At 36.0% G+C, this 144,179-nt stretch overlaps 11 protein-coding genes, 1 long non-coding RNA gene and 3 pseudogenes across 14 annotated transcripts in view; 4 read left to right on the forward strand and 11 right to left on the reverse strand.

The window, feature by feature from the left end:
* Positions 1-1,331: 1,331 nt before the first annotated feature.
* Positions 1,332-4,269, reverse strand: LOC145166582 (MDIS1-interacting receptor like kinase 2-like). The gene is made up of 2 exons (XM_079085589.1): positions 1,952-4,269; positions 1,332-1,804 (listed from the first exon to the last, which is right to left on the reverse strand). The coding sequence occupies exons 1-2, from the start codon at positions 3,390-3,392 to the stop codon at positions 1,506-1,508; spliced, it is 1,740 nt and encodes a 579-aa protein (XP_078941715.1). The 5' UTR covers positions 3,393-4,269; the 3' UTR covers positions 1,332-1,505.
* Positions 4,270-30,179: 25,910 nt separating this feature from the next.
* Positions 30,180-86,710, reverse strand: LOC145164068 (THO complex subunit 4D-like). Its single transcript, XM_079082790.1, has 7 exons — positions 86,627-86,710; positions 85,032-85,070; positions 84,125-84,268; positions 83,971-84,039; positions 83,700-83,884; positions 30,831-30,884; positions 30,180-30,454 (listed from the first exon to the last, which is right to left on the reverse strand). Exons 1-7 carry the CDS (start codon positions 86,708-86,710, stop codon positions 30,289-30,291), a joined length of 741 nt encoding a protein of 246 aa, XP_078938916.1. The 3' UTR covers positions 30,180-30,288.
* On the forward strand, positions 34,335-34,849 carry LOC145166584 (uncharacterized). Of its 2 annotated transcripts, none has more exons than XR_013740600.1 (3): positions 34,335-34,393; positions 34,495-34,687; positions 34,776-34,849. It is a non-coding gene; the product is annotated as an uncharacterized LOC145166584 (long non-coding RNA). The 2 variants fall into 2 exon arrangements; XR_013740601.1 differs by lacking the exon at positions 34,335-34,393 and adding an exon at positions 34,406-34,428.
* Positions 66,433-69,647, reverse strand: LOC145162162 (protein FAR1-RELATED SEQUENCE 5-like). Its single transcript, XM_079081392.1, has 7 exons — positions 69,491-69,647; positions 69,311-69,385; positions 68,400-69,198; positions 68,060-68,318; positions 67,485-67,705; positions 67,138-67,216; positions 66,433-67,038 (listed from the first exon to the last, which is right to left on the reverse strand). The coding sequence occupies exons 1-7, from the start codon at positions 69,645-69,647 to the stop codon at positions 66,433-66,435; spliced, it is 2,196 nt and encodes a 731-aa protein (XP_078937518.1).
* Positions 75,428-80,258, reverse strand: LOC145162163 (uncharacterized; annotated as a pseudogene).
* Positions 81,854-83,364, reverse strand: LOC145166583 (uncharacterized). Its single transcript, XM_079085590.1, has 2 exons — positions 82,275-83,364; positions 81,854-81,978 (listed from the first exon to the last, which is right to left on the reverse strand). Exons 1-2 carry the CDS (start codon positions 83,077-83,079, stop codon positions 81,944-81,946), a joined length of 840 nt encoding a protein of 279 aa, XP_078941716.1. The 5' UTR covers positions 83,080-83,364; the 3' UTR covers positions 81,854-81,943.
* A 444-nt stretch (positions 86,711-87,154) lies between the features above and the next one.
* LOC145164069 (uncharacterized) lies at positions 87,155-88,018 on the forward strand. Its single transcript, XM_079082791.1, has one exon. The coding sequence runs from the start codon at positions 87,155-87,157 to the stop codon at positions 88,016-88,018; it is 864 nt and encodes a 287-aa protein (XP_078938917.1).
* Positions 88,019-89,599: 1,581 nt separating this feature from the next.
* On the reverse strand, positions 89,600-90,789 carry LOC145164070 (MDIS1-interacting receptor like kinase 2 pseudogene; annotated as a pseudogene).
* A 2,555-nt stretch (positions 90,790-93,344) lies between these two features.
* On the reverse strand, positions 93,345-96,468 carry LOC145166585 (uncharacterized). The gene is made up of 2 exons (XM_079085592.1): positions 93,972-96,468; positions 93,345-93,824 (listed from the first exon to the last, which is right to left on the reverse strand). Exons 1-2 carry the CDS (start codon positions 96,457-96,459, stop codon positions 93,526-93,528), a joined length of 2,787 nt encoding a protein of 928 aa, XP_078941718.1. The 5' UTR covers positions 96,460-96,468; the 3' UTR covers positions 93,345-93,525.
* Positions 96,469-99,096: 2,628 nt separating this feature from the next.
* On the reverse strand, positions 99,097-102,393 carry LOC145166586 (MDIS1-interacting receptor like kinase 2-like; annotated as a pseudogene). The gene is made up of 2 exons (XR_013740602.1): positions 99,723-102,393; positions 99,097-99,574 (listed from the first exon to the last, which is right to left on the reverse strand). The product of XR_013740602.1 is annotated as an MDIS1-interacting receptor like kinase 2-like (transcript).
* A 1,479-nt stretch (positions 102,394-103,872) lies between these two features.
* LOC145166587 (THO complex subunit 4D-like) lies at positions 103,873-106,895 on the reverse strand. Its single transcript, XM_079085593.1, has 7 exons — positions 106,633-106,895; positions 105,946-106,179; positions 105,028-105,171; positions 104,874-104,942; positions 104,603-104,787; positions 104,460-104,510; positions 103,873-104,277 (listed from the first exon to the last, which is right to left on the reverse strand). Exons 2-7 carry the CDS (start codon positions 106,126-106,128, stop codon positions 104,094-104,096), a joined length of 816 nt encoding a protein of 271 aa, XP_078941719.1. The 5' UTR covers positions 106,129-106,179; positions 106,633-106,895; the 3' UTR covers positions 103,873-104,093.
* A 1,449-nt stretch (positions 106,896-108,344) lies between these two features.
* LOC145162625 (citrate-binding protein-like) lies at positions 108,345-109,165 on the forward strand. The gene is made up of 2 exons (XM_079081714.1): positions 108,345-108,637; positions 108,767-109,165. The coding sequence occupies exons 1-2, from the start codon at positions 108,368-108,370 to the stop codon at positions 109,163-109,165; spliced, it is 669 nt and encodes a 222-aa protein (XP_078937840.1). The 5' UTR covers positions 108,345-108,367.
* Positions 109,166-127,136: 17,971 nt separating this feature from the next.
* On the reverse strand, positions 127,137-127,604 carry LOC145164071 (uncharacterized). The gene has a single exon (XM_079082793.1). The coding sequence runs from the start codon at positions 127,602-127,604 to the stop codon at positions 127,137-127,139; it is 468 nt and encodes a 155-aa protein (XP_078938919.1).
* Positions 127,605-131,329: 3,725 nt separating this feature from the next.
* LOC145162626 (citrate-binding protein-like) lies at positions 131,330-132,136 on the forward strand. The gene is made up of 2 exons (XM_079081715.1): positions 131,330-131,609; positions 131,741-132,136. Exons 1-2 carry the CDS (start codon positions 131,340-131,342, stop codon positions 132,134-132,136), a joined length of 666 nt encoding a protein of 221 aa, XP_078937841.1. The 5' UTR covers positions 131,330-131,339.
* Positions 132,137-143,922: 11,786 nt separating this feature from the next.
* LOC145164072 (uncharacterized) overlaps positions 143,923-144,179 on the reverse strand; it is a 528-nt gene continuing 271 nt past the window's right edge. Inside the window, exon 1 of the mRNA XM_079082794.1 lies at positions 143,923-144,179. This exon is cut by the window's right edge and continues 271 nt beyond it. Within this exon, the coding sequence (XP_078938920.1) occupies positions 143,923-144,179 (257 nt within the window).

Here is a 144,179-nt window from a genome sequence, read left to right on the forward strand (position 1 = left end):
GTTGTAATTATATTTATTGAATAAATTAACTAACAGCTAATAAATTTAAAAAATTAACAATTAACATAGGCAATTTTAACAAATCTCATTCTAGATACCCAATTACGTTTCTATTGTTTAAATACAAATAAAATTAGATAAATTGGCAAAAATGTTTAAATAAGAATAATAATTGATAAATTGGCAAAAATAATTTAAACAACAGGCTTTTAATAGCTTGAATAGGTTAACCTCTTAGCAGCTCTGGTCATTATCATGTCACCTTATTTCAAATCCTAGTGAGAGAAAGAGAGAAAACAAGACAAAATGAGAGAGGGGCTTACCAAATGTTTGAGGCCGGAGAGGAGAGACTGAGACAACCTCCTTAGAGCTTGGTACAAGTCTTTCGGAGAAGAAGCACGGACCACGAAGGTCACTGGAAGAGTAGCAGTTCAACGAATGGCAGATCCGAGAGATAGAGTGGTGAGGTGACCGGTTATTTTTAATGGTGACAAATTCTTTTCCGTCAAACACTCTTTTTCCGGCGACTGTTTTTTTTTTCGATGAGCATTTTTTTGCCGGCAACAGGGTGACTATTCTGTTTAAGGTTTTGTGTTTTCTCAATCTTTGAGTGAAAGAAGTTATACATTAAAATAGATTTTTGGTTCATTTATAAAATCGGTTTTGATCTTTTCATATATTTTCTGATTATTTGTTGGTTAGTTGCCTAATTTATCAGTCAAATGAAATAAGATTAACTTTTTGGTTTTTCGAATTAATTAGTCAATAGTTTTCTACATATATACTCCATCTAGAATAAACTTGGAGGGGCCAAAAGGTTAGTAAAAAAATTAAAAGCATTCCTACATATATGATACAGGCATAAGGAAGAAAAAAAAGCAGGGGGTGGCCCCCTGGCCCCTTAAAGGCTCCGCCTCTGGCATTATCTACGGAGACCAGAAACTTATAGCGACGCACTATCAAAGACGACATGTCGTCTCTAAATGTAACCTATTACGACGATATCCATAGCGATGACAAAAGCAATCTATTGCGACAGGGCTATGGCGACGAGAGTTATAAGGACGACATGTCGTCCCAGACACCTATACACCTATAGACTTTTGAACCTATAGAAATGATAATTGTCATCCCTACAGGTCCCGTTTCTACATGTTGTGCGAGGATAAAATCATATGGCAATACGGACACATATTTTTTTTAAAAAGTATTACATCGTTATAATAATTATTAATTTTAAAACATGTAAATTACTAAATTAATAAAAGTTAAAACCAATATAAAAAACATACAAACAAAATTTTACATAATTTTATGTTTGGTTTCCAGTGGTGTGTTTTTAGAAGTATAGCAATCTTCATTGACTTATTTCTTTACTACCAGAAACATATGTGAAGTTTCTTAACAAAAAGCCATTCAAATGAAGACATATTGGCAGGGTGCATATAGGGAACTTAAAAAACGTAAAGTACACTGAAAGAACACTATATTGATCACATGTCAATTCAAAGCAGATCCTTCATTAATAGATTTGAAACTTGCTGCATTGTTGGTCTTTCATGTGGATTGGAGTTCAAACATGTTCTCGAGAGACTCAGAACCAACTTAACTTGTTTCTCAACTTGGGAAGAGGGAGGAGGTAGCCGACTATCTTCCACATTTACTGGCACCGGATAATCAGAAGACAGTGTTGGTAAAGATGTTACCAGATCTCCCAGATGCTTTCTCATTATAACTTCAAGTGCAACAACTCCAAAACTATACACATCACATTTCTCATTTGCCACCATCCTATAAGCAAGCTCTACATCCAAAGGAACATGAGATAAAAACAAAGAAAGCTATATCAACCCACAAGATTCTAACATAGATACATATATGTGCATTTACATATTTATATATATCATGAAACTTAAGAAGATGTAGAACTACAATCACAAGATTTTGTTACCTGGCGCAATATAACCATAGGTGCCTGCAATTGCGGTCCAGTTGGATGAATCGAGCTTTAAAAGCTTGGATGTGCCAAAATCTGAAATATGTGCTTCATAATCAGAGTCAAGAAGGATGTTGGCTATGGATATGTCTCTATGAATTATAGGAGGTGAGCAGTCGTGATGCATATAAGCCAAACCATTAGCTACACCCTTTACAATATTTACCCTTTTCAACCAATCTAATTCTTTTGCTAAGACATCGCTTCTTAAGATTGATCCAAGGTTTCCATTTTCAAGGTATTCATAAATCAGAAATGAGTGGCAAACGTGGGAACAATATCCATAGAGTTTCACTATGTTTCGATGCCTTATGTTCGTTAATGCTCGTACCTCATTAAGGAATCCATTGTGATCAACATTCTCAAATGATGATTGAAGTTTCTTGACAGCTACCACATTGTCAGGTTGTAGCTCGGCTTTGTACACAGTCCCATATCCTCCGGTCCCAATGCAGTATGCTTCATCGAAATCATTTGTTGCCTTCAAGATATCAACATACACTACTTTTCCATCAAAACTTGTAATAGAGAAATAATCACCACTTTCTTCGTCCGATGGTTTTTGTGGAGACTTTTTCTTTTGTTGTTGATAAGCAATGAGGCCATATGTGAATACACCAAGTAAAAAAGCCCCGATAAGGGGAAGCGTAATTACAAGGATGAGCTTGTGATGAAAGGGATCATTTTTCTTCTTCATAATCTGACTTGGACAAAGTTTCAATCCCGTAATATTCCCACACAAATCTAGATTTCTTTCTAAGGACGCATTCACAAAGTTAGCGCAAGAGGGGATTGGACCTGAGAGCTTATTGAAAGAAAGGTTGATATCAATCCCATTAGGCAAACTTGAAAAAGCTCCAGGAATAGAACCAGATAGTCTATTGTGAGAAAGATCCAATTTTTGCAAACTTTGCAAACTTTGAACTTCAGATGGTATCGCTTTCGTGAGAACATTATGAGATAAATCAAGTTCTGTAAGATGAGCTAATTTACCAATCTCGGATGGAATTTTATCATTGATCTTGTTATTACTAAGATTCAAGTAGTGGATTTGTGCCCACTGATCAATAATTTTTGGAATCGGCCCATTCAATCTATTTTTGGATAGATCAAGTACTTCAAGGAGTTCACAAAATCCAAGCTCAAGAGGTATAACACCAGATAGTTTGTTGCCGGCCAAGGACAACTCCAACATACTTTTCATCTTCCCAAACTCCTTTGGGATCTGACCAACCAAATGATTCGAAGACAGATTAAGTCTTTGTAGTTGAGTTAAATTTCCAAACTCTGGAGGAATAGAGCCACTAATTTGATTGTTGTTCACCTTAAAATCAGTGAGAGACTTCAACTTCCCAAGTTCACTAGGAATAGGACCAGCGAGCTCATTTTGATACATATAAAGGGAAACTAAAGATGTCAAATAACCAAATGATGAAGGAATAAAACCACTAAGATGGTTTCCTCTCACTGAAAGATGAGTGAGACCTCAACTTCCCAAGTTCACTAGGAATGGGACCAAATAATTTATTACCACCAAGGTTCAGCCACTGTATGTTGCTGAGGTTTGCTAGTGATGAAGGAATAGAACCATTAAGTTTGTTGTCGCTCACCCCAAGATCAGTGAGAGACTTCAAATTCCCAAGCTCAATAGGAATGGGACCAGATAGTTGATTTTGGAACAAGTAAAGGACATTTAAAGATGTCAAATTACCCAATGATGAAGGAATAGAACCACTAAGTTGATTGCTACTCGCCTCAAGATCAGTGAGAGACTTCAAATTCCCAAGTTCAATAGGAATGAGACCAGAGAGTTGATTTTTCCACCAAGAAAGGACATTCAAAGATATCAAATTACCCAATGATGAAGGAATAGAACCACTAAGCTCATTGTTGGTCAGCTCAAGATCAGTGAGAGATTTCAAATTCCCAAGTTCAATAGGGATCGGACCAGTGAGTTGATTTTGGAACAAATAAAGGACATTTAAAGATGTCAAATTACCTAATGATGAAGGAATAGAACCACTAAGTTGATTGTTGTACACAGAAAGACCACTGAGAGACTTCAAATTCCCAAGTTCAAAAGGAATGGGACCCGAGAGTTGATTTTTGAACAAAGAAAGGACATTCAAAGATGTCAAATTACTCAGTGATGAAGGAATAGAACCATTAAGTTGATTGTCGTACACCAAAAGATGAGTGAGAGACTTCAAATTGCCAAGTTCAGTAGGAATGGGGCTAGAGAGTTGATTTTGGAACAAATAAAGGACATTTAAAGATGTTAAATTACCCAATGATGGAAGGAATAGAACCGCTAAGTTGATTTTTGTACACCGAAAGCTGAGTGAGAGACTTCAGATTCCCAAGTTCAATAGGAATGAGACCAACGAGTTGATTATGGTACAAATAAAGTCTATTCAAAGATGTCAAATTACCAAATGATGAAGGAATAGAACCACTAAGCTGATTGTTTTCCATCCAAAGATCAGTGAGAGACTTCAAATTCCCAAGTTCAATAGGAATGGGACCAGAGATATTGTTTGAGTATAAGTACAAGATGGTTAGCTGGTGCAGGTTTCCTATTTCAGGTGGGATTACTCCAGAAAATTTATTCTCAGAAAAATCAAGATATATAAGTTTGGACAAAAGTTGGATTTCCGGTGGGATGGGGCCATAGAAGTTGTTCAGACTGAGATTAAAATGCGTAAGATTGTGTAACAAAGAGAATGAAAATCGATGAAGCATACCCTTTAATCCGGATGATGTGAGGTTCAACTTCTGAATGCTCCCATCAGCATTGCAAACTACTCCAAACCAAGAAGTGCATGGAACCGATGCACTGGAATTCAAAGGGAGGGGAATCCATGAAGATAGCAAGGAGTTTTTTGGGATTTCAAGGCTTGCTTTCCATTTAAGAAGAGCATTGGCTTCCTCAAAAGAAGCAGAAGCGAAATTTTGTATGGGGGAGAGTGTGATGATTAGTAGAGCGAGAGAGAAAAATAACAAGTTTGAAGAATACATTATTTGCTTTGCCAAGTTGCTTTTAATAAAAAAGAATGGTTTGCATGTCCTAATTTATACTTGAGCTACCTTTTTCTCTTGTTTTCATTCACGTGCTCGAAAAGAAAATTTGCCTAATGTCATATTTTCCCACAAGGAGTGTCTTTTACATTTGAATTCGGTGTCAAATTTTTCTACAAAGCCGTGTATTACACTTTGAATTGTATATATCTGTCATGACATTAATTTGTTGTAACCCAAAATTTAGCAAGGCACTAGGATTACAAAAAGACAACATGCGGTATTATATGTTATTGTTGGATTGTTGGATTTAACAATGTAATAATAAAACTTAACTTGATTATTTAGACATATTTGTTTTTGTTTTCTGGTTAATGCTAATAGAAGTTTCATTCAAACTGTGTTTTACTGCATAATTAGTTCTGTAAGTGAGACTATTATATAGATGATCCATGTGAAAACTGTGTGAATGGGGTCAATGGAGATAGGGACATAACACAATGGTCCTTTAAAAGAATCTAAAAAACAAATGCACGTGGTGTGTCCATTGAAGGTGTGAATGATGGAAAACCGTAAATTGAAGAATATAAATAAGAAGATAATTAAATAAAAACTGATGGTTCTTATTGTCCCCTGCAATCTATTTCATATGTTAATTCCTTTTAACTCCTGAAGCGTCTAAAACGTCTCATACTTACATAGACTTAAAAAAGAATATAATTAAATAAAAAGTGAAATACAACTGTATTATTGTTTGTTTCTCATATTTCCCCAACTGATTAGTTTACACAAATAACAATCAATTTGCAATTTCTTCCATGATCTATTGAGTATCCATGAAAGAAACTGATAGAGAATGTGCTATGGGTCTTATATAAATATATGGGTAAACATGGGGGACTTAATCGTAATATCTATTATTATCTATTTTGCATCCTATCTAGAATTATCTCATGAATAGTATAAATAGAGTAGTGATAGGAGTAGTGAGGCATCGAATATTTTTGCATTTGTATTTTGAGTCTTCGGCATTAGCTTGGGCAGGAGGTCATCTCTTTGAGATCCTCTCTGATTTAGGTCAGGAAGGACAATCATTTGATTAACTTCTCTGAATTATTATTCTGTTATTTCCACTTGAAGTTCATAGTAATCAAGCATTCAATTTCTGTTTTCCATTATTGTGTTATCGATTCCTATCAGAAACTACTGGTGTCTTTCATTTCGGTGCTCCCAATAGACTTGGAAAGGAGATACAGATGAAGCTTTTTACCTGTTCATTTCATTTGGGAGCACATACAACGCTTGTAGTAAAATAAGATTATATAGTTGGGAGTTGAAGACTAAACCCACTCCACTCCTTAAAAGATGTGAGATAATGTACAGGAGAAAGCACCAGTCCTGTAGTTCAGTGAAGGAATCTCCTTTGCAGAAACACCATGAACTTAGGATAGTAGGATGCATCTTCAACGCCATGAAAATCTCATTATGAGCATGAGAGATTCCAAATATAGCACTAGGATGCATCATCAACTCCCACTCCAGACAACCATTAATCACAAAATTAATTAGTAATGAATAATGATCATTGATCAGTGAAGCCCCCTTTACGTCATAAGCAAGGATAAAACTTCTGGGTATCCAGAGAACGACTCATAATTATCAGAATCCATGAACATCATTAGGTGATAATTCTTTGGTGGTGAATGGTGATGCCAAAATGAACTTCTCCATGAATATTATACAGTGTGTCATATAGTACGCCTTACACTTTGAAATTTGAAAAAGAGAGTTGTAATGAGTAGTTCCTCAATTGCAAGTTTGTGTTTGAAATCAGAGTCTGAATCAAATGCATATATAAGGATAAGATATCCATAATTGCGGAGCTTGCCTTGGCAATGGTGTGAGCTGATGGCCGAGTAGAATTCACCCTGAGGGGGCCATTGCGAGGTGGCCCAGTGGCTGTGGGTCTTCCTTGTCCACGCCCACGGCGGGCCCTACCTCGCCCTCTACCTCTCTCAGTATTGCGCCTGTTTTGAATCATATATCCAAAGATGCCATTACAAACTTGAATTTGCAACCTTGCTTTCTGTCTTCAGAAATAGAAAAATCCTGTCAAAATGGAGAAGGACTAGTCAACAACCAAACTATGTTCTCAATCATATCGTGAAATCTAGGTCTAACAATATGAGAATGAGTACGATCCTTGATCTGACATTTGAACAATCAATTAGGGACGCAGATGTTCGATGGTGTATATGGGCATCATGGGTTGTTACAATTGGCGATTTGGTTGTTGAATCAAGAGTCTGAAACGATTGTGGATTGAGAATGGGTCATGCTACAAGATGATATTTGTGGGTCATTCACTTGGGTCAGGAGTAGCGGCATTGATGACGCTGATAGTGGTGAATCATAGGGATATGCTCGGCGGGATACCAGGGGAGTTGGTGAGGTGTTATGCTCTTGCTCCGGCGAGATTAATTTGGCCCTGATGTTATCTATTCAGGTGTATTTTATGTGTACATATTTTGTTGACAAAATTTTAAAAATGGTCCTATGGTTTCCAAACAATATCAAGTTCAGGATATCTTTTGTCGGCATTACACTGACTGTAATTTCTAAACGCTACGTGGATGGTCCTTCCGTTGTTATATCTAACTATTTATTTGTTAAATTCTTAAAAAGACCGATTTACCCTTGGATCAAATATGAAAAATATAATATACCCTAAGGACCATTTCTGTTATGTACTGCTTTTCCTTTCTAATGAATATACAATCTCGTAAAAAAAATTATCATTTTTATAAAATTAATATTTTATCAAAAAACTATTATTATTATTATTATTATTATTATTATTATTATTATTATACAATTATACAATTATGACTAAAGTTACATGGTAAGCTCATTACCGCATATAACATGATCCCTTCTACAACTATGACTATTATCACATGCTAATATATATATATATATATATATATATATATATATATATATATATATATATATATATATATATATATATATATATATATATATATATATATATATATATATAAGAGAGAGAGAGAGAGAGAGAGAGAAAGAGAGAGAAATGAAGGATCATTTGAGAACCTATACTTTTCCGAGAACCTGAGAACTAGACAAGGGTTATTAAATCAAAATAATAGAAGGTCAAGATGTTTTGTGGCATAATTGTAATTACTTAAAATAACTAAAATACGAGGGTACCTTTTTAAAATAAATTGAGGGACAATTTAGGTATTACATGATTTACATCCCATCTAACTGAATTCACGATTCACATCAAACCTAACCTTATACTCTTTCTTTCCCATTTCTTTCTCTCAATCTCTCATGTTCTTCATTGACATCCTTCCCTCTCCGTCAACCGCCTCCTTCTGCCTTCCAACAATCAACCTTACCTCTTTCAAAGACCACCGCGACGACTTCCCATTCTTTCCTTTGTTGGTTGAGTACCTCTCCGTCAACCGCCTCCCTCTGCTCTCTCTCTATCTCTCAATCACTGATTTCATCCATGATTATCACAACTTAATGCTTCCACCGTAGATCTGGAATCAAAATCCAATTTACCAATCCATTGTATCAGAAGAAAACAAAAAGTAAAACGATCTTCATCGATCTAAATATGGAATCGATTGCTAGTGTGTACACCACAGGGGAAGAAATCGTATAAAGATAAATCGTGTTCTCATCACTCTCCATTGGTTTCTCCCTCCAACGACACACTGATATCGCCACCATGTAATTGATCTAGTATCCTCAACATCAATCTAGTCTTCAGGTTCGATTTTCTTCTTTTATTGCATTTGATCTTTTTCAGGTTTTGATTTCAATATAAATATTGAATTGATTTAGAAGATCTATCTGAATCTTCCACCGACGATACACTCACTGACTCCATCGTTGTTGAATTTGAGATCAATGAAATCTAAATGATGATCGAATGAAACTCCATCGTCGATCTTACTCTATCGATCCAAAATTCCAATCGATTATTGGAACCAATTGTTAGTGAATTAGCTAAAGTTGCCAATGTAGATTTAGTCTTTGGTGTCATAACCGCATATGCTGCTATGAAGTTTGAGAGTGTAACAAACTAACAGTGAACGGTCTCTTTGCTGATCACGTATAGTTGTTCTTAATTTGAAGCATATCTTCAAAATTTGTTCGTGGTAATTGAGATTGTGCCCTAAATCTAATCACAACTAGTAATTTGTATTATTATAAGTCAAATCACATGTATATGCAAAGTAGAATATTTAGCTTGAAATTTGAAAACACTGGGCCACTAGGGTAGTCTTTGGTATGATGGAATTAGGAAATGATGGAATGGAATGAGAAAAACTTGTTTGCTTTGCATTGTGGAATGGAATAGATAAATCTTGTGTAACATCCCAATTCCCAGGTATGAGAATTTTTATTAAAAAAAGGAAATTTTCCTTGGAACTCGTCGAGTTAATGGCCTCAACTCGACGTGTTGAAAGTCTTTGGGTCGCGGATCTTTTTGGACCAACTCGACGAGTTGGAGAGGAAAACTCGACGAGTTGGTGGCTGATTAAGAAACCCTAATTTTTAGGGTGTTGCACCATATTTAAAGGCCTTATACCCTTTGGGTGGCCTCCGTCTCCCCTGTCCACAAACCCTAGTCTCGTGCTTTCTCTCCCATATTTGAGTGTGTGTGAGCTTGAAGAGTGTTTTCTTGGTGTTCTTTTGAAGAGCTTGAAGTTGGTGGTGCATAGCTTGAAGGGGGAAGCTTTAGATCCAGAATCTTCTTGAGATTAGCTACTCTTTTGAGGTAAAAAGTCGAAAACTTGCTCATCTATTGCTTAGATCTCTTCCTTTGATGTTTATTGTCATTTTTGGCTCATTTTGGGATCATTCTTGGGTTTGGGCATTTCATGAAGTTATTACTTCAGATCTGGACGTTTTGTGGCCTCTTTGGGCTTAAAGTTTCAAGCTTTATCAAGTTCTAGGCCCCCTTCATGCTTTAGGTCCCTTATTAAGCCTTCTTTGAGTTTTGAAGCCTCTTGGTGACATGCATGGACGTAAAGTTATCAAATTTACGTGGTTTTCCAACTCCTGGGTATCAGATCTACATTCTTAAGCATTAGAATGGATGAAAAAGGACTGAATAAGTTTAGCTGGGAAAACTCGACAAGTTGTCCTGACAACTCGACGAGTTGTCCTGACAACTCGGCAAGTTAGCTCGGGTTTTCCCTGAGCATTGTAGTAACTCGACGAGTTGGTATGTGCATTCGGCGAGTTGGGTCAACATGGACTGTTGACCTTGACTATTGACTTTGACTTTGACCATGGTTGATCAAGTTTGACTTTGAAGACATTTTGTGTATTTCGGGGTTTTGATAGAAATGGTCACATGGTGGTTGTAGGCTTTTGAGTCCAGAGCTGAGTTTTGGAGTTGGATTTTACCGGTTCAACACTACTTGTGAGGTGAGTTTTCCTCATTGTACTTATGGGGCGAATGCACCAATGTCGGCCCTTTTTGGATGGTTATCCTGGTAGATAGGATGTTGCTATGTTGTTATGATCTGTTATATTTGTATCCTGGTAGATAGGATGATACTATGCTTATTGATCTGAATGATTTGTGCTTGCCTGTTAATTGACTATGTAGTTATGAGTTATGTATATGTCGACATGTGTGTGTGTGGTTGGGCTGAGGCGGTCCTGCTTTGTTTTGTAGGCTAACAGACCCAAGACGGTCTAGATAGACTGAAGGCCTGCGAGGCGGTCCAGTCAGGCCGAAGGCCCGGTGAGCGGTCCGGATAGGCTGTAGGCCCTGCGAGGGGTCCAGTCTTGCCGAAGGCTCGGGAGCGGTCCAGATAGGATGAAGGACCTGTGAGGCGGTCCAGTCAGGCTGAAGGCTCATTTATGTATGATGGTGTCTGTTATGTTACGCGGTGGTATTTTGGGGAAGACTCGCTTAGTTCTGGGCTTATAGTTTTTGGTTATGTTTCAGGTACCTCAGATGATCGTGGAAAGGTGAAGGCTGAATTCATCATGCACCTCCTCGTATTTTGTGTTATGATTTCTGGGGAAAAAAACTCTGATGTGAAACCTATTTTGAAAACAATATGTAATAAATGATGGTTTTTGGATTTATGTAAAAGTTTTAAATTTTTCAAAATTTCATGGATGTTACATCTCGAAGGAATGTGATTCCTTCTATTTGTTAATTTTCACTAATTATCATGGAATAAGCAATTCCTCTATATGAAACAGATAAAGTTGTGCATTGTTTTGGATATGGAGATTTCAGCTCTAGGAAAAGGGTTAACTATTCTTGATTGGAGCTCTTTGCATGAACTTTCCGGTCTATAAAAGGTTTGTTATTTTTATTTAATTTATGATGTTCTTTAAAGCTTCTAATCGCAATGCCAAACACCCCCTTTCATGTTATGTATATGTTCATTCATCTTGAGAAGCACCACTAATCACATGTAATTCACATGTAAATCACAAGTGAATCATTGTAACATCCCGAAATTCAGGTGCGTCTCTTAAATCCTTCTCCTTTTCCAAGATTGTCAAGTTAAGCCCTTAATTGAAATATTAAGGCAAATGAGTATGCTGGGCGTACTGAAGAGTACGTTGCGCGTACTCATGCGCTTAAGTTGGACGCGGACTCGCCTAGGTACGCTGGGCGTACCCAGGGTTACGTTGGGCGTAGCGGGCCCAGATCCAAACCCTAATTTGTGGCTTGTACACTATAAAAGGAATGTTAAGGCCTTATCCTCAGCCACCATTTTAGAGAGTGAAACCCTAATAGAGAGCTACCCTTCGTTTCTAGCTTGTGTGTGTGTGTTCTAAGCTTCAAAGTGCTATTTCAAGGTGGTGAAAGAGAAGAGGAGGCCATTTTAGGAGCTAGAAGTTGGTGGACAAGAGTAGATCCGAGTTCTACAGAGGTTGGAGCTTCTTTCTGAGGTAAAAAGATCAAAGCTTTCCTTGTCATTTGTGATTTGTGCTTCTTGGACCAATTTTTAGGGTTTTTGGTCCCAAGGTGGAGACTTTATGAGCAAATGGTCTCCATTGGCCTAGATCTGCCATATTTCAGGGTAATATGAGTTGTATGTTCATAAAAATTCAATCTTGGACGTGAATATTGAGCCATGCATGAGATCTAGACTTTATGAGGAAGAAGGAAAGGTGTTCGAGTGATTAGGGACCTTTACAGCCATGAAAAGGCTTAAAGGTCTCGACTTTATGGATTAAGTGGTCTTAGAGAAGTCAGATCTGGAGTTTGAGTTTATGTCTTAACCGTTTAAGACCAAAATCCAAGAAAGGCTGAAAATGAGACTTACGCTGGGCGTAACTCTCAGAACGCGTAGCGTAAGGGGTTGAGACCCCAATTATGGATCGCCGGCGTACGCCCCGCGTACAGAGATGGTACGTGCCGCGTACTGTCTCCTGTTGACTTTCGTTGACTTTTAGGGTTTTGGTCAACATTTGGACTTTTGGGTCAAGGAGGGGTAAAATGGTCTTTTACCCTTCTGTTGGATTGTAGGAATGGATTTTAATCTAGCCTTTGAGAGCCATTATTTATTTGAGAGTACTGTTTATGTGATTAGGCGGGGGCTGGATCAGTGTTTTCGTGTGCGAGATTATTCGAGACACCCGAGGTGAGTCTTCTCACTATACTTTACCTTGTGTGGTAATTAGAGTTATGTGACAGAGTATATCGCGTGTTATGTATGTGATGTGGTGCACTGCATTGTTTCTATTTGATTTATGTTGTATGTAGTCCAGAGGTTACAGAGTTAGGACCGGAAGGTCCACAGAGTTAGGACTAGAGGGTCCACAGAGTTAGGGCCAGAGGGCCCACAGAGTTATAGCCTCGAGTGGCTAATATGTGTTATATGTGGTATTTTGGGGAACTCACTAAGCATTTATGCTTACAGTGTTTTGTGTTATGTGTTTCAGGTACCAGTGAGGATCGCGGGAAGGCACCGACATGATCAGTACACACTTGTGGAGTTTTTATGTATTGAGATCTTGGGATCAATTTTATGGATTTGATATGTGATACATGGAGATTGATAATATTTATGAATGAAATTATATTTTTAAAAGTGAAAAATTGTTTTAGAATTTACGACGTTACAAGTTGGTATCAGAGCCTTGGTTTGAGGGATTCGGATGCACCTTCGGGCGCATTTGAACTCAAACTGAGGATTTGAGAAATTTTTCGAAATAAAACAAAATTTTCCTAAAGGAATAAAAGGTTTGAAAAGAGCAGAGCAGAGCAGTGTGTACGATCAGCCAGCACCCGAACGGTGATTTCCCAAAATACCCTTATATTATGCTTTATGAGATATGATATGATATGTTATGCATGCTAGAGTAGGCTAGGTATTCCTATTAGGACTAGAGTGGCCTAATTCGTGATGCCTTAGCCTAGGGGTTTTGCTGTTGGGAGATGCTTGAGAGTGAGTAGATAGCAGCGAGGAGCTTATGAGAGGTCTGCTAGAGAGTAGCCTATGCATAGTGAGAGTAGAGTACTTGGGATTTGGGATCCTAGGAGGAGGACTTGGAGTGAATACTGATGCGGTGTGGACGGTAGTATTGGGCCCGTACTACTGAAGACATCGGATCAGTTCCCAGTCCAAGTAAGAATCCCTAGGGTACTAAGGAACAAGTAGGGCTGAGTTGCCGAGTGTGAGTATGCTCGAGCGAGTCTCTGATATTTCTTATGTTGTATTTTAGAGACATCATGGTTGGGACACGCCACAGACCAGGGACCAGCGGTGTGAGTGACGAGGAGCTTCGTCAGATGATCCACGAGGAGGTGGATGCGGCTATCCGCGCAGAGATTCCAGAGATGTTTGGGTCTATTAAGACCACATTGATTGAGACCTTTGATGAGAGATACGCAGCGGTTACGGAGGCTGCAGCTGCTGCAGCTACCGCAACTGTTGCTGCTGCAAGACCTCAGGGTGGTGATTCGTTGCTGTTCCGGGAGTTCAGCAACACGAAGCCACCAGAGTTTGATGGGACGCAGGATCCGATTGCTGCGATGAGATGGATTTCTAACATTGAGGGATACTTCTATACGTGTTCATGTCCGGAGCATCTGAGAGTTCGGTTCGCGCTGAACCAGCTTCGCTTGGGAGCGAAGGACTGGTGGAAGTTTGTGACAACTCACTATTCTTCTGCAGAGCTTGCCGCGGTGACCTGGGAGAGGTTCACCGCTATGTTTCGTGATGAGTACGTTCCCACGGTGGAAAGGGAACGTTTGGCCCTGAAGTTCTTGACCCTCAAGCAGGGTACCGAGTCTGTTATTGTGATCACCAGGATGTTCCATGAGAGGGCGATGTTCTGCCCTGAGCATGTGTCTTCCGAGCAGGCACGCATGAGTCGATATTTGAGCATTTTGAGGAGAGACATCCGCGAGTTCGTGGCGAACTCGTCGTACCGGACATTTGCCGAGCTTCAGGCGAATGCTCGGAAGAGGGAGATAGAGCTTGAGACTCATGTTAGGGAGGAGGCGGAGTCTCAGGGGAGGGATCAGCGACCGGCACAGTCCCAGCCGGCAGCCAAGCGGGCCAAGCCCGCCGATTCGAGATCAGGGAACCAGAAGGGCAGCACTTGTGGCAAGTGCGACAAGGGTTATGAGGGGATTTGTAGGGCAGGGTCTTGCTACAAGTGTGGCAAGGAGGGGCACATGGCCAAGGATTGCCCCAAGGGGTTTGCAGTCTGTTTTCACTGTAACCAGACCAGACACCGGAAGGCCGAGTGTCCGCAGCTGCGGGGGTCAGCACATGGAACATCACAGGGATTTGCCCCTGCTACTGTGCGAGCTACCGAGAGTCGGCCGGTGAAGGCCGAGGCACCGAAGGCACGAGGAAGAGCCTTCCAGTTGACAGCGGAGGAGGTCCGTGCAGCGCCCGATGTCGTGGCTGGTATGTATTCTTTCATGTATTTATTTGATGTTTGAGATATTATGCTTATATTATGATATGCGTAGGTACTTTTCTTGTGAGTTCTGTACCTGCCGTGGTGTTATTTGACTCAGGTGCGAGTCGATCTTTTGTATCATTAGCCTTCAGTCAGCACATCAGTATCAGTCGGGAGGCGTTAAGTCGACCTCTGCGAGTTTCCATAGCTGACGAGAGAGCGGTGTATGCCACTGATGTGATTCGAGGATGTGTACTCGAGATCTTCGGCGTTGAGTTTCCGATTGATTTGGTCCCGATTGCGATAGGAGATGTCTGTGTCATCGTGGGCATGGACTGGTTGAGCATGTTTGGAGCGGTTATCGACTGCGAGCGACAGCTGGTGACCATACGAGACCCTAGTGGGGGAGTTCTTGCGGTTTATGGCGAGGGTACCCGTTCTGGGTCAACATTTTGTTCGGCCGCTACAGCGAGGCAGAGCCTACAGCAGGGCTGTAGTGGGTTTGTGGCTTATGTGGTGGATACGAGAGTAGATGCAGAGAGGCCGAGGTCGGTCGATGAGGTCCCGATAGTGCGTGAGTTCCCGGACATTTTCCCCGAGGAGTTGCCGGGAGTGCCTCCCGAGAGGCAGGTAGAGTTCTGTATCGATTTGGTTCCGGGGGCAGCGCCTATCGCCAAGGCGCCCTATCGCCTTGCGCCACCAGAGATGCAGGAGTTATCCTCACAGCTGTAGGAGCTGCTGGGGAAGGGGTTTATTCGGCCGAGTAGCTCGCCGTGGGGAGCGCCGATCCTTTTTGTCAAGAAAAAGGATGGTTCATATCGGATGTGCATTGATTACCGGGAGTTGAACAAGCTAATGGTCAAGAACCGTTACCCCTTACCGAGGATCGACGATTTGTTCGATCAGTTGCAGGGAGCGTCTTGGTTCTCCAAGATTGATCTGAGGTCTGGATATCATCAGATGAGAGTGCGGGATGAGGATATCCAGAAGACAGCGTTCAGGACTCGTTATGGGCATTACGAGTTCGTGGTGATGCCTTTCGGGCTCACCAATGCACCGGCGGCGTTCATGGACCTCATGAACAGGGTGTGCAAGCTGATGTTGGATCGTTCGGTGATCGTTTTCATTGATGATATATTGGTGTATTCGAGATCCAGAGAGCAGCATGAGGAGCATTTGAGGGAGATCCTCGGAGTTTTGAGATCGGAGAGGCTTTACGCCAAATTCTCCAAGTACGATTTCTGGTTACGAGAGGTCCAGTTTCTAGGACACCTCGTCAAGCAGAATGGGATATTGGTCGATCCGGCCAAGATTGAGGCTGTGATGAGTTGGGAGGTGCCGAGATCCCCTTCTGAGATCAGGAGTTTTCTGGGGTTGGCCGGCTATTATCGGAGATTTATCAAGGATTTCTCCAGGATTGTTGTTCCTCTCACCAGGTTGACCCGGAAGGGCGTGGCTTTCAGTTGGGGCCCGGAGCAGCAGGCCTCATTCGAGACACTTCGCCAGAGATTATGCGAAGCCCCAGTGTTAGCCCTTCCGGAGGGGATGGAGGATTTTGTGGTGTATTGTGACACGTCGATATCGGGATTGGGTGCGGTGCTGATGCAGAGAGGGCACGTGATAGCATACGCATCGAGGCAGCTGAAGCATCATGAGACGAGGTATCCTACTCACGATCTGGAGTTGGGTGCTGTGGTGTTCGCCCTCAAGATCTGGCGTCACGATTTGTATGGGGTTCGGTGTATAATATACACGGACCACAAGAGCTTGAAGTATCTGATGGATCAACCCAACCTGAATATGCGCCAGAGGAGATGGTTGGATGTGGTAAAGGATTATGAGTGCGAGATCCTGTACCACCCGGGCAAGGCTAACGTTGTAGCCGATGCCTTGATTCGTAGGGCGGAGAGTGCCCCGATACGAGATGTTTGTATGAGGTTGACGGTGATGACTCCGGTGTTGGACACCATTCGGGAGGCCCAGGTAGAGGCCATAAGACCGGAGAACCGCAAGAGAGAACGGGTGATCGGGCAGGTATCTGAGTTCATTGTCGATAGCCGAGGGCTTATGACCTTTCAGGGTCGGATTTGGGTGCCATTTGTGGGCGGGGCACGTACCATATTGATGGAGGAGGCGCACAGATCGAGGTTTTCGATCCATCCCGGGGCCACTAAGATGTATTTGGACCTGAAGAGAGACTATTGGTGGCCCTGTATGAAGAGGGATGTTGCGTGGTTGTGGAGAAGTGCTTGACCTATCGCAGGGTTAAGGCCGAGCACCAGCGACCGCATCGCAAGTTGTAGCCACTTGAAATTCCCCAGTTGAAGTGGGAACAGATTTCCATGGATTTTATCACCAAATTGCCGAGGACTGCGAGAGGTGTCGATGCAATTTGGGTGATCATTGACCGGCTGACGAAGAGCGCTCATTTTCTTGCTATCAGTGAGAGCTCTTCTGCTGAGAGGCTGGCAGAGTTGTATGTGAGAGAGGTGGTATCGCGGCATGGAGTACCGATCTCGATCGTGTCGGACCGAGATGTGCGTTTCACTTCCAGGTTCTGGAAGAAATTCCATGAGGAGTTGGGTACGAGGCTGCATTTCAGTACCGCATACCACCCACAGACAGACGGTCAGAGCGAGCGGACGATTCAGACGCTCGAGGACATGCTTAGGGCATGTGTGTTGGACTTCGGAGGAAGTTGGGACACGTATTTGCCGTTGGCTGAGTTTTCTTATAACAACAGCCACCATTCGAGTATCGGTATGCCTCCCTTTGAGTTGTTGTATGGGAGGAGGTGTCGGACTCCCATCTGCTGGGGAGAGGTCGGGCAGCGAGTGTTGGGTAGCACTGAGTTAGTGCTTCAGACGACAGAGCAGATACAGCAGGTCAGGCAGAGGTTGTTGACAGCTCAGAGTCGCCAGAAGAGTTATGCGGATAGGCGACGGTCCGAGCTTTAGTTCTAGGTGGGAGACTTCGTACTCCTGAAGGTATCTCCTTGGAAAGGAGTGATCCGATTCAGGAAGAGAGGCAAGCTGGGGCCCCGGTACATTGGTCCGTTCAGGGTGACCGCGAGGGTGGGTAGGGTACCATATCATTTGGAGCTACATGCGGAGTTGAGCCAGATTCATGATACCTTCCACGTGTCTCAGCTGAGGAAGTGTATAGCCGACGAGTCGGCAGTGGTGCCGCTGGAGGATATTCTGGTGGATGCGAGTCTGAATTATGTTGAGAGACCGATCGCGATCTTGGACCGGAAGATCAAGGTTCTGAGGAACAAGGAGGTGCCTCTGGTTCAGGTCCAGTGGCAACATCGGAGAGGGTCCGAGCTGACTTGGGAGCCGGAGTCAGAGATGTCGGAGCAGCATCCGGAGTTATTTGCGGCATGAGACTTCGAGGGCGAAGTCTGGTTCTAGTGGGGGAGAATTGTAACATCCCGAAATTTAGGTGCGTCTCTTAAATCCTTCTCCTTTTCCAAGATTGTCAAGTTAAGCCCTTAATTGAAATATTAAGGCAAATACGCTGGGCGTACTAAAGAGTACGCTGCGCGTACTCATGCGCTTAAGTTGGACGCGGACTCGCCTAGGTACGCTGGGCGTACCCAGGGTTACGCTGGGCGTAGCGGGCCCAGATGCAAACCCTAATTTGTGGCTTGTACACTATAAAAGGAATGTTAAGGCCTTATCCTCAGCCACCATTTCAGAGAGTGAAACACTAATAGAGAGCTACCCTTCGTTCCTAGCTTGTGTGTGTGTTTAAAGCTTCAAAGTGCTATTTCAAGGTGGTTAAAGAGAAGAGGAGGCCATTTTAGGAGCTAGAAGTTGGTGGACAAGAGTAGATCTGAGTTCTACAGAGGTTGGAGCTTCTTTCTGAGGTAAAAAGCTCAAAGCTTTCCTTGTCATTTGTGATTTGTGCTTCTTGGACCAATTTTTAGGGTTTTTGGTCCCAGGGTGGAGACTTTATGAGCAAATGGTCTCCATTGGCCTAGATCTGCCATATTTTAGGGTAATATGAGTTGTATGTGTTGGATAAGATGTCTAATTCCATAACTTATTTGGTATATACTTGACCCGACCCGGCATGGTCCATTTGGGTTGCACTTCACCCAAACTGTTTATGGATAATTTTATGAGAATTGTATACTTACGATTTATTAATATATTATAAGTTATAATATATTAATATAAAGTCATGTTATTTAATTAGTTTTAATCTTGAATTAATTATGAATTGATTTAGTGATTAAAAGGAAGACTAATTAAATCATGGGCTATTGTATTTATATGGTGTGGGCTAATGCTCATTTGTTAATGGGCTAAGCTTATATGGAAGTCCATGGATGATCCATGGAGCTTTTAACCCATGGATCCTTGGAAGAGGAAAAGACATGGGTTATTAGGGTTTCACCCTAACCATGCACACTATATAAACAAGCTTATGTTGCATGAAAAACACTAATGTGTGTGTAAGTGTGGTGGCCAAAATCAAGAGTTAGTATACTCTCTCATACATTTTCCAAGTTTGTGGTGATTTGTGATTTCCATTTGAGGCATTCACATTATTGGTGCTTGGCTCTCAAACTCCAAGGAATCAACAATCAACAAAAGGTATGTAACTCATCTAGTTCTTTTATGTTTAAAAGTACCACATGCCATGCTAGATAGGTTATAAACCTTGGAAATTAATATTTTGCATGTACCTTAGACAAACATAGATCCAAGGTCTATTAGGGTTGCATGTACACTTAGGAAGTGTTAGAATGCTCAAAACCCAACAGTGGTATCAGAGCCTAGGCTTGTTTGTTTGATACTTGATGCAAAATGGTGATAAAAAGTTGATTTTTTGCTATCTGACTGATGAACTCGCCGAGTCCATGGGGGGACTCGCCGAGTTCATGTGTAAACTCATCCTACTCGCCGAGTAGGTTCGTGCACTCGGCGAGTAGGAGCCTCAGAATGCAGATTTTCGACTTTTGCTGCTGGAAATGGACTAGAAACATTACCCTAAACTGTTTTGGTGTTTTAAAACTTGTTTTAGTTGGTGTAATGGTAGTTCTAATCCATTTACAATAGCTTATATCAAAATTTCATGCTTTGTATGTGTTCATATAATTCTTGAAACTTTGATGATCATGTTCATGTTCTTATGAATTTAGAAGATGATAGGAATTATTTGCTGAATTGTTTAGGATTAATTCTTGATCATTTATGTGTTTTAATGGAGTCCATAATTTGTCCTCAAGTTATGGATATCCAAAGGTCACTTCTTTTAAACACACACTTAAAACACATAAGTTACATAAAATGAAGAGTCTTCATTTTTATGAACCTTTAATTCATAAGTTATGAAATGAAAAGTTTTGGATAGTTACAAAACTTGCCCTCAAGTTTTGGAATTTGTAAAGTTTCACACACTTTAATAAACTTTAATTCCAAACCCTTAGAGTTTTAAAAGTTAAAATTCAACCCTTATACTATTTATAACATTAATGGTTAATTATTATATATATGTATAAGATCAAGTCGTTTTACCGTTAGTAGGCCTCATTCACGAAGCCGGTCTATAAGGGGGGTATAAGGTTGTTGCCTATAAAATGGCAACTTAATGGGTGTCCATTCTCACCCACCGCTTCCTTGATCGGTGGAGGGTCGTTAGCCGAACGGGTAGGACAATGACTTTAAATCCTCATTAAAAGTATAATGATTATTATAAAGTAACTAAATATTTTAATTCCCAATCTTAGTTACTTTAGGAAAAATGTGAACATGATGCTAACCCATGAAATTCACGCTTTGTACCTTACCAAGTCGTTGGTGGAGCGTGTGTGGTTAACCGGCACACTAACTTGGACTAGTAAGGATCACGAAGGGTGACTTAATGTTTATCATAGATCGGTGGAGCGTGTGTGGTTAACCGGCACATCGATTAGGTGATAATATTAAGGGTACCAAGTGAGTTTGCATGGTTATTCACACCTTGTTTTGTGATCCTCGGCATCCCAGTCACAAAACCTGAAGGGCACAATCGAGATTGAAACATGCCATTGAAAAGTTCAATGAATCTCAAAAGATCTAGGAGTTTCAAATCCAATTAAAACCTAATAAATTATTTCGTTTTTCATGGTGGAAATTGGTGAATCGTCATTCACCTACCTTCAAATATTTTATAGCTTGGATTACGGCATCCCTCTTCCAAGTTATAAAAATATTGTGTTGGGTCCTAGCCTTAATATTTCATATTGGGTGTTATATTAAGGACTTGAATCAACTAACTTGATTTTCTCCCATTGTAGATGTCTGGTTCAGACAACTATGATCTTCCCAAATCGCTTGAAACAAGCTTTCCGCCTGAAGATGATGTCCCTCAACATCATGCTTCACTCCCGCCACCTCCTCCATTTATTCTCCCTGACCCACAAGCCTGAAGACTTGAAAGGTTCAAGATCACTCAAGCTCTACTAGAAATGAAACATAAAGATGGAAGACATGTGTGCACTCATGTCTTAGGAATGAAGTCACACATAGACAGGTTGAGAATGTTGGGTGCTGTTATTTCAAGGAAGTTCGCTGTTGACTGGGTTCTTCAGTCACTTCCTGAGTCATATAGTGAGTTTATTAAAGACTACCATATGACAGATCCCGACATAACCCTAATAGATCTTTCTTATTTGCTTGTTGCTGCTGAATCAACAATGATTTGGCGCAATGGTCAAGCAAATATTGATGGAAGGTCTAATTCTCAAACTTCCATGGACATGGACAATGGTAACATTGGAAGTCCAGAAAAGCTTTCTCTTCCCAATGAAAAAGGATCAGCCTTGGTCAACCCGGTTGACCAAAAGGTAAAGGGAAAGGCTAAGTCTGTGATTGTCTCATGTACCATTCCCAAAGAGTCTATATGTTTTTATTGTCATGAGAGGGGACATTGGAAGCGAAGCTGCCCTGAATACCTGAAATGTTTGAAAGCAAGTAGAGACAAAATGTTTGACTCGGCTTCAAGTAAGTCCACTATCTAACTTTGTTAAAGTTCCTAATTGTTGATTCTTATTACATGATGTGACTAGGTTGCATCTTGATGTTTGGCAGGATCGAGCAAAAGGAAGGTTAAAAGAAGAGTGTGTTGAATCTGATCACGAAGATGGATTTCTATCGCATGGTTCGAGGATCGGATTTTGAGCCACTACTTAAAAGTTATGATAGATTGCTAAGAAATATGTAATAGCATAGTTTTCATTTGAAGATGCATTGTAAGGAATATTTTTCCGCATTTTATAAAGAAATAAAAGTTTTGTTTAGTTTATTTTATATTATATCCCCTTACAATGGCATTTATGAAAAATTGATGTTTGTATGTTTCTAGCAATATTGGAAATATGAGTTTGATTCTCTCATATGTGGTAGTGTCTGAATTTACCAAATGAGGAAAGGTTCTCATCACCCAAGCTTCAGTTAGACAGAAACTTGGAATCATACAAGTTGTATTGTATGATGAATGAGAATTTTCATCTTTGTAAAATTGAGACTAATTCATTGATCACATGCATATGTGAGTCAATTGAAGGACTAAGGAATTAGGTACACTGGGTGTGTGCTGGTCAAGGTCCACCACAAAGATCAATTCGTCATGATTTACTAAAGATTAGTAAATATGGTTATACTTATAAGGTTAAGTATAATTCTGTAACATTGGAAAAGTTTCAATGTATGGCAGAACGGATGAGAAGAATCAAATTTGGCAGAAAGATAAAAGTTTCTCAAATCTGAAAAGATGGGAGAGTACTTTAGTATCATGTTTTATGATCATCTTAATGATTATGAAACCATATCACAAATTCATACTCTAAGGACATCTTAGTGCATTGTTATGACTAAGATGAGGGGTCATGAATTGTTGGAATGGTTAAAATCAAGAAGATGGATCATACATGTTTTTATGATCATCTTAATGATTATGAAACCATATCACAAATTCATACTCTAAGGACATCTTAGTGCATTGTTATGACTAAGATGAGGGGTCATGAATTGTTGGAATGGTTAAAATCAAGAAGATGGATCATACTTCGTTCCAAAACAACTCTTAGAGTCATACTCCAAGATTGTAACATTGAGTGACATAAAGTAAGGTTTAAAACACTTATCAAATGTAGTGTAAAATGTTTTCTACTCCTGTACATTTGAAATTGGTAAGTTGTGATGTCTTGGATAAGACAAAGACCAACTAAGACCAATTGTGTGAAGTGTTTATCTTAATAAGAATCTGCACTATCCCTTGAGTATTTGTTTTGTCAAGGAATGGTTCTTGACTAGGGAAACTTATATGTCAAGAGGACAGTGGGAGTCTTTAAGATCCTGAAAGGATTTCAAGATATCAAGAGTAAAACCTGAGTTTTATCACTAGCACATGACTTAAGGTTTGCAACCTATTAAGTTGACATAATTCTTGTTTCTGTGTCTGTTCCTATTAAGTTGACTATGCATATGAGTTCTGTTAGTTCTAAACTGTGTGCATAACAGCTTGGAAGCATTGGTGGGCCTTGTGCTACCAGATGACAAGAAATTAAGATTGAACAAGTTCAATCCATGTAAGGCTGAATTTGTTACTAACCTAGTCTTGTGATTATGGTTTTGACAAATTCACATGGATAGGAACTCATACACCATAAAATCTAAGTGTCATAAGGTTTCTCTCCGATTCATGAAAATGATGGTGAGGAAATGCTTTCACTAAGAAGATTTTAAGTAGATAGCAATTGTGATGTTTGCATTCTCAAAGTCGTTAGTGGAGCGTGTGTGGTTAACCGGCACACTAACATGGACTTGTGAGAAATGGCAAAGGTCTAAACAATTAAGACTATGATTACGGCATCCCTTTTCATAGTTCTGGAAATTGTTTAGACACACATGTGAGCTATCTAAGAAAGGGTGTACGAATCTAAATTTCAGAAGTCCAGCTGATTTCTGGAAATATGTCAGAGCTAGTGGGAGCATAAGTGTTATGCTGATAATCATCATGTTAGTGGGAGCATGATTATTATGTTTAGTGTTGCAAGTTAGCAATGTTAATTATAGAAAAACAAAAGTTTCAATTCGTAATGTTGTAGGGGTTGAAAAAGTTGTTTTGCTATAATTAAGGGAGAGGAAATTATACTTCATTTCAATTCTAAAAGCTTAGATTGAGTTTTAATCATCTTTAGTCAAGGATATATATATATATCAATTTTATGTTGGAATGGTTCAACATAAGGAAATTCTATATATATTGCGTTCTCAAATTCGATTATGATTACAACATCCCTCTTCATAGTCGATTTTTGAAAACATGGCAAATAAAAAAATATTGTAGCAAAAGACTGATCTAGTATCAGGTCTTTATGTGAGACATCATGAATCGTGTCCCATATGCTTCGGATATAGGATCGGTCACATGTGCTATAATATTTATCCTTTCTAAATTTTCCAAATGCTTAGGGCATTAAGAAGGGAAAAGTCTAGAATTGGATATGACTAAAGTGATTAAGCAATTGTCGAGGACAATCTAAGGTTCTCCAAAGATTGGTTGCTCAGGGACAGTTGGAAGTATAGTGTTAAATTTTGGAAGGACCATATGGATATATTCTGAAAAGAGGTAGCTCTTGTTCAGATATGATAATCAAAATAGGAATATGGAAATTTTCCATATTGGGAGTTGGATATTAAGAATCTATGAGAAAGTTAGAAACTTTTATGCAAGAAGGATGTTCAAAGCAATGTACTTTGAATATGAGAGTTCGTTTCCATAGAGTTGATCTCCTTTGGAATCCTCTGTAATGACTGATGACAAGGTTTTGGTGACCTTGTGCATAATCATTACGAGAGAATCAGTGCATATAAGTTTAAAATCTAACAGTTTTTTTGGTAAATGGTAGGAATTAGGAATTCTTACATTTACAATAAGGATTTGGGATTGTGAAATGAGCATCATTGGAATCATGTTCAATTGATCTATTTCACAAAGTAAAGATCATAGACAAACATAGTGTGCATACTTGGAGTATGGCATAACTATTGTTTAGAAAAACAAAGTGTACATGCTAGGAGCATGGGACGACTGTTGTTTTTGTTCAAGTATTAAGTTGATTATTTGAAACATTATACAATGAATAATGTGTAATCAATATGGTGATAAATAAAAGGTGGTTTTATTTATATTCAAAAGGGTTCTGGGACCATATTGGATTCGATTATTATTGTGTTTCACTTTGCATGTTTTGACTTCCATAATAACTAGGTTATTCTTTCCGAATGATTAAGTTATTCAAACCATCCACAGTCGGTCATATGTTGGAAGTAGATATGAATCAAGATTGTCATGAGTTGGTTGTAGAGGTCTAAGATGTTGGACATGGCTACAACACTCATGAGTGCTCATAAGTTATGAGTATTGGATTCAACCCACGCTCACTTGCATCACTTCATGGAATTTATCTCGAGTGATCGTGAGACGGTAATATCATATAAGTCTTCAAACCTAGAGATATGAGTTGTTACCTATGAGTTGGTTGTGCATTGATTGCACGTAAATGCATCAGTAACTTGATGTTATAAAACGTGCCTTTGTGTATAATTCAACAAGTAGTAGAAACAAGTATATGAGTCGAAGTTTATCTGTTCCTTCTAGTCCTTGGAGGATTAGAAGCGATATCTGGGCCCCTCGATGATTTTGTTTTGACCTATGTACCGGGCCCGGTCAGAACCTAATTGATGTGTTCAATTTAGTTCTTTGTCAAACAAATCGGAAATCGGGAAACAAACTGCTGGACAATAAGTACGACGTTGTTCCATGTATTTGTCCGGCTGATATCATGAGAACAGAGGATTATATGATCACTTATCTAAAATGGCGCTTCATAGTTCAACAGAGTTTTCGAGAGCTACGATTGCTGGTTGGTTCCTGAAGTAACATACGCAAATACAGTTATTAGACTTATCCAAGTGGGAGTCTGTTGGATAAGATGTCTAAGTCCATAACTTATTTGGTATATACTTGACCCGACCCGGCATGGTCCATTTGGGTTGCACTTCACCCAAACTGTTTATGGATAATTTTATGAGAATTGTATACTTACGATTTATTAATATATTATAAGTTATAATATATTAATATAAAGTCATGTTATTTAATTAGTTTTAATCTTGAATTAATTATGAATTGATTTAGTGATTAAAAGGAAGACTAATTAAATCATGGGCTATTGTATTTATATGGTGTGGGCTAATGCTCATTTGTTAATGGGCTAAGCTTATATGGAAGTCCATGGATGATCCATGGAGCTTTTAACCCATGGATCCTTGGAAGAGGAAAAGACATGGGTTATTAGGGTTTCACCCTAACCATGCACACTATATAAACAAGCTTATGTTGCATGAAAAACACTAATGTGTGTGTAAGTGTGGTGGCCAAAATCAAGAGTTAGTATACTCTCTCATACATTTTCCAAGTTTGTGGTGATTTGTGATTTCCATTTGAGGCATTCACATTATTGGTGCTTGGCTCTCAAACTCCAAGGAATCAACAATCAACAAAAGGTATGTAACTCATCTAGTTCTTTTATGTTTAAAAGTACCCCATGCCATGCTAGATAGGTTATAAACCTTGGAAATTAATATTTTGCATGTACCTTAGACAAACATAGATCCAAGGTCTATTAGGGTTGCATGTACACTTAGGAAGTGTTAGAATGCTCAAAACCCAACAGTATGTTCATAAAAATCCAATCTTGGACGTGAATATTGAGCCATGCATGAGATCTAGACTTTATGAGGAAGAAGGAAAGGTGTTAGAGTGATTAGGGACCTTTACAGCCATGAAAAGGCTTAAAGGTCTCGACATTATGGATTAAGTGGTCTTAGAGAAGTCAGATCTGGAGTTTGAGTTTATGTCTTAACCGTTTAAGACCAAAATCCAAGAAAGGCTGAAACTGAGACTTACGCTGGGCGTAACTCTCAGAACGCGCAGCGTAAGGGGTTGAGACCCCGATTATGGATCACCGGCGTACGCCCCGCGTACAGATATGGTACGCGCCGCGTACTGCCTCCTGTTGACTTTCGTTGACTTTTAGGGTTTTGGTCAACATTTGGACTTTTGGGCCAGGGAGGGGTAAAATGGTCTTTTACCCTTACGTGGGATTGTAGGAATGGATTTTAATCTAGCCTTTGAGAGCCATTATTTATTTGAGAGTACTGTTTATGTGATTAGGCGGGGGCTAGATCAGTGTTTTCGTGTGCGAGATTATTCGAGACACCCGAGGTGAGTCTTCTCACTATACTTTACCTTGAGTGGTAATTAGAGTTATGTGACAGAGTATATCGTGTGTTATGTATGTGATGTGTTGCACTGCATTGTTTCTATTTGATTTATGCTGTATATACTCCAGAGGTTACAGAGTTAGGACCGGAAGGTCCACAGAGTTAGGACCAGAGGGTCCACAGAGTTAGGGCCAGAGGGCCTACAGAGTTATAGCCTCGAGTGGCTAATATGTGTTATATGTGGTATTTTGGGGAACTCACTAAGCATTTATGCTTACAGTGTTTTGTGTTATGTGTTTCAGGTACCAGTGAGGATCGCGGGAAGGCGCCGACATGATCAGTACACATTTTTAGAGTTTTTATGTATTGAGATATTGGGATGAATTTTATGGATTTGATATGTGATACATGGAGATTGATAATATTTATGAATGAAATTATATTTTTAAAAGTGAAAAATTGTTTTAGAATTTACGACGTTACAATCATATATGAATTACATGTGATTCACATGTAATTCACATATGAATCACATGTAAATCACAAGTGAATCATATATGAATTACATGTGATTCACATGTAAATCATATGTGAATCACATGTAATTCACATGTAAATCACAAGTGAATCACATATGTATTTACGAACTTCGTTATGATATTAGTCAATTAATCATATTAACCTATTTTATTGAGACCCAATCTTTTCTTTTTAAGGCAAAGTGTGTATCAAGAATAAAGTACATGTATTGTCACTTCATATCTGTTTTATAGAGTGTACGATAATTATAAAAAATAGATTTATGAAAATGGTATTGGAGTTTATAGTATACTAATGTTAAGAAAATGGGTTCGTGGTGTTAAGAAAAGGAATAATTGGCTTAGTTGACTCCCAAAAATGCAAGTTTCTCGGTTCTTCCTACTTGAAGGGTCAGGCAAAGGTAGTTAATGCTCAAATGTAATTATAGTTAAGAAAACCTATGTTTCGTCGTGCAACATTCTTATAAAACATAAAGCAAATTACTGCAAGAAAGAAAGGAAGATACAGGAAAACATAACGAAGAATGATTCAATTTTATAAGATATTTTTAATAATTCTTTCAAGGGAAATTGACACATATAGCCCACAAATTGTTTAGGGTTGACCCTTTTAGTCACTTAAGTTTTTTTGTGGCTTTATGAGGGAACCAGGTTGTGGGCAACCTGTCCTTTTAGTCTCATTTATTTGTTTTAGCCGGTTTAGGGGACACATAGACAAAACTTGGGGCCCACCTCTCTCTCTCTCTTTCTCTCTCTCTCTCTCTCTCTCTCTCTATATATATATATATATATATATATATATATATATATATATATATCCACGTCATTTAATTGGTACCTTACCCTCCCCCGGGTCACACTCCATCTCCTTCATCATCTGTTTTAGGTAACGAACGAAAGGAAAAAAAATCTGCAAACCAAGAAGTGCACGGAACTAATGCACTCGAATTCAAAGGGAGGGGAATCCATGAAGAGAGGAAGGAGTTTTTGGGGATTTCAAGGCTTGATTTCCATTTAAGAAGAGCATTGTCTTCCTCCAAAGAAGCAAAAGTGAAATTTGGTATGGAGAAGAGTGTGATGATTAGTAGAGCCAGAGAGAAAAATAATAAGTTTGAAGAAGACATTATTTTCTTTGACATGTTGCTTATAATAAAAAATGAATGGTTTGCATGTCCTAATTTATACTTGAGCTACCTTTTTCTCTTGTTTTCTTTTTCACGTACTTGAGAAGGCAATGTCATATTTTTCCACAAGGAGTTTTTTTACGTTTGAAGTCAGTGTCTAATTTTTCCACAAAGCCGTGTATTACACTTTGAATTGTATCTATCTATCATGGCATTAATTCATTGTAACCCAAAATTTAGCAAGGCGGTAGGATTACAAAAAGACAAGATGCGGTATTATATGTTATTGTTGGATTTAACAATGTAATAACAAAACCTAACTCGATTATTTAGACATATTTGTTTTTGTTTTTTGGTTAATGCTAATAGAAGTTTCACTCAAACTGTCTTTTACTGCATAATTAGTTTTGTAACTGAGGCTATTATATAGATGATCCATGTGAAAACTGTGTGAATGGGGTCAATGGAGATAGGGACATAACATAATGGTCCTTTAAAAGAATCTTAAAAAACAAATGCACATGGTGCGTTCATTGAAGGTGTGAATGATGGAAAACCGTAAATTGAAGAATATAAACAGGAAGTTAATTAAATAAAAACTGATGGTTCTTATTGTTCCCTGCAATCTATTTCATATGTTAATTCCTTTTAACTCCTGAAGCGTCTAAAATGTCTCATACTTACATAGACTTAAAAATGAAGATAATTAAATTAAAAGTGAAATACAACTGTATTATTGTTTGTTTCTCATATTTCCACAGCTGATTAGTTTACACAAAAGACAATAAGATAGGAATTTCTTCCACTATTGAGAATCCATGAAAGAAACTACCGGTGTCATTTCATTTCGGTGCTCCCAATAGACTTGGAAGGGAGATTCAGATGAAGCTTTTTAATTTATACCTGTTCATTTCATTTGGGAGCACATACAACACCTGTAGTAAAATAAGATAACGTCTTGATAGTTTTCAAGTAATTGTGTTACATAAAAAATAGACATTGATTAGCAACCTTCATGGACATCTTGCATACAAATATTGGTAGTTGTATATTGCATTATCCATAAATAAGTCCAAACCTTGCACATTGCATTAATGGCCATGATAATAAGTTGTATATTAGAAACTATAGTGTTGATAGCGAGGCTTTGGTGAAGTTTTTTCAAAAAATTAAATAAAGGTAAAAAAAAACATAAATTACGACTTAATAATAATAATACCCACATTTTAAGGTGTCACATGAAGCAACAAAACACCCACAACTTACAAGCATAAAACACAATCTCCACTCTTGCAAAAACCAAATACGCTTTTTGTACACAACTAATCAAATATTAAATCTACTTGTATTTTTCAGTACTTGTGTTTCCGAAAGCCTTATTATTAGGTCTGCATGGCATGATACTTCTCCAGTTCCTTATCAAGTTCATCAACCGACTTGTCACCCCCCGCCACCTTCCTCCCTCTCCCCTGCCCACGACCACCACTGCCACGCTTACGTACAGGACCACCACCATGGCTATTCTTTATGCCACCACGGGTTCTCTGACTACAACACATAATTAAAAATAAAAAAATAAAAATAAATAAAATAAATAAATAAATAAATAACAGAGATTAATTGCTACACCAGAACAATTTTATGATTAGAAAATATGCCTAAAATCAAGAAATAGCAACCTAATTCCATTTATTTGTGTTTTTATTATATCACCCTACATTCTATTACAACATATCATATTTTTGTACTTATTTTTTTCAAATTAAGGAATCATACTATGAAATATCTTATCCCAATTATAGCATTGTACTTTCAAACTGTTTCTTATTAGGACATTGCTATAATTGTGTAGATTCTTCAAAGTATGATATGCTGTAATAGGAATAAATAATACTAATATTGACAAAAATATAGTAAACCCTACCCAGATGTACGATTAAATGCAGCCCCTCTTCCTCTTCCACGAGCTACTCCAGGCCTGGAATGCAAATGTACCCGATGCGAGCATGGCAATGGCTTCCAACAAGTCATGCTGCCATGGCAATGGCTTGGGTCTGCCAAAAGACTGATGCGAGCATGCCACGTGTCAGCATTATAATACCATAATACAAAAAAAAGTTTCACCATTCTTCATGACCTAATCAATTATCATGATTCATGCCGTCAAGAGCTAATCCGGATCATTTTTTTTTAAATGAAGATCGGATCATGAGATTTCATTATTAAAAACAGATGATGGCGAGTTGAAGACTAAACCCACTCCTTAAAACATGTGAGATAATGTACAGGAGAAAGCTCCAGTCCTGTAGTTCAGTGAAGCAGTCTCCTTTGAAGAAACGCCATGAAAATCTCACTATGAGTATGAGAGATTCCAAATATAGCAGTAGGATGCATCATGAACTCGCTTTCTAGATATAAACAAAATTAAAGACATCATGAGTACTTAGTAATGATCATTGATCAGTGAAGCCCCTTCATATCATAAGCATAGGCTAGGATAGAACTTCTGGGTTCATCAAGTAACTCGGGTAAAGATCCAGAGAACAATCGATGAACAACATTAGGTGATAATTCTTTGGTGGTGAATGGTGATGCCAAAATAAACTTCTTCATAAACATTATACACTGTGTCATATAGTACCCTTACACATTGAAATTTGAAAAAAAGAGATGTAATGAGTTGCTGAAGTTTCACTACAAGAAAAATCCTAAATAGCTACGGAAAGTTGCTATGGAATCAAAATCCGTAGTTATTCTACTACGGAATATGCTACGGAATGACTTATTGTAGCTATTTTGCTACGAAATTAGCTACAGAATTGCAATCCGTAGCTAAATCCTGAATAGCTACGGAGAGTTACTATGGAATCAAAATTTGTAGCTATTCTACAACGGAATATGCTACAGAATGGCTACCCGTAGCTATTTTGCTACGGAAATGGCTACGAAGTTGCATTTTTGTAGCTAAATCTTGAATCGTTACCGAAAGTTGCTACGAAATCAAAATTTATAGCTATTTTATTACGAAATATGCTACGGAGTTATTGGTCGTAGCTAGTCCGCTACGGAACTTGTTACAGAGTCTATATATGTAGCTAGTTGGCTACTAATCGGCTACAAAATCAAAATATGTAGCTAGTTGGCTACGAAGTTGAAATTCATAACTATTTTTTGCTACAAAAATTTGCTACACAATAAAATTTTGTAGCTAATCTACTATGGAACTTGTTACCAAAAGCTTGATCGTATGTATTTTTGAATAAAATTTGTTTTTGAATTTGCAAAACAGTTACGGAATCAAAATTCGTTGATGTTTGACAACGGAATATTCCATAGTTAAGTAGTTACGGAATATTTATCCGTAGCACAATATAGAAATTTCTATAACCTACTATTATAAAAATACACCATCATTCTTAAAAACTCAATAGTAAAAATAAATTATTATTTTTCGTTAAGTTATTATTTTAATTATAATTATTATCATTCTTAAAAACTCAATAGTAACAATTTTTAGATATAACTAATTACTAAACCACGTAAGAATTTATATATGCATATATATCTCGAACAATAACTTAATCGTCTAATTTTTTTTCAATAATTTTTAAATGTCGACAAAAAATAAAAAGAAAATTCAAACTAATCGTCGACGTCCAAAGCCGATAAAACTATGTTAATAACATAAACTAAGAACTTTACTTATAAAAAAAATAAAAAATATATAAAAAATAAAAATAAATAAAACTTGGAGATAACATACATCACGTATTCAAGTGTATTCTGTATATACTTTGACGGAATTTAAGAAAACCAACATAAAATTACCCTCAGTTCACAGTTTCCCCAAATTCATCGTTCATTCCCCCTCCCCACTTCATTACGCCATTAGCGATCGGAAATTACTCTGCGTGCTCCGCCCCCAAATTATCGATAAGATTTTACTCTGTGTCCTCTTCTATGTAGGAGCATCTCTGATCAGTCTTCTTATCTGCTATGTCGTGTGCGCCTGATCGATCAATCGCTAGGTATGCTCCTCGATTTTTCTCTATTCTGGTAACAATATCATAAGTTTAGTTGATTATAGTTGATTCTAGTCTCGTCTTTCTCTATCTTACATAATCAAAACTTTGGATATAAAAGTTAATGTGCTATAGGAAAAGTTATATTGAAGTTCATGTTTAGTGATTCCAATATTATATGTGTAGTTGATTACAGTTGATTCGGGCGACTTCTGTGATTATATAAGCTTAGTTAGATGTTTCTAGGGTTGAATTTCATTCGTACATACACAAAGCATGTTGTGCTTTGACAATAAAATCCAAACGGAAACGCCAACATATAGGTCTTCTTCAACTCTTTCCATGAATCATCAAAAAAAAATTGCACTATTGACAACAAATTCACTTCTTCTTCTTCTTCTTCTTCTTCTTCTTCTTCTTCTTCTTCTTCTTCTTCTTCTTCTCTTTGATTTTGTTACCTTTATCCTTGTGAGATTGTATCTTGCCCTAATTTATTTTCATCAAAAAAAATCTTGCATCAATTGTTTGTTAAACCTGTAAAAGAAACAAAAAAATGTGCTTCTTTAATTTCAACATTCATGGTTCTCTGTTTGTACTCATGTTTTATGAGTTTGGCTGTTAATCAGTGGCTAGTATTTTATTCACTCTTCTTTTAGTTTGATTTTTGAGATAAAAGGAAAACCTTTTATGAGAAATCAAAATGATTTTACACCAAACTTAATTTAGGCATCATATTTTTCCAAAATTTAAATTTAATTTCAGCTTTAGTCTGATTTACCATACATAGTGACTAGTATTTGACTATATAGCTTTTGAACCCATACATTCATAACAACCCCACAATAAAGACAACTAGATTTACTAGTGATGCTATATTCTTATTTTCTCGTATGCATACTGAGGGATCATTTGGAGTGCTCTGATGTAACCTGATGAAGATAAAAAAATATAACATAACTTTTTGTTTCCAAAACTAACAAACCATTAATAAACTAGTTTACTTATGCACATATTTATTTAGTTTTTTCTTAACTTACTTAGCCAAAAAAAAGATTATGACAGGTAGTTTGTATTTTTAATAAATGTTTCACTTTTTACTATATGTTTCATTTTTGTAGGTTGGGGCTTTATTCGAACTAATAAAAGGGCTCATTAAAGATTTGGATGACGATGATAATGACAAGGTTAAATAAGCCAATTCATGTTTTCACTTATATCAATATGTGTATTATCAGATGTTTTGTATGATGACATTTTTAATGGTTTATATTTTAAATCATATTCCTTTTTTTTTTCTTTTTGGCTTGTGTAGATGGATGAGGTAGACTTTAAGGAAAAGCAAAATGCTATTAATGGATGACCTAGTTTTGATGTTGGAAGGAGTGTTTAGCAGAATCTGTAGCATGGGATACCCTCAAATGGTTTGCAACTCTTATAGCCATGGCAGGATACCTTAACAAATATGGTCTCATCTCCAGCTTCAATCAAACTGTTGTCAAGGTATGATGTTTGCTTTAATTATAACAAATATGGTCTCATGTCATTGGGTTAATATATTTGTTGCAGGTTGTTGGTGGGCTAGGTCTTGTAAAGGGTATGATGTACCCAAAGACTCTTTATGCCAACTAAACGTGGAAGTGAATGTGGGTTTACCCCCTGATGCAATATACACCATTGTCATTGATATAGACAATAAGAGAGTCTTCAAGAACATTCAAGAAGTTTTATCCATAAAGGTTTTGTTTGATGAAGGTTCAAGGCAAGTTGTTAAACTTGACAAGCTGCTATATGCTGTTATTATCTATACAATATACACTATGCTTATACTTTTTTTTGGTGATTCTTAGATGAAATTCAAGCAAGCGAGACCATGATTTATGAAAAGATTTGAAGGAAACAGAAGGATTGCATCAAAGGCGACTTTACAGCAACTTACTGAACCTGCAATTTATATCAAAGAAAGATGGGCGTTAAAAAGACAAAGAACATGCAAATCAATGTAAAGAAAGATTGTTTTTTGAGGTATGCCACTCCAAGAAAATTTCAATTTAGCTACGGAAAAATTCCATAGCAAAAAGTTGAAATTCCGTAGCTAAAGCTAAATAACTACGGAATTTGCTACACAACTTATCAATTAGACTCCATATCTTTATTTCTCGTAGCAAACTGTTTAGCTATGGAATTATATTTCCGTAGCAATTTCGCTATGACAGTTTCTACGACATCTATTTCGTTGCAATTTGAGTTCCGTAGCAAATTGTGTAGTTATCTGTTCCGTAGCAAATTTTGTAGCCGTCTGTTGCGTAGCAAATTCCGTAGCCGTCTGCTCCGTAGCAAATTCCGTAGCCCTCTGCTCCGTAGCAAATTTCGTAGCCGTCTGTTCCGTAGCAAATTCCGTAGCCGTCTGTTCCGTAGCAAATTCCGTAGCCGTCTATTCCGTAGCAAGTTTCGTAGCCGTACGTTACGTAGCAACTTCCGTAGCCGTCTGTTGCGTAGCAAATTCTGTAGCCATTTGTTCAACAACAATTTGTTCCGTGGCAATATGTTTCAAAGCAAATTCAGATTGATAAAAATATTCAACAAAATCCAATTTTCCAATTATAATATTCATAAAAATAAATAAAAATATGGTAAATATAAATTTAATAGTTACATTAATTATATAAATATATATATTATATCATCAAAAATTATTCTATACAGTTGTCTATTCATCAAAACTGATACTAACTACAAATACAACCAAACAATTTAGATTTAAACCGCCACGTACACACAAACAGCCACATATGCTCAACCAAAATGGCAAAACCTGCAAAATCAAATTTACAATCAACTTGATTAAAATTCAATTTGTTGTATAAAATCCCATTTTGTTTTGCTTTGAGGCTTTCCCTAGTTTTTGACCAACTAGAAATATAAAATCTGAAAATAAACACAAAATAAAAACAACAATCTAATTAACTCTTTTATTTGACATACTATTAGCATGTACACAAGAAACAAAATGAATCACCTTTTGAGAACCATCAAATCGAATGTTAGTGTGGTTTTTTTCTCTTTCCAAGCTGTTACATGATGCTAAAAGGATTTGAAATAAAGATGAAAACAACTGAATAGTGATTATATACTTATATTTATAACACTTGATTTTCTATTATAAGAGGTATTAAAAAAACTGAACCTGCATAATGATCTTATTATTGATATTGCGCCATAATGTTAGGTATCCTTGTTTTCGATCCCAAAGGTGTGCATTCTTTGAAGTGTCCTTATAATCAAATATAGCGCTCTTGAATCCTGTTAAAACCAATACAAATAGTAAAAATAAGATATAAGATAACAAGGCTTAAGACATAGCACCTAATTTCATTTATTTCTTTATTATATCATCCTATTTTATTTCATCTTACTACAACATGTAAAAATCTACCCAATTGTATACAAATTAATTTTCATTGATATTATTTGGTAGCTTTTTCAAAGTAGAATGTTCTAATAAGAAAAACTTGAAAGTGCAATGCTATATCAAGCAAATAAATGGAACTGCATTGACACCAAAAATCTTGAGTATGATAAAATTTCAAATTTACCAAAATTTATTCTTCGTATAATATTTATGCTTGTGTGAAAAGAACAGTCATTTACAGCCTATAACGGTAGTGCAGATTAGACAATATAAAATAACAACAACAATAAAAATAATAATACCAAAGTCAAAAAATACTGAAATTTACATCACATACCTTTATGCAAGATCGGGTACTAGAGCCATTGACAAAACCTCAATTGTCTGATGCAAGAAACCATCTTGTGTTATAAAAAAAAACTTATAGTGATGTCATACAATTACAAAATAGTTTTTCCTACTATAATCTACTATAATTAGGTAGATTTTCCAAAGTGCAATGTCTCAATAAGAAAAAAATTGAATGTAAAATCAAAGTATGATAATATAATACACATATATAAATGGAAAATGGTCAAATACGTTTAAATGCAAGAAATAGCAATGTACTTTCAAAGTACATTATCCTGAAAAGAAAAAAAAATGGAATTACAATAGTATCAAAATTTTAAAGTATAATGTTTTAATAAGAAATTAAATTTTGAAATAGGATGTTGTAGTAGATAGAAGTGAGAGTATGATGAAATAAATTATAATACACGAAATAAATTAAAGTACATTGCTATTTTTTGCAAGTTAGTCATGACTATACGTTAAGATTTTTGAGCACGTGATCAGATAACTATAAGTTAAATATTAACATCAACTAGCATATGCAGATGGTGCATTAAAAAATAATGTCATAAGTAACAATAACCATAAGACAAGATTGCACACTACAAGAAAATTTCAATTTAGCTACGGAAAAATTCCGTAGGAAAAAGCTGAAATTTCATAGCTAAAGTTGGATAACTACGGAATTTGCTACGCAATTTATCAATTAAACTTCGTAGCTTTATTTCTTGTAGCAAAGTGTTTAGCTACGGAATTATAATTCCGTAGCAACTTTGCTATGACAGTTTCTACGACATCTATTTCGTTGCAATTTGAGTTCCATAGCATTTTTGTAGCATATTCCATAACAATTTTTCCGTAACCATTTCTGTAGCAATTTTTCCGTAGCAAATTCCATAATGATTTTTCCGTAGCCAACTCCGTAGCAATTTTTTTGTAGCAACTTTCATAGCAAATTTTCTGTAGCCAATTCGGTAGCAATTCTTTCGTAACCAATTCCGTAGCATTTTTTCTATAGCCAATTCCGTAGAAATTCTTCCGTAGCCAATTCTGTAGCAATTATTTCATAGCAAGTTCCATAGCAATTCTTCCGTAGCTAATTCTGTAGCAATTCTTCCATAGCAAGTTATGTAGCACTTATTCCATAGCAAGTTCCATATCAATTGTTGCATTATATTATTCGATAAAATTCGATTATTCAATTCGATTATTTGTATCAATTTATAAAAATACAATTAATATAAAACCAAAAGTAATAAAGTATTTCTATAAAAACTAAAAGAACTATCCAACACATCAAAAAATATATATTTCGAAATCAAAAGTTGGTACAAATTAAACAAAAAACACCATTCGATACATAATATTCTATCACCATATTTGTATGTTGCTTTCATTGCAATGTTGGAGCACCTTTCTTTTCCTTTGATTATCACCATATGTTCCTCTTAATATTGAATTGTGACATCTTTCCTGAAATAAATGGATGGAAAATTACAAAAAATACCAATGTATTTATGTATTTATAACAATCAATACAATGTACTAATATTTTTACCCATAATAGCAACAAACTATCATTTCTTACTGATATAGGCAACTATTTTCACATTAATGATGACATGGCACCCTAATTTTTAGGGTTTGCACCCTATTTAAAGGACCTTAAGACCTCCCTCCAGCCTCCTTACCACCTTTCATGTCCAGAAACAAACCCTAATCGAGCTAACCTCCTATTTTGAGTGTGTGTGAGACTAAAGTGTGTGTGTGTGTGTGTGTGTTTGGTGCATTTCTTGAAGAGGCTTGAAGATTGAGAAGCTTGGAACGAGAAGGAGCTTGTAGATCCAGCATCTACTTCGTTTTGGCTTTCACTTGAAGGTAAAAATTCATTACCTTGATCATTTTCTTGTTAGATCTCTTCATTCAAGAGTTTAGGGCCATTTCTAGCTTATTCTTGAGGTATTTTTGGTATTGAGCACGATTTGAAGTTCTAACTTCAGATCTGGACTCCTTTAGGCCCCCATGAGCATAAAGTCTTCGACGTTACCAAGCTTTGGCCCTTCTCCATGCCCTAAATGTAACAACCCGAAATATTTGGATCAAGCAAGATCTAAATTGTAACTCTATTACAATGAGAACCTTGAAAACCATGAGAGCATAAGTGCATGTATAAGGAAGTATACACTTTGAAAGTCGCATATAAGGTAATCTCTTAGAAAAATAAACAAGTTAAGCAAGACAAAGTGGCACAAATAAATTGGGATTCAAGTTACAATGCAATCAAACAAGGATCACATGGTGTAGACACAAGATCTTGTAATTGTGTCACAATCTTGAGTAACTAAATTATAAGGACAACATATTTGAGTTTACTATTAACTAAGACCATAAACACTTCCCTAGGATCCATCTAAGACCATGAACTACCCCAAGAACCAAAGCTAGGCTGTGAACACTATCCTAGGGAACATTTGGCCGTAAACCACCTTGGTGGACTTTCATTTGGCCGTAAACACTATAAGTACTCCAAAACTTGGCCATGAACATTTCCCTAGAAAGTATCTAGACCGTGAACACTTCTCTAGGAAGTAACTTGGTCGTAAACTCAAATGGGAAAGCATCTTGGGGCGTAAACACAATCCTAGGCAACATCTAGGCCGTAAACTCCATAAAGACTCCAAAACTTGACCATGAACACTTCCCTAGGAAGCATACTAGGCTATGAACACTTAGATATTTTAAGTGTTTACGGATTATGAGTTGTATTTGGCCATTTTTCCATGCAATCTCGAATCTTTATGAATTATCCAACAGTCCTCCAAGCAAGCATCATATCAACCCCACACTCTTATCAAGGAACGTAAACCTTTCCCTCTTCTTCCTTTAGGGGCGTAAACCACTCCTCATTGTATCCCATTTATCATATTCACATTCTGTGAACTCAAAAATTTCTCTCAAACGTATTCAAGTTCCAAGTTTTAATTCTTCAAAGCAATTCTTGAATCCTAGTAAGTATTTCAAGTTTTGGGTTAGTGATTCTACATATTATCTTGTTTAATTTATCATATTTACACATAAAGATATGTGTTAATATTCTTAGGATGTTCCAAGTTTCAAAGAGTTATCAAACTCTTCAAGTGTTAGGATTTGAACTCCTCATCATCTCTCCAAATCATCCACCAAACCAAATCAAGGCGAGCTTCGTACCCCACTTTTGAGTTTTTCATTGTTTTTGGGGGAGGATACATGTCAAGGGTCTTGTGAAATCTTAGTATAATTGCTTGTTTATGCATGCATGTTATGATTTATGTGTGTTCATAGTTATGAAACTCCATATGAATAGCCCAAAAACTCAAGATTTTGAGCAAGTCTCAAGAGTTTGAACCATATATCACAAATTATGTGTTAGAAACCAAAACTAGTATGTTTATGAAATATAATTCATAAATTGTTATGTCAAGAATCATAAGGTTTTGCTTCAAAAATTTGCTTAAACAAAGTTATTGGCTTAAAATTTTGGGAAGATGTAAATTATGGAAATTATACTATTTTGGACTATTTTCGGCTAAAAATGTACATAAAAGTCATTTATGAAATATTGGATAAATTTGAGTTGTTATCGAACATTTTGATTAAAATGGGCCAAAAGTGGAATTATTTAATAAACAAGGGCCATTTTGGACATTTTCTTAAATACGAGCCTAAAATGAGTATTCTAGAAGGAATGGGCTATTTTCAGCAATACTTGTATTTTTGGATCACTCATAATACTTTTTGACAAATGTGGGTCTCAATTGAGAATTTATAAAAAGAAGGGCCACTTTTGCCAAGATCGATAGTGTTGAGTCATTTTTGATTTATATGATTTAAAGTGTCGTATTTTCAATAAACGAAACGAAACGAAACACCTAGTCAACGAGCATAACTAAGGTTATGAAACGAAACAAAACACCTAGTCAACGAGCATAACTAAGGTTATGAAACGAAACGAAACACCTAGTCAACGAGTACAACTAAGGTTATGAAACGAAACGAAACACCTAGTCAACGAGCACGACTAAACTTATAAAACGGAACAAAACACATAGTCAACGAGCACAACTAAAGCTATGAAACAAAACGAAACATCTAGTCAACAAGTACAACTATTGTTATTTATTTAATAAATAACGGATTTCAACTATTGCGTAAATATCTGTTAGTATTCTAGTCAGACGCATCTTCATTGTACCTATATATATTAGTGTACATTTAAAGTCCTGTAAGAGTTATAACCAGAGTCTCCTGGAGGGAGAGCGGGAATTTGTGTATAGATCTATACGGGGTTGACACCCCGCACCTTCGTTGTTCGCTACAGCTAGACCGGCCAGTCTAGGGTGAAAAATGTCTTAAACAAAACCAACGCCTGAAGAACGTTTAGACAGGCACTCCGTCATATTAGTATGGTATAATGACTCACTAGAATATAACAGTAATATTTTTGAGGTTTACGTAGGAACACCTTACGAACAGTATTATTTTAAGATTTACGGGGAAACAGCTTACTAGCAGTAGTGCATTGTGTTGATCGCCCCCATGCATGGTATTGATTGTCCGCATTCGTTGTGTTGATTGTCCACATGCATCGTGCGGATTGTCCACAAACACCCGTTGATTTCTCACACAACTCCGATTTTAGAGTTTTAAGCTCACAAACGATTACACAATTTACACTGACCACTTTGTATTCTTTTGTTTATAATCAATTATGATTTTAAATATCTTGAATGAAACTTTATCACACAATTATCAGGTTTATAAAACTGTTATTTTTGTATATCAGAAAATATAGGATTTTCTGGGGAGAAAGCGATTTTATACGATTTCGAAATTGATAAACTAAAACACACATGCAACTATACTTGATTGGAAACAAGACTCACAACTATTTTGACAAAGAAAATATTGGATTTTCTGGGTTTCTAAACTGTCACAAATTTTTATACAAAAATGCTTATGAACTCACCAACATATTTTATCTTGACGCTTTTCAAACGACTTGTATTCTCAGGAAATCAGTAAGAAGGTTATGGATCGCAGAATCTGGACTATTTTGTTGTAGTTTGGAAGTTACTTACTAATGTCTCTTTGATGTAATTTGAGAACAAATACAATACGTAAACAATGTAAGTTTGTTATCTCAATGTATGATGTTTGGATTTGCTATGTTTCATTTATATTCAATTGTTATGATATTGCACAATGACGTCATCCGCCCCCGGACGTTTCCGCCGTTCCGGTTCGGGGTGTGACACTAAACCTCTTCCTAAGCTTAGTTTTAGTGTTTTACTCCCTTTGAAGCCTTGCATGTACGTCAAGTTAGCAACTTTGCGTGGTAACTACACCCTAGGAGGCTAGATCTTTAATTTGGAGCCTTGGTTTCGCTTAAAAACGTCTGAATGAGAAAAGGGTTGAAGGAACTCGACGAGTTGCATAGTCAACTCGACGAGTTGGATGAGGGTTTCCCGTTTTCTGGATGCTGAGTGAACTCAACGAGTTAGAGAGATAACTCGACGAGTTGGTTAGGGTTTTCCCGATCTTCTGGACACTGCGTGGACTCGACGAGTTGTGTGGCAACTCAGTGAGTTGACTAGGGTTTTCGCGATTTTCTGAATTCTGAAGGAACTCGACGAGTCTGTAAGCTGCACTCGACGAGTTGGGTCAACGTGGACTGTTGACCTTGACCGATGACTTTGAATTTGACCAAGGGTTGATCCAGTTTGACTTCTGAGGGTACTTTGGTAATTTGGGTCTTGATTGGATTTGTCCTATGATGATTATAGGTGGTTGAGTTTGGAGTTGTGTTTGGGAGTTTGACATTATCATCCAGGGCTACTTGTGAGGTAAGTTTTCCTCACTATACTTATGGGTCGAAGGCACGAAGGCCGACCCTTTGGATTGTTATCCTGCTTTATTGTTAGTGTGGTATGTTAGATCGGTATCCTGGTAGATAGGATGTTTCTATGTGGTTATGATCGGTTAGATCGGTATCCTGGTAGATAGGATGTTTCTATGTTTAGTGATCTGCATATTGGTTTGACCGTTTGTAGACTATTATGTGATTATCTGATATATGTGCACATGATTGATTGGTGGTTGAGGCTTATCTGCTTTGTGCGAGAGCCAATAGACTGGGGTATTCCAACTCGATGGTTGTGGGCCGAGAGTATTCCATCCTGAGGATGATTGGACTCATAGTATATGAGCATTCCAACCTGATGGTTGTGGGCCAAGGGTATACCATCCCGATGATGATTGGACCCATAGTATGTTGTCATTCCAACCCGACGGTTGAGGGCCTGGGGCATTCCAACCCGATGGTTGATTGGGCCCATAGTATGATGTTATTATATGTGTGATATTTTGTTGTGCGGGTATTTTGGGGGAACTCACTAAACTTCGGGCTTATAGTTTTGGTTTTGGTTTCAGGTACTTCGGATGATCGCGGGATGGCGAAGGCTTGATCGTGCACCTCCTCACATTTTATGATTTTTAATACCGGGATACTCTAATATCAAACTATTTTGGAAACATTTTGTAATAATCAATGCCTTTTGAATGCTTGAAAAAGTTTTAAATTTTCATGAATTTTATGGCTATTGCACGAAGTCATACACATACACATACACAAATAATACACATCCAAATTCCAAGAACACATACAAAAACCAACATATTATCCATATATTCTATAAAAACAGAAAAAAAAACATGTAGAGAAGGGTGGTGGTGGCGGTATTCCAGCAAAATTCCGGCCAACAGTAACTTTTCTGGTCAAATTCCGTCAGAAATCAATCAAACCCGGCCAACCTCAGAATTTCAAGTAGAAAAAAGCAAAATTAGTGGGAATCGACAAAAAGAAAGTGAAATCGAGCAAAAAGGAGAAGGAATTATACCTATGGTCGTCGATTGCTGCTTCTTGTCGCCAGTATTACACTTCCCATCGCCGGCAAAGGTGGCCCTCAATGGAATAGAGGGAATGGGAGTAAAATTCAACGAAGTAGACAGAAGGAAATTCACAATCGGTGGTGGGAATCACTGAGAATCGACACAGAAGAAGTGAAGGCAGAATAGGAAAAACGTTCGGTGGGTTTCAGTGTCTATATCGCGACAAGTCATTAGCAGCGATGGGTATTGGTGGAGACACAAAGGACTTAGCAGCGACACAAAGCAATTAGCAGCGACACCTTGTAGAGGGAAAATCCCGCGGTCTTTTTTTTCGAGCATTAGCGGCGACAGGCGTCGCCGCTAAAGGTGTCACCGCTATTGCGATGAACGAATTCTATTATCAGCCATTGGATTCGGGATAAAATCGACGGTGGGGGTTTAATATGGCGCATTAAAAATCATTAACGGTGACGCCTTTAGTAGCGACAACCAACTTTAGCGGGGATATACAACGCGAAAGATGTATGTTGTCGCTAAAGGCGTCACCGCTAAAGATAGTTATTCTTGTAGTGCGTTATTTGCTGTAATAAATGATGCTCTTCATTGTTAATAAAAAGCCTTTATTTTTAGAGTTCAAGAATAATCTTCTCTCTCCTCCTTCTTAGTGTGATTGCAGAATCATATTTCTGCACGTTACATGTTTGTTTTGATGTGTTTTCTCCAGCATTATTTACCCAGTTTCAGGATAGCAATTGAATCTCATCAAACACTTTATCTTGATGATTATAACACCGATTAAAATCTTTGGAATTGCGTGTTTTCCAAAGAGACCTTATAACTGTATAGCAAAAGCCAAAAGGCACCCAACAATTCTATTTTCAGACCCGAGTTTGGAGAAGTGTACAACATCCTTGCCTCAGGTGCAGAAACTGCAACCAGATCATCTGAAAATGCAAATTCATATTGAATCCTTAGAAACTGCTGCCAAATCATTTGAATCCAACCAAATGTGACTTTAATGAATAATAACTATTTAGGATCATATGTACATGCTAGTTGCAAAAAAGTGAGTTTAATGAATATTAACTGGTTGATGAAATGCCTAAATGGTTTTTTTTTTTGAATTTAATGTCATCTCAGCCGGCTATAATACCATGTGTTTGATAAAATTCTCCAATGACATATCTCACCAATAGTTTTGATTGCTCATCATATAATCTAAAATAGAAATATATTTTGTACATTTAAATGGCTTAAGTAGGGTTCAAGGTATATAACATGATGTACATCCCAAGTTATGGCTCATATATCATATTAACAAGACGTGTGGCTCATATATCATATTAACAAGATGTATAACCAAATGTTGTGCGAGAATAAAATTGTATGGTAATACTGCCAGATATATTTTTTGAAAGGATGAAGTCATTATAATAATTATTCATTTTAAAACATGTAACTTATTAAATAAATAAAAACTAAAGCAAATATAAAAAGTATACAAACAAAATTTTACATCATTTCTTGTTTGGGGGATGTGTGTATGGTTGTCGTTGGTTTCTAGTAGTGTGTTTTTAGAAGTATATATTTATTTGTTGACTTATTTCTTTACTACCACAAACATATGTGAAGTTTCTTAACAAAAAGTCGTTCAAATAAATATAGATTGAAATGATGCATATAGGAAAATTGAGAAAAGTAATGAACACTAAAAATAGACTATATCAAGCAAGATATGTCAATTCAAAGCAAATCCTTCATTAAACAAATTTGAAACTTGCTTCATTGTTGGTCTTTCATGTGGATGGTAGTTCAAACATGATCTTGAGAGACTCAGAACCAACTCAACTTGTTTCTCAACTTGTGGTGAGGGAGGTCGTATCCGACTATCTCCCACATTTGTTGGCACCATATAAGACAATTTGGGTAAAGATATTATGAGTTCTCCAGGATTCTTTCCCATTCTCACTTCTAGTCCAACAACTCCAAAGCTATATACATTGCATTTCTCATTTGCCACCATTGTATAAGCAAGCTCTACATCCAAAGGAACATGAGACAAAAACAAAAAAAGCTATTTCAATCCTCAAGATTCTAACATAGATACATATATATGAATATGTTTTCCATCTTTAGCAATCTTTATATGGCCTTAAACAGGCCCCACGGGCCTGATATCATTGGTTTGCTTAACATGCTTTACACATGGGGTTTTGTCACAGTGTCACTGACTCGTCTCTATTCATTTATCATCATGGTTCTGACATTGACTACTTGTTATATGTTGATGACATTATGTTGACTGCATCCTCCGTGACTCTTCTTCAGTTTATTATTGCTCAGCTTAGTCGAGAGTTTGCCATGTCTGATCTTGGGGCTCTCAACTACTCTGATCTTGGGATTTCTGCTACTCGCTCGCCTCATCGCCTTTTTTTTCTCAGAGAAAGTAGCTTCCGAGATCCTTGAGCGAGCCCACATGCTTCAGTGCAGTCCATCACATGTTTGTTTATGCATGGCCCTCATGAGCCTCACCTACACGCTCTCAAACTTGTTCTGCGCTACATCCGAGGGACTCTGGACCATGGTCTTCAGCCTCACATATCCCCTACGTCGGATCTTCATGCATACTCTGATGCTAACTGGGGCAGCTGTCCAGTCTCTCGTTGTTCCACCTCTGCATATTGTGTTTTTCTCGGTGACAACCTCATCTCTTGGTCGTCTAAACGCCAAGGGGTCATTTCATGGTCTAGTGCATTGGCGGAGTATCGCGGCGTTGCTAATGTCGTTGCCTGCCAAGACATGTTGTGTTCGAAATTTATTTAGAGAGCTTCATTGTTCGCCTACCAAATCCACTATTATCTACCGTGATAACATTAGCTCCGTATACATGACATCGAACCCTGTTCAGCACCAGCGCAGAGAAACACATTGAGATTAATATTCATTTTGTTTGTGATCTGGTTGCCAGAGGCGACGTTCGAGTTTTTCACGTTCCCTCATCCGTTCAGTATGCCGACGTTTTCATCAAAGGCCTTCCAACACAGCTCTTCAACGATTTCAAGACCAGTTTGAACGTTCGGAATTCTTGGGGGTGGGGGGGATGTTAGCAGATATGTTTTGTATATACATTTGTGTTCCTGTTAGTTAGCCCATTAGAATTAGGGCTTTGTGTATTTGGCCTTTACGGCCTGTTTGTATTGTGTACATATACCGACTGTTTAATGAGAATTGTTTTTCATGGGAACATAACTATTATCAGTTATTGTTGGCTTTAACAATGTAATAATTCAACTTAACTTGATTATTTAGACATATTTATTTTTGTTTTCTGATAAATGCTAATTTATAGAAATTTCACTCCAACTGTGTTTTACTTCATAATCAGTTGTGTAATTAAGACTATTATATAGATGATCCACGTTGAAAACTATGTGAATGGGTCAATGGAGATAAGGACAAAACATAACTGTCCTTTAAAAGACTAAAAAAACAAATGAACATGGTGTGTTCATTGAAGGTGTGAATGAGGGAAAGTCGTAAATTAAAGAATATAAATATGTAGATAATTAAATAAAAACTGATGGTTTTTATTGTTCCCTGCATCTATTTCATCTGTTAATTCCTTTCATCTCCTGAAGCATCTAAAACGTCTTATGCTTGCCTAGATTTAAATAAGAAGATAATTAAATAAATAGTGAAATACAATTTTATTATTGTTTGTTTCTCATATTTCCACAACTGATTAGTATACACATATCTTTAGGGTCCTTATCTTCATACATTAGTGACACTATTCCCCGCAGATTTTTTGTTGGAATAAAAAGTGCAATATACCTTCGATTAAATTGTTAGACATATTTATTTTTTGTTTTCCAAGTAATGCTGATAAAAAATTCATTCAAAAAGCAAACATACCTATCAAATTGATGAATGCTCCCAATTCGGCAGGTAGATGAAAGAAGGAATTAAGTCTTGAAACGAAGCAACACCAAAAAAAATTTGATGACCCCGCATCTTAAGAAAGAATTTCGCAGATGAAGCTTTGAGATGAAAGTAAGGGCAGCACAAAAAAAAACGGTTGAATTTTGCCAAAGCTACACCAGGGGCAAAATGGTCAAAAGTTGAACCAAAAAGGAGAAAGCCATCTCACAGCATGTAAGTAGCAGCGCCATAAATGTTTAATTTCACCAAAGCAACACCAGGGGCAAAATAGTCAAAAGTTGAATCGAAAGGGAGGAAGCCATCTCATAGCATGTATGTACGTTACGTTCCACAACACCATAAAGCTCAGCAAATTTTTGTCAGCACCAATGGACCTGGTGAAAATAAACATCTAAGACTTTATTGATCAACATCAACATGAATTTTAAGCACCAGACAACCCCCCTCCCCAGGATCAATTGCACCAGTTTGCCATTGCAGGTTTGAATCTACTGCCTCTGTTATTTACCCAGTTCAAGAGTAGAAATTGAATCTCGACAAACACTTTATCTTGATGATTAAAAACTCTGGAATTGCGAGTTTTCCAAAGAGACCATATAATGTTATAGAACAAGGCTCCCAACAATTCTACTTTCATACCCCTGTTTGGAGAAGTACACAACATCCCTGAAGAAGACCAGGGTTTCGACACCATTGACAAAACTAATTCCAGATTCCCAAGTGCAGAAACCACAACCAAATCATGCTGAATATGCAAATTCATATTTGTTTTATTTGTTTCCAGATTGCAGTAACAATGCTCCAGATAACAGTTTTCAAGTAATCGTGTAACATAAGAAATAAACACTGATTCCCTACCAATCTTTATGGACATTAGGCCAATGGCAATCATAGTGGGTGGTGACATGATATCTTCAGATACAAGATGGATGTCACATTTTTGAGGTATTTACGTTGCCAAAGCTTGACATATTTTGTGATACATAAAATCATTTAACATTACATCCATCTTCATGCCATATAATGTTAAAATTAAATGAAGGGGAGATCAGACATAAACCAGTAAGAAGTTGAATTCACATGAACTCCTATTCTGGTCGTATTTCAAAGAGAAGTGAAATGCATACCAATAACTAGAATTAGTCATGTATGTTTTAGTTGAACTATTTATTTAGTTCTCTTGTGTAAATGTTTTAGCCTGTCAAATTTGGAATTCAATAGCTAAAAAGCATGCTAGGAATGGAGTGTGAGTCAAAAATGTTCAAGAATGTTTAAAATGCATTGATATATGATTTTTTTTTGTTAATGTTTAAAATTTTCCATCTTTGTAAAGACACATCTCATCTATAAAGCCATGTGTTTGATAAAATTCTCCAATGACATATCCCAACATTATTTTTGATTGCTCCTCATATAATCTAGAATAGAAATATATATTGTATATTTGAAGGACTTAGGTGGGGTACGGGTTATATAACGTGATGTACGACCCAAGTTATGGCCCAATATCATATTAACCATGTGTGTACCCACATGTTGTGCGAGGATAAAACCGTAAGACAGATATTTTTTTAAAAAGTATGACATCGTTATAATAATGATTCATTTTTTTTACAAGGTTTAATTTGTCATTCTTGAAAGACATTACAAGGTCTAATTTGTCATTCTTGAAAGATGACAACTGTTTTGATTTATCCGTTGTTGGATAAGTCTGGTAAAACGGCCTATTGAAACACAGAGAAAAACACAGAACGATTTGTTTTCATCTTCTTCAATTGATTCTGATTTAGTGCCTAAAATCTGAATTGTTGCATCAGGAATTATCTCAGTTTGGATTTCGTGATACCCAAGGCATATAGGGTCGAAATATCAAACAAGGAAAGTGTTTACACGATTCCTGTTTGTTATCCAGATTTCCCAGAACCCTATTTCAATTTCCCCAACACATTCTCAGTTGATGGGTGAAGTTTCTTGACAGCTACCACATTGTTAGGTTGTAGCTCGGCTTTGTACACAGTCCCATATCCTCCGGTCCCAATGCAATATGATTCATCAAAATCATTTGTTGCATTCAAGATTTCAGCATACACCAGTTTTCCATCAAAACTTGTAATAGAGAAAGAATCACCACTTTGTTCGTCCAATTGTTTTTGTGGAGACTTTTTCTTTTTTTGTTGATAAGCAATGAGGCAGTACGTGAATACACCAAGTAAAACAGTCCCAATAAGAGGGAGTGTAATTACAAGGACGAGCTTGTGATGAAAGAGATCATTTTTCTTCTTCATAATGTGACTTGGACAAAGTTTCACTCCCGTAACATTCCCACACAAATCCGAATTGCTTTCGATGGACGCATTTACAAAGTTAGCGCAAAGGGGGACCGGACCTGAGAGCTTATTGAAAGAAAGATTGATATCAATCCCGCCAGGCAAACTTGTAAATGCATCAGGAATAGAACCAGATAGTCTATTATGAGAAAGATCCAATTTTTGCAAACTTTGCAAATGTTGAACTTCAGAAGGTATCTCTTTCATAAGAAAATTGTGAGATAAATCAAGTTCCGTAAGATGAACTAATTTCCCAATCTCAGATGGAATTTTCTCACTGGGCTTGTTGTTACTAAGATTCAAGTTGTGGATTTGTGCCCACTGATCAATAATTTTTGGAATCGGCCCATTCAATCTATTTTTTGATAGATCAAGTACTTCAAGGAGTTCACAAAATCCAAGCTCCAGAGGTATAACACCTGAAAGTTGGTTGCCAGCCAAATACAGTTCCAACATACTTTTCATCTTCCCAATCTCCTTTGGGATCTCACCAACCAAATAATTTAAAGACAGATTAAGTCTTTGTAGTTGAGTTAAATTTCCAAGCTCTGGAGGAATAGAACCACTAATTTTATTGTTGTTCACCTTAAAATCAGTGAGAGACTTCAACTTCCCAAGTTCACTAGGAACGGGACCAGCAAGCTCATTGTTATGCATATAAAGGAAATTTAAAGATGTCAAATCACCAAATGATGAAGGAATAAAACCACTAAGTTGATTTCTGGTCACCGAAAGATGAGTGAGAGATTTCAACTTCCCAATTTCACTAGGAATGGGACCAGATAATTTATTACCACCGAGGGTCAGCCACTGTATGTTGCTGAGGTTTGCTAGTGATGAAGGAATAGAACCACTAAGTTTGTTGTCGCTCACCTCAAGATCAGTGAGAGACTTGAAATTCCCAAGTTCAATAGGAATGGGACCAGAGAGTTGATTTTGGAGTGAATAAAGTTTATTCAAAGATGTCAAATCACCCAATGATGAAGGAATAGAGCCATTAAGTTGATTCTCACTCACATCAAGACGAGTGAGAGACTTCAAATTCCCAAGTTCAATAGGAATGGGACCAGAGAGTTGATTTTGGTACAAATAAAGGACATTCAAAGATGTCAAATTACCCAATGATGAAGGAATAGAACCACTAAGCTGATTTCTGCTTACCGAAAGATGAGTGAGAGACTTCAACTTCCCAAGTTCACTAGGAATGGGACCAGATAATTTATTGTTATTGAGGGTCAGCCATTGTACATTGCTCAGATTAGCTAGTGATGAAGGAATATAACCACTAAGTTGATTTTTGTACACCGCAAGATCAGTGAGAGACTTCAAATTCCCAAGTTCAGTAGGAATGGGAACAAAGAGTTGATTTTGGAACAAATAAAGTTTATTCAAAGATGTCAAATCACCCAATGATGAAGGAATAGAGCCACTAATTTGATTAGTGTTCACCTCAAGATCAGTGAGAGACTTTAAATTCACAAGTTCATTAGGAATTGGACCAGAGAGTTGATTGGTGTGCAAATAAAGGACATTCAAAGATGTCAAATTACCCAATGATGAAGGAATAGAGCCATTAAGTTGATTCTCACTGACATCAAGATCTATTAGAGACTTCAAATTCCCAAGTTCAATAGGAATGGGACCAGAGATATTGTTTGAGTATAAGTATAAGATGGTTAGCTGGTGCAGGTTTCCTATTTCAGGTGGGATTACTCCAGAAAACTTGTTCAATGAAAAATCAAGATATGTAAGTTTGGACAAAAGTTGGATTTCTGGTGGGATGGGGCCAAAGAACTTGTTTATATAGAGATCAAAATGTGTAAGATTGTGTAGCAAAGAGAATGGAAATCGATGAAGCATACCCTTTAGTCCAGATGATGTGACGTTCAAATTCTGAATGCTCCCATCAGCATTGCAAACTACTCCAAACCAAGAAGTGCATGGAACTAATGCACTGGAATTCAAAGGGAGAGGAATCCATGAAGAGAGTAAGGATTTTTTTGCGATGTCAAGGCTTGCTTTCCATTTAAGAAGAGCATTGGCTTCCTCCAAAGAAGCAGAAGTGAAATTTGGTATGGAGAAGAGTGTGATGATTAGTAGAGCCCGAGAGAAAAATAATATGTTTGAAGAAGACATTATTTTCTTTGACATGTTGCTTTTAATAAAAAATGAATGGTTTGCATGTCCTAATTTATACTTGAGCTACCTTTTTCTCTTGTTTTCTTTTTCACATACTTGAGAAGGCAATGTCATAATTTTCCACATGGAGTGTCTTTTACGTTTGAAGTCGGTGTCAAATTTTTCCACAAAGCCGTGTATTAGTATTAACCAGAAAACAAAAAGACAATGTAATAATAAAACTTAACTTGATTATTTAGACATTTTGAATTGTATCTATCTGTCATGACTTTAATTCATTGTAACCCAAAATTTAGCTAGGCGCTAGGATTACAAAAAGACAACATGCGGTATTATATGTTATTGTTGGATTTAACAATGTAATAATAAAACTTAACTTGATTATTTAGACATATTTGTTTTTTGTTTTCTGGTTAATACTAATAGAAGTTTCACTCAAACTGTGTTTTACTGCATAATTATTTCTGTAACTGAGACTGTTATATAGATGATCCATGTGAAAACTGTGTGACTAGGACAATGGTGATAGGGACATAAAATAACGGTCCTTTAAAAGACTAAAAAAACAAATGCAGATGGTGTGTTCATTGAAGGTGTGAATGAGGGAAAACCGTAAATTAAAGAACATAAATACGAAGATAGTTATATAAAAACAGATGGTTCTTATTGTTCCCTGCAATCTATTTCATATGTTAATTCCTTTTGACTCCTGAAGCATCTAAAACGTCTCATACTTACATAGACTTAAAAATGAAGATAATTAAATTAAAAGTGAAATACAACTGAATTATTGTTTGTTTCTCATATTTCCACAACTGATTAGTTTACACAAATCATTAGAATTCATCTACACATCCCATTTCGTGATCAATTCTTTCTCTTAGGGTCCTTATCTTCACGTATTAGTGACAGAATTCTCGACAGATTTTTTGTTGGGATAAAAAGTTCAATGCAACTCAGAATACATTTATGTTTGTTTTCCAAGTAATTCTAATAAAACTTTCTTTCCAAAAGAAAACATACCTATCAAATTGATCAATGCTCCCAATTCGGCAGCCAGAAGAAAGGAGGAATTAATAAGTCTTGAAAAGAGAAAACTATAAACTTTGATATCTCTACATTGTATCGTAAGAAAGAATTGTGCACATGAAGGCTTGAGATGAAAGCAAGTGCAGCACCAAAAAAACGGTTGAATTTTGCCAAAGCAACACCAGGGGCAAAATGGTCAAAAATTGAATCCAAAAGGAGAAAGCCATCTCACAGCATCTATGTACAACACCATAAAGCTACTGCCTCTGTTATTTACCCAATTCATCAACATCACCATTTCAACACCTGACCATGGAAAACAGTTGCCGATTCAATCTGCAATGGCTGTGAAAACCTCAACACCAAGACACCAAGTGCAGAAAATGTTATCCATTGCAAGTTTGAATCTACTGCCTCTGATATTTACCGCAGTTGAAGGATAGCAATTGAATCTCATCGAACACTTTATGTTGATGATTAAAAACTCTGGAATTGTGTGTTTTCCAAAGAGACCATATAACTGTATAATAGCACAAGGCTCCCAACAATTCTACTTTCAGAAACCTGTTTGGAGAAGTGCACGGCATCCTCAACATATCAGACATTGAAGACAGGGGTTTCACTAGCTTACACCAAGTCATCTGAATCCTTTATCGATCATGCAATGATGCAAATTCATATTGAATCCATCAGAAACCGCTGCCAAATCATTTGAATTCATCCAAATCTCAGGTAATTTACTAACTTGAAACAGATTGGTGATTATTCTCAAAAGTGTGAATCCATTTCCATAGTAGTCGCAAAGTGGTTGAAATGGATATTAATTAATTAAAAGGTATGTATTGGTGTCTTTCCTCATTTTTTTATGTTATCTTCTTCCAACACTAGCTCCATCTAGGATCATTTGTACAGTGAGTCTTGTGACTGTTAATGCCTAAATGATTTTTTTATTTTTGAATTTAATGCCACATCATTTGTATGCTTTGTTCATAGCACAGTGTTGTGATTTCATAGAGTACTTGAAAACAAATAATATTTACAGAAAATAAGTACCTTAACGATCTCCAAACATTTGTTAATTCTAACCCAAAAAATTGTACAAACCCAATACAGAATGAGATAACTATTAATCAATTATTTTTACAATAAAAATTCATAATTATTAATCAATTATTTTCAGTATATTATTAACCATTAATCATAAATTTACAAACATAGATTATTTATCCATAACAGCAATGCACTTATTCTTTATCCATAATAGAAATGTATATTTATTTATATATGTGTATACGTTACGTAAGGTTTTTAATCTAAATTAATTATCTTCTTTGATTATTAAAAAAAAATACGCAGGTCGATGCACAGTGAAGAAAAGAGAAACATTTTATTTGAATACATCAATTCTCATGGACATTTTATCAAACACTTAGAGTGCAGTATCAAAAACTCATAAACAACTTAATTCAAAGCATATCAATTCTTAAAACAAGACAACCGAAAATTTCACTTGTAGACATCTCGGTCTAGCAACTTCCCATGCATAGGAAAAACCTCCGGTGCACAGTGAAAAAAGAGAGAACAAAATATTTGGGTTAAAATCATAAAGATAAGAGAATTTCCGATTGATGACTTGATTTCACAATAAGCAATTGCTTTAAATACAAGCAGAAGAGTTGTTGAGAGTGAGATATACACTCCTGATTCTATGCTATGACTATTGGCCTTTTGACTATATCAATACACACATTTACAATAAGTGGAATACATATTATACATATTTGCTATTACCCCCCGACAAGCTAAAGACTGGGACGCACTTGAAGCTTGCAACGAAGGAAATTGATCCAATCTTTTCCCAGTGGTTTGGTGAAGACATATGCAAGTTGATCCACACTTGAGACGAGGTTCTTTGTCATGAAAATAGCTTCTACATTGTCACATAACAGCAAAGGAGGAGCTGAAATAGAAACTTGTAAGTCTTGGATTAGCTGTTTGAGCCATAGCAATTCTGCAGTTGTGTGAGTTAATGCGCGATACTCAGCTTCGGTACTTGATCGAGCAACTACTTGTTGTTTCCTGGAAGTCCAACTTATTAGATTAGAACCATGAAAAATGGCAAAACCATATTGGGAACGATTGTCGTCGGGATCGGAGTTCCATCCTGAATCAGAAAAAGCATGTAGACCCTTTGCATTGGTGGATTTGAAGTGAAGTGAGTAATTTTGAGTCCCATTTAAATACCGGGGTATGCGCTTAACGGCTTGCCAATGGCGATTAGTGGGAGAGTGCATGAATTGACAGACACGGTTCACCGAATATGCTATATCAGGTCTAGTGATGGTTGCGTATTGTAGAGACCCAACTATTTGACGATAAAGTTTAGGATCAGAAAATGGGTCTCCTTGTTTGACCAAGCGACTGTAGGGGTCAGATGGTGTTGTCATTGGAGATGAAAGAGACATATTGCTTTTGTTCAATATGTCTATGACATAAGATTCTTGAGATAAAGTGATACCAGATTTGGACTTCTGGACTTGCAAACCCAGAAAATAATGTAAGTCACCCATGTTTTTGTGAGAAAATTTGTTGTTGAGGCTGCAGATGAAATTAGATACTTTGGCATCATCTGAACCTGTGACAATCAGATCATCAACATATATCAAGACATAAATAGTTGTCATCTGTGAAACATGAACAAAGACGGAAGTGTCAGATTGACATGCACGGAATCCATTTGAGACTAGGTAGGTTTTGAGTTTATTAAACCAAGCCTTGGGTGCTTATTTGAGCCCATAAAGTGTTTTGTGTAGTTTACAGACATAAGTAGGATGTGTTGCATTTTCAAAGCCCTTCGGTTGCTTCATGTAAACGATCTCAATTAAGTCACCATTTAGAAAAGCATTGTCGATGTCTAGTTGTCGAATTCTCCAATTTTTTGAAAGCGCAATCGACAAAACTAAACGAATGGTGGTAGGTTTAATTACCGGACTAAACGTGTCAAAATAGTCAACCCATGCCTCTTGACTGAAGCCTTGAGCCACCAATCGTGCTTTATATCATTCAATTTTGCCATCAGCCCCTTTTTTGATCCTGTAAATCCTTTTGCAGCCAACAATGTTAGAGTTAGTGGGACAAGATACGAGAGACCAAGTGTTGTTTTTCATGAGAGCAGCATATTCTGCCCTCATCACATCACGAAGGTGTGTTGGCTTGGCTCGAAATTGGGAGATGAACTATCAGCAAGAAGCGCTTTCGGTTTAAGAGATTTCGTTTGAGCCCTAGTTATCATGGGGTGTTGATTATTTTCAGTCGGTCGAAAAATTGTTGCTCGTTCTCATGAGGATGCAGTAGAATTTTGAGAAGTTGGAGCTAACGATGGAGACGCCTCAAGTGTTAGGGTAGACAAGATGGGCTCATGTGATGGTGGGGTGTTAGATGTAGTTGTCTCATCCATGTGAACTTGAGGAGCTGGACCTGGCATTGGGCCTTGAGACATCGAACCAGGTATTGGGCCTTGAGAAATCGGACTGGGAATGGATTAAGAGTGGCAACACTTGCTGGAGATAAATTATATGGCGATGAAGGTGTGAGATTTGGTGAAGTTGAGCTATCATATGGAAATTTTTCTTCATCAAAAACAACATGGCGTGATATATATATTTTTGAGGTAGGTTGATGATAGCAAATATACCCGTTGTGAGACGCACTGTACCCCAAGAAAATACATGGTTTCGATCGAAAATCGATTTTGTGAGGGTTATAGGGTCGGAGATAGGGGTAACAAAGGCAACCAAAAGTCTTGAGAAATTAATAATCTGGAATTTTTTTGTATAACTTTTGGTAGGGAGATTCATAGTTTAGGACAGGGGTAATGGTGCGATTGTTCAAGTATGATGCAGTTTTGAATGCATGTTCCGAAAAAAATTGGTAATGAAGATTGTGCTAGTAAAGTGAGACCCTTTTCGACAATAACCCGATTTCGCCTTTCGATTGCCCCATTTTGTTCCTGTGTATGTGGACAGGATACACGGTCAATAATGCCATGTGTTTTAAGAAATGAAGAGACATTTCGATATTCTCCCACCCAATCGGTTTGCATACTTTTTATGTCACAGGAAAATTATGTTTTTACCATTGTGAGAAAATTAAGAAAAGTTTGGTAAACTTGTGACTTGTGAGACAGAAAATAAACCCATATAAACTTTGAGCAATCATCCATAAACAACACAAAATATCTATGACAATTTAAAGAGAAAAACAGGAGAAGGCCCCCAAACATCTGAGTAAATCAATTCAAACGGTTTCGAAGAAATAACATGAGACGTAGAAAGATGCATCCTATGACTTTTTCCTAATTGACGTGAGTCACACATATTAGGAAATTTATTATTTGAAATAGGAAGTTGAAAACTTGAAACTAAGCGCCTAAGAATTGATTCATGCGGGTGAGCAAGTCGCATATGCCATCCATGTAAAGAAACTCGACTGGAATTGAATACTTTTGGAGATGAACGAGAAGTGTGATGATGCAACCGATAGAGCCCCTCCTTTTTATCCCCTTGGATTAGAGTTTGGCCCTGAAACGCCTTAATAGAACAAGTTTTAGGCCAAAATTCAACAAAAACAAGATTATCATCGGTGAGTTTTGATACACTAAGAAGAGATTTTGTGAGATCAGGAACATGAAGAACGTTAGATAGTTTAAGATGAGGCAGAGATGAAGATCCAATATGAGAGATAGTCAAGTTATTACCATTTCCCACTTGGAGTTTGTCATCTCTAGTGTAGGGATCAGCAATGTTGAGTTTGTTGAGGTCTGGTGTGACATGATCAGTTGCTCCACTATCAACATACCAAGCCGAATCAAACACTATAGATTGAATTTGTTGAGTCAAGTGAGCTTGGTGAGGATTGCCTTTAGGATTTAGTTTTCTGGAGGGATAGTCTGTGAGATTGCCTTACTGCCAGCAGTCAATTGCTTCATGGCCAGGCTTGCCACAAAATTGACACATGATACGCTTCTTTCTAGGATTTGAGTTTCGAGAAGAATAAGAAGAGTTTGAGCCCTATCCAGTATGAGTTTGGGGCTTGTGGGTAGATCGGTTGACATTTAGGGCAGCAGCAGTGGGGGCGGAATTGACTGAGGCAAGACGCAGGTGTTCTTGCTCAAGTAATGCTTCTTCCTATAATAGATACCCTACAAGATCATCAACGGTTAAAACTTTCGATTTCGTCATAAAAGCGGTAATAAAATTTCCATAAGATGAAAAGCCACTTAGAATGTAGCCTATAAGATCTTCATCATGAACAGGGTGAAGGTTTTCGGTCAAAGCATTAGAGATAGAGTGTTTTCGCTCTATATACTCAAGCATGGTCATAGAACCTTTTGCCAGATTTTGCAATTGACCCTTCAATTGCATTTGACATGCCCTATTTTGAGTTTGAAACAATTTTTCAATTGTCTGCCAGACTGCACGAGATGAGGTGGAGCGGGCGACTAGAGCTGAAGCATGATCAGCAAGTGTAGACTTGAGCCAAAGCAAAACAAACTTATCACGTTTCTTCCAAGTTGTATACTCCGGATTTGGAGCGGTAGTGGCAGGAACCGTGACAACAACAGGGGCGGTAGCCGTGGCTGGTATCGCTGCAACAGCTGGAACTTCAATCATCTCGGACGGTGGTTTAGGATTTAACACAAAATCCTACAAATCAAATGTCTCTAGTGCTGAGATTATCGTGGTGCGCCATAAAGCATAGTTCTTGTGATCCAATTTAATAGTATTTGGGGGAATCTGAAAGTTGAGGGTGGAGGCTGTGGTGGTATCCAAATTGAGAAGATTGGTAGTTCCGGTAGCCATTAAAAAAGGAAAAAAGAACTTTGTGTGAATTGAGCCTTAAATCTGATACCATAAAGAGAAGAGAATTTCCAATTGATGATTTGATTTCACAATAAGCAATTGCTTTAAATACAAGCAAAAGAGTTGTTGAGAGTGAGATATACCCTCCTAATTCTATGCTATGACTATTGACCTTTTGACTATATCAATACACACGTTTACAATAAGTGGAATACATATTATACATATAGGCTACAACGTTCCAGCTCGATGCACAATGGTTATGGAATCAAATAGTATAAATGGAGAGATTGACAATGTCGAAGGAGTTAATTTGTTTTTTTAGTTATTGATTTTTTTCTATAAGCTTTGTCTATTTTAAATGGTGGAGACTGGAGATGCTATGTTAGATTAAAATCAAACCCAAAATCAATTGATCTAATCAATACGTGTAACCATTAGACATGAATGTCAGGATTTAGGTATTAATAACATATAATATACTATATCAACAAAGATACAAAATCACCTGTGATTTTTAAATGTCTTTTGATCCATTAGAGTAAAGAACCATAGAATTGAATAGTTTATCTTACATAAGGTTAAATAACACACATACACAGTTGAAGAGAAGGGTTAGACCTAGTAGATGAAGATGAATGAAAAGAAAAAAAGAAACAGATACGTATTATACTTCTTTGAATTGCAATTTTGGGTTCAATGATGGAGAGTGGGACACAAATCCCAGATCCGCTCCTGCATAATGGATACCATTTATGGCTCATTTGTGAGAAACATGAGAAGATTAAATGTACAAGAAAGCTCTTTATGAACCCAAATCCTAGATCCACTCCTGCACACAAAATAACATCAATATTAGAACTATATCCAAGCATTTCCTGCTGCTTCATTTCAACGGTAAATACAATAAATAGGCAAAAAAAACATGTATCTTGTTATGGGAAACAGATTATGAAGAACTAAAAAACTTGAAATCCACCTCCAAGTTGCCAAAACCATGATTATACACACACAAACCTGAAAAGGAATAGCATAAATGTCAAATAGTTAAAGATCTTGAGCAAATCAGAGAGAAATATATATATATATATACATATATATATATATATATATATATATATATATATATATATATATAGAAGTAGGATCAAATGAGAACACCAAAAAGGTTGAGAACGCGAGAACAATATATATTCATTTGTGATTTCATGTATTCATTTGTGGAGAAATGATAAATTTTTACGCCTTTTAATTTCAATTGAAGAGAAAAAACATATTCATTTTGATTGTGCGTAAAAATTTATCATTTCTTCACAAATGAATACATGGAATCACAAATGAATATACTTGTTCCCGCGTTCTCAACCTTTTAGGTGTTCTCATTTGATCATTTCCCTATATATATATATATATATATATATATATATATATATATATATATATATATATATATATATATATATATATAGGGTTAGGTTATATTGTTTTTGCTAAGTATTGTGTGCTTGTGTAAAGGATTCTAGGCCAATCATTTGTGGTAAAATAAGAAAGTGAGTTTCTTTTTAAAATAAATAGAAAAGTAATCAAATTAAAGGGATTTCATTAAGTGACCGGTCAAGGAAGGGTAGAATGGTACATTGTGTCGTCATTTGATTAGGAAACGGAGGATAAGTATGGAAGTGATCAACGGATAATCCCAAATATCTCACATACTCACAAAATCAAAAACCCAATTCCTTCGAAGGTTGAAAAACATTCTGATTTCTTGTAATCAATCTTCAAAATCGGAAGATCCTATGAAGTTTTTTCATATAAATATCGACACTTAACCCTAGAAGACGGAATCGACATTTGGGGGCTTCTGTGAACGGTATTCGAAAAGAATGAGGAGTACACGATCCACTTCGTTCAAGTCAAAGTTTAAGAACACATCAGAAACGGCCTTGAATCTTGAAGATGACGATGATGATTTCGTTGCCGAACCTGAAGGTAACAATTTTTTTGTGTTATATGATGTTTATTCAGTTATGTGTGTATGATTTATGGTTTGGGAGAAGAATGATTCATTTTTTGTAGTATAGTAAGAAAAAGTATTCTTCATTACAGTATGATTTGAAAAAAAAATTCCCTTCTGCCAGAATGTTCTATTCATATAAACTTAATGTTTTTTGTTATTCTCCTAGAATTTTGTTTGTTGATTTATTACCTAAAATTGTAATGAAAAGTTGTATAAATAAGTAGTTAAGTAGTAAGGTATAAATATTTTATATTCTAATGGAATCAAAGGTTGTAGATGATTAATGACTTAAACTGAAACATTCAGAGTTGTTAGATATTGATAAAGTTGATATGTGTAAAATTCAAGAAGAATAGAATGTTGTATATGAGTATGACTGTCCACATTGATAGTGGATTATATGTCTTGAATTAAAATGTATATGAGTCTGGTAGAATTGAAATTTAAATGTATATGATTCTGATAGAATATTAATTTGTAGACTATTTTTGTAGAATAGAATATTAGTATTTCAATATGCAGTCGGTTATGTTTCAAAATGAAATTTATGAAGTGTTTTTGTAGAATATTTTATATTCTGTTAGAATTGCATATATTCTACTATATTTTTGCAAAATGTTTTTTTTTTGTATTCTGTTTGAATGGGAAATTTGTGTGTATGTTGAGTGTGTTATTGAAATTATGTGATATTCTGTCAGAATATAAGGAATATCTTATATTTTAAAACATTAATATCTAATTTTTTATACAAACCCTTATAATTTGTATGTAATATCATCTGATAGAGTTTAAAGAGTGTGTTTTTTTTGTTAATGTTTCCTTTATTCTGTTATCATTGAAACAAGTTGTATAATATGTGTAGTATTTGTTATGTAAATGTTGTTAAGATATTAGTATGAGCTAAAATCAAACATGTACAACTATTGTATAATATTCTAGAAGAATACGAATATGTGTATGAATATAAGTATTTTAATGTGCATTGGGCTCTGTTTCAATCCTAAAGCTTATGATGTTTTTGTAGTTTGTTGAAGACAATTCTAGTAAAATGTGAATGTATGTATGAATATAAGTTATTGAAGTTAAGTGGTATTCTGTTAGAATATAAAGAATATCTTATATTTTAAAACATTAATATCTAATATCTTATACTAAACATTATATTATTTATTGTGTGTTGTAGCAGAACTAGTACATGAAGAAGAACAACATGTGAGACGAGAAAGAAGGTCAAAGAAAAAGCTTGATAAATCAATTGAAGAAAAGAAAAGTCCTAAACCTTTAAATGTACTACTTTTGGAAAGAGAGGTAAGGTCAAAGAGGAAAAATGATAGAGTTCCAATTGTAAAAAAATTAAAGAATAAGGGAATTGCTGAATCTGTCAAAGAGGAACAGGAAGATAATGTTAGGAAAACAAATAAGGAATATCCACCTGGTTTAAGATACCTTCCAACCGGAATGAAATGTGATAACATCACTGCAGCTGTTATGGGGATGTCACCAGAACAAAAACAAGCAGTTTTGAGAATGGGTTTTGGATCAATTCTGCAAGTGAATATTACAAGTTATCCGGGGCAACTAAGCTACTATCTTTTAGATGTGTATGATGCCGATAGTAAAAGACTTGTCCTACAAAACTCTGTTATTGAGATAACAGAACAGACAGTGCATGATATGATGGGTTTGCCAATTGGTGGAGAAGACATCAACGACTTGCCGTTGTGTGATAAGGACAATCAAATTCTGGAAGAATGGAGGGGACAATATAGTTGTGATAAGTTCAATGGTGGGGAGTATTTAAGAAGGATTCAGGCTACAACAAAGGATACTTTGATGTTTAGGCTTAATTTTTTAACCTTTTTTGTTAACAACTTTATAGAGTCAATGTTGATGGGAACAAATCAAATAAAAGTGGTAAGGAAGTTGGTGTTGGTAGAAGACTTTTCAAAGTTAAATTGGTGTAAGTATATGCTTGATTGTTTGGGATCAAGGAAAAAATTATGGAAAAGGGATGACAAATCAAGCTACTACAGTGGTCCTATTACACTCCTGATTGTAAGTTTGACATAGTGTTATATGAAAATATAGATTTGGTATCTATTTATTATTGATGTATTAATTAAGTTAATGTTTTTTTTAGTTGGTGTACGTGTATAACATGAAGTATTCTTTCAAGATAGATAAAAGGCTTCCTTTTATTGGGCATATTAATGGTGCTAAATTATTAGAGATTCAACAATTGGAAATCAGTTTGGGAGGGTTCGGGAGGCAATTTCGAGATGAGCATGATGATGTCGATACGAGGGATGAAACAGGAGGTGAAGAACAACAATTGCTCAGCTTTAAGAGGGATTTTGGAGATGAGGAGGTGATATTATGTTTCTTTATGGATACTTATTAAATCTGTAATTACTGTAATTAATATTTGCATATATATTATGGTAGAATATAAATTGCAATCTGTGGAATACTTCTATTTTGTCTATACATTTATAATATTCAAGATGGTGAAATATTCTTGTAATGTAATTAATAATTAATAATATGTATTACAGGCATACGCTGCTGTTATAGAACATAGTTATGGGGTAATTCTAACAGAGAAAAGTACTATGGAGGTTGCGTTGAAGGATGGTTTGGAAAAATTCCCTGATAGTGTGGTGCTGAATGAGTGGATGGAAAAGATGAATGAGCTTTTCAAGGAAGTGCAAGAAGGGGCAAGTAACAAAAAAGTGCATGAGACTGAGTGTTGTAATGAGTTGAATATGAATGATGTAGGTGATGGCGGTGAAGTAAACAGTTCACCTGTTCGAGGATTGATAGTTACTGAAGTTAATGTAGAAAAAGAAGTAAATTATAGTACACCTGTTGATACCAATTCTTTAACAATGACTCAGTTTCATCGACTTCCAGGGGTGAATGAGGAAATGGTTAAGTTGTTGGATGAAACTGAGTTACAGGTGTATAGAAGGAAACAACTAATGTCTGGAATCAGTGGGGATAATGTGGTTGGAAGAAATATAGGAGAAGCTGTTGATAAGGCTGCAGAAGATGATGATAATGACAAAAGGGAAAAATGTATCCCTAAAAAGGCAAAAATATTTCATTCGCCCTATATTGAAAGAATTGTTAAGGTTGGGGATAAACTAACTAAGGATGAAACAGGGATATGCAATTCAGTTTTTGCATCTAATAGAGATGAAGGGTTCGTATATATATGACTCAATTATTATATTTTTAGAATATAAATGTGAATGTATTTAGATTGATTTTATATATAATTTTTGTCACAGGGATGAGATTTGGGACAATGGAACAGGTCATCTGCTGCACCAGGGTTTTGCATATCAATTCAATCAAGGGATGTTTTTGTATTTTAGAGTAATTGATTGTTGGGCTGCGTTTTTGAATAAAATGGAGAACTACAAGGATGAATCATCGCTTTCAAGATTTTTCTTCGATACAACTATGTATTAATTTATTTTTTAAATTAATTGTAAATTCAAATTTATTTTTGTAGAAATTAATATTGTTGTTGATGTGGGTTTTTACAGACAGAAGAGATATTGAATGAATTAAAGTCAGAAGATCTGAAATGTTGGCTTTTTGCTACTCTATTGCAAATCTACATTAATAAATTTGATGTCAAGCCAAGTTTCAGAGATGTTGCCCTTGTAAGTTTATGTAGTAAATGTAATATTTGTCGCATCACTTAATATTAAAGTAACTTCTTTTTTTAATGTGTACAAGGTTTTCTTCCCAATAGTTGATGATGGGAAGTATTATTTACTCATCTTTGATCTGAGATCAAGTTTATACTACATAGTAGATCATGTAAAGAGAACAGGAACTTTGGAAAGAAAGTATGGCATGATACCAAACCTGGTGGTAAGATAATCACTAAAATTCTGATCACCGGGTTTTCATTCTAAAGTATGTTATAAAACTATGTCTGATGTATATGTTGTATTTAATGACAGAAAAAATTGTTTTGCAACTACTTGACATCACAACATCATCCAATGGCAAAAGCCTTAACTTTTAAGGCGGGACGGGTGATGAACATATATTGGCAAGTAGAAAAAGCTGGAACAGAATGTGGAATCTACCTCATGAGGCATATGGAAAGTTACATGGGGGAAAATGAAGGGCGTTGGGAGTGTGGTCTTACAGGTAAAATGCCTGGTGATATGAATGCTATAATTAAGTTACGGATGAAATACATGGCAAGATTGTTGACAGCTGAGTTCAATAAATTTAAGACTATGATAGTTAAAGATTTTGAAGCGTTTCGTAAGCTGGATATTTTGGAACAAGATATGCTTCTTCATCAGTCAGCTGAAAATAGGAAGAAAAAAAGAAAAACAAGGGGTCGTAGGTAAGAACTTGAAGTGGTAGTTTGGTGTTTTTAAGATAAATATTGATATGGCATTAGCTGAACCTTTTTTTTTTGTGGTTGTTAAAATACTATTATGCATTATGTTAGATGTTTGAAAAGGTACTTTGTCTTGTAATGGATTATTAATTTTGATATAAAGGTTGTGTTGATGCGTTGTTTAATTTCTGGGATGACGATGTTGTGGCTTGTGAAAAGCAATTCTGGTTGAATGGGAATTAGTTTAATAAGCAGTTTTTTTCATGGGCTGCTTATGAATAAAATTTAGAATTAAATTATGAAGATTTTTTAAATATAATGCAAGGTTGTTGTTGATAATGTATGTGTTGATGTATTTTTTGTTATAATGTTGTAAATATAATGCAAGGTTGTTAATAATGTTGTGTGACTGTACTGTTTTTTAATAGTTTTTTGATGCTGATATAATATAGTAAATGTTACGATTCTGGTAGAATATGTTATAGTTTTTTTAGGTATAACGTACCCTTTTTTAAATTAAGTATGTGTGGGTACATGTCTAATGCATAAAAAATCAAAATATAAAATTCTTTTGGAATGGTTATGTTTTAGAAATATGAAGTCAAGTGCATCGACTTCTTATGTTGTGTGCCTGGGCTGTATTTGCAATTTGTTTATGCTGATAGATTAGTTTATATTGTTATTATTCTATCAGAATATGTTATACTTGTATGCAAGTTGGATGTAGAATGTAAAATTAGGTTTTAAAATAAAATTATTTTGGAATGAATATCTTTACGTAGTATATAGTATTTTGAAAGAAAATATGATATAATGAATACTTGTATATAAATTGTACACATTGTTTGTATACTACCATAAGCGGTAAAGCATTTTTGTTGAAATGAAAATAAATCTTAAAATGTTTGATAAAAGTTGTGTAACTTGCTGTAAGTAAGGAAAATAAAGAGTTTATACAAATGATGGAATGAATATTAGTAATAAGAAAATATAAATATTGTTAGATTAATTTACAATGTCATCGTCACTAGCAATGAAGGTAAATGTTTTATTAAACGACATAAAAGATAACATTGAATGTGAACCGACAAAATTAAAATGAAATGTCCTTCTACTAAAACCAATAAAAAAAACAATCAAGGAAATTATTTCTTGGCGTTCTTTAAAGGACAATTTCTTTTGTCATGATGAACCATCTGTTGACATGTAGCACACTTCCTCTTAGCTTTCGAGTTTTCTTTCTCAATCATCTCTTTTGTAGATTTTAATCTTTTCCCACGACTACCGGATCCTTTGTTATGAATATTTGTAGGATTCTGAATGTCGCTAACATCAGATACTACATCAGGACATACTACGCCTAGAAGCTTCTTGAACTGTTCTGCTCTGTTCGGTACATCATTAGTTGGACAATCGTCTACGAATTTTTTTTTCAACTTATTATGCTCGTCTAGGTATAACTTTAACTTAGCTGCATCATGGCTTAAAAAAGACACACAACGGTCAACGGTTGAAAAAATATCAATGGCAGTCATGTCGGAATTAGAATCGTCAAAAGAACTATTGAAGCGTCTTTTCAGTAATTCTGTTGGAATAACATCCCTACGCCAACGTTTCAAAATGTACTTTTCAGGAATTTGTTCAATGCCATAAAACTTAAACACACAGAATATGTGTCTGCATAAAATCCCTACATGTTCAAAATGCATACAAGTACATCTGAATGATCCATCTTTGGTTGAGTGTGTGACCTGGAATATATAAGATGATTAGTGAGTATGTTAAAGTTGTAAGTTTTTAGTGTTTAAATTCGAATGATAGAATGACAATTAAAGTGAAAACAAATATACCGTGTATTCAGTATCCCTTTTAAGACAATCGTAATTGTATTCCTCATCTTTGTCATCCACATCGACATCATTTGTTTGTCTAGTGGTTATGTTGTTTTTTTTTCTCCAAAACAATAATTGTGTCAACACCGTTGGAAGATATCACATTTTTTTGGAAACAATTATCTTCAGCTCTTGATATCTCTTTCTGAACCTGATAAAAAATCTTGCGCCTGTATACATTTGAAGCATGAGGTTCATTCGGACTACGGGTAATGAATTTAGGAAAAGTGGTGGCAGTATTAAAATCATTTAGAATTTGGTTATGTCTTTGTCGTTCCATGACTAATTCAAATGTCATCATAAACATGATAAGATAAGAACCGGTTAAGGTGGTGGTTTGAAATGACCAATTCTGACTTTCAGACAGTGATGTAGTTCGCATAAGACCAGACATTGGAATGTGCTTGAAAAATGCAGGGATCCAAGATGTTCGCAAACCATACATAGTATTCAGCCAACTGTTATCTGTAATTTTAAACTCATCCAACATCATACGCCATACATTCTCGAATTCATGTGGTTCCAGCTTAGAATTCCAAATTATAGAGTGAAAACGCTTTCAAAATTTTTGATTGGTGGCTGCATCTTCAATTGATAAAATATGTATAAAATTAAATTTCATGAGGATGAGTATAGTTTAATAGTTAAAGTAAATTTCGAAGTTTCTTGTTATAATATGAGAAAATAATTGTAGAATCATAACATAAAGTAAGAATAATATTCGTTTCTTATTAACAAAGCAATTGATTCTGTTAGAATCATAACATAAAGTAAAGAAGATGGAGTTTCTTATTAACAAAGCAATTGATTATGTTAGAATATGAGAAAATAATTGAAAAATCATAACATAAAGTAAGAATAATATTCGTTTGATGCATACCTTATTTGGCAACTTCTTTGTTATATGCCACATACATAACCTATGATGTGCAAACGGGAAAACCTTATCTATAGCTTTTTTCAAAGCTGGATCTTGGTCAGATATAACCAATTGAGGTTGTTTTCTAAAAGCTTTCAAAAAAGCCCTAAGCAACCATTCATAAGAAACTCCATCTTCTTTACTTAAAAGTCCAGCACCAAATGTTACACACTTTTTGTGGTTATCGATGCCAGTGAATGGTACAAAAACCATATCATACCTATTTTGAAAATAAAATATTAGTTTACATAAATGAAAACAATGAAATTGTTATTGTAAAGGTATTAAAGGTTAGAAATACTTATTCATGCTGAATGTGGCATCGAGTGATAGAACGTCTCCGAAAGAATTGTAGTTATACTTTGATGTTTCGTCAGCCCAGAATAAAGCATTCAATCTTTTGTTCAACACTTTATACTCAAAAGTAAATGATGGGACATTTTTCGTCCTGTCATTCATCTTGTCAATAAGGAATTTCGCGTCCCTCCCACCTATGTAACAATTAAGATTTCTCCTAGCATTCTTGAAATCAGAAACCAATCCACCTCGAACAGAAGGACCGACCTGAAGAGCACTATACAGTCTATGTGCTTTTACAGGACCAATATTTTGTTTTGACAAATTATGAATAAAAATTTCCTGGGAATAGTCAAATTTTCTCTTTGAACGAGATAAGTACATATTGCTCTTGCTAAACAACTCGTGATTATGTTGCTCGACAAAATCACTCACGCCATATGTAAGAGTACCGGGAATTATTTCTAAAACAACTTTCGCTTTACAATTCCTCCTAAATAAATCTTTCCTTCTTTGAGTCTTTTTATGCTGAATGTCCAGAGTATCTACTTTACTAGTATTTGGATTACCTTCCCGATTGCATACAAGATGTCTATTTGTAATAATCCCATTTTTCGTTTTTTGTACTCTTCCAAGCCTGACATCAAAACCAGATTCTAATGCATAGTTTCTATACATTGTTACTGCTTCACCATATGAATTAAATTTTGATGTAAGTTTTGGTTTGATATCGTCTGAAACAATCGGGGTCCAATACAAGGTGCCACCAGGAGAAACGTAATCATGTGTAACATGTGGTTGTCCTGTTTAAACATAGATATTCAAAAATTATTCTGAAAGAATTATATAAATATTATTCTGAAATAATTTTATTTTTCCTGTAAAAATTTCAATATCCTGAACTCAATTTAGTACCTTCACTAAAATCAATATTAACCTCTGTATCTTCATCAACGAAGTGATTTTCGTCTTCTGCATGATTTGCGTCCTCTGTATGTCATCGATGAAAATATTAACATTTAACATTAAACTTGTTTGTTAAAATATAGAATCTGAAATACAATGTAAAATTGAACAGTATATTAAAAAACTCACCTAAATTAGGATTACTGTTTTCTCCTATTTGAAATCCGCCATCATATAGTGTATCATTATCAGGAAAATCAAAATCTTCAATTCCATTGTCACCATCACTAGCCAAATAATGTTCCTCATAAATATGATTATTGACATCTGGTTCTTGATCGCCCATAACTAAGAAATTTCAATAGTATTTGTATATGCTTTGGAAGTTGAAAAAATAAAATATTATAAACTGTCATACAAAATACATAAGGATGAAAACGGATTCTATGCAAATTAAAATGCTTGATATTAGGGATCACTGATAAAAATAAAAGATTCGGATTTGATTGTTTTTTATAACATGATAAAGATAATAATATTCATAAGATACTATATTCACATTCCAAATGTAAAAAATACCAAGAGCACATTAAAGTAATTACTTTACACTATTATTATGTATTTTTTTTAATTAATTACTTTATAATATTATTATGTATTTTTTTTAAAAAGTTACACAATATTTTATTAACGACATAATTCTATTAGAATGATATATCAATATGGATTATAAAACTCTGCATATTATCAGAATGACATAATTCTATCAGAATACTCTACCAATATGACTTATAAAACTTATCAATTTGTGTTACCTCGAATCAATGCACACATTGAATATCATTCTGAAAGAATTATATAGCAATATGGCTAACAAAAATGTTTACTATGTGTTATCTCCAAATCAATCTACTAGAATATTATAGTAATATGGTGCTAAAGACAATTAACTCTTAAACTGTTTAAGTTCAATTATTTGTATTGCTCATTGTTTACAATATTTATTTTTTGACATTATGTTATTTAAACTGTTTAACTTCAATTATTTGTATTGCTCATGGAGGGGACAATATAGTTGTGATAATTTCAATATGGATTATAAAACTCTGCATATTATCAGAATGACATAATTCTATCAGAATACTCTACCAATATGACTTATAAAACTTATCAATTTGTATTACCTCGATTCAATGCACACATTGAATATCATTCTAAAAGAATTATATAGCAATATGTCTAACAAAAAAGCATACTATGTGTTATCTCCAAATCAATCTACTAGAATATTATAGTAATACGGTGTTGAACACAATTAACTCTTAAACTGTTTAAGTTCAATTATTTGTATTGCTCATTGTTTACAATATTTATTTTTTGACATTATGTGATTCAAACTGTTTAACTTCAATTATTTGTATTGCTCATGGAGGGGACAATATAGTTGTGATAATTTCAATATGGATTATAAAACTCTGCATATTATCAGAATGACATAATTCTATCAGAATACTCTACCAATATGACTTATAAAACTTATCAATTTGTATTACCTCGATTCAATGCACACATTGAATATCATTCTGAAAGAATTATATAGCAATATGTCTACCAAAAAAGCATACTATGTGTTATCTCCAAATCAATCTACTAGAATATTATAGTAATATGGTGCTGAACACAATTAACTCTTAAACTGTTTAAGTTCAATTATTTGTATTGCTCATTGTTTACCATATTTATTTTTTGACATTATGTGATTTGAATATATGAAACATCATACATATTTTATGAAATATAATGAACATTATTTTTGACATTATGTTGGATTTAGAACTGTAGTGTTTTCATCTGATATTATGTTGGAATGATATATTGTATTATCCTACGAAACATAAATATACCAGAAACAACATACATCTTATTAGTTGTAAACATAATAATTAAAGGAAAACACCTAGAATTCATCAAACAATAATTTTATTACACTGAACTGAAACTTGATAATACCATATAATTCATCAAAAACATACTTTTATTTTACTGAAATCAAAGTAAATAATATATAAAAACGACTAATTTGATGAATTTCTTGTAGTTCTATTCTTTCTTCAATCCAAAAGGACAGTTCCTGCTATCATGACCAATTCCAAAGCATTTTTTACATCTTCTTTTTTTCTTCACAACTTCATTCACCGGGTTCTTGGGATCATTGACATTACCCAAATCTTTCCCGGGATTTTGATCTTCATTTTCCTGGAAGATTATCAGATTTGATACATATGTATATGTAAAAATAGTTAAAGGGTGTGTGGGGGACGTTTCAAAAATATCTTCATTATCATAGAGAGATGTTGTTAGTAATGTATGAATACCTGGTTCCGATTTCCAGTATGAACATCCATCGATTGTGTAAAACAAATTGACCAGCAGCTAATGGAATCGACAATTGTGTTCTGTGAATGGAATCGACAAATGTGTTCTGTGAGGGGGGACGTTTGTATATAAATAAAACTATATTAATGATAACTAAATCAATCATAAATCATTGCCTAATATAAAGGGATAAGAATCAGATTAAATAAAGAATTAAAATGAAAGATTACATAATTACCCTCAAATAATAAATAAAATAATTAATAATTTGCTAAATTCTAATTGGTGCATTTAGGCACACAATACTTGTTAAAAACATTTGAACCTAACTCTCTCTCTCTCTCTCTCTCTCTCTCTCTCTCTATATATATATATATATATATATATATATATATATATATATATATATATATATATATATATAGGGTTAGGTTCATGTGAGACGGCCTAATTTTGTGAGACCGTGAGACGTATTTTTTTATTTTTTTTTAGTTAATTCAAGTTCCGAAAATAATATTTAAAAAAAGAATTTTTGGATTTTTCCATTTATTTTGCATTTTAAAATTATTTTTTAGAATATGTACAGTGTAATATTCTATTAGAATATTTCACGTATTTTTCAAAAAAAATGGGATTTTTTTTTATTTTTTTTTATTTTTTTTAGTTAATTCAAGTTCCGAAAATAATATTTAAAAAAAGAATTTTTAGATTTTTCCATTTATTTTGCATTTTAAAATTATTTTTTAGAATATGTCAGTGTAATATTCTATTAGAATATTTCACGTATTTTTCAAAAAAAACGGGATTTTTTATTATTTTTTTTTTATTTTTTTAGTTAATTCAAGTTCCGAAAATAATATTTAAAAAAAGATTTTTAGATTTTTCCATTTATTTTGCATTTTAAAATTATTTTTAGATTTGGTCTCACGGTCTCATAAAATTAGAATGGTCTCAAATGAACCTGAACCTATATATATATATATATATATATATATATATATATATATATATATATATATATATATATATATATATATATATATATATATATATAATCTTTGAATACATACCTATAAAATAAAATTCTTAGGGCTTAGGAGGGATGATGGGAACAAAATCCAAACTCAAACATGTAAAAATCAAACAAGAAGAGTTTAAAATTTCAAATGTCTCGGTCTTTTATATTGATCTAAAGCAATAAAAACCCATAAGCAAACAAAAAAAATGATAGGAAAATGCTTACTCGTTCAAGTGTCAGTGACGACATCAATTTTTGAGGTTAAAGAACTGGAGACTGATTTAGGTATTAGGTCATTTTAATTTCGATTACATTGAGATAATGAGGACGATAAAAAAATTGATTGGAGAAATTGCAAAAAGGATTGAAAAACATACCAAATGAAGGTTGATGACTCACAAATTAGGAACGGGAGAGATGAATCAATGGAATACTCTTGAAATCGATGGGGATGGAGGTCTATATGAAATCGACAGACTACGCTATCTGATTCAAAACTGAAAGAAGATATTTCCTGGTTTATTGGGATTACATTGATAGTCTATGATTTTGAATGTTTATTTTAAGGAAAATTAAATGGAATCCGAGTATAGACGGAGGTTTAATATATTTAAGTGGGAAACAAAAAATTGAGTTAACCACATTAAGACACGTGGACATAACAAAAATTAAGTTAACCACATGAAGACACATGGACATAAAGCTACTCTTTTATTAATTAGGGTAGAGGTAGATTAGGGTAGATTAGCTAACATTATCGTGTTTGAATATACACTTTCCAAAATCTGTGATTTGATGGGTATCATGAAATCTGATTTGGGATAATCTAAGAATAATCGATTTGGAATTCAGGCTTCTTCCAAATCCAAAAAACAAAATATACATTGTTGTTTTGCATTTTTAGAGAGACCGAGAGTTGCAGAGAAATAAGATTTCGGATATTGTATCTTGTCACATCTAAATGGAACGTCCATCATCCTTTTATATGTAGAAGATGACGGTTTTAAGAGAAAATTGTCGCCATATCATGATGATTTAATTATTAGGTTTTTGGTGGGAAAATATTCGTTTTTCTGAAGATGAAGGGAAGATAGAAATTTTCGACAGATTCAATTGGATTGATTGTTGTATCCTCATGGCAGATACATACCGGGGAAATTTCTGTCTTAGAACACTGCTTGCAGGCCTCAATCTTTTATAATTTCGTTTGTATTCAGTTATGTGTAACACATTCAAGTATGCTTTTCTTGTGAATTACTTCTTGTATTTATATTAGATTTGAAGTTTGTTTGTTATATATTTGTTATTTAGTTGATTGTTTACTTCTATCATAACAACACCAACATGAATTTTAAGCACCAGACAACCCCCCTCCCCAGGATCAATTGCACCAGTTTTCCATTGTAGGTTTGAATCTACTACCTCTGTTATTTACCCAGTTGAAGGATAGCAATTAAATCTCATCAAACACTTTATCTTGATGATTAAAAACTCTGGAATTGCGTGTTTTCCAAAAAGACCATATAACTTTATAATAGCACAAGGCTCACAACAATTCTACTTTCATACCCCCGTTTGGAGAAGTACGCAACATCCTTTAAGAATACCAGGGTTTCGACACCATTGACAAAACCAATTCCAAATTCCCAAGTGCAGAAACCACAACCAAATCATGCTGAATATGGAAATTCATATTGAATACATCAGAAACCGCTGTCATATCATTTGAATCCAACCAAATGTGAGTTTAATGAATATTAACGGTTTAGGATCATTTGTACATGTTAGTGGCAAAATTATGAGTTTTAACGAATAGTAACTTTTTGATGAAATGCCTGAATGTTTTTTTTTTTTTGTATATAATGCCACGTCAGTTGTATGAGACCAGATGCATACCAATAACTAAAAGCATGTAAGCAGTGGCGGACGCAGACTGTTTTAGTAGGGGTGTCCCTCGTATTTCAAGCGGGTGCACCTAATAGAAAAAACTAAAAAAAAAAAAGAAATTTACACTGTGTGCCGGAAATTGAGCAGTGGCCCGGGACCCCAAATGCCCCACTAAGGTCCGCCGCTGCATGTACGTTTTAGTTGAACTATTTAGTTAGTTATCTTGTGTAAATGTTTTAGGCTGTCAAATTTGGAATTCAATAGCTCAAAAGCTTGCTAGGAATGGACTGTGGGTCAAAAATGCTCCAGAATGTTTAAAATGCATTGATATATGATTTTTTTTTCTTAATATTTAAAATTTTCCATCTTTGTAAAGACACATCTCATCTATAATACCATGTGGTTGATAAAATTCTCCAATGACATATCTCACCATTAGTTTTGATTGCTCATCATAAATCTAGAATAGAAATATATTTTGTATATTTGAATGACTTAGGTGGGGTATGGGTTGTATAACATGATGTACGACCCAAATTATGGCCCATGTATCAAATTAACCACATGTTTACCCACATTTTGTGCGAGGATAAAATCGTATGGTAATATTGACATATATTTTTTTTCAAAAGTATAACATCGTTATAATTAATTATTCATTTTAAAATATGTAACTTACTGAATAAATAAAACTTGAAACCAATATAAAAAGCATACCAACAAAATTTAACAAAATTTCTTGTTTTGAGGGATGCATGTATGGGGTTGTCCTTGATTTCCAGTAGTGTGTTTTTAGAAGTATACCAATCTTCATTGACTGGTTTCTTTACTACTACAAACATATGTTAAGTTTCTTCAAAAAAAAAGCCATTCAAATGAATAGATATTGGCAAGGTGCATATAGGGAACTTGAGAAAAAGTAAAGAACACTGAAAATACACTATATTATTCAGGCAAGAGATGTCAATTCAAAGCAGATCCTTCATCAACCGATTTGAAACTTGTTGCATTGTTGGTCTTTCAAGTGGATTGGAGTTCAAACATGCTCTTGTGAGACTCAGAACCGACCTAACTTGTTTCTCAACTTGTGATGAGGGAGGAGGTATCCGACTATCTTCCACATTTTCTGGCACCAGATGATCAGCAGACAATGTTGGTAACGATGTTATCAGTTCTCCAGGATGCTTTCCCATTACAACTTCTAGTGCAACAACTCCAAAGCTATACACATCGCATTTCTCATTTGCCACCATCGTATAAGCAAGTTCTACATCCAATGGAACATGAGATAAAAACAAAAAAAGCTATATCAACCCCACAAGATTCTAACATAGATACATGTATGTGCATATACTTATTTATATATATATATATATATATATATATATATATATATATATATATATATATATATATATATATATATATATCATGAAACTTAAAAAGATGTAGAAGTACGGTCACAAGATTGTGTTACCTGGTGCAATATAACCATAGGTGCCTGCAATTGCGGTCCAGTTCGATGAATCGAGCTTTAAAAGCTTCAATGTGCCAAAATCAGAAATATGTGCTTCATAATCAGAGTCGAGAAGGATGTTGGCTATGGATATGTCTCTATGAATTATAGGAGGTGAGCGGTCGTGATGCATATAAGCCAAACCATTAGCTACACCCTTTACAATATTTACCCTTTTCAACCAATCCAATTCTTTTGCTAAGACATCGCTTCTTAAGAATGATCCAAGGCTTCCATTTTCAAGGTATTCATAAATCAAAAATGAGTGGCGGGCATGGGAGCAATATCCATAAAGTTTCACTATGTTTCGATGCCTTATGTTCGTTAATGCTCGTACCTCATTAAGGAATCCATTATGGTCAACATTCTCACACCCTGAGTGGAGTTTCTTGACAGCTACCACATTATTAGGTTGTAGCTCGGCTTTGTACACAGTCCCATATCCTCCGTTCCCAATGGAGTATGCTTCATCAAAATTAGTTGCTTTCAAGATGTCATCATACACTACTGCTCCATCAAAACTTGTAATAGAGAAATAATCACCAGTTTCATCGTCCGATGGTTTTTGTGGAGACTTTTTCTTTTGTTGTTGATAAGCAATAAGGCCATATGTGCATACACCAAGTAAAACAGCCCCGATAAGGGGGAGCATAATCACAAGGACAAGTTTATGATGAAAGGGATCATTTTTCTTTTTCATAATTTGAGTTTGACAAAGTTTCACTCCCGTAATATTCCCACACAAATTTGGATTGCTTTCTATGGACGCATTCACAAAGTTAGCGGAAAGGGGGACTGGACCTGAGAGCCTATTGAAAGAAAGGTTGATATCAATACCACGAGGCAAATTTACAAAAGCATCAGGAATAGAACCAGATAGTCTATTGTGAGAAAGATCCAATTTTTGCAAACTCTGCAAACTTTGTACTTCAGATGGTATCTCTTTTGTGAGAAAATTATGAGATAAATCAAGTTCCGTAAGATGAACTAATTTACCAATCTCGGATGGAATTTTCTCACTGAGCTTGTTATTACTAAGATTCAAGTAGTGGATGTGTGCCCATTGATCTATACTTCTTGGAATTGTCCCATTCAATCTATTTTTGGATAGATCAAGTACTTCAAGGAGTTCACAAAATCCAAGCTCTAGAGGTATAACACCTGAAAGTTGGTTGCCAGACAAGTACAATTCCAACATAAGTATCATCTTCCCAAACTCCTTTGGGATCTCACCAACCAAATGATTTGAAGACAGATTAAGTCTGTGTAGTTGAGTTAAATTTCCAAATTCTGGAGGAAGAGAACCAGTAATTTGATTGTTGTTCACATGAAAGTCAGTGAGATACTTCAATTTCCCAAGTTCACTAGAATGGGGCCAGCAAGCTCATTGTGACCCATATAAAGGAAATTTAAAGATGTCAAATTACCAAATGATGAAGGAATAAAACCACTAAGCTGATTTCTGCCCACCGAAAGATGGGTGAGAGACTTCAACATCCCAATTTCACTAGGAATGTGACCAGATAATTTATTCTCAACTAGGGCCAGCCACCGTATGTTGCTCGGATTTGCTAGTGATGAAGGAATAGAACCATTAAGTTGATTACCACGCAGAGCAAGATCGGTGAGAGACTTCAAATTCCCAAGTTCAATAGGAATGGGACCTGAGAGATGATTCTGGTGCAAATAAAGGACATTCAAAGATGTCAAATCACCAAATGATGAAGGAATAGAGCCATTAAGTTGATTCTCACTCACAACAAGATGGGTGAGAGACTTCAAATTCCCAAGTTCTACAGGAATGGGACCAGAGAGTTGATTTTGAAACAAATAAAGGAAATTCAAAGATGTCAAATTACCCAATGATGAAGGAATAGAACCATTAAGTTGATTGACGCTCAACTGAAGATCAGTGAGAGACTTCAGATTCCCAAGTTCAGCTGGAATTTTACCAGATAGTTGATTTTGGTACAAATAAAGGAGATTCAAAGATGTCAAATTACCCAATGATGAAGGAATAGAACCAGTAAGTTGATTTTTGTACACCGCAAGATGAGTGAGAGACTTCAGATTTCCAATTTCAATAGGAATGGGACCAGAGAGTTGATTTTGATGCAAACAAAGGACAATCAAAGATGTCAAATCACCCAATGATGAAGGAATTGAGCCAGATATATTGTTTGAGTTTAGGTACAAGATGGATAGTTGGTGCAGGGTTCCAATTTCAGGTGGGATTACTCCAGAAAACTTATTCTCTGTAAAATCAAGATATACAAGTTTGGACAAAAGTTGGATTTCTGGTGGGATGGGGCCAAAGAGGTTGTTTAGGCTGAGATCAAAATGTGTAAGATTGTGTAGCAAAGAGAATGAAAATTGATGAAGCGTACCCTTTAATCCAGATGAATTGAGGTTCAACTTCTGAATGCTCCCATCAGCATTGCAAACTACTCCAAACCAAGAAGTGCACGGAACCGATGCACTGGAATTCAAAGGGATGGGAATCCATGAAGAGAGCAAGGAGTTTTTTGGGATTTCAAGGCTTTCTTTCCATTTAAGAAGAGCATCGGCTTCCTCCAAAGAAGCAGAAGTGAAATTTGGTATCGGGGAGAGTGTGATGATAAGTAGAGTTATAGAGAAAAATAACAAGTTTGAAGTAAACGAATTGTGATATCAAAGGTTTTTGATATCTTCTACAGAGGATACAGAGGATACATATACAGCAAAATATTACATCACAAAGGGAAAGAGCCTATCACAATAATTACGGATGGAATTAAAGACCCTAAGTGAGGAAAGAGAATATATGGTGGAGAGAAAATAATTAGTTTCCAATACTCCCCCTCAAGTTGGCGCATGTAGATTTCGAATGCCCAACTTGACTAACAATTCACGAAGGGGGTGAGAACCAAGAGGTTTCGTGAATAAATCTGCCACTTGCTGTTTGGAGTTGATGAATACGGGCTCAACTTCCTTTCGTTCAACACGCTCACGGACAAAATAGCAATCCATTTTAACGTGTTTTGTCCGTTCATGGAAAACGGGATTGTTAGCTATGTGTTTAGCCGCTTGATTATCACATAACAGTTGTGTTGGACCGGTTGCAGCAACGTTAAGCTCTTTCAGTAACCAACGAACCCATATAATTTCACTAACGGATGTAGCCATGGCCCGATATTCCGCCTCGGCAGAAGAGCGCGACACCACCGATTGTTTCTTGGATTTCCAAGATATTGGAGCTCCTCCCAACAAGAGTACATAGCCCGTTCTAGATCGCCTACTAAGAGGGCATCCAAGCCAATCCGCGTCACAATAGGCTACAAGATTAACATCATCTCCCTTCGGTAAGAGAATGCCTTGACCAACGATGATTTTAAGATATCTCAGTACCCCGGTTTGCAGCTTCCATATGATTATGTCTTGGATCCCCCAACGAATTGACTTAAGATATTCACAGAATATGCTATGTCTGGGCGAGTAACTTGTAGATAAAGCAGACGACCCACAAGTCTCCGATATTTACCAGCATCAACCTTTTCTTCTTCTTCTCCTTTGTCGAGTTTTAGGTTCTGCTCCATGGGAAACGAACTGGGTCTGCATCCTTTCATTCCACTATCTTCAAGAATGTCCAGAGTGCACTTTCGTTGGCTTAGAACCAAACCTTCGGATGTTCTTGCAACTTCTATTACTAAGAAGTACTTCAAAGGACCAAGGTCCTTTATGCTGAATTCTTTGTCTAGATGGTTCTTTGTTCTTGCAATATGCTCTGTATTGTTTCCTACAATAATCACATCATCCACATATATGAGGGCTCCCACATATATTCCTGCATTTTCATAAATGAACAACGAGTGATCTGCCTTTGATTGCTTGTAACCAAGACCTGTGAGCGATTTCGTGAACTTGTGATACCAATTTCGTGACGCTTGCTTCAACCCATAGATTGACTTCTTGAGTTTGCAAACTCTTGTTTCATTATCGCTTGAGAATCCTTGTGGGATCTTCATATAAACTTCTTCTTCAAGATCACCATGCAAGAAGGCGTTGTTCACATCAAGTTGTTGAATCTCCCATCCCCGTTTCACAGCAACAGTGAGGAGAGTTCTCATTGTTACTAATTTAGCTACCGGGGCAAAGGTGTCATGATAATCAACTCCCTCCATTTGTGTGAACCCCTTTGCCACAAGTCTCGCCTTGTATCTTTCAACCTCTCAGTTTGGTTTAAATTTGATCTTGTATACCCATTTCGAATCAATGACCTTCTTTCCTTTTGGTAGGTTTTCAAGGGTCCACGTCCCGTTTCGTTCGAGAGCATGAATCTCCCTTTTCATAGCCCTCCTTCCAATTTTCATCTTGAGCTGCTTGATAAAATGACTTTGGTTCATCATGGTTGCTAATGGCTGATAGAAAAGCTTTGTGAGAGTTAGAAAATTGTTCATAAGAAACATAATGAGATAGCGAATGTACCGACGAGGACTCTTGATTGGGTACGGGTTGCGTGTGATCAAGCGAAGGGGGGAGTTTTACGTGATAATCACTTAAATGTCTTGGTTGTGTTCTCTTTCTAGTCTGTCTTCCTTCTTCGAATTCTTGTTGAACAGTGGGTATCTCTTCATTTGTTCTTTCATGTGTTTCTTCTAAGTGAATATCATTTTCTTCCTCACCACTTTGCATGTCTGGACCAGTTGCTTCCAATTCAGTTTGCTCAATTTCATCGGTCTGCATGGGAGCTCCCCTTGTCTCTGTATCTTCAATGGGCTCCTCATGCGAAATTTTATTTCCTTCATCTTCAATGGTTTGGGAGGGAACTCCCCCTTGCTCCATATTTTCGATGGGCCTGTCATGCAAGTCTTGGCATTCGGTGATGGGATCCAAGTGTTCAAATATTTCTTGTTCGTATTCCTTCAACGATATCTTGGAAAAAGGAAAAATGTTCTCGACAAATCTAACATCTCTTGTCATCACCATCTTTCTTTGTTGTATATCGTAAATTTTGTATCCCCTTTTTCCTGGAGGATAACCCATAAACACACCCGGTTTTCCTCTCGGCTCGAACTTGTCCCCATTGGCCTCAACATTTTTGTAGTATACCAAACAACCAAAAACCCACATGTGATCGTATTCAGGTTGACTCACAAATAGGATTTCATACGGAGTTTTGTTGTTTATAACTTTTGATGGTAACCTATTTACTATATAAGCAGCCGTTAGAACGCACTCCCCCCAAAAGATTGTCGGAAGGTTTGCTTCAAAATGTAGGGCACGTGCAATTTCCAAAAGGTGTCTATGTTTTCGCTCAACCACCCCATTTTGCTGTGGGGTATGAGGACAAGTTGTTTCTAGGATAATTCCCTGCTTGCTGTAGAATTGTCTCATGTAATTTGACACAAACTCTCCACCGTTGTCACACCTAATCCTTTTTATGCCCTTTCCAAATTGAGTTTTGACCATATTGTAAAAATCAATTAAACAATTACTAGCCTCATGTTTGTGTTTCAGTAAATAAACCCACACGGTTCTACTAAAATCATCAACTACCGTTAGGAAATAATTTGCACCCGTAAGTGATGGTTTCCTGTATTTGCCCCAAACATCACAGTGGATTAAATCGAAACAATTATTTGTTTTAATATAGCTGACCGGAAATGGCAATCGAGTAAGTTTAGCTTTATTACAAGAATCACAAACTTTGTCTTCAAAATTCAAGGAAGCACCCTTAAGAAAACTAACATGCGATAACTTAACATTGGAGGCATGTCCGAGTCGTTTGTGCCATGATTCCATTGTCACCATCATTGCTCGCCTTTCTTCTTTTATTCCCCCCATTCGGTATAGACCACCATGACAGTTACCCGCTCCAATCAAGTTCCCCGCCTTCAGATCCTGCAAAACAAAAAAGTCGGGGAAAAACGTCACTGCACAGTTAAGATCTTTAGTCAATCTTCGTACAGATAGAAGATTGCATGTAAAGTTTGGCACATAAAGGACTCCTTTAATATCTAATCCCTCCTTTAAAAGAAAATTGCCTTTCCCTTTAACTGGGATTGATTCTCCATTGGGGATTGTGACAGGCCTTTCAATCATGCTCATGTTCAAGTTTTGAAGTAAGCGTCCTTTGCATGTTATGTGTTCAGTTGCACCCGAGTCCACAACCCAATCATCATCGACCTTCATCCTACCTGCCATGTTAGCCACAACAGGTTCAACTTTGCTTCCTTCAAATAATTTCAAGAAACTTGCGTACTGCTCCTCTGTCATGCCTGGTATAGGACATATTTTTGTTTCTACCATTGCAGCCTTTGGCCTTGACTTATCTCCCTTGCCCTTTCCCGGCCACCATTCCGGGTAACCAATTCTTTTAAAACACCCATCTTTATCATGCCCGTCTTTTCCACAATGACTACAGTGTGCTGTTTTGTTGACCTGGGAATTCATCTTTCGTCCATCCTTTTCATATTGGTTTCGCCTTCCCTGAAAATTTGCCTGAAAGGCTGCCACTTCACGGACCGGTCCTTTTGATGCTCCAATGATGCGCTGTTGTTCATCTTCAGCAACTAAATGATACACATTGCTGAGGTTTGGAGTTGGTTTCATTGCTAGAATTTGAGTCTTAATGACGCTGAACTGATCATCAAGCCCCATCAAAAACTCATAGATTCTTTCCTTTTCTTTTAATTCAACCATCTTCCTTCCGAGTTCACACTTGCATCCATTGCATGAACACTTGGGAGTTGGCAAAATCGATTCGATTTCGTCCCACAAAACCCGTAGTCTCGTGTAATATGCTGAAACTGTCATGCCATCTTGCCGGGTGGTATTTAGAGACTGCTTCAGTTCGTATGCTTTGGGGGCGCTTTCCTTCCCAAACCGCTCCTTCAAGTCTCTCCAGATCTCGGCTGCAGTTTTGGCGTATTTCACACTGTTGCGGATTTCTTTCTCCATGGCTGTGGTTAACCAGCCTTTGATCGTCGCATCGCAACGCATCCATGGTAGGTATTTGTCTGATCCTTTTCTGGCATCTCGATCGACCCATCAATGAATCCAGTCTTGTTTTTAGCGAACAAAAAATTCATTATCTCCTGTTCCCAATCGCCGTAGTTTTTGTCGGTAAGAGTATCGTTTACATGTAACTGTTTTGGATAGTCGGAAGCGTGTAGGTAAAACGGAGAATTGTGGTTGATAGTTTCTCCTTCATCTTTGTTCTTCAAAGCCTCATCTCCAGCCATATGAACTATCGATTAAGGTTTCTTTGTGATTTGATTTTGGATCACCCCGCTCTGATACCATAAACGAATTGTGATATCAAAGGTTTTTGATATTTTCTACAGAGGATACATATACAGCAAAATATTACATCACAAAAGGAAAGAGCCTATCATAATAATTATGGATGGAATTAAAGACCCTAAGTGAGGAAAGAGAATATATGGTGGAGAGAAAATAATTAGTTTCCAATATGAAGATGACATTATTTTCTTTGCCATGTTGCTTTTAATAAAAAAGAATGGTTTGCATGTCCTAATTTATACTTGAGCTACCTTTTTCTCTTGTTTTCTTTTTCACGTACTTGAAAAGAGTAATTTCACATAAGAAAGGCAACTTACATCATGACAACTGTCCTCTGTCCATTTACTCCTCCAACCAGATTGACACGTGGCGAAAGAGGAGCATCCGACTTTGACCCTACAATCTCAATCTTCATTGGCTTCCCATCCAACTGTACATTGTTGTAACGTTTAAATGCTTGAAATGCATCATTTCTTCTTGCAAATATCACTTCAGCTGTTCCCTAAAACAAAAATAACAAAAATATTTTTAAAAAAAACTATATACTTTTTTTAATTAAAGAATTTGATACTCTTTAGTTACACTTACATTTGGACGACCACTTTTGTCATAATGAATTGCATATCTATTCAGCTCTCCAATCTCAGAAAACAGTTCCTGTGGTGGGGCCCATATCAATTGTTAAACTTAGAGAAAATATAAGAAAAGAAAAGAAATTGGTGATAGTTGGAAGCTGTGTTACCCTTATATCTTCATTGGTGACTCCAATGTCTAAATTGGAGACATATAATTTTGCAGCATTATCCAATCCTGGTAGACCCGCTGCTTTGAGGCTGTCTTCCAACAAGTCACGCTGCCATGGCAAAGGCTTGGGTCTGCGAAAAGACTGATGCGGGCATGCCACGTGTCAGCATTATAATACAAAAAAAGTTTCACCTTTCTTCATAACCTATAATCAATTATCATGATTCATGGTGTATCTACAACTAATCCGAATCATTTTTTTAAATAAAGATTGAATCTTGAGATTTCATTATTATAAAAAGACAACCTATCTTTAACACTTGACATAAAAAGAGATCTTGAAATTTTGGGAGTTGAAGACTAAACCCACTCCACTCCTTAAAACATGTGAGATAATGAACAGGAGAAAGCACCAGTCCTGTAGTTCAGTGAAGGAATCTCCTTTGCAGAAACACCATGAACTTAGGATAGTAGGATGCATCTTTGAACGCCATGAAAATCTCACTATGAGTATGAGAGATTCCAAATATAGCACTAGGATGCATCATCAACTCCCTTTCCAAACATCCACAAAATTAAAGTAATCATGATTAATTAGTAATGATCAGTGAATCCCCTTAACATCATAGGATAGGATAGAACTTCTGGGTTCATCAAGTAATTCGTGTAAGATCCAGAGAACAATCCATGAACATCATTAGGTGATGATTTCTTGGAAGGTGAATGGTGATGCCAAAATGAACTTCTCCATCAACATTATACAGTGTGTTATATAGTAGTACCTCTTACACTTTGAAATTTGAAAAAGAGAGATGTAATGAGTAGTTCCTCAAGTTTGTGTTTGAAATCAGAGTCTGAATCAAATGCATATATAAGGATAAGATATCCATAATTGTGGAGCTTGCCTTGGCAATGGTGTAAGCTGATGGCCGAGCATCCGCTTCCTATTGGTGTAAGCTGATGGGTGATGACAACTTACAATCGACTCAACACTAAAAAAAAAGTTATACCTAACTGATTCCATGACTTCTTACACCAAAACAAACAATAATACTCAATTTTTTTCAACAAATTAAAAAATCTAGTGTAAATTATATGAATGGCCCCTATGGTTTGGGATAGTTTGCGCATTTAATCCCTAACTCTTTTTTTTTTTTTAACTCGGAGTATATATTCTTCTGGTCCTGGTGGACATAAAAATTCTATTTTACCCACTATCTCTATTCGTGACCATGTGCAACCCAAACTTTCAATTAAAAAATAATTTTTCTTTCATCTATAGTTACAAGTGGTATGAGAGAAGCAACCATTACAGATTTTGTATTCGATATCAAACACGTCGTTTGTTATGTGATATGTCTCTTTTCTTTTTATCATTTTAAAGATATTTCTTTAGTCTTTGGTAAGCAACGACTACCTGGTCTTAAAACTTCTTTTTTAGTTTATTAAAACTAAATAATTATTAATTATATTTACTAAAATATACCATGGGTCCCGTAAACCATCCTCCCACCCTCCAGAGACCCTTTTTTTTATAACTCACGGTGACCCTCTTTTTTACCTCTAGCTATTCACCTTCGTCATTACCTGGTCTGAAAACGGACGTTTTGAAGAAAAGCAGCCTCCATATTTCATAAAATCTTGAAATGAGTTGTGGAATAGGAAAAATTGAGACAATGGTGTTCTTAAACACCTACAGTGGATGAGAGTCAGTTCCAGATTTCATAAAATCTCCCTGATTCGATCTGCATCGCCAGAGATGACCTATTTTCATCCTCTATAACCATGGATTCTGGCAGGTGGGTTAGCTTTCAAACCATGGATTTATGTTTGAATTCATCCGTGTTGAGTCCCAGAAGTAGAGAAATCGTCATAGGAGCATTCAGAATCTGAGTTAAACTTTAAAACAAACATCTCATGTGCATCAAAAACATTAGCTTCTATCTTGCTGTAACAACCCATTTCCAAATCGAAAATTTCCACCCTGAAGTCTACTCCTTGAAAAGCAAATGAAAAACACGAAATTAGATAACATTAAAAACCTAGATAGATGAGATTATGAATGAGAATTCGAGGAAATCGAGAATCCTCCACTCCAATTGGCTCCTCTTTTGTCCTCCAGAAAATCAGAAAACACAGTCCACACTTTTGTGCTGTTCTGATTAAGCGCCGAAGGAGTAGATCGGAGGTGTGAGGAGTCGGCCCCGCCGGAAAAGATCTCGGAGGTGGGAGGAGCTATCGTCTTGTAGGGCAAGAAGAAGAAGAAACGTGTATTTGAAAGAAGGGAAAATGTTTTTTTAGTCAGCGTTGTTGGGATTAATCGATTAGTTACCAAGGTCACGTGATTATGCATATGGCTGGATTTAGATTTATTTATGGTTTTATATGTTATGTTTTTATTAATAGTTTATTAGGTAGAATAGGTATTCTGGTTTGACCGAATTTGTTGGAGTTGTACGTTGAGAAAGTGACGTTGGAAGATTGAGTCATGGGGTTGTACCGGTTCCTTAGGTGAAGTAATGGGTAGAACTGTATGGCTACTTTCATGCCTCATGTGGTACTCCATAAGGCTATATATAGCCATCTCTTTTCATTAATAAAGTAATGTTTTTTCCTCTATAAACTTCTGACACTTCTTCTTTCTTTTCATTAACTATTTTTATATTGTGAGCTTCTTTTCATCCGTGAGTTTTGACACTTGAGTGGGAGATTTCAGAGTTGAGAAACTACATTTGGTATCAGAGCCCCACGGTTCTGGTGAAGGGGGTGTAACTCGTTTTTGTTAGCAGGCTGAAAAAATTGCAACCTCCATCCTTGATCCATCTGTTCAGTGTTAGAGGAGCCTAACCAGAAGCGGAAGAGACAAGCAGAAAAAATTCAAAACGGGTGGGATTTTGGTTTGGCTTGCTTGCTGGGTAAAAGAAAACGGGATAGGCAGAAGCTTTGTTTTCTTGACCGGTGGAAAAAGCTCCTGGAACAGGTGAGATCGGAAGAGGTTGGGGCTGTGAAAAGAAAGAAAATAGTGACCATGGTACCAGCAAAAGAAGGTGGTTCAATGACATATCAGGTTCCGGTTCTGACCCCAACAAATTATCCGGTGTGGGCGGTCAAAGTGAAGTCCATTATGGATGCAAATGGCATATGGGATACCGTTGAAGCGAGGGTATCGGGTGACGAATCAGATCCAAAGAAGAAGAAACAAGCTCTTGCTTTCCTGTTTCAAGCAATACCAGAAGAGATGGTGTTGCAAATGTCCGATTACACCGATCCAAAAAGGGTTTGGAAAGGATTAAAAACTCGGTATTTGGGTGTGGATCGGGTAAGAACGGCTCGATTAGCAACTTTGAAGAGGGAACTAGAAAGCTTGCGTATGAAGGAGGGAGAAACCGTTGATGATTTTGCAGCCAAGTTTAGTGGTTTCGCTTCGAAAGCACGGAGTCTCGGACATGAACTTGAAGAAGTTGACTTGGTGAAAAGGCTACTTGATTCTATGCCCAAGTCATTTCTTCAAATTGTGGCGTCGATTGAGCAATGCTTTGAGTTGGATACGATGCTTTTTGATGAAGTCGTCGGTAGATTAAAGGCATATGAGGAGCGCATCAAAGGATCCGAGAAGGTGGAGGACGTTCATGGTGGGTTGTTGTTGTCAAGAGAAGAAAAGTCGGATGGTTGTATGCGTTGTGGCAGTGGCGGTTCGCATCGGGATGGCTTTGGACGTGGTCGGGGAAGAGGTTGTGGGTCCGGGAGGAGCCAAGATGGTAAGGAACGTGTTCGGTACAAGAGTCACGTAAAATGCTACAAATATGGTGAATTCGGTCATTACAACAACGAATGTCCAAAGTGGGAAAAAGAAGCAAACTTGATCATCGAAGATGAACCGGCATTACTGTGAATGGAGTGGAAAAATAACTGATTAAGGGGGTAATTTTGGGATTAATCAATTATTTACCAAGGTCACGTGATTATGCATATGGCTGGATTTAGATTTATTTATGGTTTTATATGTTATGTTTTTATTAATAGTTTATTAGGTAGAATAGGTATTTTGGTTTGACCGAATTTGTTGGAGTTGTACGTTGAGAAAGTGACGTTGGAAGATTGAGTCATGGGGTTGTACCGGTTCCTTAGGTGAAGTAATGGGTAGAACTGTATGGCTACTTTCATGCCTCACGTGGTACTCCATAAGGCTATATATAGCCATCTCTTTTCATGAATAAAGTAATGTTTTTTCCTCTATAAACTTCTGGACACTTCTTCTTTCTTTTCATTAACTATTTTTATATTGTGAGCTTCTTTTCATCCGTGAGTTTTGACACTTGAGTGGGAGATTTCAGAGTTGAGAAACTACATTAATTTTGGGGAGAATCGAATGAGAGGTTTAGGTGGTCAAAGCTTGACTTTCTTTGTGATGCATAACATCATTTAACATTGAGAATATAACATTTTCTGCATAAAATCATTGAGAATATAACATCTTCTTCCTGCCTCTTAAATAGTCACGAATACATTAAAATATTATTAATTTAATTAAAATATAACAAATGTCAGCATTTAATTAATGTTACATGGATATCATATCGTCATGTGATATCATGTTGAAATGAAATGAAATGAAGGGGATATAATACGTAAACCAGTAAGAAATTGGAATTAATGTTACATCCATGTTATACCAAACCCATCCACATAAACCCTTAATTCTAGTCATATTTCAAATCAAAGTGAAGTGAAATGCATACCAATAACTGAAATCATGTATGTTTTAGTTCCATAGCTCAAAAGTCAAAAGCATGCAACCAGTGTAGTGGTGAGTCAAAAATATTCTAGGCTGTTTAAAGTGTTTTGATATTTAAATTTTTTCTTAATATTTAAAATTGCCGGTCTTTGTAAAGACACATCTCATCTATAACACCATGTGTTTGATAAAATTCTATAAATGGCATATCTCACCATTAGCTTTCATTGCTCATCATATAATCTACAATACGAATATATTTTGTATATTTGAATGACTTAGGTAGGGTGCGGTTTATATAACATGATGTAAGACCCAAATTATGTCCCATATATCATCTTAACCTTGCGTGTACCCACATGTGCAAGAATAAAATTGTATTCTAATACTGACATATATTTTTTTTAATGTATGAAGTCATTATATTAATTGTTCATTTTAGAACAAGTAACTTACTAAATAAATAAAAACTAATACGGATATAAAAAAGTATACCAACAAAAATTTACATAATTTCTTGTTTGGGGGGATGTGTGTATGGCGTTTTCCTTGTTTTCCAGCATTGAGTTTTACAAGTACAGCAATCGTCATTCACTTATTTGTTTACTAATACAAACATATGTAAAGTTTCTTAACAAAAAGCTATTCAAATGAATACATATTGACAAGATACATATAGGGAACTAGAGAAAAGTAAGGAACACTGAAAATAGGGTATATCAAGCAAGAGATGTAAATTCAAAGCATATCCTTCATTAACAGATTTGACACTTGTTGCATTGTTGGTCTTTCATGTGGATTGGAGTTCAAACATGCTCTCGAGAGACTCAGAACTAACTTAACTTGTTTCTCAACTTGGGATGAGGGAGGAGGTATCCGACTATCTCCCACATTTGCTGGAACCAGATAATCATCAGACAATGTTGGTAAAGATGTTATGAGATCTCCGGGATGCTTTCCCATTATCACTTCTATTGCAAAAACTCCAAAGCTATACACATCGCATTTCTCATTTGCCACCATCGTATAAGCAAGCTCTACATCCAAAGAAACATGAGATAAAAACAAAAAAAAGCTATATCAACCCCACAACATTCTAACATTGAGACATATATGTGCATATACTTATTTATATTTATCATGAAACTTAAGAATATGTAGAGGTACAATCAAAAGATTGTGTTACCTGGTGCAATATAACCATAGGTGCCTGCAATTGCGGTCCAGTTGGATGAATCAAGCTTTAAAAGCTTGGACGTGCCAAAATCAGAAATATGTGCTTCATAATTAGAGTCAAGAAGGATGTTGGCTATGGATATCTCTCTATGAATTATAGGAGGTGAGCAGTCGTGATGCATATAAGCCAAACCATTAGCTACGCCCTTTACAATAATGACCCTTTTCAACCAATCCAATTCTTTTGCTAAGACATCGCTTCTTAAGATTGATCCAAGGCTTCCCTTTTCAATGTATTCATAAATCAAAAATGAGTGGCGGACATGGGAGCAATATCCATAGAGTTTCACTATGTTTCGATGCCTTATGTTCGTTAATGCCCGTACCTCGTTAAGGAATCCATTATGATCAACATTCTCAGATGATGAGTGAAGTTTCTTGACAACTACCACATTGTTAGGTTGTAGCTCGGCTTTGTACACAGTCCCATATCCTCCAGTCCCAATGCAGTATGCTTCATCGAAATCATTTGTTGCCTTCAAGACATCAACATACACCACTTTTCCATCAAAACTTGTGATAGAGAAATAATCACCAGTTTCTTCGTCCGATGGTTTTTGTGGAGACCTTTTATTTTGTTGTTGATAAGCAATAAGGCGATATGTGCATACACCAAGTAAAACAGCCCCAATAAGGGGGAGCACAATCACAAGGATAAGTTTATGATGAAAAGGATCATTTTTCTTTTTCATAATTTGACTTGGACAAAGTTTCAATCCAGTAATATCCCACACAAATCTGGATTGCTTTCTACGGACGCATTCACAAAGTTTGCGCAAGGGGGGACTTGACCTGAGAGCTCATTGTAAGAAAGGTTGATATCAATACCGTTAGGCAAACTTGTAAAAGCATCAGGAATGGAACCAGATAGTCTATTGTGAGAAAGATCCAATTTTTGCAAACTCTGCAAACTTTGTACTTCAGATGGTATCTCTTTCATGAGAAAATTATGAGATAAATCAAGTTCTGTAAGATGAACTAATTTACCAATCTCGGATGGAATTTTCTCACTGATCTTGTTATTACTAAGATTCAAGTAGTGGATGTGTGCCCATTGATCTATACTTCTTGGAATTGTCCCATTCAATCTAATTTTGGATAGATCAAGTACTTCAAGGAGTTCACAAAATCCAAGCTCTAGAGGTATAACACCTGAAAGTTGGTTGCCAGACAAGTACAATTCCAACATAAGTATCATCTTCCCAAACTCCTTTGGGATCTCACCAACCAAATGATTTGAAAACAGATTAAGTCTTCGTAGTTGAGTTAAATTTCCAAATTCTGGAGGAAGAGAACCAGTAATTTGATTGTTGTTCACATGAAAGTCAGTGAGATACTTCAATTTCCCAAGTTCACTAGGAATGGGGACAGCAAACTCATTTTCATGCATATAAAGTTGATTTAAAGATGTCAAATTACCAAATGATGAAGGAATAAAACCACTAAGCTGATTTCTGCCCACCGAAAGATGGGTGAGAATGAGGGAAAACCGTAAATTAAAGAATATATATATGAAGATAATTAAATAAGAACTGACGGTTCTTATTGTTCCGTGCATCTATTTCATCTGTTATTTCCTTTTATTTCCATAAGTGTGTAAAACGCCTCATACGTACTTGCATAGACTTAATTATGAAGATAATTAAATAAAAAGTGAAATACAAGTATGTTATGGTTTGTTTGACATTTTGTGATCAATTCTTTCTCTTAGGGTCCTTATCTTCACATATTAGTGACAGAATTCTTGACAGATTTTTTGTTGGAATAAAAAGTGCAATATAACTTAGATTACATTTATGTTTGTTTTCCATGTAATTCTAATAAAACTTTCTTTCTAAACGCAAACATACCTATCAAATTGATCAATGCTCCCAAAGGAGGAATTATGTCTTGAAAAGAAGCAACACCAAGAAAACTATAAACTTTGATGTCTCTGCATCGTAAGAAAGGATTGTGCACATGAATCTTTGAGATGAAAGCAAAGGCGGCCCAAAAAAAACGGTTGAATTTCGCCAAAGCACCACCAGGGGCAAAATGGTCAAAGGTTGAACCAAAAAGGAGAAAGTCATCTCACAGCATGTATGTAGCAGAACGAGGGAGGAATGTTGAATTTCACCAAAGCAACACCAGGGGAAAAATAGTCAAAAGTTGAATCGAAAGGGAGGACGCCATCTCACAGCATGTATGTAGTATGTACAACACCATAAGGCTTCATGAAGGACATCCAAACAGCAGCAATCTCAACATGAAATTCTCGTGGATAGCAACTACGGCAGCAGAAATGAAATATTGGTGGGAATAAACAGCAAGACTTTACTCATCAGCATCACCAATTCAACACCACATCATGGAAAACAGCTACCGATTCAATCTGCAAAGGCTGTGAAAACGCAAACACCAAGATGATTTTTCATTGCATGTTTAAATCTACTGCCTCTGTTATTTACCCAGTTGAAGGATAGCAATTGAATCTCATCAAACACTTTATCTTGATGATTATAACACTGATTAATGAATATTGACTGTTTAGGATCATTTGTACATTCTTGTTGCAAAAATATGAGTTTAATGAATATTAACTGTTTGTGAAATGCCTGAATGGTTTTTTTTTTTTTTTTTTTTTAAATTTAATGCCATGTCAACTGTAAGGTTCGCTCATAGTGCTGTGTTGTGATTTCGTAGAGTACTTGAAAGCAAAGAATATTTACAGAAAATAAATGGTCTTCAAACATTCTGTTAATCTGCCCCAAATAATTGTACACATCCAATACAGAATGAGAGAAGAATGGTTTCCAGGCAATGCTATTGATTATATATTAGCTAATATTACACTTTAAAATGTGAACCAGATTTACTTATTTTTGTATATTTTAATGACTTAGGTAGGATACGGGTTATAAAATGGAAATATATTTTGTATATTTATAATGACGTATCTTTTCTTAATATATTTTGTTTCCAGATTGCAGTAACAATACTCAGATGACATGATGGGTTATATAACATGTTATGGCTCATATATCATATTATCCGGGCTTGTACCCACATGTTGTACAAGAATAAAATTGTATGGTAATATTGATAGATATATTTTTTTTGAAAGTATGCAGTCATTATAATTAATTATTCATTTTAAAATACGTAACTTACTAAATAAATAAAATTTGAAAGAAATATAAAAAGTATGCCAACAAAATTTCTTCTTTGGGGGATGTGTGTATGGCGTTGTCCTTGGTTTCCAGTAGTGTGTTCTTAGAAGTATAGCAATGTTCATTGACTTATTTCTTTACTACTACAAACATATGTGAAGTTTCTTAAAAAAAAAAAGCCATTCAAATGAATACATATTGGCAGGGTGCATAACGGGAACTTTTGAAAAGTAAAGAGCACTGAAAGTACACTATATTGATCAGGCAAGAGATGTCAATTCAAAACAGATCCTTCATTAACCGATTGGAAACTTGCTGCATTGTTGGTCTTTCAAGTGGATTGGAGTTCAAACATGCTCTTGCGAGACTCAGAACCAACCAAACTTGTTTCTCAACTTGGGATGAGGGAGGAGGTATCCGACTATCTTCCACATTTTCTGGCACCAGATAATCAGAAGACAATGTTGGTAAAGATGTTATGAGATCTCCAGGATGCTTTCCCATTATAACTTCTAGTGCAACAACTCCAAAGCTATAAACATCGCATTTCTCATTTGCCACCATCGTAAAAGCAAGCTCTACATCCAAAGGAACATGAGATAAAAACAAAAAAAGCTATATCAACCCACAAGATTCTAACATAGATACATATATGTGCATATACTTATTTATATATATCATAAAAGTTAAGAAGATGTAGAACTACAATCACGAGATAGTGTTACCTGGTGCGATATAACCATAGGTGCCTGCAATTGCAGTCCAGTTGGATGAATCGAGCTTTAAAAGCTTGGATGTGCCAAAATCAGAAATATGTGCCTCACAATCAGAATCAAGAAGGATGTTGGCTATGGATATGTCTCTATGAATTATAGGAGGTGAGCAGTCGTGATGCATATAAGCCAAACCATTAGCTACACCCTTTACAATATTTACCCTTTTCAACCAATCCAATTCTTTTGCTAAGACATCGCTTCTTAAGATTGATCCAAGGCTTCCATTTTCTAGGTATTCATAAATCAAAAATGAGTGGCGAACATGGGAGCAATATCCATAGAGTTTCACTATGTTTCGATGCCTTATGTTTGTTAACGCTCGTACCTCGTTAAGGAATCCATTATGGTCAACATTCTCAGACCCTGAGTGGAGTTTCTTGACAGCTACCACATTGTTAGGTTGTAGCTCGGCTTTGTACACAGTCCCATATCCTCCGGTCCCAATGGAGTATGCTTCATCAAAATTATCCGTTGCTTTCAAGATGTCATCATACACTACTGCTCCATCAAAACTTGTTATGGAGAAATAATCACCGCTTTCTTCGTCTGATGGTTTTTGTGGAGAATTTTTCTTTTGATGTTGATAAGCAATGAAGCCATACATGAATACACCAAGTAAAACAGCCCCAATAAGAGGGAGCATAATTACAAGGATAAGCTTATGATGATATGGATCATTTTTCTTCTTCATAATCTGACTTGGACAAAGTTTCACTCCCGTAATATTCCCACACAAATCTGGATTGCTTCCTATGGATGCATTCACAAAATTAGTGGAAAGAGGGACTATACCTGAAAGCTCATTGTAAGAAAGGTTGATATCAATCCCGCGAGGCAAATTTGTAAAAACATCAGGAATGGAACCAGATAGTCTATTGTGAGAAAGATTCAATTTTTGCAAACTTTGCAAACTTTGAACTTCAGATGGTATCTCTTTCATGAGAAAATTATGAGATAAATCAAGTTCCGTAAGATGAACTAATTTACCAATCTCGGATGGAATTTTCTCACTGAGCATGTTATTACTAAGATTCAAGTAGTGGATTTGTGCCCATTGACCAATACTTGTTGGAATCGACCCATTCAATCTATTTTTGGATAGATCAAGTACTTCAAGAAGTTCACAAAATCCAAGCTCTAGAGGTATAACACCTGAAAGTCGGTTGCCAGCCAAGGACAAATCCAACATACTTTTCATCTTCCCAAACTCCTTTGGGATCTCACCAACCAAATGATTCGAAGACAGATCAAGTCTTTGTAGTTGAGTTAAATTTCCAAACTCTGGCGGAATAGAACCACTAATTTGATTGTTGTTCACCTTAAAATCAGTGAGAGACTTCAACTTCCCAAGTTCACTAGGAATGGGGCCAACAAGCTCATTCTCATGCATATAAAGTTGATTTAAAGATGTCAAATCACCAAATGATGAAGGAATAAAGCCACTAAGATGATTTGTTCTCAACGAAAGATGAGTGAGATACTTCAACTTCCCAATTTCACTAAGAATGGGACCCGATAATTTATTAAAACTGAGGATTAGCCACTGTAGGTTGCTGAGGTTTACTAGTGATGAAGGAATAGAACCACTAAGTTGATTTTTGCACACCACAAGATGAGTGAGAGACTTCAAATTCCCAAGTTCAGTAGGAATGGGACCAGAGAGTTGATTTTGGAACAAATTAAGGATATTCAAAGATGTCAAATCACCCAATGATGATGGAACAGAACCACTAAGTTGATTGTCACTCACATCAAGATTAGTGAGAGACTTCAAATTTCCAAGTTCAATGGGAATGAGACCAGAGAGATGATTTCCATACAAAGAAAGGACATTCAAAGATGTCAAATTACCCAATGAGGAAGGAATAGAACCACTAATTTGATTGTTGTTCACCTTAAAATCAGTGAGAGACTTAAAATTCCCAAGTTCAATGGGAATGGGACCAGAGATATTGTTTGAGTGTAAGTACAAGATGGTTAGTTGGTGCATGTTTCCTATTTCAGGTGGGATTACTCCGGAAAACTTATTGGATGAAAAATCAAGATATACCAATTTGGACAAAAGATGGATTTCTGGTGGGATGGGGCCAAAGAAGTTGTTTAGACTGAGATACAAATGAGTAAGACTGTGTAGCAATGAGAATGAAAATTGATGAAGCGTACCCTTTAATCCAGATGATGTGAGGTTCAACTTCTGAATGCTCCCATCAGCATTGCAAACTACACCAAACCAAGAAGTGCATGGAACCGATGCACTGGAATTCAAATGGAGGGGAATCCATGAAGAGAGCAAGGAGTTTTTTGGGATTTCAAGGTTTGCTTTCCATTTAAGAAGAGCATTGGCTTCCTCCAAAGAAGCAGAAGCGAAATTTGGTATGGGGGAGAGTGTGATGATTAATAGAGTTAGAGAGAAAAATAACAAGTTTGAAGAAGACATTATTTGCTTTGCCATGTTGCTTTTAATAAAAAAGAATGGTTTGTATGTCCTAATTTATACTTGAGCTACCTTTTTCTCTTGTTTTCTTTTTCAAATAGTCGAAAAGGAAATTTGGGTAATGTCATATTTTTCCACAAGGAGTGTCTTTTAATGTGTCAATGTTTTCCACAACTGTGTGTATTACACTTTGAATTGTATCTATCTGTCATGATATTAATCCTTTTTTTAGAACAATATAATTCGTTGTAACCCGAAATTTAGCAAGACACTAGGAATACAAAAAGACAACAAGCAGTATTATATGTTATTGTTGGATTTAACAACGTAATAATATAACTTAACTTGATTATTTAGACTTTTTTTTTGTGATAAATACTAATTTATAGAAATTTCACTCAAACTGTGTTTTACTGCATATTAGTTCTGTAACTGAGACTATTATAGAGATGATCCATGTGAAAACTGTGTGAATGGGGTCAATGGAGATAGGGACATAACATAATGGTCCTTTAAAAGAATCTAAAATACAAATGCACATGGTGTGTTCATTGAAGGTGTGAATGATGGAAAACCGTAAATTAAAGAATATAAATAGGAAGATATTTATATAAAAACTGATGGTTCTTATTGTTCCCTGCCATCAATTTCATCTGTTAATTCGCTTTTCTGTGAAGCGTCTAAAACGTCTCACGCTTACGGACTTAAGATGAAGATAATTAAATAAAAAGTGAAATACAACTGTATTATTATTTGTTTCTCATATTTCCGCAACTGATTAGTTTACACAAATCATTAGAATTCATCTACACATCCCATTTCGTGATCAATTCTTTCTCTTAGGGTCCTTATCTTCACATATTAGTGACAGAATACTCGACAGATTTTTTGTTGGGATAAAAAGTGCAATGTAACTCAGAATACATTTATGTTTGTTTTCCAAGTAATTCTAATAAAACTTTCTTTCCAAAAGAAAACACACCTATCAAAATGATCAATGCTCCCAATTCAGCAGCCAGAAGAAAGGAGGAATTAATAAGTCTTGAAAAGAAAGCAACACCAAGAAAACTATAAACTTTGATATCTCTACATCGTATCGTAAGAAAGAATTGTGTACATGAAGCCTTGAGATGAAAGCAAGGGCAGCACCAAAAAAAGGGTTGAATTTTACCAAAGCAACACCAGGGGCAAAATGGTCAAAAATTGAATCGGAAAAGAGAAAGCCATCTCACAGCATCTCACAGCATGTATGTAGCAGCACCAACCAAAAACGTTGAATTTTACCAAAGCAATGCAAGTGACAAAATAGTCAAAAGTCGAAAGGGAGGAAGTCATCTCACAGCATGTATGTACAACACCATAAAGCTACTGCCTCTGTTATTTACCCAATTCATCAACACCATAAAGCACCAGACCCCCCTCCCCTGAGAATGCAGTCAGGAAGAAAGAGGATCAATGCACCAGTTCTCCATTGCAAGTTTGAATCTACTGCCTCTGTTATTTACCCAGTTGAAGGATAGCAATTGAATCTCATCAAACACTTTATCTTTAATGATTATAACAATGATTAAAAACTCTGGAATTGCGTGTTTTCGAAACAGATCAAACACTGTATAACACAAGGCACCCAACATTTCTATACCTTCAGACCCTGTTTGGAGAAGTTCACAAAATCCTCGCCTTCTCAGACATTGAAGATGAGGGTTTCGAGACTAGCTTACACCAATTACAAAACCAATTCGAGATTCCAAAGAGACCATAGCACAAGGCACCCTACAATTCTACTTTCCGACCCCTGCTTACACCATGGACGAAGTCAATTTATCCATCCAAATCATTTGAATCCAAGTGCAGAAACCACAAGCAAATCATTTGAATCCATCCAAATCGCACAAAATTTATCAACTTAAAGTCAGATTGGTGATTACACAAAAGTGTGAATCCATTTCCATAGTAGACGCAGAGTGGTTTGAAGTGGTGGTCAGGATCGTTGAAGTGGATATCAATTAAAAGGTCGGTATTGGTGTCTTTCCTCATTTTTATGTTCTATCTTCTTCCAACACTCCATTTAGGATCGCTTGTACATGCTCCTTGCAAAAATGTTAGTCTAATGAATATTAACTGTTTGATGAAATGCCTCAATGATTTTTTTTTAATTTTTTTTTTCTGAATTTAATGCCATATCAGCTGTATGGTATTGGTTTGTTCATAGTGTAGTGTATTGATATTATAGAGTACTTGAAAACAAAGAATATTTACAGAAAATAAATGATCTCCAAGACACCCAATACACCAATACAGAATGAGAAAAGTATGGTTTCCAGGCAATGCTATTGACATTAAATAGCATGTCTGTGGAAAAAATTGATGCCCATCAATGTGGAGAGCCCTTGTTTTATTTCTTTCCTGATTTGCAGTAACAATATTCTCAAATGACAATCACTTTGCAATTTCTTCCATGATCCATTGATTATCCATGAAACTACAGGTGTCATTTTGGTGCTAGCTACCAATAGACATGGAATGGAGATTCAGATGAAGAAGTTTTTTATACTTGCATTAATTAATAAGATTACATCTAACACTCAGGTAATCAAAGCTTGACTTTTTTGTGATGGCATTGTCCTTGGTTTCCAGTAGTCAGTTTTAAATGCATAGTAATTTTCATTTACTTATTTGTTCACAAACATATGTGAAGTTTCTTAACAAAAAGCCATTCATATGAATACATATTGACATGATGCATATAGGGAACATAAGAAAAGTAAAAAGAACACTGAAAGTACACTATTTCGATCAGCCCAAGAGATGTCAATTCAAAGCTGATCCTTCATTAACAGATTTGAAACTTGTTGCATTGTTGGTCTTTCATGTGGATTGGAGGTCAAACATGCTCTTGAGAGACTCAAAACCAACCTAACTTGTTTCTCAACTTGTGATGAGGGAGGAGGTATCCGACTATCTCCCACGTTTGCTGGCACCAGATAATCAGCAGCAGACAATGTTGGAAAAGATGTTATGAGATCTCCTGGATGCTTTCCCATTATCACTTCTACTGCAACAACTCCAAAGCTATACACATCGCATTTCTCATTTGCCACCATCGTATAGGCAAGCTCTACATCCAAAGGAACATGAGATAAAAACAAAAAAAGCTATATCAACCCCACAAGATTCTGACATAGATACATATATGTGCATGTACTTATTTATATATATCATGAAACTTAAGAATATGTAGAGGCACAATCAAAAGAATGTGTTACCTGGTGCAATATAACCATAGGTGCCTGCAATTGCAGTCCAGTTAGATGAATCGAGCTTTAAAAGCTTGGATGTGCCAAAATCAGAAATATGTGCCTCACAATCAGAATCAAGAAGGATGTTGGCAATGGAAATGTCTCTATGAATTATAGGAGGTGACAGTCGTGATGCATATAAGCCAAACCATTAGCTACGCCCTTTACAATATTTACTCTTTTCAACCAATCCAATTCTTTTGCTAAGACATCACTTCTTAAGATTGATCCAAGGCTTCCCTTTTCAAGGTATTCATAAATCAAAAATGAGTGGCGGACATGGGAGCAATATCCATAGAGTTTCACTATGTTTCTATGCCTTATGTTCGTTAACGCTCGTACCTCATTAAGGAATCCATTATGATCAACATTCTCAGATGATGAGTGAAGTTTCTTGACAGCTACCACATTGTCAGGTTGTAGCTCGGCTTTGTACACAGTCCCATATCCTCCGGTCCCAATGCAGTATGCTTCATCGAAATCATTTGTTGCCTTCAAGATTTCAGCATACACTACTTTTCCATCGAAACATGTAATAGAGAAATAATCGCCACTTTCTTCATCCGATGTTTTTTGTGGAGACTTATTCTTTTGTTGTTGATAAGCAATTAGGCCATACATGAATACACCAAGTAAAACAGCCCCGATAAGAGGGAGTGTAATTACAAGGATGAGCTTGTGATGAAAGAGATCATTTTTCTTCTTCATAATCTGACTTGGACAAAGTTTCAATCTGGTAATATTCCCACACAAATTTAGATTGCTTTCTATGGACACATTCACAAAGTTAGCGGAAAGGGGGACTGGACCTGAGAGCTTATTGAAAGAAAGGTTGATATCAATACCACGAGGCAAATTTACAAAAGCATCAGGAATAGAACCAGATAGTCTATTGTGAGAAAAATCCAATTTTTGCAAACTCTGCAAACTTTGAACTTCTGCTGGTATCTCTTTTGTGAGAAAATTCTGAGATAAATCAAGGTCTGTAAGATGAACTAATTTACCAATCTCGGATGGAATTTTCTCACTGAGCTTGTTATTACTAAGATTCAAGTAGTGGATGTGTTCCCATTGACCGATACTTGTTGGAATCGACCCATTCAATCTATTTTTGGATAGATCGAGTACTTCAAGGAGTTCACAAAATCCAAGCTCTAGAGGTATAACACCTGAAAGTTGGTTGCCAGCCAAATACAAATATAACACACTTTTCATCTTTCCAAACTCCTTTGGGATCTCACCAACCAAATGATTTGAAGACAGATCAAGTCTTTGTAGTTGAGTTAAATTTCCAAACTCTGGAGGAATAGAACCATTAATTTGATTGTTGTTCACCTTAAAATCAATGAGAGACTTCAATTTCCCAAGTTCACCTGGAATGGAACCAGCAAGCTCATTGTGATCCATATAAAGGAAATTTAAAGAAGTCAAATCACCAAATGATGAAGGAATACAACCACTAAGCTGATTTCTGCTAACGTAAAGATGAGTGAGAGACTTCAACTTCCCGACTTCACTAGGAATGGGACCAGACAATCTGTTCTCAATTAGGTTCAACCATAGTAAGTTGCTCAGCTTTTCCAGTGATGAAGGAATAGAACCATTAAGCTGATTGATGCCTACCTCAAGATGAGTGAGAGACTTCATATTCCCAAGTTCAACAGGAATAGGACCAGAGAGTTGATTTTGGTATAAATAAAGGAGATTCAAAGATGTCAAATTACCCAATGATGAAGGAATAGAGCCATTAAGTTGATTCTCATTCACAGCAAGATCAGTGAGAGACTTCAAATTCCTAAGTTCAACAGGAATGGGACCAGATAATTTATTCACACCTAGGTACAGAATCAGTAGGTTACTCAGCTAGCTTTGCTAGAGATAAAGGAATAGAACCACTAAGTTAATTGTAGCTCATGAAAAGTTCACTGAGATACTTCAAATTGCCCAAGGATGAAGGAATTGAACCAGATATATTGTTTGAATATAGGTACAAGATGGTTAGCTGGTGCAGGTTTCCTATTTCAGGTGGGATTACTCCAGAAAACTTATTCTCAGAAAAATCAAGATATACAAGTTTGGACAAAAGTTGAATTTCTGGTGGGATGGGGCCAAAAAACTTGTTCATATAGAGATCAAAATGTGTAAGATTGTGTAGCAAAGAGAATGGAAATCGATGAAGCGTACCCTTTAATCCAGATGATGTGAGGTTCAACTTCTGAATGCTCCCATCAGAATTGCAAACTACTCCAAACCAAGAAGTGCATGGAACCAATGCACTGGAATTCAAAGGGAGGGGAATCCATGAAGATAGCAAGGAGTTTTTTGGGATTTCAAGGCTTGCTTTCCATTTAAGAAGAGCATTGGCTTCCTCCAAAGAAGCAGATGCGAAATTTGGTATGGTGGAGAGTGTGATGATTAGTAGAGCCAGAAAGAAAAATAATAAGTTTGAAGAAGACATTATTTGCTTTGCCATGTTGCTTTTAATAAAAAAAAGAATGGTTTGCATGTCCTGATTTATACTTGAGCTACCTTTTTCTCTTGTTTTCTTTTTCACGAACTCGAAAAGAGAATTTGCCCAATGTCATATTTTTCCACAAGGAGTGTCTTTTACGTTAGAAGTCGGTGTCAAATTTTTCCACAAAGGAGTGTATTACACTTCGAATTGTATCTATCTGTCATTACATTACTCATTTATTCTTATAACAAAAAAATTCGTTGTAACCCAAAATTTAGAAAGGAGCTAGGATTTCGAAAAGACAACATGTGGTATTATATGTTATTGTAGAATCTAACAATGTAATAATAAAACTTAACTTTATTATTTAGACATATTTATTTTCGTTTTCTGATTAATGTTAGTAGAAGTTTCACTCAAACTGTGTTTTACTTGATAATCAGTTCTATAAATGAGTATTATGTAGATGATCCACGTCAAAACTGTATGAAGGGGTCAATGGAGATAGGGACATAAGGGTCCTTTGAAAGAATCTAAAAAACAAATGGACATGGGTGTTCCTTGAACGTGTGAATGAGGGAAAAGAATATAAATATGAAGATAATAAAATAAAAATTAATGGTTCTTATTGTTCCCTGCAATCTATTTCATCTGTTAATTGACTTACATCCTTTTATCTCCTGAAGTGTCTAAAACGTCCATAGATTTAAAAATGAAGATAATTAAATAAAAAGTGAAATACACCTGTATTATTGTTTGTTTCTCATATTTCCACAACTGATTAGTTTACACAAATCTTTAGAATTCATCTGCACGTTTCGTGATCAATTCTTTCTCTTAGGATCCTTATCTTCACAAATTAGTGATAGAATTCTCAACCAAATTTTTGTAAAATAAAAAGTGCAATATAACTTCGATTAAATTGAGACATATTTGATATTTATTTATTGTTTTCCAAGCAATTTTAATAAAACTCTCATTTCAAAAGCAAACATACCTATCAAATTGATCAATGCTCCCAAAGGAGGAATTAAGTCTTAAAACGAAGCAACACCAAGAAAACTATGAACTTTGATATGAAAAAATTGTGCACATGAAGCTTGCTTTGAGATGAAAGCAAGGGCAGCACACAAACACGGTTGAATTTGGCCAAAGCAACACCAGGGATAAAACGGTCAAAAATTAAATCGAAAAGGAGAAATCCATCTCACGGCATGTACGTAGCATCACCAGAGAAGTTGAATTTCACCAAAGCAACACCAGAGGAAAAAATAGTCAAAAGTTGAATCCAAAGGGAGGAATCATTTGTACATGTGAGTCTAATGAATGTCAACTGTTTGAAGAAATGCCTGAATGAATTCTTTTTTCTTTTTTGTTTGAATTTAATGCCACATCAGCTGTATGGTTTGTTCATAGTAGTGGAAAACAAAGAATATTTACAAAACATAAATGGTCTCCAAACATTTGTTACTTCTGCCCCAAAAAATTGATTACCAATGGCTGGTTGCCTGGAAGTCACAAGTTACCCTTTAAGCACAGAGTGCATACAAGTATTGGTAGTTGTATATTGCATTATCCACAAATAGATCCAAACCTAGCACATTGCATTAGTGGCCATGATAATATGTTGTATAGTGGAAACCATAGTGTTGATGGCGAGACTTTAGTAAAGTTTTTTCAAAAAATCAAATAAAGGTAAAACAACATAATCTAAGACCCCACATTTTAAGGTGTCACATGAAGCAACAAAACACCCACAACTTACAAAAGCATAAAACACAATCTCCACTCTTGCAAAAACCAAATACGCTTTTTGTACACAACTAATCAAATATTAAATCTACTTGTATTTTTCAGTACTTGTGTTTCCGAAAGCCTTATTATTAGGTCTGCATGGCATGATACTTCTCCAGTTCCTTATCAAGTTCATCAACTGACTTGTCACCCCCCGCCGCCTTCCTCCCTCTCCCCCGCCCACGACCACCACCGCCCCCACCACGACCACCGCCACGCTTGTTTACAACACCACCACCACGGCTACTCTTTATGCCACCACGGGTTCTCCGACTACAACACAAAAAAAAAACAGAGATTAACTACTACACAAACAATTGTATGCTTAAAACCTACTTCCATTTATTTGTAGTATTTATTGTTTTCCAATTTCGTAATCAAACTATAAAATATCTACCCAAATATTGCTTTGTACTTTCAAACTGTTTCTTATTAGGACATTATTATAACCCTACCCAGATGTACGATTAAATGCACCCCCTCCTCTTCCACGAGCCACTCCAGGCCTGCAATGCAAGTGTACCCAATTTTACAAAACAGGAATTCAACAAAAAAGCAAAGGACAAAAAAGTAATTTCACATAAGAAAGGCAACTTACATCATGACAACTGTCCTCTGTCCATTTACTCCTCCAACCAGATTGACACGTGGCGAAAGAGGAGCATCCGACTTTGACCCTACAATCTCAATCTTCATTGGCTTCCCATCCAACTGTACATTGTTGTAACGTTTAAACGCTTGAAATGCATCATTTCTTCTTGCAAATATCACTTCAGCTGTTCCCTAAAACAAAATTAACAAAAAAAAAAATTTTAAAAAACTATATACTTTTTTTGTTAAAGAATTTAATACTCTTTCGTTACACTTACATTTGGACGGCCACTTTTGTCATAATGAATTGCATATCTATTCAGCTCTCCAATCTCAGAAAACAGTTCCTGTGGTGGGGCCCATATCAATTGTTAAACTTAAAGAAAATATAAGAAAAGAAAAGAAATTGGTAATAGTTGATAGTTGTGTTACCCTTATATCTTCATTAGTGACTCCAATGTCTAAATTGGAGACATATAATTTTGCAGCATTATCCAATCCTGGTAGACCTGCTGCTTTGAGGCTGTCTTCCAACAAGTCACGCTGCCATGGCAAAGGCTTGGGTCTGCGAAAAGACTGATGCGGGCATGCCACGTGTCAGCATTATAATACCATAATACAAAAAAAGTTTCACCTTTCTTCATGACCTATAATCAATTATCATGATTCATGGTGTATCTAGAACTAATCCAGATCATTTTTTTTAAATAAAGATTGGATCTTGAGATTTCATTATTATAAAATGACAACCTATCTTTAACACTTGACATAAAAAGAGATCTTGAGATTTTGGGAGTTGAAGACTAAACCCACTCCACTCCTTAAAACATGTGAGATAATGAACAGGAGAAAGAACCAGTCCTGTAGTTCAGTGAAGGAATCTCCTTTGCAGAAACACCATGAACTTAGGATAGTAGGATGCATCTTTGAACGCCATGAAAATCTCACTATGAGTATGAGAGATTCCAAATATAGCACTATGATGCATCATCAACTCCCTTTCCAAACATCCACAAAATTAAAGTAATCATGATTAATTAGTAATGATCAATGATCAATGATCAGTGAAGCCCCTTAACATCATAAGATAGGATAGAACTTCTGGGTTCATCAAGTAATTCGTGTAAGATCCAGAGAACAATCCATGAACATCATTAGGTGATAATTTCTTGGAAGGTGAATGGTTATGCCAAAATGAACTTCTCCATGAACATTATACACTGTGTCATATACCCCTTACTTTGAAATTTGAAAAAGAGAGATGTAATGAGTAGTTCCTCAAGTTTGTGTTTGAAATCAGAGTCTGAATCAAATGCATAAGGATAAGATATCCATAATTGTGGAGCTTGCCTTGGCAATGGTGTGAGCTGATGGCCGAGCAGAGTTCACCCTGAGGGGGCCTTTGCGAGGTGGCCCTGTGGCTGTGGGTCTTCCTTGTCCACGCCCACGGCGGGCCCTACCTCGCCCTCTACCTCTCTCAGTATTGCGCCTGCTTTTAATCATATCATCAAGAGACATATCCAATGATGCCATTATAAACTAGGCTTTGCAACCTTGCTTTTAGTCTTCAGAAATAGAAAATTCCTGTCAAAATAGAAAAGGACTAGTCAACCACCAAATTATGTTTTCAATCACATCATGAAACCTAGGCCTAATAATATGAGAATGAGTACGATCCTTGATCTGACATTTGAACTATCAATATACAGAAACTTCATTAAAAAAACCTATGTATCGAAATTCTGAATGTTTAATATGCTAATTATCACTCCACTAGTGTTCGTATGATAAGATCTGGTAATAATACAAGACCGATCTCCGATTCCCAAGCTTACGTGGGCAAAGAACTAACCCATATCCAAGGTTAATTAAAAAAGACGATGTTCGTCATAACACGTATGACCAATAGCTAATACTTATAAAAACAACGATAAACAACAGATCACAATCAGATGTGTAAAATCGATTTAACGTGTATTCTGATCTGCGTATATGGTTCTATACGTATAAATAAATCAATACGTGAAAGAAATTTACCTGAATCACAATAGATATGAATAGATCTTTGAATTTAGGGTACGAACTGCGACAAAGAACCGATTGCCGAAAACGTACGCAGACAAGGAGAGAGGTTAGAGGAAGAAAAGGATGATGAAATTGAAGATGTTGAAGAAAGGGGCATATAGATCTTAGATCGATCGTGAAGAGAGATTGGAGAGATCTGTTTGGGGAATAGAAATATAGAATTAGGGTTTGATTTTTACTTTGATTTCGATTGGCGAAAAGATGTTCTGAATCTTGAAGAAGAAGATAAGGGTAATAGTGAATAACGCGTTTGGGCCTGTATTGGGCCACAATAAATAGCTTTCTTAAGCCTATTTTATTTCCAATTTTTTAGAACATTATCATATAAGTTTTCCAATCTTTTTTATTCCTTTCTATAATTAAATAATTATTGAAATTGATTTAAGTTAAGATTCGTAAATATATATAATTACTGGAGGACCTTTATATATATTTACTCTGTATCTTAATAATAGCATAGATGCTTATTAAATTATGCGTTAAATCATAAAGAAACGATTCGAGAGCTTCTATATTTGTCTAGTGAACCATGCTACATTATACTAATTCAAGTCACAAATTTTGTTGATATAAGCCAAGTGAACAAATAAAGTAAATGAGCATGGGACTACATGGAATGGATGGGTATGTATATTGCATTGATATAGTGCTTATCAACCAAACAGCATTTATGATGGTAAAATTCTCCAACATTAAACAAATTGTGAAACATTTGATTGTGTTGTCTAATAAATCAAGATTTTCCTAAAGTTTATGCGACATGTGAATTGTGATATATTATCACCTAAATACAAAATTAACATGGATCAAAATAACCACCCCATGCAAATATCATTTGTTAGTATGAGTTTACTATGGTTGAGCAAAAAACAAAACTGAAAAATCTACAAAAACTTAAATTGAGAAACCGAAACCAAAACGATAATCAAAGTTGTGGTTTTTAATTATGCAAAACTAAGTCCAATATGGTATTATCAATAAATTGTGATTAGTATTAATGGATAAACAATTAATCTTGAATTATATTTGTACTGGGAAAGAAGGTATGTAAGTGCGAACAACCCAAAACAAAAATAAAACAAAAATGTCACATTTCTTAGACTAATAAACAATGACAATCTAACATAAAATGTATATAATAGTTCCGCCCTTGCAAGTTGCAACAAAATCATCACCCCATACTGAATCATTCGTCTTTCTCCAAATCTTTTAATATAAGACGAAATATGAATTGATATTTGTAAATTCTTTCTTTTTTCTTTCTTGCTAAAATGCCTTAATTAATAATTTAAAGATTCTCACAATTATTGGGATCATCTAGAGAGAGTCTTTTTGGCCCAATAGATCAAAAAAAACGTAACCAATAATCATGAACATGTTATGGAAATTCTAGATCGTGTATTAACTCTTATTACATAACGTAAGCCCTATAGCAGTTTGGCCGGCATTTCGAATCATTTAGAAGCTTTTCAAGATTCATTTTGTTCTTGTTTTTAAACAATATCTATGTAACCATGAGGGATTTTCGATGATTCGTATCAATGGACCATTTCAACGTCAAAGCTATAACTAACTTGTTTTACTTTGTAATCTTCTCACTTTTTGTTCTATCTATATACTTATCACTTTATATAATGCTCATTATCTAGTCGTTCATAACCATACACAACCAAACATCCAAGAAAATATGAACTCTCACTCAAATTTCATGTTCTACATTTCACTGGTTTTTCTCTTTGTATACAAAGCCATGGGGAGCGAACCTATTGATACCACCTTAGGGTTTGTATCACAACCACTCGGTCGTTCCAATTTCCGTATACAAAAGCCATATAATCTTCCAGTTGACCAACGATACAGCTTTATCAAAGGAGTCCACAAGCTTTGGGTATTCAAGACAGACAAACCTCACACAAGGAAAAGCAAAACTAGCCCACGTACTGAGATTCGCATCCAGGTAAAGATATTGTCATCCATCTTAATTGCTTCTGTTAATTCTTCTTCATATTGATAGAGAGTCACGACATATATATGTTATAGGCTACTTGAGTTGACTAACATATATATTTTTATCTTTATTATGAAGGGTTATGATTACTCTTCGGGTGTTTGGCAATTCGAAGCATATGGATATGTGCCTAGTGGTACTAACGGGGTGAGCGTAATGCAAGTTTTTGGGTCAAAACCCCCATATGCTACAACCACAATGCTTACAGTATACAATAATAATCTTTACTATTACAGAAGGAATGTTATTCTTTCTAATTTATACAACAAGTGGTTTCGTTTAAATGTTATACATGATGTGGAAGGCAACAGTGTTAAAATCTATATAAATGGGGTTCTTAGACTTGAAGATCGACCTGGACGTAGTGGACCCAACGTACATCATTATTTCAAGTGTGGAGTCTACTCGCAAAACGATGGCTCCTCCTATATGGAGTCCCGTTGGAAGGATATTAAAATCTTCAGACTACGTAATTAATCTTTGGATTTTTTAATTATGTTAAATTTCAAGATATGATGATAAATTTATGGTACTCTTGAATCTTCATGTTCATGTCTTTCAGTTGATTTCCACTTGCCGCCATGTTTTATAATACTTTCCTATTTTATTCACTACTTTTTTAACAGCAAAAAAAATATATTATAGAATTAGTAATGAGCCTATAAATAATACAAGGCCTCAAAAAGCCATAGTTGAATCCTTAATCCATTCTATTCATTTAACATTATTCTTATCGTACTTTACTAGAAAATCAAAAGAACGATTGTGACAAAAGATTATCAAAAAGAGTAACATTTGTATGTTTCTAAGGATGCCTACTAGAAAATCAAACGGATGTTTCCTTAATTCTAGGCAGCCATATTTTAAAAGAATTTGGATAGTAGCTACCAGATGAATGAGAATAGTGGCGAGTGTAGAACAGAAAACCATGTGGTTCCTTATTAGTGGCAAATCTAAAAAGAAAATCATGTAGTTCCCTAGCTAACTGAAATCGATAAAAATAAAAGTGTCAACGATGCTTGTGAAGAACCTGGTCGTATACCCTATAAACAACTCTTTTAGTTGTACTCTTACAAATATTTTTCTAGAATCTTTTTACAGACCATATGTGTTCACAATTCACATTCTCCCAGTTTATAAAAACATAATTAAAGAGACAAGAGCAAAACGAGAGACTAAACTTGTTAAAGAAAGAAATGTACATATAACAAAACCTCAAAGACGAGATGAGCCGTGGGCGATGGAGAGTGAGAGTTATTGACATTTTCCGGCTTCAATTATAAAGCGACGGAGACGAGCAGATGGGGTTAGGGGTTTTTTAATTTTTACTTTAAGGTTTCTTGATCTATTTTTTGATTTTTTTTTATGGTTTATAAAAGTTAACAGTGAGCATGACTTATGGGCTTCTTTTTTATTAGTAGTTTCTTTGTTTTTATAATTACAGTAAACAGTAAAAAAAAATTATTATTTTAATTGTAAATCTGCTGCTAACAATTTACCGATTTTCCTCGGTTTAAAACATTTTTGGACTGTTTTAGTCATAGGAAAGACCCTAAACTCTCAATATCTTTAGTAGGTTATTAAACAAAAAAACGTAAGGTGGTTCCATATACGAAACACCCTAAACATTTTTGGACTGTTTTAAATGAGTGTGCTTTGATAATTTGAATATGTGAAATAATAATTATGGTTACACGTCAATGTTTACTGAAAATTAATGGTGTGGACCAAATTTGCAATTTGTCAAACAAATCCGACAACCTACAGATCCACATTACAGGCTTAGGTGGCTTCGATGGCTTTTTTCTATTCTAAAAGAATTTATTAGATATACCATTAAATTCAGAAGTAGACAAGATCCTATTTTGCTTTGTCAACGTTCCATCTACTCTTTGCATAATTGCATAATAACTTTAGCCATCAAATGATTGAAATTTTTGTCGACCACATACTAAGTAAGTAATTTAATTAGTCAGAATTTTTTATATTGTGAAATTAAGTAACTTAATTAATCATAATTTTTTATATTGTGATGAAATTATATTACACTTATGTTGAACTAACATTACTCAGTTTCACTTTTAATCAATTTTCCTTGTAAAAATAGCTAGGGAGAATAAAAAAAGGAAAGAAAAAAGTTGCCAAGTATAAATTAGGGGGCACAAATCATCAATTTTCAAAAAATAACATGGCAAAGCAAATAATATCTTCGTCAAACTTGTTATCTTTCACTCTAGCTCTACTAATCATAATGCTCTCCCCCATACCAAATCTTGCTTCTACTTCTTTGGAGGAAGCCAATGCTCTTCTTAAATGGAAAGCAAGCCTTGAAATCCCAAACAACTCCTTGCTCTCTTCATGGCTTCCCCACCCTTCAAATTCCAATGCATCAATTCCATGCACTTCATGGTTTGGAGTAGTTTGCAATGCTAATTGGAGGATTCAGAGGTTGAGCCTCAGTTCATCTGGCTTAAAAGGTACACTCCACCAGTTTTCATTCTCTTTGCTACACAATCTTACACATCTTGATCTCAGTGTAAACAACTTCACCGGACCCATCCCATCACAAATCCAACTCCTATCCAAACTTGTTTATCTTAATATTTCATTGAAGAACTTTTGTGGAGTAATCCCACGTGAAATAGCAAATATTCGCCAGCTAACCGACTTGGACCTTTCCAAAAACAATCTAATTGGTTCCATTCCACAAGAAATAGGAACCATGGTGTCACTTAAGGGCATAAGCCTCGCTTTAAACCATATATCTGGCTTAATTCCTTCATCATTGGGTGATCTAACATCTTTGAATATCCTTTATTTGTTCTATAATAAACTCTCTGGTTGCATTCCCAGTGAACTTGGGAATTTGAAGTCTCTCACTGATCTTGAGTTGAGCCTAAATCAACTTAGTGGTTCTATTCCTTCATCACTAGCAAACCTCAGCAACCTACAACGTCTGTTCCTCGTTTCAGGTTCAATTCCAGAAGGACTCGGAAGGTTAGATTTGATTAAGCTAGAATTGGATGACAATCAGTTGTCTGGCAATTTGCCTGATGATCTGTGTCATGGGGGGATGCTTCAAAAATTGACAGTATCAGGTAATCAACTCACTGGTCCTATTCCAAGAGGTTTATTGAATTGTCCTAGCTTAATAAGAGTTCGTTTTGATCATAATCAATTAAGTGGAAATATATCGAATAGCTTTGGGTTCTATCCAAGCTTAGCTTACCTTGATATCAGTCACAATCATTTTCATGGGGAGCTTTCTCAAAACTGGAGTAAATGCAAGAATTTAACAGTCTTAAATATGGGATACAACAACATCAGTGGTTACATACCTCGAGAGTTTGGAAGTTCAACTCAACTAAGAAAGCTTAATCTTTCTTCAAATCATTTTATTGGTGAGATCCCAAAGGAGTTGGGGAAGATGACAAGTATGTTGTATTTGTCTTTGGCTGATAACCATCTTTCAGGTATTATACCTCCAGAGCTTGGATCACTGCATGATCTCCTTGCTATCGATCTGTCCTCAAATAGATTAAATGGCTCGATACCAAGAAGTGTTGGCAATTGGACACACATCTACAACTTGAATCTTAGGAACAACAAGCTCATTGATAAAATTCCATCTGAGATTGGTAAATTAGTTCAGCTTACAGAACTTGATTTATCTCAGAATTTGCTCAAGGAAGAGATACCATCTGAAGTACAAAGTTTGCAAAGTTTGCAAAAATTGAATCTATCACACAATAGACTGTCTGGTTCTATTCCTGATTCTATTAAAAGTTTGCCACGTGGGACTGATATCGACTTGTCTTACAATGAGCTCACAGGTCCAGTTCCCACTAACACTAACTTTGTGAATGTGTCCATAGAAGGCAATCTACATTTGTGTGGAAATTTTACAGGACTAAAATTTTGTGCAAGTCAAATCTCGAAGAAGAAAAATGATCCCTTTCATCATCAACTCATCCTTGTAATTATGCTCCCTCTTATCGGGGCAATTTTACTTGGTTTTTTCATGTGTGGCCTCATTGCTTATCGAAAACGAAAGAGACATTCTCCACAGAAACCATTGGACAAAGAAGGTGGTGATTATTTCTCCATAACAAGCTTTGATGGAGGAGTAGCGTATGATGACATCTTGAAAGCAACAAATGATTTTGATGAAGCATACTCTATTGGAACTGGAGGATATGGGATTGTGTACAAAGCCGAGCTACAGCCTAACAATGTGCTAGCTGTCAAAAAACTTCACTCATCATCTGAGAATGTTGATCATAATGGATTCCTTAATGAGGTAGGATCATTAACGAACATAAGGCATCGAAACATAGTAAAACTCTATGGATATTGCTCCCATGTTCGCCACTCATTTTTGATTTATGAATACCTTGAAAAGGGAAGCCTTGGATCAATCTTAAGAAGCGATGTCTTAGCAAAGGAATTGGATTGGTTGAAAAGGGTCAATATTGTAAAGGGTGTAGCTAATGATTTGGCTTATATGCATCACGACTGCTCACCTCCTTTAATCCATAGAGACATTTAAATTTCCAACATCCTTCTTGATTCTGATTATGAGGCACATATTTCTGATTTTGGCACATCCAAGCTTTTAAAGCTAGACTCATCAAACTGGACCGCAATTGCAGGCACCTATGGTTATATCGCGCCAGGTAACCTAATCTTGTGATTGCAGTTCTGCATCTTCTTTAGTTTCATGATATATATAAATTTATATAAGTGCATGTATGTATTTATGTTAGAATCTTGTGTTAGGATCGAGACACTAACACGAAACTCTCTCTCTCAGCTCACGAATTATAGAAAAACAAGAACACAATGATTTATAGTGGTTCGGTCGATTTCTGACCTACGTCCACTCTTGGTAACTAGGAATATATTCTATTGATCTTGATACACCGTTTACAAATACATATGATTACTATATATAGAGATTGAAATTGCAAGTTGTCAAAAGTAGCTGCTAATCATGATCCGTGAAACATGGTGCCATGATTTCTTGCATGTTTTCTGCCTTTACTTTTGTCTGCCACTAAACAAGTGGCTTCACCACTCAACAATCTCCCACTTGAAGCCACAGAACAATTTTCACCTGTGCTTCAGCTGTGCATCTGTATTTCTGTAAAACGATTTTGACCTTGACTCCATCCTAATTACCCGGCCTTCTCTTCAATTATCCTGAAGGCCAGTTGAAGCTATGCAAAGCTTTAACTTTTCTAAGGTGACAACCTTAGTCAACATATCAGCTGGATTTTCAGTTCCTTTGATCTTACTCAACTTCAGAGTGCCATCATTAATTCTTTCTCTGATGAAGTGATATCTCAGCTGTATGTGCTTTGTCTTCGAATGGAAGACGGGATTCTTTGCAAGATGAATTGCACTTTGATTATCACAAAATAATGCACAATCATCTTGTTCTTTGCCAAGTTCGTTGAGAAAATTCTTCAACCATATAAGCTCTTTGCTTGCTTCAGCAACTGCCATATACTCTGCTTCTGTGGTTGAAAGGGCAACACTTTTCTGTAGTTTGGACATCCAACTTACTGCAGTGCCGCCTACTGTAAAGACATACCATGTGGTGCTTTTGTATGAATCTTTACAACCACCAAGATCTGCATCTGCATAACCATTCAAAACTACGTCTTTTCCCTTAAAATTTAATGCCGTCTTTGAAGTCCCTTTCAAGTATCTCAACAACCATTTAACTGCTTCCCAATGTTCTCTTCCCGGATTGGACATGAATCTACTAACAACTCCCACTGCATGAGCTATATCTGGTCTCGTGCATACCATTGCATACATGAGGCTACCAACTGTGGATGCATAAGGAACTTTAGCCATTTCTTTCTTGTCTTCATCTGATCTGGGTGACTGAGCTTTAGAAAGCTTAAAGTGACTTCCCAAAGGTGTGCTTCTGATCTTGGCATCTTTAAGGCTGAATTTCTCTAATACTTTCTCAAGGTACTTGTCTTGAGATAGTGTTAAAGAACCATCTTTGTTGCTGAATATACTCATCCCGAGTATTTGCTTTGCAGCTCCCAAGTCTTTCATTTCGAACTCTTCAGACATCTGTTTCTTCAACTTCTTGATCTCTGACATGTCTGAACCGGCAATCAACATATCATCTACATAGAGTAGTAGAATGATATAAGAACCCTTAAACTTCTTGATGTAACAACAATGATCATTGTCACATCTCTTGTAACCAACTTTTCTCATGAAGTTATCGAACTTCAAATACCATTGTCTGGGTGCTTGTTTCAGACCATACAAACTCTTCTTCAATTTACACACCAAGTTTCCTTTGCCTTTATCCTGAAAACCCTCTGGTTGTGTCATGTAAATGTCTTCATCTAGGTCACCGTGTAGAAAAGTTGTCTTGACATCTAGTTGCTCTAGATGCAAACTTTCTGCTGCTACAATACTAAGAACAAGTCTGATAGTGGTCATCTTCACTACTGGAGAGAATATTTCATTGAAATCAATTCCCTCTTTCTGTTGAAAGCCCTTGACTACTAATCTTGCTTTGTACCGTTTGGTACCATCATGTTCATCCTTGACCCTGAAAACCCATTTATTCTGAAGAGCCTTCTTCCCAACTGGAAGCTTTGTTAAGTGCCATGTGTTGTTCTTCTCAAGCGACTTCATTTCATCTTTCATTGCTAGCTCCCACTGCAATGAATCTTTCAACCCTATAGCTTCAGAGTAACACTGGGGTTCACCGTTTTCTGTCAAAAGAATGTAGTTGACAGATGGTGAGTATTTGTTTGGTGGTCTTGTGACTCTAGAAGATCTTCTTAGTTGAACTTGAGGTGTGACTGGGGACTCTGGAGTTGGAGGACTGGTTTCTTCATCTTCAGAATCATTACTGGAATTATCCCCTGAGCTCCCACTGTCAGTTGAATCATCCCCAGATTCAGGGATTTCGACTGGAGCTTCTTTCTTCTTTTCAACACCTTCAAACTCAACATACTCCTTCTGATCTTCTGGACTTTTGTTGTTTCTGTCTTTGTATAACTCGGCTTCGTTAAAGGTGACATTCTTGCTTCGGATTATCTTTCTGCTCTCACTATCCCAAAGCCTGTAACCCATTTCATCCGACCCATAACCAATGAATGTACACTTCTTGGTCTTTGAATCAAGTTTATCCCTGTCACCATCTTTTAACAAACTGTAAGCAGTACAACCAAAGACTTTCAGGTGTTTGAGACTTACTTCCTTCCCTTGCCACATTTCTTCTGGTAATTTAAAATCCAAGGGAACACACGGTGAACGGTTGATCAAGTAGGCTGCAGTATTAACTGCATCAGCCCAAAATGTCTTAGGTAAACCAGAATTCAACCTCATGCTTCTAGCCCTTTCATTCAGAGTTCTATTCATTCTTTTAGCTACACCATTCTGCTGAGGGGTTCCTGGGACCGTCTTGATCATCTTTATCTCTTGCTTGGCACAATAGTCAACAAACTCCTTGCTTATGTATTCACCACCATTATCCGACTTCAGGCATTTTACCTTCAAATCAGTTTCATTTTCAACAGCAGATTTCCATATCTTAAAAGTATCAAATACATCATATTTATTTTTAAGAAAATAGACCCATACCTTGCGTGTTGAATCATCGATAAAGGTTACATAGTAGTTTTTGCCTCCTAGAGATGAAACTGGTGTTGGTCCAAATACATCCGAGTGAACAAGCTCCAACTTCTGAGCTTTCGGTGTCTTCCCCGTTTTTACAAAAGTAACCCGCTTTTGTTTCCCGAGAACACAAGATTCACAAAATTCAGTTTCGACTTTCTTCAAGTCTGGAAACTTTCCTTTCTGAGCCAACATCTTCAATCCCTTATCGCTCATGTGTCCGAGTCGTTGGTGCCATAAATTAGATGGACTCGGATTGGTGGTTACGGCATGAACACCATCACCAGGTATCTCTACCATGTATAGAGTACCTTTCTTCTTTCCTTTGGCAATCACCAAGTTGCCTTTGATCACTTTCCATTGTCCACCCCCAAAGTGAACATCAAGTCCTTCATCATCCAACTTACCAACTGAAATCAACTTTCTCCTTAAGTTTGGGATAACCCTGACATCTTTCAATGTCCAGGTGGTTCCCATGGAGGTCTTCAAATCTACGTCTCCTATACCCGTAATATCAAGCACTTAATCATCGGCCAAACTAACTTTGCCAAAGTCACCTGTTTGTAGGTTCTTGACCATATCTGGGCATGAGACAGCATGGAAAGAAGCACCCGAATCCATAATCCAGGATTCCATTGAATTCTCAACACAACATATGAGAAAATCTCCCGATTCTTCAGAGGATACATTGTGTACTTCTTTCTTTTCAACTTATGGTTTTGGAATTCCAACATTCAATATCTTTTCGGTTCTTGGACTGCCCCCTTTTTCTAGACTTTGATCTGCCTCGACTACGTCCTCTTTCGTTTCTTCTTCCTCTACTTTTTGTATGCAATAAAGAACTAGAACTAGAAGTCTCACCATTGCTTCTCCGTCTGATATCTTCATTTACAATCAAGTCACGAATACTCTCGAAAGTGAGTTTAATAGTGTCGGATGCACTACTAACAGCTGTGACGCTGCCTGACCAACTATCGGGCAAAGATGATAAAAGGAGGAGCGCTTGTACTTCATCTTCAAACTTTATTGCAACTGAGGCTAAACGAGAGATAATCGAGTTAAACTCGTTTATGTGAGCGGTAACTGACATGCCTTCCTTCATTTTGGTGTTAACCAATTGTTTGATGAGGAACACTTTGTTAGAAGCGGACGGCTTCTCGTACATGTTGGACAAAGCCTTAAATACTCCATAAGTAGTTGTTTCATTAACAATGTTATACGCAACACTCTTTGCCAATGAAAGCCTAACTACACCCAAGGCTTGTCGATCCAACAACTTCCATTCTTCATCATACATGTCATCCGGTTGTTCGCCCAACATAGGCAAATGCAAACTTTTCTGATACAACATATCTTCAATTTGCATCTTCCAAAATCCATAATCGGTTCCATCAAACTTGTCAATTTTGATTTTACCATCTTCTGCCATTTTTGCAATTTTCTGAAAGAACAGGACCTGTCTTGCAATTTTCTGAAACTTCAGGGACCTGTCTTGCAATTTTCTGGAACTTCAGGACCTGTCTTTGCAATTTTCTGAAACTTCAGGGACCAAATCTGAGTTTTTCAAATTCTGCTACAGTGTCGCTACAGTGTCGTCTTCTCCGGCAGGTCTCCGGCGTACAGTGTCGTCTTCTCCGGCAAGGCTCCGGCGCTACAGTGTCGTCTTCTCCGGGGAACTAGTTTTCCCGGTCACTATTCCGGCGAACCTTTGACCGGCGATTTGGACGTCTTCCGGTGGTCGAAAAATTCAAAAAAAAATATTTTCGGAATCTTCGGAACGAGACCTTTCCAACGGTATACACCAAAATCGTTTTTGACGAAAACAAATTTCGACCAAAAAAACTGAAAATCACCTTCTGGAGCTAAACCAACGCTCTGATACCACTTATTAGGATCGAGACACTAACACGAAACTCTCTCTCTCAGCTCACGAATTATAGAAAAACAAGAACACAATGATTTATAGTGGTTCGGTCGATTTCTGACCTACGTCCACTCTTGGTAACTAGGAATATATTCTATTGATCTTGGTACACCGTTTACAAATACATATGATTACTATATATAGAGATTGAAATTGCAAGTTGTCAAAAGTAGCTGCTAATCATGATCCGTGAAACATGGTGCCATGATTTCTTGCATGTTTTCTGCCTTTACTTTTGTCTACCACTAAACAAGTGGCTTCACCACTCAACATCTTGTGGGATTGATATAATCTTTTTTGTTTTTATTTTATGTTTCTTTGGATTTAGAGCTTGCTTATACAATGGTGGCAACCGAGAAATGTGATGTGTTTAGCTTTGGGATTGTTGCACTAGAAGTGATCATGGGAAAGCATCCCGGTGAACTACCAACATTGTCTGCTGATTATCTGGTGTTAGCAAATGTAGGAGATAGTCGGATTCCACTTCCATCGCCACAAGCTGAGAAACAAGATAAGTTGGTGTTGAGTCTCTCAAGAGCATGTTTGAACTCCAATCCAAACGGAAGACCAACAATGCGCCAAGTTTCAAATCTATTGATGAAGGATCTGCTTTAAATTGACATTTGTTGTCTGATCGATATAGTGTACTTTCAATGTTCTTTACTTTTATCAAGTTCCCTATATGCATCATGTCAATATATATGTATTCGTTTGAATGCCTTTTTGTTAAGAAACTTTAGATATGTTTGTAATAGGTAAACAGATAAGTCAATGAGATTGCTATACTTCTAAATCTCACTACCGGAAACCAAGGGCAAGGTCATACACAAATCTCCCAAACAAGAAATTATGTAAAATTTGTTGTTATACTTATATCTGTTTGCATTGGGAAATTTTGTGAGACACTTGGCATTTATTATAAATGAGAGGTGTCGTTACAAAGATGGCAAATTTTAAATATTAAGAAAAAAATTCAAATATTAAAGCAATTTAAACGTACAGCCTGGAAATTTTTTGACTCCCCACTCCATGTCTCCGGTCCTAGCATGCATTTGACCTATTGAGTTCCAATTAACATTTACACTTGTATTATAACTAATTAAATCCTTCAAACAAAACATACATGATTTCACACTACAATAATATTGACCATTAGTGGCGACGGGCGTCGCCGCTAAAGGTCCCGAATGTCACCGTTAATACTTGTAGCGGTGACCCGTTGCCGCTAATGGGTCGCCGTTGTTAGCTCGTCGCTAATGCTCCAATTGCCGCCGCTAATGTTTACCGTCGCCACTAATGCCTTGTCACCGATGTCACCGATGATACTATCCGTCGCCACTAAAAGTGTCGCCGCTAATTGTAGTTTTCTCTTTTCTTAGTTTTTTGAAAACGTTCCTTCCATATACAAAACAAATGTTATAAAATTATAAAAAAAACCGTTATAAAAAATATAAAAATGTGATAAAAACATATAGCCAAAAACACATACATACATACATACATACTCAAATACATAAATAATACACATATAAAAACACATACATACATATATAATACATATACAAAAACACATATACATACATGATACACATACGAATACACAAATACATACATAATACACATACAAAAACATATATATATATATATATATATATATATATATATATATATATATATACACACACACATACAAGATATACATACAAATACACATACATATACAAAATATACATTCTTCGTACAAAAATTAAAATAAACATATATAGAACATGTGGTGGTGTGTAATCCGGTGGAGAAGAGTGGTGGTGGACTGGTGGCGGTATTCCGGAAATAAGACCAATTTTCCGGCCAATTTCCGGCAGACAACAACAAATTCCGGCAGATCTTTAGCAATTCCAGCAAAGGACCGAAACAATCTGACACCACCAACGAGTATGTCACATAGGGAGAAGATAAAGAATAAGAAAAACAGAAAAGGAGTTGTTGCCAGAGTGGTGAAGAGAAAAGAGTCACAGAAAAAGAAAGAATGAGTTGAAGGAGGTTATATCTGCGAAGAGAATTAGCGGCGACGGCTTTTAGTGGCGATAGATAAAGTATTAGCGGCGACATATCGAGTATTATCGGCGACACCTTTGGCAGTGTCGATGATGAGGTTGTGCAACCTGTACACATGCATAGGGCCTTCATCTTTTAGGGGCCCAAAAAAAAATTAATACTAATATACTATATCAGTTTTAGCCCAAAGTAAAGTCAATGCAAAATAGACAAATAGTCCACTAATGGGTCATGTAAAGCAGAAGGCGACATGAGCAATGTGATAAAACCAATTCGTAAATCGTTATTCACTAATTCTCCTTCTGCTCTAAGCCTCTATTCCTCTAAGCGACACAACAAGTCAGCAAACGACAACAACATCAAAGGAGATCGACAACTCAGCCTCAGCGAGACAGGCAAACAGCAACGACAGCAGCATTCAAGGGCAGCAGTCGGTTTTAATTTGTATTCTGTAATCACTAATTGTCTAATCAGGTTGACAATCACTCAGGTAAACGATTATATCAAATTTAATTTTACAATTTACGGTTTATCAGTTAGATAGTTAGACAATTATCATTATCAATTACAATATATTGACAGATTTAGTTTTTATCAGTTTTAATGTTTTATCAATTATCATTATCAGTTTTCCTTGAAATCTTGATTCTTGATTCTTGAATACTTGAAATCTTTAATGTTGAAATCATGAATGTTGAATCATGAATGAATGTTGTCATTGTTGGAATCCTAAACTAACTCAAAAACTGAAAATTGGAATGTTCTTCCCAAAATACCCCTGGGTCATATAATTGATTCAATCATTCAATGATTCGCGAATACTTGAAATTAAATTTTGAAATCTTGAATTTTGAATCATGAATGAATGTTGTTACTGTTGGAATCCTAAACTAACTCAAAAACTGAAAATTGGAATGTTCTTCCCAAAATACCCCTGGTTCATATTATTGATTCAATCATTCAATGATTCGCGAATACTTGAAATCTTAAATGTTGAAATCTTGAATGTTGAATCATGAATGAATGTTGTCATGTTTATTGCTAGAAAGTTTATCGTCGTTTTAAAAAATATCAATTTATGTAATTTTATTCATTCTTAGGAAGGAACTCGACGAGTTGGAGGCCCCAAACTCGTCGAGTAGGAAATGGATTTGGACGCGGGTTTTGAAGTCTACTCGATGAGTTGGAAGCCTCAACTCGACGAGTAGGACTGCCATAGTGAACCCTAATTTCAGGGTTTTGCACCCTATTTAAACACATTAATCCCTAAAGACTGGCCTCATTTACAGCCTCCAAGTCCCAAAGCCCTAGCCACGAAACCCTAGAGCCTTGTGTGAGCTTGTGAGACCTTTTTGAGAGAAAACTTGTACTTTTGAAGCTTGTGGAAGAAGAGGAAGCTAGAGGACCCAAGAAGAAGAGAGTAGATCCATAAACTTCACTCCATTTGCAACATTTTTGGGTAAGCAAGTCTCAAACTTTCTCAATGATTTCTTAGATCTCTTCATTTCACTTTTTATGGGTAAGCAAGTCTCAAACTTCACTCCATTTGCAACATTTTTGGGTAAGCAAGTCTCAAACATTTTTGGGTAAGCAAGGAAGAAACTTTACGTGTTCAAATGATGTCTAGGGTCTAGATCTCAGTTTGTATGCCTTAGTTCGAAGTACATATGGCTTTAGGATCAAGATCTACATCTTGAAGAATTAGGGTTTGAGCTAAACCCAATAAAGAAAGCTATTAACGGGTAAAGTTGGAAACTTTACCTTTAAAATGACCTTTTAAGTGTGTAGAAGAAGTGTGGAGTCCAGATCTGAAGGTTAGGAGCTTAATCTATTAAGATGGCTCAACAGACTGAAGAACTCGTCGAGTCCATAGAGGAACTCGACGAGTGGGGTTGAAATGTCTCGATTCTGTAAAGGGAAAACTCGACGAGTAGAATAGGAAAGTCCTGATATCATGGATAGGAGGAACTCGACGAGTTGTGAAAGAACTCGACGAGTTGGATCGAGAGTTCAGAGTTCTCGGATCTATGGAACTCGACGAGTTGATGGGTTAACTCGGCGAGTTGAGTCAACCCAGAATGTTGACTTTGACCAGACTGTTGACTTTGACCAGGGGTAAAATGGTCATTTTACCCTATTGGATTTTGACTAAGAGTTAATATGTTAATGATAGCCGAGGAGTTGTTGGAGCGGCCGTTAGAGATTCCTCACCGTGAGATTTCACAGTCAGCTTTGCGAGGTGAGTTTCCTTCAGTAGGAACGGGTCGAAGGCACCAATGCCGACCCGTGTAGAGTATGTATGATGATTAGTAGCTAAGTGTGGGCAGGGACCGTATCTTATACTTGTTATTATTAGTAGCTAAGTGTGGGTAGGGACCGTATCTTAGACTTGTTATGATTAGTAGCTAAGTATGGGCAGGGCCCGTATCTTAGTATTATCTGAGTATGATTATGAATTGGTAGATTATGGTATACGTGTTGTCTGCATGATACTTGTATGTATGTTTAGATAGCGGGGTATGGGCGGGGGCCTGTACCTCCTAGCCAGCTGAGTGTGGGGGAGGCCCGTACCTTATAGTTAGCCGAGTGTGGGCGGGGGCCCGTATCTCCTTGAGTGTGGGCGAGGCACGTATCTCCTAGTCACATGTTATATGTTATGTGTATGGTATGTGGTAGTTTGAGGAGACTCACTAAGCTTCGTGCGTATAGTGTTCAGCTTTGGTTTCAGGTACTTCTGGTAGCAAAGGGAAGAGCTTGGGATGACTGCATTGCACACACCACAGTGTTTAGCCTGGGAGGATTTACTCTGATATTTTGATATGTGATTTTGATACAGTGTTTTGACATGATGTTTTGAGATATTACCACTTATGTTTTTATGAGATGATTGGATTACTATGGTTTTATTATAAATAAAAACGAAATTTTTGGACCGTATTCTTGGGATGTTTCAATATCGGAGGTAGGGTTTGTTTAGCATACATGGTATATTGTTTGGAAATCCCACTTTAAACATCTCACTAAATCCAACCTAGACATTATTCACATATATAGATTAATCAGTATAATGATTTGGAATCACCGATAAATATTATTTATAGGTTCATAATAATGACTATGAACATAAATATAAGTTACTCTTGAAATAAAATAAGTGCAACTTAACTTACAAGAATTTTAGAGAAAACCGGGAGAATGCACAGACAGGACTCCAAAACCGAAAGCTTCTATTTTCCAGACACCTAGACCCCTCAGAAGCTTTCTAAATATCCAAAGGAATCCCAAAACAGTTCCTGTGGTGGGGCCCATATCAATTGTTATACACTTACATTTGGACGACCACTTTTGTCATAATGAATTGCATATCTATTCAGCTCTCCAATCTCATAAAACAGTTCCTGTGGTGGGGCGCATATCAATTGTTAAACTTAAAGAAAATATAAGAAAAGAAAAGAAATTGGTAATAGTTGATAGTTGTGTTACCCTTATATCTTCATTAGTGACTCCAATGTCTAAATTGGAGACATATAATTTTGCAGCATTATCCAATCCTGGTAGACCTACGAGCCTTACTGGTCCTCATGCCTTTCGCTACGTGTCGTCGTCGTACTTGTCAACCTCACTTCCTTCTAGAAACATCCACATGTCCTTTTTTTGTGGTGCCACATGTCTCATTCTCGTGGTTCCATGTCACCTTTTCTTCGATGGAGAGTCGGTTGCCGACGATGCCATGTGGCGCCCTCTCGTGGTGCTAAGTCATCACTTCTACCGGGTATTTTTTGCGAACTTCGAAAAATCATAACATTTGCATAAAATCTCTATTTTTCTATGTTCTTTATATCCCCATAATCATATCTACGAGATCTACAACTTTCCTTTAGATCCCAATAGCTAATTGTCACTCTAACAAAAATTCATTTTTTATAGAGGCTAGGCTATTAAAATCGCTGCTAAAATCATAACTCCTAAATACAGACTTTGTTCATGATGTTCTCTGTATCGATGGAATCCTATTCATGAGATCTTTAATTCTCGTTTACATTGTTTAGGCTAACAATCAACGAATCTCAAATTTGATTTCTGTGCCCCACACTACTATACTGTGTCGTATCAAAACTTTGAAAAATCATAACTTCATCATACGAAGTCAGATTTAGACATTCTACCTATGCACGCTTTCGCTTTTACGACCACTATGACTTTCATTTAGATTGCCTTGGATAATAAGCAACCTATATTTGATTCATATTTTATGACGCACTTTTTCGGTTAGGGTTGAACATGAAACTTCGGAAGATCATAACTTCTTTATATGTACGAATCCTTGTCACATATACAATAACTTTGGTTAAGACTATTTATCCTAAATAATCTTCTATCAAAATGTCGTTTTATCACTTATTATATCTTAATTGTCTAGCCCGAATCTACAGGCGTTACACTAAAGTCCACTGCTTGCATTTTTCTTGGCTACGCTTCCAACCATTAAGGATATATTTGCTTTGATCCACATACACAAAAGACGTATGTCTCGCTTCACGTGGTTTTCTATGAAACAAAATTCCATCCTATCATGACTTCACCATCTCCAACTATTATCACAACTATCCCTCCTTTACCTCAAAACCCCACGTCGACTCATATCCCTTCTGTAGAACCAAATTCACCTACATAAGCTATATCACCTACCTCCCCACCTATCATATATTCTCCTATTATTCCTGCTCCTTCACATCTAATGACTACCCGAAACCGTGATAACACTCGACGACCTAAAGCTTTTCCTAATCATCTTCTTTATCAAGCCAACACTACAAAAAAAATTCTATTGAACCGGCACCTTCTTTCAAGCTCAAAAATTACCTGAATGGTGGTATTTCATGCGTAGTGAAATCTATGTACTTCACCATAACCATACTTGGGATTTAGTTCTAAAACCTCCAAATGCAAATATAGTTGGGTATAAGTAGGTTTATCGAATTAAATGCAACCCAAATGGATCTATAAGTCGTTACAATGCACGATTGGTTGCAAAATGATTCCACCAAACCGAAGGAATTGATTATACATAAACTTTTAGTCTGGTAGTAAAACCAACAACAATACGCCTTGTCTTATTTGTTGCATTTCCCATGGATGGGAATATTAGTCAGGTTGATGTGAATAACACCTTCTTGAATGGAGATTTGGCTGAATCTGTCAACATGTCTCAACCGCAAGGCTTTATTGATTCTCTACATCCATACCATGTGTGATTACTCAAGAAGTTTCTTAGTGGAATTAAGCAAGCTCCTCGATCCCGGTTCGCTAAACTCTCAAGCGCTCTCGTCGCCTTTGGTTTTCGACAATGCACCTCCGACACCTCTTTATTTGTGTGTCATTCGTCAACATCACTTACGTACGTTTTAGTATATGTTAATGACATTATTATTACTTGAAGCTCGCATGATGCTATTTCAATGTTAATCCAACAACTTAATGCTCGTTTTTCTCTAAAAGATCTTGGACAGTTGAAGTATTTTTTGGGTGTTGAGGCTACATATAATGAAACGTCTATGCAACTAACTCAACAATGTTATATTCATGATTTACTATATCGTACTGGAATGACCAATTGCAAACCAATCTCTTCACTTGTATGTTCTACAAGACAACTCTCTCGATTCAGTGGTGTTCCTATGACTGATGTTTTCTTATATCGCAATATTATAGGCTATACAATATGCATTAATATCCCATGTAGTTTGATCGGTAGGAACACTTCGGATGCTCAAACTGTCTCTAAAATCCATAAAAAAAGTGAAGTAGGAAGCCCTTTAGTAAAAATATCATAATACTGAAGAGTAGAAGGGACGTGAAGGACACGAACTTGACCAGTGGCAACCTTATCGCGGGCAAAATGAACGTCAATTTCAATGTGTTTTGTCTTTTGATGTTGAAAATGATTGGTTGAGAGATAAACAACACTAACATTATCGCAATAAACAATTGTAGCTTTCAGAATGGGGGTATGGAGCTCACAAAGGAGATTTCGCATCCAGCACGTCTCAACAACCACATTAGCAACACCACAGTATTATGCTTCGACACTAGATCTCGAAACAGTTGGTTGATGTTGGGAGGACCACGAGACTAGATTATCTCCGAGGACAACACAATAATCACTTGTAGATCGGCGTGTAGATGGACAACCGCCCCATTCGGCGTCTGAGTAAGCAACAAGGCCAGTAGTAGAAGAGTGGTGAAACCGGAGACCAAGATCTAAAGTATCGCGTATGTAATGCAAGATGCGTTTTAGAGCACGAAGATGAGGTTCGCGTGGGTCATGCATGTATAAGCAGATATGTTGCGCAACGAATGAAATATCTGGTCTAGTGAAGGTCAGATACTGCAGGCCACCAGCAAGGCTACAATACAAAGTAGGATCTGCAACGGGAGAATCAAATGCATCAAGCTTAGACTGCGTGTCAGCTGGATTTCGACACGAATTGCAGTTTAACATATTTTCTCTTTCAAGAACTTCTAAGGCATATTTGTGATGAGACAGGAATAAGGCCTCTTTATTTGATGTTCCCTAAATACCCAAAAAAATAAGATAGGGAGCCCAAATGGTTTTTGGCGCCGCTGCTGCTGGTAGTTGTTCGGTGACCTGGGAATAGCCCATGGTGGTGGTGCAGGCCAGCTGTACGGGCTCCATGGGTAGTAGAGAGAAGTCCATTGGTTGGTTGGAGCTGGAGGGTAGCGACCGCCAGAAGGGAGCTGAGAACAGCAACTCTTGGAGGCATCAGTTGGGCGACGATTGGAAGAAGATCAGTTGTGTTGTGGACGCCGGTTTTCATCCCTGTTATCATTATGATTGTTGTTGTTGCTATTGGTGAGGATCACATATGGAGAAGATCCATGATCATAGTGATTGGGAGATAAGGTAGGAGGGAAATTGATGCGGAATTCTTCGGAGACAAGGGTGGAACGTGCCTCAAGAAAGGTAGGGAACGGTTCCTTGTGATGGATGAGCATGGAAATATTCTCGAACTTGGGTGAGAGACGATTGAGCATATAGGTAATGAGGGGTTTCTCGGGGACCGGGGACTCTATATTTGCAAGTAAATCCGAGATAGCCTTCAGCTTTTGACAATACTCAGTTATGGTGCGATCACCTTGAACCAGAGAACGAAGCTCATTATCGAGTTCAATGGAACGAGAATGTTTGTTGTCCCGAAACAGAACTTCAATGGCGTTCCAAACAGAAGTGGCAGTGGAGTTTGGTTTAAGTATCATGGTGAGAAGAGATTAAGTCATGGTGCCGTACAACCAAGATTTGATCAGGTTGTCCAGATTATCCCATTCAGTGTTTATGGCATCTTTGGGTTTGCTGGTACCATCTAGGTAACCATGAACGTCATAAGCTCTATAGTGGGTAAGGAAAAGTTCTCTCTAAGAATCATAATTTAACTCATTAAGGTCGAGCAATAAAGGGACGTAAGATTTGATACGGGTGCATGTGCAGGGTTTAGTTTTATCAGCCATGGCCGATGAAAGAAATAAGAAGAAGACAGATGGAGGAAGGTTGCGTAAAGGAGAAAAAATGAGAGAGGGGTAGGTCCGGCTAGGGGTACTAGGATTAATTGGTATCTTATACCATGTTTGGAATACTTTTCCCTTGCGTAAATCGATAAACACCAAATAATATATACAAATACATATGGGCTTTTGAGAGAATCTACTGGACTAACTAATCGACTAATCATACTAAAATGTCATACATGCTATACAATATACATTTATATACACTTCATCTCCAAGGTTCCATTGATTTATGATTTATTAATCATCAAACATCATCAATTTTATTATTCTTAGTTTGTTTATGGATTTTATATCAAAATCCATTGTTTTTATTCAAGTTGTGTTTTTTTTTAATTCAATGGAAGATTAAATCATTAGGGTTACTTCCGAGAATGTTTTGGATGATGTGATGAACATATTTTGATTATTATTTTTATTCCAATTAATTTAATCATTGATCTGTTTCTAAAGTTTTGAGGTTTATTTACAAGAATTGGATTTGGGTTTCGTTATCGTGCTTGGTATTGTCATTAAGATAATGTATTTTCAATTCACTAATCATTCTGAGTGCAAATAGTTTAGGAACTAATATAATCGGTTGAGTCTACATACACTATTCCAACTTGTAATATTAGACATTTAACATTGTAATATGTAATCATCAGACACAATATTGTCGAACCACTCATTTGTTTCTAATCCAAATAAACATAAGGAGTAAGTCAATTAGTTGGAATAACATCTTACATAGGAATGAGCTTTAGAACCGGGAACCGGACCGCCGGTTTCGGTCCCGGTTTTTTGGTTATTTTTCAAACTAGAACCGGTTGAAATATTATAGATTATATGTTATCTTCCGGAGCCAGTAAATGATTCAATATTTAACCAAAGTATGACTTTTTACATTCTAAATTGAAGTACAAACACTAAATTACATGATGAAAAAAGAATCAAGTAATTCCGACTTCATATGAGTGAGTTATGCGCATTTTAAAAGCATGACAGATTTCAAAAAAAAGAAAAAAATGTTGAAACAGAAAATACGCAACATAGATATGCTGTCTTCCGGGGTCTATAATTGATTCAGTATCTAACCAAAATATGTGTTCTTGTAGTCTAAAATGAAGTACAAACACCAAATTACATGATGGGAAAAAAATTAAGCAATTCCGACGTCATATGAATGAGTTATGCACATTTAAAAAACGGGACAAATTCAAAAAAACAAAAAAATGTTGAAATAGAAAAAACGCAACATCGATATTCTTTCTTTTGGGACATGAGTCTGATTCAATATCTAACCAAAACATATGTTTGTACAGGAAAAAATGAATTACAAACTCCAAATTACATGTTGGAAAAAAATTAAGTAATTCCGACTTCATATGAGTGAGTTATGCGCATTTTAAAAAACGAGAAAAATGTCAAACCGGTTCCGGTTTTTAACCGGAACCGGTTTTCATAAAAATGGAGAACCGGTAACCGGACCCTATTACCAATTCCGATTCCGGTTCCGGTTCCGGCGGTTCTAATGTTCATCCCTAATCTTACATACCTACAGTTATTTATTACATGTTAATTAATATTGTTTATGTTTTCATAATTAAATTGGAATTTAAGGGAAAATATTTTGAGTCTTAATCATTCGACATTGAACCGAAAGTATGTTGTTTTTCTCAGCAATAGTATTTCAATTTTTGTAATTTATACAACATATAATTTCCATATTTTTAGTTCAATCTTAGTTTAAATATTTTCGATGACAATTGTAAGTAATCTCCATTAACTATTTTAGCACTAAGTTTGACCACGAATTTTTTGCGGATTCGACCAAACTTACCTATATACGTAAGAGTATTTGGTTTATTTATGATCGAGACGACGACCTCGATTGGTCCCTTGTTTTTCTCAACAATAGTATTTCACTTTTTGTAATTTACATAACATATAATTTCTAGTTGTTTAGTTCAATCTTAGTTTAAATATTTTCCATAACAATTGTAAGTAGTATCTTTTCCATTAACTATTTTAGTACAAATTTTGACCACAAATTCTTTGTGGATTCAATCCAACTTACCTATATACATATATACGTAAGAGTAGTTGGCTTATTTCTGACTGAGATGGCTTATTTCTGACTGAGATGACGACCTCGATCTGCAAGTATAATATCGAAGTGATGCTAACGAGATTTTTAAGACCGCTTGGATGCATAATCTTTTTACGAGAACTTCATGCTCCTCTCTAAATAACCACTATGGTCTACTGTGACAACGTAAGTTTCATCTCATGGACAAAGTAGCCATCAGTCACATACGGGTCCTCCATATTCGATATCGCTATTTGTATGTCGATATATTCACCAAAGGTCTTCCATCTCCTTTGTTTACCGAATTTCGGTCCAACTTGAACGTGTGGTGTTAGTTGATATGTATTTATGTGCTTAGGCCCATAGTTGTTGTATGTTTCGTATTGAGAGATTGAGCCCTTTGTCTTGTTCCCTTTGTGTATATGCTGTAAGTCATTGCTCTACGAGGAAATATATTGGCTTTTAATTAATTATTATTGGATGCTCCCAATTGACAAAACCAATATAATCGGTTTATTTGCATACTTGTTATAATAATGAGACAAAGTTGACAATTCTAATGATTCATTTTTATTTATCGCAAATACCTTTACCTTCCTTCATCACTTGGCTTATTAGGTGGGCATGGTTTGTGATTATTCCCTTTGTCATGTGTTCTAGGTCGGTAAAAACAAAGGAACAAGTGATGGGCAATATTAACAATAAACAACCTAAAATTTATGAAATAAATTTAATCTATTCCAATCAATCACATTAATATATACGTGGTTTTTTACCCAAAATATGGTTATATTTTATCTATAATAACATACTTAACAACATAATTAATTTGTGTTACCGAGATAGCAATATATAATCAACAACCGTAAGCATTTTATAAGTTTTAGGTTATATATTTTTATTAAAGTATGTTGTCATTACGAGTTATCAAATAGAATTATCAATATTGAATGGGAACATGGACCGGATTTTTATTGAGAAAGAAAACTTTATGAAAGTTCGTCATCCCAAATTGAAAATTTTAGATTTGTTAGATTAAATGTACGATGTAACGGTTCCATTTTTCAAAAGAAATTATGGTGATGTTATGGAAGTTCTAAGAAGTTTGGACATTTATCCTTATGAATATGGAGTGAAGATCGAACCGTATACAGGCTTTTCAAAATTTGTTTTATCTCTTTTTATAAATTGAAGAGTGTATATATTAATTGACCTTCTTAAAGTTAAAGTATATATAGCTAGCTTAATTAATTTACTTTGTAATCTTCACACAAATTTTGTTTCATGTATTTGTCACTCTATATAATGCTCTAAACATCTCATCAAACCTAACCCATGCCCAAAGATCTTAAGAAAAGATGAGCTCTCACACAAATATGTGGTTCTACATTTCACTCGTTTTTCTATTCACATACAATGTCATGGCGTCCGGACCTATTGATACCACCTTAGGATTTGTATCACAACCACTCAATCAATCCAATTTCGACATTCAAAAGCCATATAATCTTCCAGTTGACCAACGATACAACTTTTTTGGAGAAGTCCACAAGCTTTGGGTATTCAAAACCGATAAACCTCACTCAAGGAAAAGCAAAACCAATCCACGTACCGAGATTCGAATTAGAGTAAATATATTTTTGTTTTCATCCACGTTGTTGTTTCTTTTCTTCTTCATTTGCATACAGAGTGACATAAATGATATAAGCTAAGATGACTAGCTAACAAATATATTTATTTTTTTTATCTTATTTTGAAGGGTTATGATTACTCTTCGGGTGTTTGGCAATTCGAAGCATACGGATATGTGCCTAGTGACACTAATGGGGTGTGCATAATGCAAATTTTTGGGTCAAAACCCCCAAAAGCTTCAACCACAATGCTTACAGTATACAATAGTAGTCTTTATTATTACAGAAATCAGGTTATTCTTTCTGATTTATACAACAAGTGGTTTCGTTTAAATGTTATACATGATGTGGAAGACAATAATGTTAAGGTTTATATAGATGGGATTCTTAAACATGAAGGACGTGTACGGGTTGGCCCCCACATACACCATTACTTCAAGTGTGGAGTTTACTCGCAAAAGGAAGGCTCCTTCTATATGGAGTCCCGGTGGAAGGATATTAGAATCTTCAGACTCCATGATTAATCTTTGGATTTTTTTTATATTAAAATTCCATAAATTTACAGTATTCTTTAATCTTTATGTTCACGTATTTAGGTTGCTTTCCCTGTTAATTATGATTCTTGCCATTTCCAATTAATTGCTTCTATTTTAACCACCAAGTGTAGTGATTGTAATCTTTAAACTATATAATAAATTAAAGTAATAATATCATTTGTTACAGGATATAGAAAAGGGTTAAATCTTTGTCTTTGGTGAAGACACATGCACTAATACACACATATACATGTCGAAATTGCAAAGAGATAAGGTGCAATAGGAGCCTTATGCATGCGTTTGTAAAAACAAATACACTAATACACACATACAAGCATGTATACATGTTTGTACATACACAATGCACACACGTATTACTAAACGATAAATTAACACATACACTATTTATGTCTAGTAATTGCAATAGATGCAAGCAGATAGTATACAAAGAGCATCCAATTCAAAAATATAACAAATACAGTAACCCCTTACCATATAACCTACAAAAAGCACCGGTTAGATTTGAAACTTGCTCTGATCACATGAACAATTCAAGAACAGGGGAGGAAGAAAGAACAAACAGGGACAAAAGAAATTTCTGAAAAATTGCTTCTTCTCCAAGCTTTTATTAAGAGACGGGAATCAAAACTTGATTAAATTTACTTCTAAATAACCTCCTATTTATACTAAACTGAAACAAACTCCTATTCCCAAATTTCCCCTAGGACCAATTTCTCGCGGATTCTGAATTATCCTAACAGCATCCAAGTAAGCAAAAACAAGAAGTCTCAAACTACATCAATATGGAAGGATACCCACCAATAGATGATTAAAACAAACTGAAATTATATGCAAATGTTGGTAATTAAAATATTCCAACTTTAGTAGCTATAGTACATGCATCAATCCAAGTTTATCACTACAAATACAAATTCCCAAGACACATGATATTCTTACATGGCTCGATGAACACACCAAAATCTTTGAGGCCAACTCCAAAAAATGAGAAACCCACTCGAGCAAACCCAAATAACTTTAATGTGGAAACATTTCAAACAAATAAAAGAAAGCGGTGAAATAACATCTTCAATATTTTAAAAACCGGTTCGAAACATCGGACCAAAAACCGGGGACGAGAGCGGTTCAACAATGACCGATTTTATGTCAAATTTTAGACCGGATCGAACCGAACGTTTTCTTCAAAACCGGTGTGATAGAACCGGTACCGATTTATTCTTGGATAGTTGGATTTCACTTAAAGCCCTGTTTGTTTAGCACTTATTACCTCTTAATAAGAGGCAGCTCTGTTAGAGTGTTTGTTTACCCCTTAATATATTGTCTTAATATGAAAAAGAGCACTTAACGAATCAGATGATGTGTCCCATCCGAAAAGATAAAAGAAGACTCCCTCTATCCCTCAAATGCATCCGTCTTCTTCTCGCTCGCTTCTGTCGCTCGTTCTCTACCCCTACAATGCAAAAGGACACAAGCAGTTGCATTGTAAGGGTACAGAACTAAAAACGCTTCTGTCTCTCGTTCTGTACCCCTACAATGCAAAAGGACACAAATTGTTAGGATGAGCATGGAGTTTTTAGTTTGGTTTTTGGCTGAAATGAACAAAAACATTGAGTTTGTTTTTTTAAATAGTAAAATTTTTGTTCTTCACTATCATTAATTTTTGGTTGTGTTTGAAACCTAAAAAGATAGGTCAAGTTTGTTTGGATTGTTTATAAAACTAAAAAACTTAAGAATATATATATGTCATTATGAGCATGTGCTTTAATTTTCTTCGATACATTGTTCTGAGACATTTGTTTAATTATTTGGATGTATGCTGTTATGCATATATAAAACAAATTTCGTAACCAAATAACAAGTGAGCTCAATTATAGTATTGATTTTTAGCAATTACTAATCGAATAATCAATCTGAGAACTAAAGAAAATGTGGCATGTCAATCCGTTAATTAGTACTAAAAAATGTTATGTACAAATCACTACCCTTTTGAGAGATGGACACATCAATTTGAGAATTTAATAAAAAAAAAAAAAAACTATTAACATACTATTATTATATCATTATTGTATCAACAACCATGAACATAGACTCATAGTCAAAAGGATTGATTTTTTTTTTGGAACCGGCCAATAAAATTATATTAATGAAAGAAAAAGAACAGGAGAAATAGAGACAGCTACAAATCAGTGGCGGAACAAAAAGTCCAAAAACAAAATGCAGAGAAAACAACATGAAACAAGTGACAGATTAAAAGAAAGGGCATTGAGACCAATTTGCCCAAGCTAATTCCGCCATCTTACCCCTGTTCTTCACCCAAAGAAAAGTCACAAACTTAACTATTTATATGACTTTATCAGGTGATAGCCGGTTTTTTTTAAGACTTTTTCATTCCTTGCCTTCCAGATACACCATAACATACCATAACAAATTACCACAATAATTTTCCTTCTTTTTAGGCACGACCCGCATGTAGCAACAAAATCCAATAAATCGTTCACCTTGTTGAAACCACCATGTTGCACATTACACCACCTCCATATCCCATCAGCCACCTTTTTTGCAAAAGAGCAATCCACAAAGAGCATGGTCTGGGTACTCATCTTTCTCCTCGCACATACGACATGTCAATGTTTCCAAGTTTACCCCTCTTTCTGAAAGCTCCGTTGCGGTAGGAATTCTACCATATTTCACCCTCCATATGAAATACAACATATAGGAAGAGGTGTATACAAAGTTAATAGGTGCTTCCAATTAATTAGTTAAACATTTAAACTACATACCATAATCTTATATACTTCGTAAAACATTAATCAACATATAAAACTACTCTCATTTGCCTTTTATAAAGTCTGTAACACTCAATTTTTTTTTTTGCAAAATTATTATAAATTTTGTATAAAAGTAGTATTACAAAAATGATAAAAATAATAATTAGATGGGGTTTTTTGGGAAAGTCTTACAAAAATAATTAAATATTTAATAAAAATATAATCAATTAATTAGTTATCATAAAAAATTTCAGGTTTAGTTTGTATGAGTTTCTCGATTCGGTTTTGGGGTTTTGGATCTATTCAATTATTTTTTCAATTGTTAAGGTATATAAATCCAAATCAAACCGAATTTTTAAGTTTTCAAAACATAAAAACCATATTATCGGTTTTTGTTTTCATTTTTATTTTCGATTATTTTGGTTCCGGTTTGTTTTTCATTCAACCCTTCAAATTATTGTTTTAAACCGATAATGTACATGTGTATGGACTTTCATTTACCAATGCACAATGTCACTCAGCAAAATATAATCAAATCACCATGTCAACATCCACCAACAATACAAAGTAAGCTTTATAAATAGAGCTTTATTCTAGGCTACACAACAAAAGCTTTACTAGTCACAACATCTGTTTTGAAAATAATTTTACTTGCTCATTTATCATCATTGTGAAAATATGTAAAGAAGCAAAATAAAGTGGAATAAAACAACTAACTATAATCAAAACTTATGTAAACTACCGTACAACAAAATATTGAATTTAAATTGAGAAATAACGTATTATGCTAAAATATATGATTAATAATTGTTTAACTTTAATTCATATCTTGCCCTTTTAGATATCTAAATATTTGTTTTCCTTTTTAGTTAACAAATATCTTTATTAAAAAAAAAGATTTCTAGTGATCTCGAAGAGCCCTATATTTTTATATTCTTATTATTTTTATTAATATTTTTTAATTATAAAAAATAACCTCATATTTTTAAATTGAAAACTCATATTAAAAACATAAATTGTTATTGAAATTGATGACATCATTAAACTACCAAAGAAATAAGCACACAACTACTGAAAAGTAGATCTTGAAAAAAAACAAATTACCCAAAGTTTTTTTAAATATATTAAGAGGTACTGATGGTAACACATCCATCCTCGAACAATTAATCCATTGCAAAGTCATGTCTACGTTGTGTATATAGAGAAAACAAATGTAAAATTAACACATTACTGAAAGTGAAACTACATAAAGTATGCATGATAACAAAGTCTAAAAAAGGAACAAACATGCGTACACACAATAAAAAAATAGGATTAGAAATGGCTATTATACATAAACTTAAACGATAAATTCCCTCTATTGTTATGTAATGCATTGTTATGTAATGCAGGGACATTGCAATGTTTGCTTGCAGATCGAGGCGATGATTTATTTGAGAAGGCATGGGGAATTCGGGATGTAAAAAGAGAGATAATTAAGGGAATTCAATAATTCAAATTTAGTTCCTATAAATCCGATTTTAGTAAAGATTAGTGGTCTATTTATGTTTAATGATCCATAGTTGTGTTGTATACCAAGCTGTCAAAGCATAATAATTAAATATTTTTAATTGATTTCCAATATCACCTCCTCAATTCATGGTGTCCGGTGTATTTGGTAAGGATTGATGGTTTGGTTTTCCAAACAAAGATTAGTAGTATTTGCATTAGATTATGGTACTTGTTGTTTTATAGATTGTACTTCTTAAAGTTTTCATATATATATATATATATATATATATATATATATATATATATATATATATATATATATATATATATATATATATATATATATATATATATATATATATATAATATTTGTAGTTAGCCCTTTTTCATGTATTTCTCATGTCAGTCGATGTAATATTCTTAGATCATTACTCTTGTACATGTATTTATTGTGGATTAGTGGAATACGCCTCATTAGGGGAGAATACCAATTGTAACATGGTATCAGAGCACAGGATACCTTAGCCTTATTCCCTTTCCATCTCATTTAATTTCATTCTTGTTGCGTATCATTCTTGTTGTGTTTTATGTTGCTTCTCCTATTTCTCTTATCTTAAAACTCTTGCATTGCTATCATGGTGACAGAAACAAGCTCTTCTGATCCGAATCCAAAACCTATAGACAATATTTATGGCATTATAATATAAAATCTTACATTTCTCTTCTTCTTAATCTTGATCGTCTCAATTATGACTCTTGGAAGGAACTCTTTAAGACTCATGACATCGGATACAAAGCCTTCAACCATCTTGATGACTCCTTAACAAACACCACTGAAGATCCAGAATAGGACACTATTGTAAACATTGACAAACAGTGGTTGTACGGAACCCTATCTCAACTTGTTCTCTAGTCCGTCATTAAACTCGGTGCTACTGCAGTAGATGTATGGAAAGTTAAAGAAGATTTATTCAATGAAAACAAAGAAACCATGGCCATGGAGCTTGTTGATGAACTACAATACATAGTTACTGGAGACTCGTCTATAGTGGAATATTGCAACTGAATTAAGTCCATAGCCGACCTTCTTATAAACATTGGAGCGCCCATTCCTAGGAGAAACCTTGTCATCTATACTATTAATGGATTGTCCCAAAAATATGACCATGTGGTCATTACAATCCGGCATAAAAAACCATTGCCCTCTTTTGTTGAGATGCGCTCCATGCTTACTCTCGAGGAATGCTCCATGATAAAGGATCAAAACAGGTTGGCTCAAGATTCTCATCACGGTCATTCTTCCTCTCCCGCAGTACTTGTTGTTGAACACAACAATCAGGATCCAAATCATTCTTGTGGGACTCAAAATAATGGCCACAGTGGCGGCCGAGGTGGTGGCCAAAACTACCATGGAGGCAGCAGAGGAGGACGGTCCAGCAGGGTTCGTGGTCGGTCTGTAACATAGTGATTTTTACCAGTTTTTTTTCATTTAAAACACTTTTTAACAGAATACGTTAGCGGAAGACTTAGTTATTTAGTTTAAAACATTTTCAAATCACAACGTTACCTCCAAAATCAAAATCATGATTCTAAATCATTGAAAAGTAAATGTTTAAATTGATAAAACATTAAACGTATCCAGAATGGTATCCTCCAAATAGAATAACTACCCCATAGGCAACCCCTCTCACCAAGGTCAAACTCCTAAGCTGCATGCACCAATCATAAGGCACAAAAGAGGAAAGACACAAGTGTCAACCCCTGCTGAGAGAGTTCATAAATGTTGCATATAAAACATACAAACCCCAAATGGACCAATCATTCATTTTACGATGAATCATAAAAAGGAGAAACAACTACCACTTAGCAAACGACCGTATATCATAATCATTTAATAGCATGTTCAAAACGCATATATGAATAGATGTTTAACCACAACTCTAAAATATATGATCAATTGTGTACCATATAAACAACTGCATAACATATAAACAATTACATTTCATATTAACAACATTTCATTATTTATCCAACATTTATTTAAATAACCAACATTTTGTTATATATCCAACCTTTTATTATATAACCAACCTTTTACTATATATTCAACGTTTTATCATATAACGGACCAAATAGCAACCAACTTTCAACCATATGCATCATAATTCATTTCAACCGTTTACAATACAACATTTCACCATACCATTTTAATTTCAATTCGACCAGATATAGTTATCAACTTAATGCAATTCAATTCACTTTCTTTCAACCGATTATCATATACAAGTTCAATTCAACCAGTTATTGTATATAATCACCTTTCAACTGATTATCTACTTTGGGGTTTCTTAGGGACAGCCTACCCAACAACTTAACCCAGTTCACTACTTGTGTGTCCAGCCAGTTTAGTGCTCTAAGTAGCTCATGACTTCCACCCGAGTTCACCAACCCCAAGCCTTCCACTTTCGCTACTCCGACCTGCAAAGTACGAGTACTTCACGGTGTCGTTCAAGATTGGTACAAACGGTGTCAATTCTACCGATACACCTCCCAATTCTCACATGATGCTTGACCCGGCCACACCATAAAGCCAACACCACTCCAGTTCTCGTACACCAGGGTGCACGCGCACCATGTGTCACACGACCATCTAGAAAGACCGTGCAACTAGCAACCGATATGGCTTAAGCTCTTTCAACCTATTAGACTTGCAAGGTTCTACCCATAACACCATTATACCCCACAAAAACAACCATACATTACCATAGACATGTTACTCATAAAACCTTAACGAGCAATTATCATGTAATGAATTCATCATATTATCAACATATTATAGTACGTGACTACCAATTCTTTAAAAAAACATAACCGCATACAATATCATCTAAAACATAACATGCAGAACATCATACCAACCGATTCCAAGGCATACCATACACAAGATGCAAACAACATATTTCAAACAATTATTACAAGCATTTAGTTATTCAAGCGTAATCCTAATTTGCATCTACAAAGTGAAAGCAACGTAGCAAATAACTCATAATATGGCATTAGCACAAAGCATACTATAGCATCACAAATATCATAGCATCAACAAGAGCAAGTTAAGACAAGGTCATCCTAATGTGAATCAAATCACCATTTATGGATTACACGTTTCAAGTATGCACCTATTGAGTTAAAACTATGAACTCACCTTGTAATTTGTAGATTACATATTGCTCCAATCGTAACATCGTAACTTCTTAATTCAATAAAACACCTAAACCATAATTATTGTAGTATTTAGTTTAGGCTTTTAATATCTTAAATAATAATTTAAATACGGAAATATCATTTTAGTCATACAACAATAACCTAACTGCTTAATTAGGTAATGTAATTAATAATAAAACGTATTTAATCGATCTATCTTTATGACAAAACCATAATTTGACTACATATATTTTCTTAGCATATGTTTTCCAATTTATACGATCTCATCATGTTTAAATAGACATAAAGCCAGAAACCTATTTTCATATATCTAGAACAAATATCAAACTTAATAAAATTAAAGATTAAATAAATTAAAACCAACTCCATAGCCAATAGTGACATGAATCGTTACCTATACATTATGCTTCACATACTTTCTGCTTTTGTCCACGTGGTTATTTAGAACTAACTACATATTCTTAATCTAGCTAGGTATTCGCGAACGAACGGAAATTCAGTGTATTATTTCTATTTTTGTTTAGATACAAATCAATACACCACCAAATAACTAGGAGTAAGTGAAGGGTATACCTTAACACAAAACAGCCATGATTATTATAAACAGGATTAAAGAGATCCTTATAAACAGGATCAGATAAACTAGCTATAAAATAGGCTAAAGATAAACATAAGAATAAACTAAACAATACGTGATTATCTTAATGGAATAGTCTAGATGTGTAAAATAGTTTCATTACTCCCCCTCAAGATAGAGCATGAAGATTACGAATGCCCAACTTGTCCGATAGAAATTTGAGACGATCTGATCCAAGTGGTTTGGTCAATAAATCAGCTAACTGGTCTTGAGTCTTGATTTTGACAGGTGCAATTTCCTTAGACTCAACTCGTTCCTTAACAAAGTAACAGTCCATTTCCACGTGCTTTGTACGTTCATGGAAAACAGGATTGTGTGCAATGTGACGAGCAGATTCATTATCACACAAAAGGGGAGTGGGTTTGTCCAAAACAATGTCGAAATCAGCCAACAGCCAACGAATCCAGAGTATTTCACTAACCGTGACAGCCATTGCACGGTATTCTGCTTCAGCGGAGGAGCGTGAAACAACAGATTGTTTCTTGGATTTCCAAGAGATTGGAGCACCCCCTAAGATCAACAAATATCTTGTTCGTGATCTCCGTGAGAAGGGGCATCCCAACCAATCAGAGTCACTGTAGGCAGTGAGCTTAACGTCTCCTTCCTTTGGTAAAAGTATGCCTTGCCCCAAGGTGTTTTTCAGATATCGAAGTACTCGCATGGCTGCATCCCAATGGTTTTGGCGAGGATCAGAAACAAACTGACTAAGCACGTTCACTGCGTAAGTTATGTCGGGCCTAGTGGCTTGGAGATAGAGAAGCCTACCAACAAGGCGTCGATAGGTGCTTGCATCTACCTTGTCAGCATCATCTCCTTTATCGAGCTTCAAATTTTATTCCATAGGAAACCGACTAGGCCGACAGCCAAGCATGCCAGAATCTTCAAGCACATCAATGGTGTATTTGCGTTGACTGAGTACTAGCCCTTCATTTGTGCGAGCTACTTCAATTCCCAAGAAGTATTTCAAAGTTCCAAGATCTTTAATACTAAAATTCTTGTCAAGGCATGACTTCGTATCTTCTATCTTCTTTCTATCATTCCCCACAATGATAACATCGTCAACATAGATGAGTGCTGCCACAAAGATATCTCCGTCTTTGTGAATAAAAAGAGAGTGATCAGCATGAGACTGTCGAAAAGCAAGATCTTGAAGGGTAGCAGTGAATTTGTGATACCAGTTTCGCGAGGCTTGTTTCAGGCCGTATAAGGACTTCTTTAGCTTACATACACGTGTCTCATTATCTTTTCTGAAGCCTTGTGGTATTTTCATATAAATGTCTTCATCGAGATCGCCATGCAGAAATGCATTGTTGACGTCTAATTGGGATATGATCCAGTCACGCTTGACAGCTATGGTAAGCAAAACACGAACAGTGATGAGTTTAGCAATTGGGGCAAACGTGTCATGAAAGTCGACTCCTTCCATTTGTGTGTAACCTTTTGCCACAAGGCGTGCTTTGTATCGTTCTACCTCTCCATTCGGCCTATACTTCACTTTGTACACCCACTTAGAGTCTATAGCTCTCTTGTCTTTTGGCAGACTCGTAAGTTCCCAAGTGTTGTTTTCCTCAAGGGCTTTAATTTCCTTCTGCATTGCCTCTTTCCATCGTTTGTCTCGAACTGCTTGATGAAAAAATTTAGGCTCATCGTGGGTGACGATGGCAGCTAAAAAAGATTTGTGAGATTGAGAAAAAATTTTATAAGAGACATAATTGGTAAGAGGATGTACCGTAGAGGCGACTCGATCAATGACGGGTTGCGGATGATTTATCGAAGGGGGGAGCTGCACTTCATAGTCTTTGTAACGGGTGGGTTGTGACCTGTATCTGGTTTCTCTTTGCTGATCGGTGCTGCTGGTTTGTTAATCGGTGCTGCTGGTTTCACTGGCGGCGTGATGGTTCGTTGGTACAGAATCATCTTCAACTTCGCCAAAGACATCATTTACAACACTCGTTGTATGTTGGTTGTGGTCAAAATGACTTGTGGTGGTGTTGTCATCGATAAAACCGTCATGCATGGCAGTCTCGGATGATGAGTTTTGATCAGGGGGTGTGATGATCTTATCAGCAAAGCGAAAAAGATCTTCACTGTCGGCTAGTGGTTGCATGTTTCCATGCATATGTTTCATGGGAAACTCGTTTTCAAGGAATCTCACGTCCCTTGATATCACTAACTTCTTGGTTTCCATGTCATAAATTTTATAACCTTTTATTCCTTGAGGGTACCCAAGGAATATTCCTGGTTTGCCTCGTGGTTCAAATTTATCTCCCCCAGTGTCGGTGTTGCGATAGTATGCCAAGCATCCAAATACGCGCATATGATCATAATCTGGTGACTCATTGAAAAGAAGCTCATAGGGAGTGAGACCACGAAGTACCTTGGAGGGGAGTCGATTTATGACATAGGTGGCAGTCAATATGCACTCACCCCAAAAGGTTTTCGGCAGGTTTGCTTGAAATAAAAGGGCACGGGCTGTTTCAAGCAAGTGTCGATGCTTGCGTTCTACCACCCCATTTTGCTGTGGGGTGTATGGACAAGTGGTTTCTAAAACAATGCCTTTCTTGGCATAGAAGTCGAACATTTTTTAGAGATAAATTCTCCCCCGTTGTCACATCGTATCCGTTTTATGTCTTTCCCAAATTGTGTTTTGACCATTTTGTGAAAATTTATGAGATGTAAACCAACCTCATGTTTGTGTTTGATAAGAAAAGTCCAAATTGATCGGCTATAGTCATCAACTATTGTTAAAAAGTAGAGAGCCTTTGATAGGGACGGGATTCTATATTTTCCCCAAACATCAATGTATAAGCTCAAAACAAGAAACAGTCTTTATTTCACTAATGGGAAATGGCAACCTAGTGTGCTTAGCTTTAAAACAAGCATCACACATTTTAGTTTGGTTATTCCTAGAAACATCTCTAACAAAATTTAAATTCGAAATCTTCTTGGGTGATGGATGACCAAGTCTTTTGTGCCAAACCTCGAAAGTTGTCACGAGAGCCTTCTTTTCCATTGCCCCCATTCGATACAATCCTCCAATGCAGTTACCCGCACCAATCAAGTCCCTCGTCACTAATTTATGCACAACAAAGAAGTCAGGAAAGAAAGTTACAACACAATTAAGGCTCCTTGCAAGTTTGTTAACAGATAACAAGTTGTAATTGAAATTAGGAACGTGTAAGACGCCATCAATTTTGAGACGTCCTGGTAGGGTGTGTTCACCCTCACCCATGACGGGCACCTTATCGCTATTAGGGATGATGACAGGTGTTTCTTTGGTGTTTGTGACTCTGTTATCAAGAAAGTCACTTCGATGGGTGATGTGTTCGGTTGCACCCGAGTCAACCACCCATCCATCATACGTGTTTGTTCTACCTGCCAGATTAGCTTTAGGAGCCTCATCTTCTCGGAAGTGTGCAACAAAAAGACGATACTGTTCATCTGTTAACCCTGGTATGGGGCTGGGTCCAACTTCTACACAAGCTGCTTTTGCCTTTGGTTTGTCTTTCTTTCCCGGCCACCAATCAGGGTAACCTATCTTCTTGAAGCACCCATCGCTTTTGTGTCCTTCTTTTCCACAAAAGGTGCATTTTTCTGCCTTGCCGCTGCTCTGCTTCATGACTCGTTGTGCTCCTTTATTAGCCGTCTGTGTGCTTTGAATCCCTTGTGTAATGCGTGTTGCCTTCCTGTTCATCACGTTCACCTGGAAGGCTGTTGTGTTCACCAACTGATTTTCTGGATCCACCTGTGATTGCGCGTTGCTGTTCATCTTCAGCAACCAGGTGATACGTGGCCCCCAAGGAAGGTGGTGGCTTCATGACAAGGATTTGGGTTCGGATGATGGAGAACTCCTCATCGAGCCCCATAAGAAACTCATAAATTCTTTCTTTCTCCT

The sequence above is a fragment of the Lactuca virosa genome, chromosome 3 (genome assembly GCF_052849685.1).
Source record: "Lactuca virosa cultivar CGN04683 chromosome 3, Lactuca_virosa_CGN04683_v6, whole genome shotgun sequence".
Taxonomy (NCBI): Eukaryota; Viridiplantae; Streptophyta; class Magnoliopsida; order Asterales; family Asteraceae; genus Lactuca; species Lactuca virosa.

Excerpts from the sequence above, each read along its gene's own strand:
- LOC145162626 (XM_079081715.1), top strand. The coding sequence starts at position 131,340 with ATGAGCTCTCACACAAATATGTGGTTCTACATTTCACTCGTTTTTCTA. Across the intron at positions 131,610-131,740 it reads GTACCGAGATTCGAATTAGA|GGTTATGATTACTCTTCGGG; the intron begins GTAAATATATTT and ends CTTATTTTGAAG.
- LOC145162625 (XM_079081714.1), top strand. The coding sequence starts at position 108,368 with ATGAACTCTCACTCAAATTTCATGTTCTACATTTCACTGGTTTTTCTC. Across the intron at positions 108,638-108,766 it reads GTACTGAGATTCGCATCCAG|GGTTATGATTACTCTTCGGG; the intron begins GTAAAGATATTG and ends TTTATTATGAAG.
- LOC145164071 (XM_079082793.1), bottom strand. The coding sequence starts at position 127,604 with ATGATACTTAAACCAAACTCCACTGCCACTTCTGTTTGGAACGCCATT.
- LOC145166587 (XM_079085593.1), bottom strand. The coding sequence starts at position 106,128 with ATGGCATCATTGGATATGTCTCTTGATGATATGATTAAAAGCAGGCGC. Across the intron at positions 105,172-105,945 it reads CAGCTCACACCATTGCCAAG|TCTTTTCGCAGACCCAAGCC; the intron begins GCAAGCTCCACA and ends TGCCCGCATCAG. Across the intron at positions 104,788-104,873 it reads ACAAAAGTGGCCGTCCAAAT|GGAACAGCTGAAGTGATATT; the intron begins GTAAGTGTAACG and ends ATTTTGTTTTAG.
- LOC145164068 (XM_079082790.1), bottom strand. The coding sequence starts at position 86,710 with ATGGCTATATATAGCCTTATGGAGTACCACATGAGGCATGAAAGTAGC. Across the intron at positions 83,885-83,970 it reads ACAAAAGTGGTCGTCCAAAT|GGAACAGCTGAAGTGATATT; the intron begins GTAAGTGTAACT and ends TTTTTGTTTTAG. Across the intron at positions 30,885-83,699 it reads CAGAGGACAGTTGTCATGAT|GCCTGGAGTAGCTCGTGGAA; the intron begins GTAAGTTGCCTT and ends TTTGCATTCCAG.
- LOC145166582 (XM_079085589.1), bottom strand. The coding sequence starts at position 3,392 with ATGTATCAAAATGAGCTCGCTGGTCCTATTCCTAGTGAACTTGGGAAG. Across the intron at positions 1,805-1,951 it reads CTATGGTTATATTGCGCCAG|AGCTTGCTTATAGGATGGTG; the intron begins GTAACAAAATCT and ends CTTTGGATGTAG.
- LOC145166583 (XM_079085590.1), bottom strand. The coding sequence starts at position 83,079 with ATGCGTTGCGATGCGACGATCAAAGGCTGGTTAACCACAGCCATGGAG. Across the intron at positions 81,979-82,274 it reads TGTTGTGGCTAACATGGCAG|GATCTGAAGGCGGGGAACTT; the intron begins GTAGGATGAAGG and ends TTTGTTTTGCAG.
- LOC145166585 (XM_079085592.1), bottom strand. The coding sequence starts at position 96,459 with ATGTCTTCTTCAAACTTGTTATTTTTCTCTCTAACTCTATTAATCATC. Across the intron at positions 93,825-93,971 it reads CTATGGTTATATCGCACCAG|AGCTTGCTTTTACGATGGTG; the intron begins GTAACACTATCT and ends CTTTGGATGTAG.
- LOC145162162 (XM_079081392.1), bottom strand. The coding sequence starts at position 69,647 with ATGGGCGATCAAGAACCAGATGTCAATAATCATATTTATGAGGAACAT. Across the intron at positions 69,386-69,490 it reads AAACAGTAATCCTAATTTAG|AGGACGCAAATCATGCAGAA; the intron begins GTGAGTTTTTTA and ends GATGACATACAG. Across the intron at positions 69,199-69,310 it reads TAATATTGATTTTAGTGAAG|GACAACCACATGTTACACAT; the intron begins GTACTAAATTGA and ends ATGTTTAAACAG.
- LOC145164069 (XM_079082791.1), top strand. The coding sequence starts at position 87,155 with ATGGTACCAGCAAAAGAAGGTGGTTCAATGACATATCAGGTTCCGGTT.